Here is a 144,179-nt window from a genome sequence, read left to right on the forward strand (position 1 = left end):
TGGTGCACAAGGTGTCTCAAATTGCAGGCTCCGACCAAAAAAATAAATAAATGAAGTATACCATTGATGCAACCTAATTCCACATTGAATTTTTATGATATTCTCCAAATTGCATTCCGCTTTCAAAGATGTTTTGACAATATGCATAAAGATCCTGCAAAGTTTGTGTCCAGCAGTCTAGGAGAAATTCTCAGCACTCATTAACACGAATATTCCAACTATCCAAATTTAGAACTGTAAACAACCAATCTCAAAAACACTAAAGTATTTCCATCAAATGGTAGCAACCTAAACTAAGCAGCTGAAAGCTCAAAGATATTTTTTTTTTTTTTCTCACTAAAGTAATTAATCAACAAAGGAAATAGCATATAGACGCTAAATGAGACATCCATCTATTGCAAAAATTGCCAAGTACTAATGTAAGTAATAACATCTCATGGCTTGAAAATTAACCTGAAATAGCCAAATTATTGTCCTTCGAAATACCATATGCTAATAATGTGTGCTATTTACTAAACCTCCAAGAACATAATACCCGATCATTTACTTCCATTTTAATTCCTCTTATGATATTCTTCTAGAAAAAAAGAAAAGATATTTGGAAAGCAAATGGGAAAAAAAAAGGAACCTGAGAAGGTTACTGAACACTTGCCTCCTGATATTTGTCGAAGATTTCCTTTATGTACTTGGTTCTACTGCTACATCCAGCAGTTTGCGTCCCATAAAACAGGCACTCCCTCAGTATCAGGCTATGGCAGAGTCTTGAAACCAATAATTATAATCCCAAGTATTTATTTTGAGATTGCATGTCAAAATAACCTGAAATTCCATCTGTATATAACAGTAATTCAACATGGAATTGGAAACACTTTTCTCCATGTAAATGACAGCTTCAACAGAAATGATACCAAGGATTACGTCTCATCAAGTCCTTCAATTAACATTCTGTATGTCTGCGAATGAATCTGGCAGCCTTTTGTCTCCATGATGCCCAGCAATTCAGAGCATCTATCAGCAAGGCCTCTACTAAGTAAGCCGTCAATGAGAATTTTCCAAGCTACTTCGTCATTATTATACCCATAGTGAAGCAAATTACAGAAAATTGCTTTAGCCTTATCTTTATTCCCTTCATCATATAACCCACAGATGAGCAAGTTCAAAGACTCTAGAAGAGGTAAATGACCATGCTCCACCATAGCATCCACCAGTCTCACTGCATCCCCATAAATACCAAGCTTACAGCAACAGTTGAGAAGAGAATTATAAATATCTTCGCTGGGGAACATTCCTCTTTCATTCATATGATCTAATAACCTTTGGGCCACTTCCATACGCTCCACCTTGCAAAGTCCCACAATAAGCTTTGTGTAAGTGTTAAGGTTAGGTGTACAACCATGTTCCCGCATCTTGTCAAAAAGTTGCAGAGCAGTTTCAAATTCCATTGTCTTCCACACATCAGCAACATCAACAAAGGAGACATTTGGAACTGAATCAAGCCCCACATTGTTGCTTGCCTTTGTTAGCTTTTCCTTTGAAAGATGCTTGATTAATAAACAATAAGTATGATGAGAGGGATCACAACCCTTATCAAACATGCGCTTTAGAACATCAAATCCCTCACTTAATAATCCCAAACATCCATATGAATCAATTAACAATGTGTAAGGCAGTGCATCAGGCATAATACCTTTTTCAATCATCCTAGCCATCACATCCTCTGCCTCTTTTAAGTTCCCTAAGCTGCAATATGAATGAATAAACGCTGTGTAAATATAAACATCAGGCTGGTGTCCTGAAGAAACCATTTGAGCAAAAAGCCTATTAGCATGCTCAAAATCACCCTCTTTCAACATTGCTACAATAAGAATTGTATATGTGGAAACTGTGGGCTTCACTCCTTTCTGTACCATATTTTCCGACAAGAACAAAGCCTTTTTCACTCTTCTCTCTTTGCAAAACCCATCTATAAGGGCATTGTAAGTAGATGAATTAGGCAAACAGTCCTCGGCAGACATTCTTTGTAGCAAAGACTCAGCATCATCTATCTTCCCAGCTTTGCAATACCCATCAATTAATGCGGTGTATATCACTTCATTTCCTTCTACTCCTTTCTCCTTGAGAGACTTAAATAAAATATAAGCTTCTTCTATCCTCTTATTTTTACAAAGAGTGTCTATAAAAACACTGTAAGTCCACTCGTCAGGAACCAGACCATTTTCCTTCATCAAATCAAGCAACCTATAAGCACTATCTAAATGACCTATTTTACACTGTCCAATGATCAAGGAATTATATGTAACAAGGCTTGGTGTCAGCCTATGCTCAAGCATTTTACCGAGCAATGCCATTGCCTTGTGCACATTTTTCTTTTTGCAAAAACCATATATCAATTCATTGTATGTGCGCTCATTTGGGTGACAATTATTTGAGTGCATCAAATCCAAAATTTCCTGTGTTGACTCCATGATACCCCCCTTGCAATATCCATCAATTAAAGCATTGTAAGTAGCCACAGTTGGAACCAACCCATTCTCCATCATCTCATTTAGAATTCGTCTGCCCTCATCAAGCTTTCCTTCTTTACACACGGCATCAATCATCACAGTGTAAGTATGAACATTTGGCTGACAACCTTTTTCCCTCATTTCATTAAACAAATTAATAGCTTCCAATTTCCTATTGTTTTCAAACAATGCATCTATAATCACTGTGTAAGTACGAACAGTCGGACAACAATCATCTTCCTTCATCCTCTTAAACAAACTAATACCCTCATCAATCCTTCCAGACTCACAAAGCCCATGTATAAGATTCGTGTATGAAACCTCATTTCTTCGACAACCCTTTTTTGGCATCATCTTAAAAACACCATATGCAGCATTTACATCTTTATTCCTGCAATGCCCCAATATCAATGAAGTATAAGTAAAAGTATCAGGCCTCAAACCCGCCTGCAAAATCTTACTCACGTATAAAGCAGCCTCAACTACATTACCGATCTTACAATAAGCATTAACCATAGTATTTAAGGTGTATATATTCGGTGGAACCATGTCAATCAACATCTCAGCATAAACTCTCGTCATCTCATCAATCATTAAGAACCTTGATAACATCATTAATAGCTCATTATAGGTTCTAATACTGAGCTTAAACTTATTGTCATTATCATCTCTATTCATTTCCCTTAAAGAATCTAGCACAAACTGCACATCATCAACAGAAACGCAACTTTTAATCATGGAAATACGTATTTTTTCAGAAACACCAAAAAATCTATTTCTAATCAAAATGTGTAGAAGGAAAGAATGAGATTGGACGCTATGCTTAAACCCAGGTTTTCTCGCTATAAATTGGAAAAACCTGAGAGCTAATTGGGGATCGAGATTTGGATTATTAGCGAAGAGAGAAGATACATGAGAAGGAGAGATGCTTGGAATTAGATTGCGAAGAGAAGGATGTTTCTGCCAATTTGAATGAGAGAGGATAGAGAGGAGCTGAGAAAAGAGATCAGTTGGGTCAGGGTCTACCTGAAGAGAAGCGGTTGAGGATATGGAAAAGGATCTTTTGAGGAGGTGATGGTGAAGAAGGAGGATCGATAACTCACCCGTGTGAATAATGGCCGTTGATTTTCTCATCTTGGAGAATCGGATTCCGGTGAGGTCTCCATTAATGGAGGTGAGTTCTCAGGTATTTCGGTGCATTTTGGTTGATTTTGGATCAGAGGGAGCCGAACAACAGTGAAAGGAGAAACAGAGTTTATTCTCTTCAAGAAACCTGGAAAAGTGGAAATGGTGGCTCAGGACGCACTGCGCAGCAGCGGCTGAAGAAGAGTTCGAGGATCTTCCGATCTTGGGCTAGCCCTGCTTTACCATTTTGAGTCCAAAAGACAAAATTGGGCTCGACTTGAACCGATCAAGCAGCCTCCAATTCACGGGTCCAATACATACAACGAGAACTCAACCGAGTTGTCGTCTGGTGCTTATCTATATTCTGTAATCTGTTAGTATTAAACTACGGTACGGATCATACTCGTCACAAAACTCGAGGGAGCATCAAGTGATCGTCCAACGACTGCGCGTAAAAATCTAACGACGGAAGGCAGGAGAAATAAATATTATAATGTGTCGTTTGGCAAAATACCTAATATGTTAATGTCTTAGATTGAAGTCCATTTGATTTTTATTAAAATTAGTAATGGATTCACTTAATAGTCAAATGTTCTTTTTTATGGGCAAATTATTAAAATCTGAAAAAATCCTAATATAACTAAACATCTAACTTTAGTCTATCAAGCCTCCCGATACATCCAACCTAGTTCATAAAGTGCTAAGTTAAAATCTAATTAACTTTGATCAAATCAATTTAGCGATATGATATTTTAAATTTAAAGACATTTTGATATTTACCCTTTTAATTAATGTAAAAACGACATTAATTGGTTTTCAATCTTGCCTCGTGGTAAAATTGATACTAAATCTTCAATTTCAAATTCAATTATTAAAAAAAATAACATAGAACACAATTAAAAATATGAAAAGTTTAGGATAGATATGTTTATTAGGGCTCATGGATTTGATTGTTACTGTAGACGTATAAATATGTAACCCTGTTCTATTCAATTGAGCACATCGATGACTTTCTCTGAAAGTATATACAGTAACAAATGCATATGTAAACATAGAATCAGGAAATTCTCTTTTGTCTGTCCAAAACTCCAAATACATCCGAAATAAGGTGCAAGATTTCAACGTCTGATAACAAAAATTTAGAAAACATCTACCTATGGTTTGTGACTCAGTTGGCATCGCATAATGAACATATGAGAAGTGCTTTCGAATTCGATCTTTACTAAACATATCTGCAGGGGAGGGACGGTCCCTAATAATAAAGTCTGTATTAGAAAACATATAATTTTGACTAATGTCAATCAACTGCAAGGGAGGGACGGTCCCTAATAATAAAGTCTGTATTAGAAAGCATATAATTTTGACTAATGTCAATCAAAGTCGATGACTTGTCATTAGGCATGGCTAGTTCATTGAACCATTGGTTCCGGCTCACGGAACTGATGGTTCAAATTTTTTAAAATGTTGAACCTGAATTGGCCCTTAAACCGTTGGTTTCTGTCCGGTTCCGTTCACGATTTCCGGCAATATATGATTTTTTTTAAATCGATTTTAATGTTACATCTTTCTTTCCTACATATTAATATGAGTTTAAAAAATATTGGTGAATTTTATTTTCAATAAATTTTAGAATGCTTATACTCATACGGAATAAAATTAATTAATTTTACAAAATAATCAAATAAATTATCACTTTATTTTGTTTAAATGTTATAAATTATAAGAAAATTTTGAAAAATGCTTTAAAAGAATGTAATTTTAAACTTAGCAAAAATTTTAAAAGGGTAAGAAAAAAAAGTTAAAAATAATATAAGTTTAGACTAAATATTTATCTTTTCTTTTTACCATTTTACTTTTTAGATTTTTAACTTTTTAAAGTAAAGTGTAAAAAAAAAATCTTAAATAAAGTATATCATGTAGTATAATGTTATTGAAACTTTTAGAGATGTATAAAATATGCTAACTGATTATCATTTTGAAAATAAAAATAGAAAAATTTTGATTCGAATCGGACTGAAACCGCCGATTCTGGTTTAAAATTTTGAACCACCGGTTTCGGCCCTGTTCGTCTCCAGTACGATTCGATTCCGGTTCGGTGGCTATGCCTACTTGTCATAGCATTATTCTACCTTTTTCAAACTAGGAAAAATAATTTTTTTTCATTATTATATTCAAACATAAAAGTAAAAAATAATTATGGAAAAAAATGACAATTCTTTATTATTTTCCTCCTTTCAATATTTTTATTTTCTCTCATTTCCAAAGAGTTTCGTAACTTATACGGCTCAGCAGTCAATTCTTTTGGTGTATTCTCGTGTTCATATTTAGAAAGTAAAAAGAATACAAATGATAGAAAATTTTTTCCAATATTTTTTCTTTATTTTTGCTTACCTCTTTCTTGTTTAAAGAGAAAAAAAAAAATCGTTTTTTTTATTAAAGATATTAAAGAAAGTAGCTCTTTTAAAAACAGCTCTTTTATTAAAAAAGAAAAGTGATTAAATTAAGCGAATAAATGTAGCCCTAAAATCTCACTTGCAATCAATGCTCCTTTCCACGTATCTCAAATTTGTTTCATTCTCCATTGCAATTTGCATGCATGCTTAGCCATTAAGAAAGATTTTTGCCCCAACACCATCCTTGCCACTAATTTGTTAAAACATAAAAAAAAAAAAATGAAACTAAGTAGTATATATATATATATATATATATATATATATATATATATTTGAGTGGAAGCTAAATAGTATAATTGTCTTAATTATTGTGTTCAAAAATTAAATATTCATTAATTCATGCACCATTAATATAAGGACATTAAAAAATTATGATATAACCATGTTAATCATTTTTTCTTTTAAACTGTATGAAAATTGTATTATTTAAGGGCCAAAACTTCAAATATCAATTAATTCAAATCAAATTGTCGTTATTTGCATGTTGTTTATAAATTTTTCCTTGACCAAAATCCTCATGTAGAAGTACACAGTACAACCGCGTCCAGCGAATTCTGGCGCGCTTTATAGCCCCTTTTTTAATGTCTCTCCACTGTACGGACTTGCAGATTTCTGAAACCGTAGAGAGGAAGGCAAACCAAACGCAAGAATATTCCCTCCATTTTGGGGCAGCAACAACTCTCCGGACGCAACGCCGTTTCCCCGATGCAAGAAAGCGACCATAGCCGCAGACGGCGTCCCCGTCAATTGCAGCGGTTCGTTCTGCAACCCGGCCAGGTCGCATACCGAGTCGTCTGTCATTTTTCCATCATCGGTGGCCTAATCGGCACTTCCGGCTCCGTCATCTCTCAAATTCGAAGAGACACTGGGTGCACTATCCAATGCGAACCGAAAGTGCAAGGTTCGGACCACCGGATGATCCTAGTAGTTGGTCCGGCTTCTCCCGGGAGGAGAATCGCGTTCAAGTCAACAGAGGATGATGATGAGGAGGAGGAAAAGGAGCTTATATCGGTGGCTCAGGACGCGGTCATTAGGGTTTGTGAGAGGATGTGGGAAGTTGAGGCACAGAAAGGAGGAGCAGGTGAGAGTGAGAGTGGCGTGCGTGAGGGTTATTGTGGACTTTTGGCAGATAGGACACAGATTGGTGCCGTGATGGGTAGAGCAGGGAAGAATGTAGTGAGAATGAGGAGAGAGAGCGGGGCCCAGATCAGAATCCTACCGGCCCCGCACTGCGCTACAAAAGATGATGAATTGATTCAGGTTTCTTCTATATGCTTCTTTATTTGTTCTGGAGTGGAGGACTTGGTTTTTGTTTGTTGAAAATGAAAATGAAATGATAGATGATTTTGACATTTTGGCTTGGTTTTACTGTCGTTTAGTTCCTTCCACAGTTTCTTTCTTGGTCTTTTGCTTGTATCCTTTATTTACAATTGCAATGGCTTTGGGTTGGAAGCTATTCTTATTCCTAAAGAACTCCATGATAATATATGCGAGTGTTAATCGGCATGTCGACTGTTACTAATGCTAATAAACATGGTTAAGTGGAGCTTTTTAGATTTGCTTCATATATATATATATATATATATATATATATATAAATAATAAAATTAGGCAAATTTCATATCTTTATAATGGACTTAGCTGCATAGATAAGTGCGATTGTTTTTTAAAATAAAATTCTACAAAAAATTCTGGTTTATCGGGTAGGCGTCACTTTGCTTTCAGCCTTTTGATTGATGCTTCTTTTTTTCTTGAAATTGCTTTAATTTGGTAAAAATTGAGCTGACACTATAAAATTATCTGTAACTATGTTGGTTTATGAATCCCCTTCATAGTTCATTATTAGATATTTAAGTTGGGGACTGAATTGAAAGGATAATAATTGATGTTGTACAAGCTGGACAAGAGACAAATACTTGCATTCTGTATAAACGGAAGAAAAGCAATGCCTTCCCTCTCTCCTTATGAAAAAGATTTTATGTTATGGCAGATTACAGGTACCATTTTGGCTGTAAAGAAAGCTCTGATTGCAGTAACTGAGTGTCTTCATGATTGTCCGCCGTATGACAGAGGTCCAATGCTTTTGACCAGATCTGTTGAGAGATCTTCCTATATGGCCTCTTCTGACCCACATGCAGAATTCTTCCCACATCTTAGTTCGTTGTTGCCACCTTTGACCGAAAATACTGTAAATACTCATTCATTATCCTCAGATGCTGGTGGAAACCCCAACCAGGATGTGAAGGTTACACAACAAGAAGTTTCATTCAGGCTGCTTTGCTCCAATGGTGCAGCTGGGAGCATAATTGGAAAGAAAGGGACCATTGTCAGAACTCTACAGAATGAATCGGGTGCTTCTATTATGTTTGCTGCTCCAATCACTATGTCTGGTGAACGTTTAGTCACCATTTCTGCCTTGGAGGTTAGTCAATACAGTTGTGGAAGTTCTAGTGCTGTTATTTACGCTTATAATTGTAGAGCTTTCTATCACCTATTCTCTCATTAATACATTAGCGTCATTGCCATTGATTTGAATTGTTATCATCTAAATGTGCAATATTGTTCTATCGGTTTGGGTTGTTTATCACTTTTGCAGAACCTTGAATCATGGTACTCTCCTGCACAAAATGCCGTTATTCTTGTCTTTGCTAGATCTATTGAGCATGAAATTGAAAAGGGGCATCCATCAGTCTTGATTGAGGGTACTTCTGTAACTGCACGGCTACTGGTTGAATCAGATGTAGTTTGTTGCTTGAATGGGAATGGTGGGGAGATAGATTCCAAATTCACAGAAGGAAGTGGTGCTGATATACAGATATTAGAAGGGGAACAGAACTCGGATTGCGCTTCAGAAAATGATGTAGTAATAGAGGTGGGATTGTTAATATCTTATAACTTTCTGATTCTTTTTGAAGTTACTTATTATATAATGTTGATTTTAAAAATGTCTAAACTATTATTATACTACACACCCATGGCAACTGATGCTGTATGTGCTCAAGGAAGGTGATTTGACTTCATTCAGTATATGAATAGTTGCACTCATCTCAGTCTAATTTTAAGTCTTGTTTGGTAAATTAGCCAAGACCAAGTGGGCCAAACCTCAGCTTGGTTTATCTGTATCATCCACATTAACTCGTCCTTGTCCATTATCTAGCTTATTTTAAAGTCACCATCAAATTGACATTTTAAGAGTTGCTGGTTAATTGAGCATCTGTTCATTCTTTTTGCTTGGAAAATGATGTCTCTTTTCTCTCTTTTTTACCATTATTACATTATTTTAAGAGATCTTTTATTGCATTTTTTGTAACATCATATGGAAAAATGCCCTCTCACTTCACTCTATTTATATGTAGAAGCACATTGAACAGAACAAATACTTACGGTAAAGTTTTATTGGATTTATTACACTACTTCAATATAACCTTTACATTTCAGGATTTGACATATTGGTCACACCTTAATTCCAAGACTTATCTTGTGGACTGGATAACTATTTTCAATCTCATTTCTCAGTGTTCTCATGGAAACCAGGAGAAAACCTCAAGTTATTGTATTGATGATACCAACTTTTAGTATATAATATGATATAATATGAAGCATAGATGGGAAGCATTTAAATATCATAATAGGAATAAGAGGAGAAACTCTGGAATAGCAAAATACTAAAATAATAATAAAGCAATAATTAAGTTCTAAATTTTATCCTAATGTAGTCCTGGAAATCATTGACTGATGTTTCTGCTTCAGTTATTTATTAGTTTTACATTATGAATTTGCAGAGTTCTGTTACTTTTCAACTCATTGAGTTCTCTAGTTAATATTTCCTGATGCTTCGATTCATGGGGTTTCTCCTTAAGTTTATCCAGAAAGTTGTCTTATATAAGCGCTGGAATGTTATCATTATAAACTCTCATTTATAGTAGTTTGTAAGTGGCTGGCAGAGCCTCTAGGGTTTCAGAGAAGATTTTATTTTATTTTTTCCATTTAAATTGAATTGGCAGAATACTTTTGGCATCAACTCCCAATCAAATTATACTAAAAGTTTTATGCTTTTTGCAGATCACAGGCGAGTATAAAAATGTACAGAATGCTCTGTTTCTAGTTACTCGAAAACTGAGGGATACTCTTGTGCCTAGTGAGTTGCTCGATGAAGCAAAATTAAGGAGTCCCAATGGAAGAGTAGTGGAGGTTGCTTCTCCTAGATTACAACAACTGGCAGACCTATCCCTTGATTCTGATCGAGAAGCTAGTTTGACTAGTGCAATGGATCAGCTTGGATTCTCCAACAGCTTATGTAATGCTTCTTCACTAAGACTGCAGTTAACACAGGTGGCAGGTTTTCTTCCTCAGTGTTTCGTTGTTTGCATATTTAGTTCAGCAATGTGGTCCTTATTCTTTTTTTTTTTTTTTTTTTTTTTGATTGCAGAAGTTTGGAAAAGGGAGTTCAGCAGCCATTAAAAATAATGAAAACAGCTCAACAGCATTTGTTGGGGGTTCAGAACTTGAAAGATCCCTGCACTTTCTTTTGCCCAAGGAGGTGCTTAATGAGGTAGGTGCAAAGAGTCCTTCTGGAGTTAGGGAGACTGCTTGCCTTGAATTGGATTTATCAATTGGTCAAGCTTCTGGTCCCATGAAAGTTGGCGCTACTTCACCTTCATTGCATATGCCACCGGTGACTGTTCTCCTTCTCATTTATATCGCAGTTTATGTTGTTCTTTGTCATTGCTCTAAGCAATTGGATGTATATAACATGGGTACATTTACAGACTGTAGAAAGAAGCTCAAAAATGTTTGGCAGGAGCATGGAACTTGAGAGGTCAGCAAGGCACAACACAAACTACTAAAGTTTCGTTTACTTCTGTATCATCTACGCCTTTATTCCTTACTGTCATACCTTTGCTACACGATAAAACTAGTTGTTATCATACTCTGAGTATTTTTAAATGTGTACTTACAATGTTATGTATGTCGTATTTAGAAGTTTGTTTCAGCACTTTCACTTGACAATTCTGATAAGTTTTTGCAGTGCTAGAAAGGTTAATTGGTTTTTTTAATTATTTTACAACTCTTCTCTTTTCCTTTTGAAGTTTTGCAAATATCCTTTGCATTTATTTTAAATAGTTGATTTAGTATTTGAGGTTTGTATTCACATCGACTTATTCTACAAATTCATTGATGAAATAAATATTATTTAATGGAAATTTATTAGAATGAAAGATAAAGATTTGCAGCTAGTTTATTGAAATAAAATTAAGTGATTTGTTATTTGAAAGATGGTTTAAATTTGTAAATAACTTGTTTTTGTATAATAATTTATTCTTTTTAGGAACACTCAACTTAACACGTCTGCTTTAATGTTGCAATGTAGATTATAGATAGGCATCAAGCTGATACCACACATCATCAATGTCATCCTTGCGTTGTGTGAACTGTGGAAACTAGGAAACTTTTTTGGCACAGTGAGTTGATTATATTGTAATTGATGCGGCATGTGGCTGGAACTCGATAAGAAAATGAGTTTTGATGAAATGATTTAGGTGATCGTATAAAAATAGACAGGATAACTTGCTCGAACCTCTTGATTTGCTAGTAGAATATACGATAAGTGTACTTGTTCTGGTGTTGGCACTTAATGGTGTTTGCTAATGGTTCATAAAACTTGTTCAGTATAAGGGAGTCACAGTTTTTTAGACATTATGATGGTGTTCCTACATGCAGCAATGTGCCATTACCTGCTATGTCAGTGTGAGGAAAAGTCAAAACAATGTTGCTCCCCTACCTCAAATATGTATATGGTCTTGATTTCCTACATATCTATAGTTATCTTTCTGTGAAATTAAATATGAAATTTGTTGTAAATATGACATGCATTTAATGACTGCTCATCCTTTCATTAGTTCATGCAGCAGAAAAAGATCTAATGTGGCAAATTCAGTTGTGGAGCTTTTAGTTTCTGAAGATATCATTGGTTCTGTTTTTGGCGAAGATGGCGGCAATCTGACTCGATTAAGACAGGTAATTTTGCTTTGCAATCGCAATGAAACAAAGCGAAAAAAATTAGAAAGACCACTGTTAAGTGTAGTGGTTTGTCTATTAGTTTGCTGTAATTTTGTGAATAGAAAACTGCTTTGTTTTGATAAATTCATATTAAGTTACCTGCTGCTTTATTTGGCCACTACGAAGTCGCCCCATCATAGCATTAAAATAGGAGTTTGGAAATTAAAAATTTTGATTTGTATTCAACTCATAATGTTTGGAATTATCAACTGATCACAAGTAGTTCAAATTTAATCTAATTATTATATATGTGCTAGTTTACAATTAGCTATGAATGTACGTATTAAAGACTAATAAAATTAATCAACAAGCTCCATACAAAAGATATGATCTAATAAAAGCAGTAGAAAAGTATGTGTTTTGGATTCCACTAGCATTTTTTGTCTAATGATATTTGTCTTGGGCCATATGCATATGATTCTATCAGTTCTTTTAATAGCTAATCATGTTCTGTGAATTGGCTGTAAAAATTTCTCTCTCACAAATTCTACCAACCACTGGAAAAATGGAAGAACAATACAGATTGAAACATACTTGCTTCAGTTGTGAGAAAAATGGCCAGCATAATTTGCTGGTTATGTAGTCTGTTAAACTTGTCCACTACATGCTTATAATTGCTATTTATATATATAAATCTTCTGCTATTAATTTGCTAGCGGTTTATTTTCATCAGATCTCAGGTGCAAAAGTTGAAGTATGCGACCCTTCTCCTGGTAAAAATGATAGGACGGTTGTGATTTCAGGGACGCCTGATCAAACCAGGGCAGCACAGAGTTTGTTTCAAGCCTTCATTTTAGCATACCAGTAATTTCCATAGTACCAGTCTAACCTCTTATAGTTGCCAGCTGATCGTTGGAAATAGATATCACACTTTGTGTATACTTATATCTGATGCAATAGCGTACTGTAGGTGTGGGAGTTGAATGTCAATGTAATTATGGGAATGCTAACGTTCTTCTAGCTTAAGGTGTCACTCAACAAGATCAAAACCATAGGTAACGGTGTTGTCTTTCTAACAGGTTCATCTTGGATTTGGAAGTTTAGGATAGTTCATTGCAACATTTTTATATGGTATTTTATGCTTTAATTTAAAACCTTACCGGATCATTTTTTTTAACCCGTCAATTAGACCTCTGAACTTTTGTTTTTAGTCAATCCAGTTCTTAGCTACACAATGACAGGGTTTTATGGGCTTTTATATAATTATGTTTTTATAGCTAAGACCATGAGAACTTGATGGGCAGTAAAATTATTTCTCAATTGTCTTGTTCTCGAAGTTAGCACCTGCAACTGCAAGTGGGTTTCTATTTTTCTTGAGTCCTTGAGGTCTAACTAATCTGAATTAATTGGGAATTCAACTGAATAGAAATAAGAACTTCAGGTCTAATTAATCTGAATTAAAATGAGTCATGACTTACCAATATTGATTCTGTTAGTTGAAGATCGTCTCTATTGCTTATGAGATTTCTGGAATTTGTTTTCGGTATGTTAAGCAGTTTCAAATCCACAGCATATGAAACTCTTCTAAGCACTGGATTCATTGTGTCGTAAAAAAAAAACGTGTAATTAAGTTCGTCACAGCAGAATCGTAATTTACACCATGCATTTACTATATTGCTCCATTTCTAATAACAATTCCCCAAGCAACAGAAAGAGGAAGCCTCGCCCTGTGGTTATCGCTATCAAAGACCTCATGCCTAGAGATTGGTCTTGCATTACGTATCTTTCTCACTCTGAGCTCTGTTACAATGATGGAGGGAGAGGGAGTGTCAGGAGTGGCCTTTGAACCCGCCCAAATTTCTTCTAAAAATTTATTCCTTAAAATATTAAAAATTTTAATTTTATCTATAAAATAATAAAAATTTTTAATTTTATCCTCCTTATATATTGAAAAATAATTCCGCTTTGCTTTATCTTTTTTGTACCAAAAAAAAAAAAAGGAAGATACAATCAAAGCCTAATACAAATAATCTAATCCATAAATAAAAATTTATTTAGTGGAGATGGGAATTGAATTCAAGACCTATTGGTCATAAGATCCCCCCTTTAGCCATTAGGCTTCGATCTCATTGGTATTTAAATGATTTATTAGTAAATTTAATAAAACCTTTGGGTTGATACAATATGAATATAATTATCGTATAAATGTGAAATAATCAGCTATTCATTTATAAATGAATTTTTTATTACAAAGCCATAATGCCATAATGCAAGATAATAAACTTTACTCATTACTTAAACAAACCAAACCACTGAAATTTTCTCAACCCTAAAAACTTTATTCTTGTATTATATCAGCTAATTAATTTTTATTTAATTTTGCTTTTTCTTCATTTACCTTTCCCATCGGTAATCTCTCACAAACTTGAAGAAAACTCCCAAGAAAGAATGCTATTTGTTTCGACAGCTGTACCAGTAGAAGCAGAAAATCCAATTCGAACCCATTCAGGCAAAACTTCTCTCAAATCCACAGTATATGAAAGGCTATAAACTCCTCTACTTACCGGATTCTGCGCATCAGTAAAAAACACACTCAAGTTCTTAGAAGCAGAATCATAATTCACCCATGAAGTTACTACTGCACCGTTTGTAATATCATTTCTCCAAGTAACATTAGCAACAGAAACAATGGAGTCAACAAGAATCCCCACATGATCAAATATAGGATCCCAAGGATTCTGATAAGAATCGAACTCAACCGCAACAATTTGATTTTGTTTAGAGACATTTAAAGCAGTTTCAGGGCTAAATAATCCAAGATAACCACCAGCTGCATTAGGAGGAATTTCGGAGTCAATGGGTGCAAGAAAAAAGGTCAACCCATCACCATAGATCGTCCAGTCCTTAACATCCTTAGCAATAAAAGAGAAACGACTGGTGAAATCTGATAGTTTTCCTGTTGAAGAATCCCAGATGTGGATTGGTAGAACGTAGGAGACACGACCGGCACTGTAAGTTAGGTTATTGTCTATTTGATTTTTTGTTAGTTGGAGAGATCCAGGAGAAGCGAATGCATCACCTTGGTAGGATATGCCTCCTATGTTTGGATAGAATGTGTTGAAGCTGAAGGAAACTGAGTTTGCATAGGGAAGCAGTAAAAGTAAGGAAAGAAAAATGATCTTAGAGAACTCCATTTATGTATATGATTATTCAAATGAATGCTTGAGCTAGCTAATGAAGGTGAGTTGAGGGTAGAAAGGACTTGGAATTTAAATAGGAGAGTACGTTGAAAGTTGTAATTAGAGGCCTGCAATGCCAGCTTCTTTCTCGTTGTTTCTGAATTTCCCAAGTCCCAGTTGGACATGCCGGCGAATCCCTTTTGTTTTGTACAAGCATGGTCAAATCAAGGTAGTAATATTTTTCTTAAATTTTTTTTTTTATTAAATGAGATCATCCATACAATCGAGTGTAGACAAGTCTTATCTTTCACATAATTATAAGTTTAATAGAATTTCTTCTACCTCTCTTTGTTTAATGATTAATGGATTCAACTCAGGATTCTATAAATCAATCATACTCTATGGATATCTGCGTGAATATTAGTTTTGCTAAAAATAAATGTAATAATGGAAACTTGAATTTAATATTAACTCGGTAGTTTCTTTTTTTTTTTTTTTTTTTTTTTTTTTTGAGTATTAACTCGGTAGTTTCAAGACAACATATTTAGCTGTAGTGTATATTATGATGCCAATAATTAGCCATCTTCCTAGAAATTAAGAATTAAATAATTAATTATCTCCCAACAATGAGATAGAAGAATAAAAATCTCTTACTTCTTAATTAGAGATCTTAAAATTGGAGTTATGGATATAGACTTTTTTTAAATATTCGGGGCACTTTGCCCTTTTTATAAGCTTGTCGACATGAAATCAAATTAATCAGACACTGAAATTCGAATATTGAATAGTAAAAAAATAAAATTATTTCAGAGTTTCATTATTATCTCTCCTTTAATATCTATATTTAAAGGTTGAATAGAATTTTATGAAACTTTTATTTTCCTCAAATTTAAAGTATTAATAATGAAGGTTGAAAATTTTAATACAAATATGTATTTTCATTCTATGTTATTAATTTTAATTATTTATTGAGTAGTAATTTACAAGTAAAATATGATTCTTAAATTTATTTTAGTATGATTTATTTAATTTTAAATTAATTATATAATAATTATTTTTCAAATTTGGATATATAAAATTAAAGTATATTCTATAATAAAAATTTAGAATATTTATTTATAATATTTGAATTTGTATTTTTGTTTATTATCAATTTGAATTTATACTTTTATTTATTATTGTAAATTTTACAAGAATGTTACAATTCCAACAGAACAATGTTTTGAAAATATAAATATTATTATCAACACAAAAAGTAAAATGCTGCATTGACCCGTCGAACGCTGGTACTTTGAGTTCATGACAAATTTTTCTAAAGCAAGGGGGCCATAACCCCCTCCTCCAGCCACTCTCTCCGCGAAATATTCAAAAAGTTCTATAATTAGGCAGTCAAATTATTAGACTGCAAAAATTATAATAAAACTAAAAATGTTCAATCACTAAGAAATTGCAAACATCAAAATTATTAATTACATTTAAAAAAAATAAAAAGAAAAGTGCATATTAAGGCTAACCATTGTTATTTTAGCAATTTGTGATAGCACCATCGATTCTCGAAAAAAGGGTAGAAGAATGAAATCTATTATGAAACATATAATGTCTTACAGATCGTACGATCATTACGCTTCAACCGATTTATTCTATTCCACTTCTTAGACAGAAAGCGGGCAGTTACAACTGCAAATGTAATGCCAACCAAAGCCCAAAAAATTGCAAACAAATTTGGACTTATTGAAGCCGAATTTAATATTTGCAGAGCAGAAATCGGGTCTTCAACTCCAGTGCAAATATTCTTTGCCCATATTCCATAAATAGGCAGTCCAATCAACTGGGCTGGGCTTCAAAACTCACAACTACAATTTGTCACAAATGAGTAATCAGAATTGCCACAAAAAAGCAGCATTTCACACGATCATTGAACTGTTTGATGAATTGCCTAATTAAGTGAGGTGCGTTGTCCTTCCTTCATTGGAACATTAAATTATTATCAGCAGGAGATAATTATTTGATAGAAGGGACATCTAAGTAGATATCATCATATTAAAGATGCGTTGTGTTCCTGTGCAGATTATTTTTTAGTTGGTGTCAAGCTTAACTACTCCCAACAATGGATCAACAAAGAGTTTGGCACTGGTGAGCACCCCATTCTCTTTCGTCTTTTCTTAAATATTTGATTGAGTTGTTAATTGAATCTCTTGTTCCAAATCAAAATTTGGAGATATTTAGTAAAGATGCTGAACTTCTTGCTGCCATTTTCTTATTGATTATAAACTGAAACGCAAATACTAGTACGCGAGAGAATATATGATTGTGCGTTTCATCCTCAAAACAGTTCGTAAAGAAATGGTTGGGTTGAGGGGATTTGGAATGATCATTTTGGGTGTTGGAATGTGGACAATATTTGGATTTAGCTTAACTACACAGAGATGTCAATCATGATTTAACGGTTCGCTTTTTTTTTTTTTTTTTTTTTTCCTTATAAAATGTCTGATTAAAATTGCAGATGGTAATTACTTCAGATGCTGAGTTTTTAGTTTTTGAGATAGATTCCTTGCTCAGAAAATTAGTGATTCCAACAGAAGGAGACAAATGGATCATTAGCTAGTGAACAATGAGTGAGTCTCTAATTGAAGTGGAGATAGAAGAGCATCTGCAACATTGTAATACAATGGTGAGCTGCTAATTCATGCGCTAAGATCAATATTCAGCTTTTGGATTATATGCATGCAAGTTGATGCTATCCATGTTTATAGATAGTTCGGTTTTCGCTTCCAAACAAACAGAGATGATCCATATAAACCGATTCTTCTGTTTCAAATATAAACAACCAGAGAAGGAAGACAAAAGATACAGAAATTTTCTTTCTTTGGTCTATTTTGAAATTTCAAGTTCACTTTGATATTTATGACATGGAAGTAATAACTGTACAACAACACTATCATTGACTCAAAATTCAATTGAATCATGTTTGAACCCTTGAACTGGGATGCTTTATAGATATGGGATTGGAGTCCTGAACCTTTGTACATTAGCGTAGCCAAATATGAATTTTCAACTACAACAACTAAGCCTGTATCTCAAACTAGTTGGGGTTGGCTATATAATTCATTTGTTTCCATTCTGCTCTATACCTAAGTCATAACTGAGCCTTAATCCTTAATCCAAATATGAATTATCACATTGCAATTTTTAACCTTTCGAATTCATTTTTGTGTATAACTTTTGCTACGTTTCAAGGCGATACCTTGATTCTTTTTATGCTTTCTTCATTTGAACTGAAGAGCTTCTTTTGGCTTCCCTAAGAGAGATAAGACCGTGGCAGCAATATGGTTTGAGGAAAGCCCTGCCTCTTGAATCTGATCTTGAGGCGATCCATGGTCAATATATCTGTCAGGAAGAACCATTGATCTTAACTGCAATAAGCATTAAAAACATTAGAACCAGAGTGTAGAAAAGTTAAAAAGAGAATAAGTGCAGTCTTTTGAAAAGAATATTGAGATGAATTTCGATACTGAAAGAAAAATCACCTTTAGATCTCCATCCAGAATACCACTTAAACTCAGAAAGTGAGATACATGGGAGCAGAAACCGCCAATAGAACCCTCTTCCACTGTAATTAGGATTTCATGCTCCCTAGTCAATCGCCTGATAAGATCTGTATCTAAGGGTTTGCAAAATCTTGCATCAGCTACTGTCACAGAAATGTCTCGGGTTCTGAGTTTGTTTGCAGCTTCTACACATTGTCGAACTATAGAACCATATCCCAAAATCGCAACGCTATTTCCTTCCATCAGTATTCTCCCCTTTCCAATCTATTCAGTAATTGAAAAAGAAAGCATTAGTTATATGTTCTTTGTTTTGCTGTGTATAATTTTCCAAGATTTTTGCTTATGCTAACCTCAAGTGGGGTTCCTTTATTATTAGGTGGAAGAGCTGCTCCAATTCCATTGCCCCTTGGGAACCTGAAGCAACTGGGTCTGTCATCTATGGCCGCTGCAGTGGCAACCATGTGCACTAGCTCAGCTTCATCAGATGGAGCCATGACCACCATGTTGGGCAAGCAAGCCATGTATGTGATATCAAACGCTCCACAGTGGGTGGGTCCATCTGCACCAACCAAACCAGCTCGATCTAAAGCAAAGCGGACAGGTAACTTTTGAAGGTCCACATCATGCACCACCTTTGTTCCAAAGATAAAAGTTAGTATGAAATTTGCAACAAAGGATTCTTTTAGTTTATCAAGAATCAGGCCATTGACTCACCTGATCATATCCTCGTTGCAGGAATGATGAGTAGATAGCACAGAATGGTTTGAGTCCTTCTGTGGCTAAACCAGCTGCAAATGTAACAGCATGCTGCTCAGCAATGCCTACATCAAAGCATCGATCTGGAAACTTCTTTTGGAAATAATTGAGACCAGTGCCTCCACCCATTGCAGCATGAATGGCCACAATTTTATTGTCAATTTCAGCTTCCTTGATTAGAGCTTCAGCAAAGTACTGTGTATATGAAAGTGTAGGAGATTTCGGCTTGAATTGCTTCCCTGTTGGAACATCATACTTTACAACACCTGAAAAGATGAAAGAATTAGTATCTTCTTCTCAATAATCCATAAGAATACCATTAGATGATAAAGTTACAGTCTCACCATGCATTTTATCAGCTGCTGCCTCCGCTGGGGGATAACCTTTCCCTTTCTCTGTCACAATGTGAATCAGAACAGGTCCTTGTGCAGGCATTGCTTTTACTTTTTGAAATATGGTCACTAGATCTTCAACATTGTGTCCATCCACAGGACCAATATAATATAATCCTAACTCCTCAAAGAGAGTAGACCCAGAAGCACTGATCATTCCTCTTGCATACTCATCTACCTTTGCTGCAACTTGATAAGTTTGCCCACCAATTTGCTTTGTTATGTTCTTCAAAACACAAAACCCATGTCAGATATCTTCGAGTATGGAAATGAAATTCAAGGACTAGAACATGAAGACAAAAACATATCAAAAGTTACTTTAGCAGCTTCACGAAGTTTGCGGAATTTGGTGCTTGCTTGTAGCTTGGTCAGAGTACTGCTGAGGGCACCAACTGGAGTTGCAGGACCATCGAGAGTAGCAGTTGGTAATGATACTTGCTTATTATCATTCAGTATAACAATTAGATTAGCATCAAGAAATCCTGCATTATTCATGGCCTCATATGCTTGTCCTGCTGTCATGGCTCCATCTCCAATTACAGAAATAACATTATTGTTCTTCCCTAATAAATCTCTTCCAACTGCCATTCCTGCATTTGTTTTTTAATTTTGTAGAAAAAATTATTATTATAATTAATTGTTACTTTTACGAATAGCACTATTTTTAGCAAGATGATTTAATTGTCACCAATATCCTGTAATAGAGAATCTTCCAATATGGCGAGAAAAAAAAAAAAAAAAAAACATATATATACACACACACTCTTTTGAATAATAAGAGCTACACATACCAAGACCAGCAGAGATACTCGTAGAACTATGTCCAGCGCCAAAAGCATCATAAATACTCTCATCTCTTTTAGGAAATCCTGCAAGCCCTGAAGTTTTTCTTATCGTATGCATCCTAGACCTTCTTCCTGTTAGAATTTTATGTGGGTATGCCTGCAAAATTTAGAACCTTTTCACTACCAAATCCTAAGAAAAGCCCTTTTCCATTTTTTTTTTTTTCCGGCTTGGAATACAAAGTATCTCTCTTACCTGATGACCAACATCCCATATGATTCTATCTTCAGGAGTATTAAATACATGATGCAGAGCCACTGTTAGCTCTACAACTCCTAAGCTTGCACTCAAATGTCCTCCTGTTTTTGATACACTGTATACGATATCTGCTCTAAGCTCTGCCGCTAGTTGTTCAAGATCCTGAAAATTGCCAATCAGTATAACCGCCAAGAATGAGTAGGATTCTTTTTTTGTTTTTATTTTTTATTTTTATTTTTCCCTTTAATTTTCTAACTCTCCCCGTCAGAAGTAGAAACAAACAGAATAGTATAGCAAAAACAACTAGCAGTCCAACTGGGTGTGAGATACCATTCCTTGTAAAAAGACATTAGGAAAAAAAAAAAAAAATCTCCATCTTCTTTGTATATTTTATTTTGTTTTATTTTTATTTTATTACCTGTGGGGATAGGTTCTTCATATGAACTGGGTAATTGACTGTGTCCAGTAATGGTGTGGGTGGTTTTTCACCTGAGAAATCAATTTTCCAGCCATCTTGTTCTTTCCTAATCATCATTTTCCCTTCCTTATCATCAGCAGATGCTCGTAAACAGAACTAAAACACAGAACCAGACACCATTAAACCAGCAAAAAACAAGATCATGGAAAAAACCGATAACCACAAAAACCAAAACCAGCACCATAAAAACCCCATAATTTCAAAGGAGATCAAATGATGTTATTATACCAGTATTAATGCAGAACAGATAACATATATATACCTGTTTTCTGCTACTGATTTTTGATCTCGAAGCTGTCAAGAATGGAGAGAGGGATTGGTTTGCTACAAAGGAAGAAGCAGAAACCGCCATGGCTTGCAAAGTAAGAGAAATCAGAAGAGAGAAACAATGTGTTAGTGACTGAAAAGGAAGGACAAACGAAGTTTATATAATAGGCAGGCAAGGTGAGAGAAGACGAGGAGAGCTACTTACGTGGCATGATAAAATATCAAAATTTTCATTTTCACGAGATTTAGCTTTCCAGTTTCTCCTTCAATTTTTCGCCAGGCTGGTTCGGGGGATGTTTTTCGTGGTGACGATATACTCATGTACCTATATTTTTATTTAAGAGATTTTTGTTTTTTTTGTTTTTTTGCTTTTTTTATGAAAGGAATTAACTTTATTATTTCTGTATCATAATTTTTATCTTGATTTGAGTTATAATATTTTTCTATATTTTTTCTAATATATCGTTATATTAGTATTTTATTAAAATAAAAAATAATTCATATTAAATTATGATTAAAACCAATCAAATTTTAATTATTAATCCAACAATCAAGGCAGTCAAATAATATATAAATGGAAAATTAAATTTTTAAGTTTTTAATTTTATTTTTATCAAGATTATCTAATATAGTAATTTAACTAATATATTTATTGAAAAAGAAGTAAATTAAATAAGAATAAAATATAAAACTTTTAAATATTATTCACTTCTAAACAAAAAAAAGAAAATAAAAAGAAACAAGATAACAATTGGGACGGATAAAAAAATAAAAGTAAGATAAAGAAATATGGGACGAGCATGAAATTTTAGAAAAAAAAAAATTGATCGCTTAAGTTATGATTTTATTTTAAAAAATGAAGATTTTTATTTTCAAAAATAAATTTAGGACTCATATTTTCAAACTAAAGTGTAGAGCTTCTAAATTATAATTTTATCCACACTTTGATCATTTTACCTAAAATAAAGAGACTGAAATGTTAATAAAAATCATAAAAAAGACTAAAATGTTAATAAAAATTATAAGTTAGAGACATTACAATTAGTTTGACTATAATTTAAGGACTAATTTCTTAGTCCGTTGGCAACTAAAAAAGACTATTTTGAATGAGAGGACCAACGTATTAACAAAATCAGAAATTAAAGACCTCATATTTAATTTTTAAAAATAGAAATTTTAATGCGTCAATTTAATTATACTTCAAAGACCAATTTATTTTTCAGCTTAAATTTATATTTTTAGGGATATTTTATTGGATGTGTTTACTGTTTGGTTTTGATAAGAATACATTTAATGATTCGATTCAAATTAAGTCAAGTCAACACAAATTAAATAAAGCAAAATTATATAATTTTCTGATTTAATTTTATTTCATATTTTGTTTCAAATTCAATTCATCGTTCATATTTGTTAATAAAAATTATTCTTTTTCTAATTTTTTCATATACGGTTAAATTAGTTTAATTTATTAAAAATTAATTCTTAAAATATATTAATGTACTTCTTAGAATAACTCTAATATTAATATTAATATTTTCTTCTCAAAAAAACTCTAATATTATTATTTAAATAAAATGCTATATATTTCATTTCTCAAAGAAAATATTTTTAACACATGACCTAATTAATTAATCCCTACTTGCTTTCAAAAGTAAAGAGACTGGCCCGAAGAGAGTTTGCATTGCAAAGAATTAAACTCATGACTCAAGTTATGGTGATCAAACTTGCAAATGTTCTTTGCGTTAAACGATCCCATTCGAGTTAATGTGCATAAAATTAGTTGTACATTTTTTAATAAATGTTTCTATTATTTGGTTTGTATAATTAAATTAAAAGGAAAACAATATTCTATACAATATAGTCTAAAATAAAATTATATTCTTAATAATATATAACAATTACTAATAATTTTTTATCAAATAATTAACACCGGCCAGCTATAACTAATAGCTTCAATAGATAAAATATTATGATAAAGTTTTTGCTTTGACTTTTCAGATTAATTTTATTTATTAAGATTTTGTTAAATCGTGTGAGTTTCTAATAACAATATGAAGAACTTGGAAGTTTTATATTCAAATTTAATGGAGTTTGGAAGAAAATATTATATTATAAGAAAGGGGCAATCTCACCAATGATGTTTAATTTATTATCCACATGAATGTTCATTTCATTAAAATGCACCAGCATTTTTCATGTGTTATCATAATAATTGTGTTCAGCCCCCTTACACAGTATGCATTTATCATTTTATAGTAAGAACAACCAAGCCATTCAAAATGGAAAAGACTTTAATCCATGAGTTTCACCAAAACTCTCTAATTTTCAATTTTTTTTAATTTAATTAGGAATTTAAAATTTTTCTAGAGACTATTTTTTATTAAGAATTATAAGAAGATTTTTATTATGATAAAGAAGCAATCTCTAATCATATAATATCCACCTGTTAGCATATATTTTTAATAAATGAAAATTATATTTGCATAGAGACTTTTATTTAAAGAGAAATGAAGGTTGAACCATATGCCACCGATCATTTTTAACCAATCGAATATTTTTAACCGCTATATTTTTTTTGATACATAGAAAGTGTTATATCATATCTTAGATTTAATTATATAAAAATAGACGGCTTTCTTCATGTATAGGTAATCTAACAATAATGTAAGAATACAATTTTCTTATACAATAATATCATATACCACCGATCATTTTATTTTTATATTTTATTTAACATGTGTATTTTCATTCCATTAAAAAAAAGTAAAAATATGCAAAAAAAAAAGTAATATAAAATTCCAAATGCATATAATTTCCCTTGATCTTTGGCTCTGTTTGCTACACTGCCGCCCACTGAAAAATATTCTGGAACATGTAAGCCTCATAAAAGGAAACAACAATGAATTTTGGTAGGGCATTAATTATTGTAAAATCAAAAATGGAAAAATAATTAAAATTTTGTATTAAGTATTATTTTTAATATTACTAGTCGTATTTGTATTATTATTTTGGTTTTGGTTTGGTTTGATTTGTTGATCATTATATGTCATGCGGAGAAAAAATCATGTTTTCACACTACAAGGAGATAGTGAAATAGCAACGGATTTTTAGAAATGGATTTTTCCGTTTCTAGTTACCAATGGATTAGAAACGTGTTACAAACGGAACACAATTCAAAACGGCCCAGGTACTTTGTTTCTCTGCCTAAGATTTTTTTCTCAACGGGAATTTTTTTTTTCTCACATTTTTGGGAACTCAACAAAACTATTTATAAATAGTAGAATTTTATTTTTGGATAGACAAAACAGATTCCGTTTTTATTTATTATCTTTTAAGAAATGTTATTATTATAATATATCAAACTTACTATTTGATAAAGATCAAATGGGTCACACCACACACTTTATTCAATTGTGATTTTGAAAGTGGCACAACTTAAACTATTAGGGTGTTACTTAAAAGAAAACGGTTTTTTGTTTTTTATTTTTTATTTTCTTAAAAAATGAAGACTCTGTTCGGTAATTAGCCGTTCTAGTAACTATTAATTATTGTAACAGCTGTCAACTGTTTTACTATCTGTTAGAAATTGATATCAATTATTAGTTATTTATCAGAGGTTTATAATAAAAGTGTTTAGTAAAACATATAAGTGTTGGGTTAACTGTTTAATAAAATGACAAAAAAATTATGAATACATGACAAAAGATAAAGATAAGTGATGGATATAGGTGTCATAAAAAAATTTTATAAGGTGCTTAAAGAGGAGTTTCAGGCAATTAGTGAAGCTTGTTCAAGATTTCCTGGTTATAGACCTCTCATCACATTTGCATTAATCCAACCACTCCAGCAAAGAAAACAACTTACAAAATATTAGAAAATTCAAAATTTGACTGAATAATTTGAAAACAAACTCAGCTTTCTAATTTTCTACAAGTTACAGTAAAATTTAATGGAGGAAGTAATTTGCATTAAAGAATAAATACATGAATTGTATTTTGGCAAGTACCAAATGGTTGGAGAGATGCAATGCATTTATTTATTTCCTTGAAATTAATAGGTCTCTTCTCAAATTACTCAAATGGTTCCAAAATTTGTCATCTTGCTCAATATGGCCACCTCATCTCAACCATACTGCCTTCTCTAATCTCTATTGCTTTTCTTATGTTTTTAATTTTTATTTAGTTCTATACTTGCTAGTTAGTTTTTTTTTTTTAATTTTAATAATATATAATATTTATTATATACATCTTTGAGACATTGATCCACTTGCATGTTTGTCAACTGCCACAATTGCATAAAAATTAATAGCTTCTGCAATATATATATTGAAGTAGTTGTGGATGCTCTTCTCAAATTTCTTGAAGGGAAGAATCCTTCATCTTCTAATCAGTACAAAGGAATTAACAGTAGTTTGTATTTTCTTTTTTTTTTTTTAATGAATAGTTTTTATGACTCTTTTTTTTTAGAAAAAAAAATTAAAAAGATGGGGATTAAATTAATTTTGGGAGCATGTCGATTATAGTTGACTGATATGTGTAATTGTAATATAATTGAGTTGTAAAAAATTTTAGATAATATTGCTAAATTTCTAGAAATTGCACAAGATAATTAAACATATTATTTATTTTAACCATAATTAAAATTTGACGTAAAACTTAATTGAAAATTTAATTTAATTAATCATGGGACCAAATTTAAGTATTGAGAAGAATCTAATGAGGAATGACAATTATAATTTGGAGATTTTCATATTATTATTAGTAATATATTTAAATAATATAATATTTATAATTTGGTAGAATTTTTTTTAGAAGAAATCAAACTAGATATGGGATATAGATTAAAATGTTTCTATATTTTTGTATGGAAAGTCTAATATAGTAAACCACTTATATAAAGAACAAAAAAACATAATCTTGATTTGAAGTATCTGATCGAGTTTACAGAGCATAATATTTGTGCTATAGGTGATCGCTCACTCCACTTAGTGCCTATTTATTGACTCCATAGTCTTTCTACAAGTTCGATCTGATTACCTTCAAATTTCTTCTTTCTATTGGAGAGAAGATCTGCACTTCTTTCTGTATAACTATTCAAATAATAAAAAAATCACCATAATGGTGATAATAATAACTCAGAACTAAATTTGAGAATAAAATTTCAAAATATGGGTAATAATAGATCTCAATATATGGGAGAGAATAACTCAGATCTATATACAGATTTGAATATTATTTGCAAAAAAGACTAAACAAAAAAAAAAAGGGAAAAGTGTGACCGCCAATGAGAGGTTACCGATGGTCGCCCGTGAAAAAAGAAAAAAGAGCTTTTAAGATTTCTGGTGATAATTAAAAATCATATAGAATTTTTATTTTTAATTTAAAAGGATTGTGTTTAACTTATTTAATCTATATATACTAAATTGATTGTATTTTAAATTAGGGATTTTTGTTAATCGTATTTTGATTAAAACAACACGATATGACTAAGCACAATTATTATTAGTGGAGTATCTATTTACTTTCATTATTTTCTCATCCTTAACAGGAGTTTCCAAAAGCAAGAAAAGTGAAACTCAGTGTAATAATTTAGACCGTCTCATCCAAATTAAAGGGTGATCCGACATAAATATACGCCCATGGTTCTGCTCTTGTGCATGTTATTTTCCAAAAAAAAAAAAAAAAAAATGCAATAAATAAATCAATAATTTTCTAAAACGACACGCTACATTTTAAAGAGCCAAAATATATTATGAAGTGATGAATATGTAGTGATCAAAATAGACTGCCACTTTCTTTTCAGATTTTCTGTTGGCCAGTTCAAAAAAGAATTCTGTTGGCCATTAATGATGAAATGTTGTGGTGGTGCCCACTCAAGTGGGACCCACACACAAATGAAAAAAAAATGTGCTGTTTGAAAAAGCATAATGTTGGCAACCAACCTAAATGAAGAGTCGTGTGTAACTCACACACGGCTCTCACATCTCCTCTCCTATTTATAGGAGAGGATTTTCCTCAGTTGAAATACACAGCAATAGGAGAGGATTTTCCTCAGTTGAAATACACAGCAGAAAGAAAGAGAAAATGTAGCGAGAGAGTTTTCTAGTTTTAGGATGAGTTTCTAAAACTAGAGGAGAGAAAAATAGTGAGAAAATTATTATGGGGTGTTTTTGGAAAACACTTTGTGTGCCACTATTTTTGTATTACTCTCTTTGTGTACCTACTATTTTTTTAATAGTGGAAGAATGATTCGGAGTTTGTCCCGTGGACGTAGCCCTAAACAGTTGAGGGTGAACCACGTAAATTTCTGTGTGTCCCATTTTTATTTTTCCGCTGCGTTAATTTTCTCTTAATTGGTTGAAAGGGCCCATTAAGTGGTATCAGAGCTGATGCCTAACAACTGGTATTAGAGCCTGATTCCTAACAAGTGGTATCAGAGCCGAAGGTTTCGGCAGGTCCAGCAGGTCAGATAACGGTACCGGATCCGTGGATATATTTTGAAAATGAATATACCACAACGAAGAGAAAATTACGAAGAGTCCATTGGTGCTGTTCGCTCTGAAAGACGTTGCAGAATCAACTTAGTGATGAATAGTAAAATAGTAACTCAAAGTTGATGGTGAACAGTACTATTGGCGTTACTGTTGAATCCGTTTCAAGTAAGCCTAGCACTATTCACGTGTACAGTTACTATTCATGCATACAGTTACTATTCGAGTATACTGTTACTATTCATGGTCACTATTTACATATACTACTGTTCACGTATACGGTTTATGTTGGTGATGATTTTCTGCGCAAATCAAAATTGACAAGCAAAATGATCAGTCTAAATGGCGGGAATTACTATATATGGAGAAATGAGAGATCTCCTTATGGTAATTAAAATGCATTTGCCTGTGTTGAGTTGAACTAAACCGAAAGAGAATACTGATGAGAAATGGGTTTTCGAGTATGCGTCCAAATCTCGGTTGGTAGATTTGATGATGAAGGTTTCTGTAGCACCTTCAAAAATGGTCAGTGGAAGCTCACAAAAGGTTCATTTGTGGTAGCTAAAGACCGAAAAAAGATCTGCAGGTGGTGCCTTGTATCGAAAGTCTTCCCGACAAGAGGAGGTCGGGTGGCGTGTCCCACAGAGTTGTAGCGGCGGTACAAGATGGTTGGCAGATCGAATAGATTATCCTGGAAAGGAACATTGGACTGCAGTGAGATGGATTTTCAGGATATCCAATCACATTTGCAGGGGGAGCCGTGTTGTGGCAGTCAAAATTACTAAGGTGTAACAACAGGACCAAGACCGGAAAAAGATCTGCAGGTGGTGCCTTGTGTCGAAAGTCTTCCCGACAAAAGGAGGTCGGGCGGTGTGTCCTGCAAAGTTGTAGCGGCGGTACAAGATGGTGGGCAGATCTAATAGATTATAGCTGCAGGAGAGATGATGACTAACGTCTCCACTTGAGTGTGCAGGGGGAGATTTGTTGTGGTGGTGCCCACTCAAGTGGGACCCACACACAAATGAAAAAAAAAAAGTGCTATTTGAAAAAGCAGAAGGTTGGCAACCAACCTAAATGAAGAGCCGTGTGTAACTCACACACGGCTCTCACATTTCCTCTCCTATTTATAGGAGAGGATTTTCCTCAGTTGAAATACACAGCAATAGGAGAGGATTTTCCTCAGTTGAAATACACAGCAGAAAGAAAGAGAAAATGTAGCGAGAGAGTTTTCTAGTTTTAGGATGAGTTTCTAAAACTAGAGGAGAGAAAAATAGTGAGGAAATTATTATGGGGTGTTTTTGGGAAACACTTTGTGTGCCACTATTTTTGTATTACTCTCTTTGTGTACCTACTATTTTTTTAATAGTGGAAGAATGATTCGGAGTTTGTCCCGTGGACGTAGCCCTAAACAGTTGAGGGTGAACCACGTAAATTTCTGTGTGTCCCATTTTTATTTTTCCGCTGCGTTAATTTTCTCTTAATTGGTTGAAATGGCCCATTAAGTGGTATCAGAGCTGATGCCTAACAACTGGTATCAGAGCCTGATTCCTAACAGGAAACATCAAGATTAAGGTGAGACAAATTAATAATTTCCCTTTAAGTTCCAAACATATTTTAAATATTTATATTCTTATTAGACTTAATTATTTAAAATACTCTTTAAGTAGTTTGAATATTCACAAATTTGAAACTACTCAAACTCATTTAATATTCATCCCGAATCTATTTAATATAGTAAGTAATAGATAGTAGGTATACATACACCTAAATATATACTCTACCGAATTATTATCTGAAATAATTTTATTGTCTATATCTGTCTAAATCCATTTAATAATAATAATAAAATACATGTATTGCTTCTATCACTAATTTCAAAATCCCCATAAGAAATATAGAAATAAATTATGATAGAAAATTTTATTATTGATATTGTTATTAACTTATTATCAGTATTATTCTTATATAGGAATGTCCAAACAAATTATTTAAGTTTCTTAATTTGGTTTTGGAGATGTATTGTAGGTGTGGAAACTGAAAAACGGGTGGACATGATTCTTTTATTTATGCATGGGAACGTTAAATTTGTCTTTTACGTACATGGAATATACCAAACTACCGATTAAGCCGGCCGTATTTGATACCTACGTGTCTTATCCATCATCCAATCATTCCTTAATCTTTCCTAATCAACATACTTTGCTTTAATTATCACCTTCATTTTATTTGCCACACCAATTCCGAAATTCCTTATTCAATGTATGCATGTACACATGTTTTGCTTGTATATATATACATACATATATTACTATATAATGCGTTCCTAAAATATATATAATTAGGGATTGAAATAAAGTTGAATTTGCCTTTTGAATTTAGTAATAATATTCAGTTTGTCAAAAATAAATTTTTTATACAATTTACACCCCCCTAAACTTGCACCAAAAGAATAAAAAAATCCAATTTATTACTCAAAAGATTTTAATTTAAATTAAAATATAATTAAAAAATAACTAAATATTTTATTTAGATCAATACAATTAAGAAATAATTAAATATAAAAATAATAAAATTTTTTAAACAAAATATTCATATGATCAAATATTTTCTAATTCTATAATTTTTTAAATCAAATATTTAGTTTAGTTATTTTTTATATCAAAGATAAGACTACTATTTTTTTATATAATTATTGTTATGTCTTTAAATAATATTTTTCTTAATTTTAAAGTTTTAAATAATTTTTATTAGTTAAAAATATTAAAATAATATTTTTAATTGGGTGTTTTGTTATTTTGGTACAATTTTAAGAGTATAAAAAATTAATTTTTGTATAAATTAAATATTGCTCCCAAGATGCAAGTTAAAGCTTTATCCCTAAGAAATTTTCACTTTTTTTTTTTTTTTTTTTTTTTTTTTTTGTTTTTTGTTTTTGGGTAGAGAACCCTTTTTTCGATACAAGAAAGGCAACTAAGCTCTAAAGTATATATATATATATATATATATATATATATATGGACAGTTGACATCGACACCTTAAAGTTCACGCTACAAAAGACAATTGAAGAATCAATTGTTTGGACGGAAATAAATAATTGTAAGGAAAGTAAATTATGGAGTTTAGATGTATTTTTTTTTCCCCTGAATTTGAGAAAAAAAATAGGAAGAAAATAATTGAAATTATAAGTTCACACTTATTTGTTGTCTTTGTTTTTCAAGTGAATAAATTTATAATTTATTATTTCCTTTCAACATATAAAAATGTAAAGAAAAAAAAATTATTATCTTTATATTTTGTTTCGTTCCTGGCCAAACGTAGTCTATAAAAAGTTTACAACTTTACCAATTGTTGTTTTTTTCTAATTTATTATCAAATATTTGCTATTTAGTTATTCTTTTCTTTTTAGTCCATCTCGCGATAAATTGGCTCAAGTACGCAACTTTCAAAACTGAGAAGTTTACAGTTGACGCAAAGTGTGGGTCGCGCTTTACATGCAATGTTTATTGTCTGCTTGCAAGCCTACAGTTCGATGATTGTCAGCTGTAAATTAGGACATGATCGACGGTCCAAGATAGGCATCACTATCAATTCAGGTGTATAGGGTCAGAGTGTCAGTGCCGGTGTTTATTGGTAGTTTACAATTTTTCTGAATTCTGATATTTTTGATACGAGAAATTAAACTAGGATCATGCATTGACTCTAAACAAGATAAACATTGTTTAAGATTTTATGAAGAAAAAATTTGATTCAATAAATTTAATACGTAGAAAAATGTGTTGTTACCATTAGAGGACCCAACTTGATGGTCTTTTTCATGATTTTTTTTTTTTTTTCTGTTTAAGGGTTGAATGAGATTAATTTTTATTGGACGACAGGCGATTATGATTACAATTATGTTTAAAGTCATGATTGAGATATTTACTTCCATACTCAATTTTATGATTAGGGGTCAGTATTCAGCTAATCAAATTAAATTAGTTCGGTTTCATTCTATTAAAATATATTTATATGGTAAATGAATTTGGAATCAAATTGCATAAACATTGATCCAAATCGACTTGATTTGATTTGAATTTAATTATTTTAAATCAAATTATCTATTTTGGATTATATATGATAACCGAAAAATAAATAATTTTATATATTCAAACAATATCGATAATTGAATTTTTCAAATAACTATCTGAATTTGACTAAAATGAGTCTGTTTAGTTTGATTATCGGTTACAAATTGAGAATTGCTCACCCCTAATTGCGATCGCTATTGTGATAAATTTATGAATTTACGATTTAATTTGCTTCTTATGAATTTAATATATAAAATGGAAGAGAATAGAGTTTGGGGCAGAATAAAAAGGAAGTTCTGTGCGACTGTCTTATCCTCCTAAATCAGTCATTAGTTTCAGATACTTTATCACTAACTACCTTCTAAATCTAAATGAGATAAAATAATAATATTTAAGATGAATATATTTATTTATATTCTCACGCTATATAACTAAAAATTCAAAAAATATACAATTTATTTAATTAAATCTCAAGTTGACTTTTGACAGTGCCGGTCCCTTTTTGAAACGAATATTAATTAATTAATTAATTAATTTTACTCTCCAACCTTGACTACTTATTTTTTAATTCCATTTTTCTTTTCTGCGCATTCACGTTTCTTCTTTGATTTCCCTCTTCAAGCTCTCCATGGCTGACTCGCTCACTTGACTCACAATTTCCCTCTTTTTATTTGTTATGCATAACAATTAAACAAATATGCATATACATGTCCTTAAAGCATCTACTACCATCACATTGCAATTTTATTTTCTCTTCAATAGCAATGTTTTTCTCGAATAAAGTAATATTCAGATAAAAATCCTTTCAACAGTAGTGATTTTAATTTATTTTTAGTCTCTCTAATCTTATAGAAAAAATCACACGATAATATAGTTCACATCCGCTGATCCAACAGTCTAATGATATTGTTTCATTGCAATTATACTAAACGGTTTGTAATTTTTCTTTTTATTTTATTAAAGAGATGGAGTAAATTAAAATTAGTAAGAAGGTGTACAAAAAAATATTATGATAAAGCTAGTCCATTTAAATAAAAAGAAGAACAGTACTATTTATTATGTTGTCAACTTGTCATTATAAAAGAACAGAAAAACAGAAATTTCCATGTTTGAATGTTTTTGGAAGTCCAAAACTAGGAAAGCATCTTTTTAGTGAGTGAGTTCGAAGATGCAATGGTGGAGTCGACAAATCTATGGATATAATAGTGTTTGGTGGAATTAATTTAAGCTAACAGGTATAGAAACACTAAGCAAGACCAAGACTTTAAAATTGTAAGATCCTATATTTTTCTACATCAAAATGGAACGACCACGTCAACAAGTTAAATCTTATTGGCTATTGTCATTTATTTATTCTTAATGTTCAAAAACTCACATCGATTAAATAACAAATCCACAAAAAGCATATAAGGGTACGAACTAGCTAGCTAATCGATTGAAAATGAATTACATCTTCATATGAATTTTACAAAAATTTTATTTGATATTCATCTGGTCCGAGCATAAAAATAGGTATGCTAACCCAAAACTCATTCTCTCTTTCTCCACTTGTAAATAAAGAAAATGGTGAGGTCAAGTTGAATTGAAAATAAATAATCACAAGCATTGAAATAAAAGTAATTGCAGAAAAAGATTGAATTAAAAGATACAAATTAAGTTGCCAATATTGATTTCATTTCATTTCATTTCAACCATATAAGTACCTACTGATTAGTCCTATTTCTTCTTCACGTAATTAGAAGATTAAGTACCTACTAATTTTAAATAATAACTGGAAGATTAATAGGAATTAAGAAATTAATCAACTTAATGATATAAGAATACGTTTATTGTCTGCTTCAAATACTAATAAAATAAACACTTATTATTAAAATTAGGTAACCTTGTTTAAAATCTTGACTGTTATACAAAATAATATGTTTACAAATTTGTCGAGTATACAAATTTCAACACCGCATGGCCTATTCTGTATCATTCTGATGTATTTAATTCATTCAAACATGACTTATATGTATAGATTACTCTCTCTCTCTTTTTCTTTTCTTTACATAACCAATCAAATCAGGTGAAGTAGAGATTGTAATGACAGAAAACGTATGAATTTTTTTTTTTTTTTTTTTTTTTTGTTAAAATGCAAATACAATTAGGATATATACTTCAAAGGCTGCCATTGTTGAACTCAGCTACAATCATGAGGATTTAAATAAGTTGAATTTTTTGAAGTCTTTAATCAAAATCTTATAAGAATAATACTATAAAGATATATATATTTATACTATAGAAGATGTCAATATATAATTTGGAATGTTATAATGTTTATATATACTTTGGAAATTAGTGGTTTATTTTCACCTGTCGTTAATTTACGGAGTTATTACTTTATGGTCTCTCATCTTAATTTTCTCACTTAAAATTGTCTCATTCTCTATGCTTATAATACAAAAATGACTATGACTGGAAGGTTAATAAGACAGCTGATATGGCAAGTTGAAATGGATGGAAAAATAAAATTTTAACCAAGTCAGCCTAATTTATCAAATTGATATTTTCCTATATCCTCCGATTTCCTACTTTTTTTTTTTTTTTGAAAAAGGAATATTATTAATGAATCATTTCAGTAGTAACAATATCAAAGACCTGACTTGGAAGAGAATTCCAAATATGAAGACCAGTATGTAAATACGCCACCCTAGCCAAACTGTGAGCAACAGTATTAACTCGTCTTCTTACCCAATAGAAGGAGCTAACATTAGCCTCTACTCCTAAAAATTTACAATCACTAACTACTAACCCAAACTCTGAACAATCTCCAGCATTATCAGATAAAACATGACAAACTTCGTGCGCGTCCAATTCAACGACCACCGACCCAAACTGCTGTGTTTTAAGCCAAGATAAAACCTCTCTTAGTCCAATAGCTTCTGCCATACGAGGAGTGCGATTGCCAGCCACAGTCCCTGTGACAGCCACTATAAATCTACCCCTGGAGTCACGCAGCAGAGCACCAAATCCTGTACAATTCAAGTCAGCAAACACAGATGCATCCACATTAAGTTTTAAGGAACCAGGACATGGTGGAGTCCAACTTCTGTGCAGCACAGGGCAACTACTGCAGGGGGAAGGAGTATGTGCAATCTGAGCAGTACGCCAGTCCTGAAAAAAACGACCAGCCTGAGCAACAATAATATTTGGAGAATTATTGGTCCCTTTCCAGACCAAGAGGTTCCTATTATACCATAGGAACCATAACAACACTACTAAATCCTCCACCAACGTCTTATCCATTGATGCGAAGTAACTGGCACTTAAGTATATGGAAAACTTGGATCATTGCAAATCCAAGAAGAAGGAGCACGGCCGTGCTATCTCAAAATGCTTGTGCCAGACTCTAAAAATCCAGGATGATAGACACGCCCAAGACCAAGAAACAGAGGCACGCCCATGCCATGTCAAGCACGTCTGTGCTGACGAGACTATGAAGAATCAAGTTCCCGCACGCCCATGTCATGCCAAGCACGCCCTGTGCTAGCCTCTAAGAATCTACGGCACGCCCGTGCCGCCTCCCTCAATTGGGTTTAGTTTATTTATGAATTTTGTGTTATTTTTAGGGTTTTATTATTTTTAGGGTTTTATAACTTTTAGCCTAAACCTATAAATATGTTACTTTGTATTATTGACGGTATTCATTATCTTTGATCATTATTCGTATCAATAACATCTTTGAGAGCTTAGTTCTCTATTTTATTCGTTAGATAAAATTTCATCGATCACAACTCCTGACGGAGTATAATCGTCTATTCCATTCACGTAACCGTTCTACCTCATCCACCAAACCAGCTAACAAACCCAGCCAACTCAAAAGATCATCATCAACCACAGTAGGGATTTGCATGGAAATTTTCTGGATACGCAGAATCGCCTTTGGACAATGAAGGAGAACATGACAAATCATTTCAGGGGCACCACATATATCACAGGCATCAAACACAGCTATTCCTCTCTGATTTAACCTTGACCGAGTAGGAAGTAAATTTCTCGTAGCTCGCCAAAGAAAATGCTTTACTTTTGGCAGAGTCTTCAAGCCCCAAAGCTTCTTCCACTCTCCCCTCTCTTCTTGAACTAAACTAGGAATAGCTAACCTATAGGCTGACTTCACATCAAATTGACCACGTTTATTCCAATGCCATAAAACCATATCATTAACCCGCTGCAAACTCAACGGAATAGCTAATATACTCTCCACTTCAACGGGAGCAAAAACCCCCCTAATAAGAATGTCATCCCACAAGCAAGCGTTCCCCTACATTAAATTTGCCACAACCAGATCCTACATGCCCTCCAATACTGGTGAAAGAACTCGAAAGCCCCCAAAAGACGGAATCCATGGATCATGCCACACCCGAATCCTATCCCCATCCCAACACATCATCTAACACCCTCATCTAATAATTTCTTAGCCTCCAATATGCTTCTCCAAATAAAGCTAGGATTGGGCCCCAAAAGTCAAATCTAGAAAATTCCCTGATGGAAAATATTTTGCTTTGTAAATACAAGACAAAAGAGAAGACTCGTTGGATAAAATGCGCCAACCTTGTTTACCAAGAAGAGCTAGATTAACGTGATTAACATGCCGGAAACCCATACCTCCTTGAGATTTAGGCATGCACTTATGATCCCAACCAAGCCAATGGATCCCTTTTCTATCTTCCCCTTGAGACCCCCCACCAAAAAGAATTCATCATCTTCTGTAGCTCATCACAAAGAGAGACCTGGAGAAGGAAAACACTTATACAGTAAGAAGGTATAGCTTGTGCCACAGCTTTTAAAAGAACTTCTTTCATGCCTTCAACAAGAACTTATTTTTCCAACCATGTAAACACTTCCAAAGCCTATCCCGGAGAAAAGCAAACACCCCTTTCTTATTTCATCCCACCAACGAAGGAGGGCCTAGATACTTGCTATGGTCTATAGGAGCATAAACCCCCAGGCTAGAACAAATATTATCCCTAATATTCCCCCTGACGTTGGAGATAAAAAAAGATTCCAGGTTTTTGAAAGTTTATAGCTTGCCCAGACACATTTCCATATTTATCTAGGATGTTTTTGATAGTGCTACATTCAAAAATGGAGGCCTTAAAAAATAGCAAACTATCATCAGCAAAGAAGAGGTGGGAAATACTAGGAGCCTGTCTTCTTACCCTACACCTGTAACACCCCTTCTCGGTCCACCCGTAAACCCGAATAAACCGAGCCGAGACGCTACAAACTGGTTGACTGAATGAACTGACATGCTGAAATCATAATGTATAATGAATCTAATATCATACTGAGATTGCTTATAGTACTAAGGTACTGAATATTTACAAGACATGATACTAGTTACAAAATGGATTGGGCCCAACTGTGTGCCCTGTACATGCCATAAAAAGAATAACAAAATGAGTTTCTACCCTGAAGACCGAGTCTTCTATAGATGAACGGCAGCAGTTGTAAACGGACCCTCTACGGACCAATCTCAAAACCTGCGAGTTAAACAGGTAACTCGCTGAGCAAATAAAGCTCAGTGGATATCTCAACATAAAACAACAATAAGCACACATATAAGCAAAAAGCATTATGTAAGCACATATAATCACACATAACATGCGGCTTTCATTTTACCTTAATGATCTTTCTTACTGTTTATTTTACTGTATGATTCATGCAGTAGCAAGTTAAAATATCTGTATGGCTCCATAAGGTTATAGTGAAACCGAGGTGATAAGAAAAACTGTATAAACTGGATGAATACTGTATACTTGGCTGCTATGGCCCATATAATCATATCCACTCAACGGCCTGTAGCCGGAGTAACAAACTGTATGAGGCGCAGATCTGCTATCCTATGTCGCGACATGGCCTTATCGACATGGTTTCTACCTAACCTCAATGGAGCATAATGTTGGTATGTCAAATGTATAACACAACATCATAGTAATAGTTCATCACTTCATAAATTATAATGTTCATGTGATTTCACATCATTTGCATGCTTGGATGTTGTTTTGATACATGTTCTAATGTTGTCTTTTTGTTTTGAAATGATTGGATGCATACAAGTTGAGCAAAGAACCCAATTACATAGAAAAAGAAAGTCCAAAAATGCAGGAAAAACCAAGTCGCGAGCGCGCCTGTGGAAGTCGCGAGCGCGAGATGCAGAAAATAAGAGACAGTGTGTTATCAGGCACAAGTCGCGATCGCGTACTTGAAAGTCGCGAGCGCGTAGTGTGCCAAATGAGAGACAGTGAGTTTTCATGCCAACTACGCGAGCGCGCACTTGAGAGTCGCGATCGCGTAATATGCCAATTGAGAGTCAGAGAGTTTTCATGCCAACTACGCAAGCGCGCAGTGCAAGTCGCGAGCGCTTCCAGGCCAAGGGCCAACTTCGCGATCGCGTCTTGCAAGGTCGCGAGCGCGAGAAGAGCAAAATGAGAGTCAGTGAGTTTGAAGTGGAAGTCGCGCGCGCGCAGTGCAAAGTCGCGAGCGCGCGACGTGCTTCCAGCCTACGCAGTGCTAGGTCGCGACGCGTTTCCAGCCTGCGCAATCTGCGCTCTTTTGGTCATATCTCTCAATATACAAATCCAATTTGGGTGATTCAAAAACCCATGCAAAGCTAACACATAGAGGAACAAATAACTCTTCTATGACACTTCCTAATTCCCTCATTAAATGGGGTCAAAATCAAGATGAAGTCCTCCCCTGTTTTCAACATAAACTCAATACCTCCCCTGTTTTCTCACCACTACCATTCTCCAACATAAAGCAATATATTGTCTCAATAGTAACACACTTCACAAATTCTCATGCAAAGAAGATGATAAAAATCAAGAGATATCAAACCTTTACTCCAAAAACGCGTGAGCTCTGTTCTAGCTTCTCTTTTCTGCACCTTTTGAACTTTCTTCTCCTATACACAAGAATTCTCATAACTCATCTCCAATAGAACTAAATGAAATAGGAAACAACATCACACTTCAAGGAATTCTACTTACTTGAAGTTGACTTAACGCTTAACTATGTTGACAATTGAAAGAAAATGGGCGGGACAAGTAAGAAGAGAAGGAGAAACGGGAAAATGGGAAAGTGAGTTGATAAGAATGGGTAGTCTCTAGATGAAATGACTTGGCTGTGTAAACTCCCCAATTGGTACCTCAAGTGTACAAAGGCTACAACTTAATACACAAGCTGTATATTTTAATGCAAACAAGTCCTAACCTTTATATGCAAATAAGTCCACTTCTAATCTCTTTCTACCCCAACCAGGTTTGGTTCAACTCGACTCAACTCAATGCAAGACTCGACTCAATGCAAAGACTCAACTCGGTAGGATGTCACAACACCCATGTAAATCACCCCTTAGCTCTGCTTTATGAATCATTGCGAATAACCCCTCAGCAAACAGAATGAAAAGGTAAAGAGATAAAGGGTCCCCTTGCCGTAAACCCCTAGCAGGAACAATAGGGCCAACCTCAGAGCCATTGAGAGCAACCTTATACCTGAATGTGGGCACACACAACATAACCCAGTCAACCCACCTCAAACAAAAACCCATTTTAAGCATGATAGCCTTAAGATACCCTCAATCCACCCTATCACAGGCTTTGCTAATGTCTATCTTAAAAGCAACAGTACCTTCCTTCCCCGACACTTTCCTTTTCATGGAATGAATGAGTTTAAAAGCCAATAACACATTATTTGTGATCAATCTACCTAGTATAAAAGCATATTTAAAATCTGAGATAACCTTCCCTAATAACACCTTCAGCCTGTTAGCTAAGACCTCGGCCAAGATTTTATATAAAATATTACAGAGCGAAATGGGTCTAAGATCTTTGACAGTTTCAGGGCTAGCTAATTTTGGAATTAAGATAATAATAGTATCATTTAATGAGAAGGAAACGTACCAGTCTGGAGCCATTGTTGACAACTTTGAAAGACATCAACACCCACCACATATCACATCTTTTGGAAAAAACATGGTATTAACCCATTAGGACCAGCAGCTTTATTGGGATGCATCTGAAATGCTGTTGTTCTAAATTCTTCAACCTTAAAACGAGTAACCAGCAAGTCTTTATCTGCCTCAAAGACAACTGGATTAACAGAACTCAACACCTCATCATAAATACCTGTGGATCCCACAAAAAGATTCTCAAAATAGTCCTTCACTATCGGTTAAAGCAGCATCAGTATCACACCATATACCATGAGAATCCTTCAGCCTATGAATGCGATTCACCCGAGCCCTTGTTGTTGCCGAAGCATGGAAGAAATGACTATTGGAGTTACCCTGCTACAACCATATGATTTTCAACTGTTGTTTCCAATATTACTCTTCCAGGGCTAGAATCTGATTTAAATCATCACGTTCTCATGTAATCACAGAAGCCATATCATTAATTTGATCATTTCAAAGCTTGTCCAGTTTCGCCTAAAGAATAGAAATATCCTTCCTAAAATTGTTATGCAGAGAGCATCCCCAAACTGAGAAAAAATTACCCAGCGCATCAATACGATCTAAACTACCTATAGTAGGATCAACAGCTCTCCACCATCCATCAACTGTAGAAAAAAACTATGGCTCTAGTGTCCATGCATTTTCAAATCGAAAACGATGGATACGACAGCGTTGAGAGTCTTGCTTCAACACAAGCTACAAAGGAGAGTGATCAGACGTCGAAGTTAACAAATTAATAAGAGAATAGGTCAGAAATAAATCAAGCCATGATTGTGTGAACATAGTGCGATCTAACTTCTCTTCTACTTTCCCTGCCCCCTATCACTAATCCAAGTAAAAGGGTATCCCAGGAGAGGAGATCAATAAGATTACAATCATCCACCGCTTTTTTAAAGCCCCTAAACAAAGATGGAGGATGATCCACTACCCCTTTCTTATCCTCAGCACACAACATGTTCATGAGAGACTCCATAGCAAATCCCAAACTCTCTCCTTCTACTTTTGTCTGCATACCCATAATACCCAGTCAATCTCCATGCAATGCCATCCTCCATAACTATCTTCAAATCAATAAAATGGGATGAAAAAAAAATGCAAGTTGCACTTGGTTTTTATTCTTCTAAAGAAGAGCCAAACCATCGCTTCTGCCAATGCTATCCACTGAGAACGACCCTTCAAACTTAAGACGCAGCCTTATTTCATCTATTTTATTCTTCTTAACTAAAGTTTCTATTAAAAAAACTACATTGGGCTTCTATCTTCTAACAAGCTTATTAAGAGCTAAAACTGACCAGGGATTGCCCAAGCCCCGACAATTCCAACTTAGGAGATTCACTAGGCCCGGCAGGCCTGAACCTCAGGTCCCACCGATAACATATTCAACCCTTCACTAGTTGCAACCAGAGTATCTACACCGAGCCCATCTTGCTCCACAATTAGCATTGGGTCAGCAAGCTTTTCAACCCTAGGCCTTTTTTTCCCTTTTCCCAAATCCAATGCATCAGACTCATTGTCTATAGGGTCGACATGCTGCGACATAAGCCCACTAGTAGTTGTAGTTGTTACTAACTCCACTTGATTATTGAAGTGATTGACTCCACCAGTATCATTAGAACCCTCTCAAACCAAAGCCCCTGACGACGGCGCAACAGGATCACACAGTCCACTTCCCTTATGCAACTAGCCACCCTAAGGATCCCTGAACCATTACCGATCCTCCTTCTCCATATCGGACTGCCGTAAATTCGCCCTAAGCCAGACTCCCCACCCTCGTTGAACCTCCACCTCATTCACATGAAAGAGCTGCTCGCAAAACTGTTCATTGTGTCCGAGAAGGCCACAAATGAAATAAAAAGTTGGCAATTTTTCATACCGAAAATTCACGCTTCTCAAGCTCCCAGTAAAATCTCGAATCTTTTTCCAATGTTAAGAGGTTTTCGAACATCCATGCAGACTCTTATACACATATACCTTCTCCAACCACCAGAATCATTGTTAGGATCATACGAGATAAAAGTTCCAATAAAGTTGCCAAATTGTTTTACCATAGTTTTAGACATGACCAATAGGCAGATCATGAATCTGAACCCATAGCTCCACATAAAAGAGTTGCACCTCTAAAGGATTTGTCCTTGTTGGAATCTTTTGAAGAATAAGCAAATGATTATTAAACGTCCAAGGACCCCTATTCCATACCCTATTCACATCCACCTTATGAAAAAATTGGAAGAGAGAAGATACCTTTGGTTCAATCTTCGTAATACATATCCTTCGACCTGGTCTCCTCACACTTGCCAGAGTGCTCTTCATGGCTGCATAATTAACTCTCCTATCTTTGAGCAGATGTCCAACCAGACACAGGGAGTGATTGATTGATTGGTTATTTGACGAGGTGTACCAACAAGGTCAAAGGGGACCTCTTCATCATCAGCTACCAGGAGGTTCCCCATCCCAATTCCAGATCTGCCATGATCGTGTCTTGTCATGGCTTACAATTGTAAATCACAAGACGGCTATCGAAAGGCTCTCATGCATAAAGTAAGAAAAAAAAACCCAGATATGGAACTAATTTTCTCCACTTTCCTACTTTCTCTATCTTAATTTGAAATTTTTTAATCCCATATAATGTTTATATAATTTGAGTTGGGCAAATTAGTCATCAATTACTAATTAAATCATTTAGAATTTATTCAAAAGTCTATTAAGTTATTATAATTAGTGCAAAACTTAAGCTACAACTTTATCATTTCATTCATTTATTTAGAGTTTCATCTTTCTCTCTTTGTGTTATTCTCTCTATTTTAATTTATTTTATTTTGAAACAAAAAGATAATTGTAAGAAAGTCTTAAGATTTATTTTGGAAAAAGAAAAAATATAAAATAATATAAAGTTAAAAAAAAAAGAAATAAAGATTAAATGAATTGATATTTATGTATGATATTATTTATTGAGTAAAATTGTAAACAAAAATTTAATTATACAGATTTAATTTAAAAAATCCATTTAAACACCTAATTAACAAAAAATAAGATTGAAATATTAAAATAGAAAACTAATAAAGTTCAAAACCCTATTAGTATAATTATCTCATCTTAAAAAACGATTGGAATTGACCGGTTTAAATTGTCCTATTTTGAAAGCCTTATCCGACGACATTAACGGTTCGTACTTAACAATTAGGTTGAGGTGTTTGGTAAAGATGTTAGTACCTAAAAATTAAGTTGAGGGGTTTGGTAAAGATTTTAGTTAGTAGCTAACAGGTGATATGAGTCCGATCATGTTTTAATCAGTTACATTTTGGAGTTTTTCCATATTAACCACTAATTGATTTGTATTTATATCATATTTGGACTTAATTAATTTTGTAAAAATAATTATGAATAAAATATTTTTTAAAAGATTAATATTTTTTAAAGGGAAAAAAATATTTACCTTAAAGGTTTAAAAATTATATACATTATACATAATAATATATAAAAATAATTATGCTCTTAACGGATGTCAGTGTACATTTACAATACTAGTTACTGAAACTTTACTAAACATCAATATTTATCAGATAACCCCTATCAGTCATCAACTAACAGCTATAGTCTATAAGCAATCACTATCAACTATAAGCTAGTATTAATATCTAAACCAAACGAGTCCTTGAATTCATAATATTTTGTTACTTGAAACTCCTTTCAAATTTAAACTATGATTTACATACACTTAGGCAAAATTTATATCAGAATTGTATGTGTGTGTATGTATACACACGTTTTTTGAATTGTATATATAAACACGTTTACCACATATTTCAATTTTAAAAGAAATGTAAAATTCTTTGTTGGCAACTCATGAAATGAGTGGCGAAGAGAATGAAAACTGAGTTTTAGTCGGATTTGACGAGACCTAAAGGGAAAGAAAGAAGGCTGATATGTGAAATTAAATAGACAACTATGGCAATAATGCATATGAAGAAGATGAACAAGGTCAGCTAGTATGCATTATGAACCCATAATCTCTCTAAAAACAGAGGGCTAAGAAATAAATTTTAAAAATTAAGAAGGTCAAAGTCAAAAATATTTTAATTAGTTGGACGACGGGCTCCACCCGTCCCTCAGTGTCCGTCAATTTCAAAATAAATAAGTTTATTCCACTTAATAAATTTGCATTGTTTTTCAGTAGAGTAGAACTTAAGAGAAGGAAATTAGCTCACTGTGTAGCTACCCTCATGACTTGCAAATAATTACGTATTACATAAGTTAAATAAATTACAGTATACTCACACATGATGAATTTTAAATTAGATAAATTAATTATTTTTGAAGGTAACTTGTTACTTATTAAAACATGTAATCGACAAAATATATATCGCTTTTTTAAATTATTGAATACTTCTCAACATGGTGAGTAAACTGAACTAGGTTCACCTAAATTCTCATGAAAATGCATATACTACTTACTACAAAGACATTTTTATAAAATGTAATTTGTTAACCGTACATCCATGCCAAATAGTAGAAGCTAATAATCGATTGGTTTTGCCAGTTGCTTGCTTGGATTTTGCATCCAATTCCTATTAATTGAATCTCTAAAACTTAGCTCCGACTTACATCTACAACTTAAAAATCACCAAACCAACAAATTTTCCGATTTTGTCATCACTTCAGTTTCCTAGAACAGTAAAGAATATGACACTCTAATCCTTTGTCATCAATTGCAAGAATTATCATGAAATGAGGCGTATACTGATCAATTTATTCGGTTTTACGAATTTGAATTCACAAAATTTTTAAATTTAAAATCAAACTGCAATGAAATGAATTAACCGAAATGCAATAATACAATCCTTTCTCTCCTGCTCAATTTCAGGGATGTGACATGAATAGCTATGATGCACTCAATAAATTACTTTTTTTCAGAGATTGTTTTTAAACCACCCACCATTTTCTCTGGAACTTCAATTTGGCTTTTATAGAATTTCCCTTCCTACTCCTCACCTCCAACAAGCCAAAGAAATGAGCAGCGAAGTCTGCCAAATCACCTATAGAGAGCTTTCTTTATAAGATGGCGTTAGGACCTAAATTTCATCCATCAATAGTGAGCTCTAGCAAAGTTCCGAAGATATTGAATTAAGTGTTGGCATATAATAAGTGCGGACCTGGAGGCCAATTAATAGTCATAGCATTGGAATGCTAGAAAGCTACCGAGGCTGACAAGCACTACTTGAACGACTTCTGCCCAAACTTAATAACTGAAGCCAATAATCACATGACATGACCAAAACGGAAATAGATCAGTTGCATATTTGCTGCTTTCATTATTTCTTGGATGATGCCTGTCCAAGAATTGCACAAGCCTCTCTCTCCCAAGTTTTTGAGTGGTTCAAGAGAGAGAAAACATGGAATTGGGTATTTGAACAAGAAATCAAGGGTCATATCCAAGTATAAAAGATGAGAAGGTGAATGTAAAGAACAAATCAAATAATGACATTAACATACTTGTGCTCCAATATCCCTTCCAAAGGGTCATGATGTATGAGACCAGGAATCTACAAGCCTTTTCGGCTGTTAGCATGCAACATCTAGAGTGTTATACAACAGTCAACTAGCCGTAAATATTGTCCAGTTAATATTTGATAACATGGTGGCGTAACCAGAGATCATACATGACCATATGGAACGCATCATATTTAATCGGAGGCGAATTCCATTGGAAGTGCTTTTGGACCTGATATAACATGACATGAAAAATTATCATCAGTAATGCCAAGTTGCCATATGGGATCTAAAGTTGCTTATCTGGCTAGCTATATAAGAAAAATATTTTAATTTAAAAAAAAAAAAAAAAAAAAAAAAAAAAAAAAAAAAAAGGAAAAGCAAAGTTACCTTGACTAAATTCTTATGTAGTGTAACAAACTCATCATCAGATATATCCTTCAGAATTTGCTTGAGTCGGTACACATCTTGCTCCTTAAGTATGACAGCAAATTTTCGCCAATCAAGAATGTCATTGAATGGCAGGTCATAGTAGTTGGATAAGATTACTGCAAAAGAAATGACAAGACAATTCAGCAAAAATGACTTGCAATATTTTAAAATCCAAACCTGACGTTCAAACCACTACAATTCTTTTCAAATGTAAAATAATAAGACAGGTTTATGACTTAAGTATTTGACATTGCTCAGATGGTGCATGCGGATTGGCAACTCCAAATAGTATTGTACCACAGGAACAAATATGTGTTGTTAGACTGTTATTTCAGCAAATAACCACTCTCCAATTTTACATCCAGAAGGACAGATTTAAAACGGTCATTCATGCTAACTAAAGAGGTCTTAAAAAATGATATGCATAAATTTAGGGAACAATCAAACAAAAAAAGCCATAATCAGTAATATAGAAAGCCAATCATCCTGTGTCCTTTCACTCCCTCTTGTTATAGAAAGGCATTTAAGAGTTTGAATCTTGCCAACCATTTAAAAAACAAAAAAAAAAAATTAAAATAAGCGTTCATGGCCCTTAAGGTATGAAGGGACTAGCCCCTATGACACTATTAAAGGCCAGGCACCATGATTGCTAATCTCCACTTAAATATCGAGAGGTGCACAGGTAAGGAATGAGAAAAAAGAAAAGGAAATATGAGTCTCAATACAGATCCATTTCAATCATTGACTCCTCCCATTTTTTGAAAGAGAGGGTCAAAGAGTAGTTAGAGATCTTTGCTAGAGATGTAAAACAATGACTTTCATCTAAGTTGTGAACCAATACAAGCTTACTAACCCTATCCTTAAATATGTGTAAGGAATAGACATAGATCGCCAGTTACAAAACTTACCAGGAACACATCCATAATGGATTGAATCAGCTATGCGAGCACTGTTGACCTGAGAACCACCAGGGCATATGCAGAATTTAGTGATGTAAAATCTCTTTTGATACAATAGATCTCCAGTAGCCCTGTTTATTCTGTTGTTCAAAACATAAAGCTCCGTGTCATTCTCCCACACTCGTGCCAAAGTAACTCTAATTTTAGAGTTTCTATGACCTGCCCAAAACCCAAGTACTTTCCTGCATAGAAATGCTTCTTGTTAAGCAAAGAAGTTAGGGAAAGACAGTATCCTGTTCAAAATAATTAAATTCACTTTCAGTATCATTCATTGACCCAGAGCAAATAAAACAGACAATCACTCATAAAAAAAGATACTTCAAAAAATATTCTCAAGAAATGAACATAGACATAACAGCAAAAATCCATGTTAAAGATACCAGCGATTGAATTCATCATCCATGAAGGGATGAAGCTGCTGTTCTTCAGTTATTTTTGGTGCAAATGCTGCTGTAACAATCTTTACCATATAGCAACCAAATATTAAGGGAAAGAGACTAAAAATTAACATAGAAATAAGGAAGTGGGGTAGGTATCCAGAGAGCCTTGACAAAATTAGTGAATGGACCCAGGTTGGCAACACAACCAGAATACAAGTGAACTAAGCTCTTAAATTGCATTGAGCATTAGAATTAGATAACATGAACTCATACTTGTCGCAAACACATCAGAGTCGGTGACAATCAGGATAACCTGACTAGCATGTTCATAAGTTCATGTTTCGTGATGTTACCTTTTCTCTAAATCGTTTCCACCAGCAGGAAGGGCAAAAGGCTGCAGTACTTGAGGAAGAGCAACATCCTTGTGTGGAATGAATCCAACATCATAGCTTGGGGAGCACACAACTCGAATTGCATTCTTTACAAGAAATGGAACTCCTTCAGTAGCCCTTACACCAACATCATGACAAGTGACAAAGAAGTGATCTGCACCCAGTGTTCTGTTCCAATAGGGATACTTAGCTATTAAACCCTCCAGATAGTTCTGAACAATTATGGTCATATTCTCATAGGATGTGCCCTGAACATAATGATGAACTCATCATATACCACTACATAAAGGATCCCAATTTTATGAAGAAGGAACTTAAAAAGCGACCAACCAATTCAATATTTTAACCAATTTTATTATGATGCCAGTTTGAATTTCAAACTGGCATCAATTTCTCAAGAAAGAAGTATCAGCAGTTAAATTATATGCAGAACAGTTCATGAAACAAAACATGATAACATCAACAAATGACTACATCATATGGAAATGAACTATTGCAGATGATTATCTGTCATGGCATAGAACTACATCCGACAAAGGTAAAAGTTAATGAAAATAGTCAGCCACAACAATCACATTAATAAGAAACAATCATTTCACATTGAATTTCAAGATCAACATTCGAATTTTCAGAATTCATGAAATTTTTTTGTGCTTTCTTTTTCATTGGATCTTTGTGAGGGAGTTTTAACTTGGATCCGTGCCAAGGTTTTAGGCCAAAGGGAAGTAGGATCTTCTATCTTTTAATCATAGGCTTTGCCATAATCATCCAGTAAAAATACTCATTAGCATTGGAACTGCATAGTCAAATTTATATAAAAGAAATCAACAATTTGCTTGAATAGCATCATATTATTTACAAATAAGAAGATACATTCTGATTAGTCTAGAATACAAACGAAAGTAAATTAATAATCAGTTAAGTAGCATTGATTATCATTTGAATTAGAGTTACATAACAAACGAACTCTCCACATGAACACCTTGATTAACTTTCACACCTAAGTAAGCAAGTTATGTACATTAAGTCGTAATTATTCAGTGCATTCTACCGAAGAAAAAGCGAAAAATAATAAGTAATTATTAATACATCAAGTGTAAGTAAGGAAACCTTTACCTTGCCTCGCATCTTGTGGCAGGAGATCGGAATAAAGAAAAGGTGTGCCTGATCTGGATCCTCAGTTCGAAAGCGACTTTCTCTGATATTCTGGAAAAAATAGCCTTCGCTAGCGTATTTTCCAGTCAATTTCCTCGGTGTTTGATAGTAGGTGTTGGGATCTCCATCCGGATATATATAAACCTTGAAGTTCCTCTCCATTTCCTCATAATTCAACTTGAAAATCTTCGGCGAGTGGTATAGATCCGGCATTTCATCGTCAAACGGTTCCTCTTTCCCTTTCGTGCCATCGTCGGATGATTCCTCTTTCCCTTTCGTGTCATTGTCAAATGGTTCTTCTTGATCTTTTATCTGTATCAGTGGCTGGTCTACGACGGGGCTGGAGACCACAGGAGGAGAAAAGGAAGAGATGGACGAAGAAGATTGAAAGGAGTTAAAGGTAAGGTAAGTGAAGGAAATTAGGGTTAGGATTGCAAGAGTAAGGAGAGAGCCTTGTAGAGAACACATGTATGACCATGCTTGTTGATGAAGCTTTCCGGCCATTATCGCCGGGATATTTGGAAGTAGATTACCGGATATACTGATGATAAAGAGTAATCAGCGTCCGTCCGAAATGGTGGTGGTGGTGAAGAGTTAGGATTGGAAAGAGAGCTGAGGAAGTTCAGTTTTTACTCTTTAGCATCAGATTTAACGATTCTCAGCTTAGTAGTATCTGTTAATCTGGAAATGGGTTTCAGTATACTATTGCTAGCTTTCATGGTTACTTTGGGCCGTGGTTGTCACCGGTGAACATTAACAGTTGCCTCCTGAATTTTAATTTGTAATATTTTTAATCCAACATTTGCTTTTTGGGTCCCTAATTTTGATCCAAAACTCTTATTTTAAAAAAATCATTAATTCATCCATAAAATTTAACAATTTCACCAAAGACATTTTTCGGTTAAGTGAGAAATTAAGTAGCAATTCAGTAATAAATACAACTCCATCAAATAATATAATATCACGTGAAATAATCAAATATTATAAATATTTAATGACAAATAAAACATTTAATGATAAAAAGTTTAACTTGTTAAATTTGACAAATCAATTAATACAACGTGATAATAATTTTAATCGAAACTCCCTTAACTTTGTATAACAGAGTTCATATTACATTTGTAAAATTTAATTACGAAAAAATAATGTAAGTGAAACATAAAAATTTAAAAAAAAAAAATCATAATATGGTTATTTTACAAATTTCTTTCTATTTTAAATTTATAATTTATTTAAAAAATAAAATTTTATTTTCATGCGTCATTCTTCAGTAATGGTTGGCAATTTCGTTTAAAATCCGAAACCTAAATTAGGTTCAATTTAATTTTAAAATGACCAGTTTAGCCTAAATTTTCAATATAAAAAATTGAAATTTTTTATCCATCAAAATTTGGCAAGATGATGAGCAGTTCTGAGTCTGAAATTTAACCCCAACACAGGTTTCCGAAACTCGCCCGAGTCAAGCAACTAAAACTCGTCTACTTGTGTAAACGATATAGCAATTTTGGCTCAGCAAAACAAATGAATCATTAAGGAATTCTCTGGTTTTTAGGCTGTAACATATACAAGAAAATGCCACCAGCAACAGCAACATTGAGAGACTCGTAGTTTCTTGCCATGGGTATGCTTATAAGCTGACATTCTCGCATGGATTTCTCCGAAAGGCCATGCCCTTCACTGCCCAAAACCAAGCATAATGGAGTATCAGCTAAAGAATCTGCAAGCCCTTGTGACAACTCTGCTACTGGTTTCAGTTCATCATCACTTGCTGGCTGGCCAGCAAGCATTTTCATTTGGAATTCATCTTTCAGTGCTTCAAGATGACGCCAACTACCTGAAACTATAGGTACCTGAAAAGAGGCTCCTCGACTAGCTTTGAGTGCTTTGTCATTGAATGGATCGCAACAGCCAGGAAGTATAAAAATCCCACCCTGTTAGCCATCAGCCACAGTATTAGATCTTCTGTTTCAAGTTAAAAAATTAGCAAAAAGCAACTTAATTAGACTCTAAACCTAAGGAGTGCATTTATTGTAATAAACATCAGATTCAGAAAAGGAAATTAGATGGAGGGCATCACTGAACCTGATGCTCATTATACGGATGCAAGAAAAAGATTGATAGGTTGCAATAACGGCAGCCATTGCCTTCTTGATGTTGATAGGTAAATGTGGCAAGTAGAGTTTAATGAAAACAATTATGTAAATAATTTTCAGATAGTCCAAACCGTTTGCATCTGTATCAGATTGAAATGGTATGGAAGGTTGAGCATATTGAAGTTGTTGGAGGCAGACCTGGATACTGTTAGGTTAAGTAATAAAAAATGCTTATTAACCAGACATTTATGTTGTTGTAGCTTTAAAACAGTAGAATGGACAAATTGATCCATAAAGCCAACCCAACTAAATTGGGATTAATGCTCAATTGAACAGAGGATCAAACTATCAGGTTGATCAACATGAATGCATGCTGTAACATTTGTTGAAAATGTTAATCCAGCTGGATCATCATTGGTGCAAAAGGGATACATGATTTTGTAAACTGCAAAGAAAAAGAAACTGGAGTAAGCAGGTTCTTGCTTACCCATCTAAATGCCACAGCTGATCTGATTAATGTACCAAGGTTACCTGGATCCTGCAGTGAACAAAACTTGTAAGTTAGTGATATATTGTCTAGGTAATTCCTCAAAATAAAGCCTGCAGTCAAAATTTAAAAAAAAAAAAAAAAATCCCTACAACTAAATAGCATTTTGTGACTCGATCATCACATAAAGAAAATTTATGAAGCGAGTATGAGAAAGTAATTATGCAAGGAGATTCAACTGATTACAGTTTATCTGCATAACAAGTAGTTCCAGTCAACAAAGTTTCATGCTTTATATACACCAGGGCTTATGTATAAAATGGGTTGATGGGTTTGTTTTTCTGTGAAACGACAAAGGCACTTTAGGAAATTGAGTTTTCAACCTTTGCAGTCAAATAGGAAGAACGCAGAAGGAAAAGTGCCCTCCACTTCTGGCTCCTTTCCCTTTAGTAGGATTTTGCTATATAGACTTTGGATACAGACCCACCCCAATATTTTGGAAAAGAAGTAACTGCAGATTCTAAATGCTCTCCATGGCAGAAAGCCCAAGGCTTTGACCAAAATATCAAGCAATGCCCCCTATAACTTCACTGTTAAATTGCCAACTAATATGTTGCATTCATATACCCAGGCCCAACATGTTTTATCTTCAATTTATTCTTCCTTCTATTCTAGGACCATAACTAGTGGAAGAAGAAAAGAAACATTATATCAGCCAAACAACGCTGTTCTAGATGAGTTAGGATAACCTGAATCCCCTCAAGAACTAGAATTCGATGTGGAGTTGGGAACCATTTCCAACAATCTGCATTGTTTTCATGATCATCTACAACAAAGTAGCTGGTGGGGAACTTCATCAAGGCAATTGCTTCAATAGATTCTGTAGATTGCAACTGTGAAAGCTTTTTCATCACCAAGGCACTCACACGCAGAGTACGACTGGACGAACTGTCAAGTCCTTCAGGAACCTTAGCTTTATCAAGAAGAATTAGACACTCTGTTTCAACAGTCCTCTCTTCCAATGACTTCTGAAATTTGTGTATCTCCCTGTATGAATACATTTCTCATAAGTACTAAGGACTCCTTTATAGTGACACAAGCCAGATGAGAACATCAACAAGTGTGAGGCTAAAGTTGACTGAAATTGCAGACAAGTAAATGACATAAGAAAAACAACTTCAATTGAATAATTGCTAATGTAAATATTTGAGCTTGTTTGATATAAATGAAAATTCATTTAGAATTAGATTTATATTCTGCGGAATGAATATGCTTGAATGAATTCTTGGAAAATCGAATAAACTCTAAACTTAACAAGGAAATAAGCTATTAAAACTAATGCATGCTAAGTACAACCTAGTTAAGCTACATATTTAAAATGAACTCTATAGTTAGTCCAAACATAAAAATTCAGTAAAAATGAAAGCCATATGGAATGAAATGAATTTTATATGGAATTAATCCAAACAATATGTAAAGGCTAATAAAGTCTAGAAGTTGTTGCCCCGTTTTAAGCTTTGAAACAAGGAATCCAATTTGCATAATCTATGATTCGAAATTGTTCAAGTGAAGGTTGATAATATCGTTAGTACAAGTGTGATTGCAAGTAGTAGGGATTGCAAATGTACAAAAATTTAGCACAAATCACAGAATATGCATCTATGGCATGCTCAAATGATATGAATACCCGTAATTTGAGCCGTAAGAATATCCACACTAATCAAAGATAAAGAACGATTGCCTACATTTTAGAGTTATTTAGCCAGGACGCTTTGAATGGAGTCGATTTATGTGATACCCACATTGAAATTTGAGATGTAAGGAAGTAAAAAATTTCAGAAAGAACTGAAAAGATACCTGATTGGAGTAGTACCCACAACAAGAGCTGAACCATGAAAATGGCGATAAGACGAGCTGTGACGGAGCTTGACACAGTGTTTGACGAATGGGTTTGAAGTACTTGTTATGGATTTTACATGGGATGGTAATGGAAACTTCACCTCTGCCAAACTACTAATATCCCCATCACTATCGTAATAACGATATTCAAATGTTTTTTCTGTTCGAATTTGAATTTGAGCATGATTTGGCGAAGCAGTCAATAGCCTAGCCTTTGGATTTGAGAGGTTCAGAGGTGGAGGAGAAACTGTTGGCACCCACGATAAGTAGTTCTGCATTTCTTCTTCTTCTTCTTTTGTCTCTAAAATCTGTGCATCATCACCACTGGAGCTCTACAATTGAGCCTTCGCTCTTAATTCAATTTAAAGAAGTCCAGTTTAAAGAACGTTCCTATCGAGTTGGCTCGATATAATTCTGTTTGGTTCGTTTACCGGGCTGTAAGACCAATTCCGATTGTGGATCTTAATTCAATTTTTGAAAAAGATAAAAGAAAATATAGAAGTAAATTATTATTTTTTTTCTATTAAGGTTATGTAGATAATACAATTTTTTATGAAAATTCTTTTTTTTTTTTTTTTTTTTTGAGTATTATTGTCTTATAAGTGAAATTAAAAATAATATCTTTGTCCTAGCAGCAGAGTGCAAGGGTGTAAATGTTCGGTTGAGTGCATGGGTGTAAATGTTCAGCTCGAAAGCTCATCAAATCTTATCAACCTTATATATAATATTTATTTTAAATTTATTTGAGTTTTGTGCCAAACTCGAGTTTAAAATTTTTCAAGTTGAACTCGAGGCTAAAATTTTTAGTTCATTAATCTAATCGAGTTAAATGCTCTGTTATCAAATTTCGACCCTATCATATTTGAACTCGTCTTGACTCGTTTGCACCCTACTTGAGTGCTCCAATGCCATAGGTGATACATTAAGGATTCGTATCCAAACCACTTTCCTTCCCTTTTAAGAATTTGAATAATTGGAAAGAATAACAAATTCATAAACAATGTGACTTTGTACAAATTATATCCAATTAATTTTAGAGTAAATGACACAAATCTTTTGACATTAGGCAAAAATTCATATTGGATCTATCACATAGTTGCAGAAATTGAATTTAATCATTTCATAAACAACAATCTAAGGATTCAATTTGTCAAAATAAAAGTTGAGAACTCTGTTTTTTCCCCCTTCATATTCTGAGATAGAAGAAAGGAATTGTCCGAAATCAAACTTGGATAAGAGTTGATACTAAGGCCCTTCTTTGCTGCCATAGTAGGAGCTATGTATAAGCCAGGTTGAGCTTCACCGTCAGGCGTCCCTCACCAGTACACCTAATCACATGTTCAAAAGGGGTTACATAAGGTATTCATCTTGGTCCTTTTCTAGCAAGTCCAGATAAATTCCATGCATATGCTCTGGGCCTGACATCCTTCAGCCTTACAATTTTATTTCCATCTAACCATTTCTGTATTATAATTTATATTGACTAAAAAAATTGACTTGCCTTTCTGCAATTGAGAAGTTAACTGGAAAAAAAAAAAAAAAAAAAATCTTATTTGCTATTTTCAGATGACTGTCTACAAAGTTCCTAAAATGAAAAATAAATAAACATTGATTAGTATCCTATATTCTCTGAGATGTTGGCAAAGTCAGAGAAGCTCCCTGATTGGGAAAATCATCCATTGTCATTATGGAGTTTTCAGTATACATCCTTTGAGATGTTAAAGTCATATGTAGCCTCTCTGATGTTGGTGGTACACCACTATTCCTCTGAACAACTGTAGGCATATAGATATTCTCCGGAGGCATAGCGTTCGCCCGCTGAGAAGCTGGAATCATGTTGTCAGTCCTTTGAGATGTTCTGGTAACATACATCCTCTCAGAACCTGGATGTGAAGCAATATCAGACCTCTGAGATGTTGAACCCATATGGTCATTCCTATGAGCTGTAGCAGGTACATATCTCCTCTCAGAAGCTGGAAAGATTGCAGCTGTCCTTTGAAACGTTTGACCCATTGCAGCTGTCCTTTGAAACGTTTGACCCATGGCGTCATTCAAGTGAGAAGTTGCTATCATGTCATATAACCTCTCAGAAGCTGGATGTGCAGTACAGTCACTCCTACAAGTTATGCTGTTATTCCTATGCGATATTGAACCCATATTGTCACTCTCGTGCGATGTAGACACAAACAAACACTCAGGTGTTAAAGCCATTGCAGCTTCAGTCTTCTTAGAAGATGGACCAGCATTGCCATTTCTCTGAGACATTTGAATGTATATTCTCTGAGAAGTTGAAGATATGCTTTCAGTCCTCTGAGATGTTAGCACTGGATTTTCACTCCACCTAGATGTTTGAGGTGTATACATGCTTTCAGACGTTTGAGGCATGGTTAGTGACATCTCTTGGCTTGATGAGCTCCTCTCTGTTGGAGTAAGTATACCATGTGATCCCTCCCGGTCAAATAAATCCTGCTCAGATGTTGCTGGCAAGACCAGAGATGCCCCCTGGCTTGGTACATCATCATCAACTATTTGAGGCATAGATGATATTCCTGAGTTTGATAAATCTTCTTGCAGGAGCTCTCCACACTTTGGTGAATCCCTCTCTGATGCTAGTGAAATATCTGGGGAAAGTGATTGGTTGGGTGAATCTCTCTCATGTGGAGGCACTGATGAAACTCCTCGACTTGCTTCCATATGAAACGATGGAAGCATGGACAATGACACTCCTAGGCTAGGCAAGCCCCTCCACTGTTGTGCCACTGTTTTAATCTGCGTGTAAAATTGCACACTTGCCTTTCCTGCCATTTAGAAATAGAAAAAAAATGAGGGGGAAAAGCCTGTTAAAACCGTTCAACCAACAATTGGGCACTGTTACCAGAGCAGGCAAAGTAGGGTGTAAGGAATTATACCACAAAAATTGAGATCACCAGCAAAAGACGCTTTTGGTTCGTTAGATGACGAAACTGGCACTGGAACTGGAACAGGAACATTGATTCCAACCTGTCAGACTAATTTCAGGTCAAAAAAAAATTATGCAATTTGTATCGGCAGGCTTAAACAGAGATTGCCATAAGCACATCTCATTTTGCTATAAAAGCTCTCTCTGAACTAAATCCTACTCCGGTAGAGTAACCACTCCTTCAGTTGACTGATCACAACAATTGACAAAACACGATCAAATGCAGGGGCCAAGATTTTGATTCCCCCTTTCCCACCACAGCTAAAAAAAATTAAAATAACAATTAAAAAAAAAAAAAAGCTTTTTCCATCTTGAATGGTGAAAACTAACATACATTAAGTTCTTCAGATTTAGAATGTTTACCCATAGAATTTCCACCTAATGGACTAACTAGAGGTTCAAGAGATCTTCTAGACAGTGAAAACAGAAAAGACCCAACACTTTATTCTGAACCAGTTGGATCCCTATATTCCAGATGGAGAGAAATGCCAGCTTACCAGTGCAGCATCAATATCATTCTGAAACTTTCTTGCAGCAACACCAGATGATGTAAATATGGATGCACCATTCCTATACCTGCCAAAAGTAAGTTTATATGAATTCAAAATTAGACAAAAATTTTAGGATCATTGAGGCAATATGCAGATGTGTGTTTTACCAGATATCATACAAAACACATCAAACCAATGCTATCTTTTTCCCACATTTTAAACGCTACATTTCTGAAAGTAGCAATTCCTTTTGGCACTTCAATATTAAAAAGCAGCTATTCTTAGTCAAAATTTCATAAAAATTCTTCATGAAATACGCAAATTATTTAAAAGCCTTCCACAGTAAATATTTAATTAAACTCTAGCGAGAAAGGCAGGATGAAGAAACAATTTAAAATTTACCATGAAAGTAAATTATCACGTGTGTTATAAATTTAGATAATAAAGAAGTTAAAAACATGCTCAAGTGGGTGCCTGAGTTAGTACCTGTTTCTATTCGCAATGGTTATGGCCTCTTCTAGGCTGTGAGCCTGCCAGTGGTAAAAAAAAAGGGGAATATAGCTAACCAGTCTCCATAGCATTCACATGAAAACACAAGAAATACTAATTACAGGGTACCTGCATACAAAGTAGCACAGGGCCAAAAATTTCTTCCTGCTCAACACAAACATTGCTGTCAAAAGGCAAGTTCTTTGGTTTAACTTTTCTTCGACTGAGAATCATAAATTGCCCAATCCCATTCATTTCTGTAGCAAAACAAAGTTCAAGCATTGAAACATACCTTGTAACAATCCATGTTGACTGTAACATCACATAAGATTGTAGGACCAACAAAACTTCCTTTCTCATATCCTGGCACCTACAATATGGAACTCGGCATAAGCTTCCATTGAATAATAATAGAATAGAAAAGACTGCCAAATGTTCTTCAGTGAATCATCATCCCTTAATCAAAGATCTTATCTAATTAGAGACCATAGAAATACTAATAAGAAAATGCAAAATTCTTTATTGCACAATAAATGCAACAGCATTTAAAAGAGTCCGAAGAGAGTTGTGAAGAGAGCAAAATATAAACCCTTTACTGATACAGTAAAGAAAAAGAGGTTCATTTGATAAATTTTGTGTGTGTTTCTGTACTATACCACAATGTTTCTTCCATCAAGAATAAGCCTAGCACCACTGTCAACACCACTCTGAACTAATCTGCTTATGCGATCCTTTACCTGTGTAATTAGCAATCACAAAATTGCCATTTAGGATGAAACACAAGACAATTTCAAAGTAAGTAACTGAATTAATCAAGCAAAAAAGAGAAACATGGCAATCAAAATGGAAAACTTGCTGCCAGTATATATAAGTGAATTATATTTGTCCTTTTTATTCATTTCCTTTTCACCAAAATTTCATTGAGGGAGAAAGAGAGAGGAGCATGCATGTGGGGAATAAGCTATCCTCCTATCCTATCTGATTTGAGAATAAAGTTTTCAACTACTGCATTAGAATCCACTAGCAAGAAAATGCCATAAGAAAATTTGCATACAACGGGATTCAGCTCTCAAACCACACTCTCTTTATATCAAGCAAGTTAAGTAGAAATATCATCAGGCCTCTGCATATTCACCTCTTTGCTAATTACTGGACCAATGTCTGCACTAGGATCAGTGCCCAAATTCACTTTAAGTGCTTTGGCACGCTCCACAAGTTCATCTTCCCTGGAAAAATTCATAAAACACTCTAGTTGATGCTGTATGCCGTGTGGTTAAAATCAAGAAAGACACAGATTTTCTCATATGCCAAAATACAAAATTAATTTGGACCAGGTCATCTACACCATCTAATAGAGCAACATTGTTCAATTCACTATAAATCCCCCCACTCCTCCACCCAACTTTTTATCAACTTATACTATGTTATTCAGTGCTCCTAGAACAGTAAAGACAGTTTTTGATGTTGTTTTCTCTTGACAGCAGAACCAAGCATTGACTCAATCTTTAGAGATAGCAGCAACAATAGCTTGAGGAAGAAAGCAATGCTTGTATCTGTTGTCTCGATAAAACAACCTCAAATATCTGGACAAATGCTTGAGTATTCATGGTTGTAGCTTAGAGATGTCTACATCACTGGGCGGAAAGATCATTAGCAGATAAAGATAGATCAAGCATAGTTTAGAAGATCATGAAAGAGGTGAAATTCTTGAAAACTTCTTTTATTGAGGGGAGAAAAAAAAGACTTGTCCAGAGATATAAAATAGTATAATATCTTTAGTGGATCTTTCATAAAGCAAGAGAAAAGGAATGAAAAATACAATGAAAACCTTTTTGTTTTCATCATCTTTTTCTTTTACATTTTTTAGCCCTCAATTTCATCACAAAATCCACATTTTTCGTCTGGCTTTTCACTGATGCACTCTGATCAACAAATTTCAACCCTTTTCCAAAAATTTGTGCATAAAGAAAAACAATGACAAACCACCATGGGATGGGTTTTGTGGAGAAAAAAAGTGTCAAAACACAAGTGAATATGAATCTTTTTTTTTTTTTCCGAAGACAACTTTCAAATCCCTATCCTTATTTAGTTTACTCAGCATGAGACAGATAACTGAACAAGATAAATCTTCGAGTAAACAAGTCACCATACCATGCCATTGATCCTCCAACAAAAACAGCCGTACTCAAAGCCATGCACCGTTGCCCCGCAGCACCAAAACCAGCAGCAACCAAGGCATTCAAAGTATCATCCATGCTTGCGTCAGGCATGATAATTGCATGATTTTTTCCGCCTATATTGGACTAAGGAGTCAACACAACAATAAGTTATACAGCCAAATTTAGGAGGACCTAGGATTTCCAACATAATCTACAAATTACAAGAACTTGCGTATGTGCATGAGAGAGGGGGAGAGTGCATCATATATAGTGAAATGAGAGGGTTAACCTGAACTCGTTTGCCTCTGGCAGCTGCCCTAGCATGTATGTGCATGCCAGGCTGGAAACAGGTGAACAAACAACCGGAAAAAAGAATGTAAGCATCAAATAAGTGAACACAGTATATGCAACGATAACATTAAGGCTGGTCAAAAGTTATAACCATTTGTTTTAAGAGGAAAATTGCATTAGAATCAATCCAACAGATGAAAGCAAATAGTTAAAATACTATTTTCAATAACTGAAGTTCAGTAAGCTCCAAAAATAATGCATGCATGTGAAAACATGGAGAACTTTTATATTTATATCATTGCATCATGAATTGCACAAATATAATTGTAAGCAGGATACATTAAAATCTGAAACTTACAATATCTGAACCAATGAATGATAAAGCCTTTATATCATCATCATCACATATGTAATTAACAATATCCTGCAAAAGTTTATTTAAAGTGATTGGAATTAGCGAATTGTAATGGAAATATTAATGTCCAACAAGTACTTCACAGAACACAAATCAACCAACCCATGTCTGATGTTAGTCTTTCTTGAACCTTTCCCTTCTCATTTATATCAAAGAAAATGAGAAAGGACCCCTAATTATATATAGCAAACCTCAAAATCATATATAACATTCCGTTCATAGTTCTATAAAATTCATTGTGATCACGTGAAAGACAAAAACAATAAAAAATAAAAAGACACCAAAACAAAGCTTACATTGGTGCCATGAACAACATTTAAGACACCATCAGGCAAACCAGCCTCCATAGCCAATTCTGCGAGTATGATTGAAGCCCCTGACAGCATGGAGTTAAAGATATTACCAATCATATTTACATCCAAAGAGGTATTCAACTGAGATGCATTGGTTGCAAGACACGATTCCAATTAAATGTATCTAACAATAATGCAAGACTAAAAACCTATATGGTAGTATGTAATTACTTATCTGCATATGTTCTCAGACGATGATACAGAGAAATTATTCTCTTCCATGGGATTCTGAGTTGGGGATATGTTTTACATAAAAAATAAATAAATAAATAAGATAAGATAAGATAAGATACAGTGATGACCATTTTTCCTGGCTAGTGGCTACTGATGGAATGTCTTGAAGAATTCTTGTGCATCCTTCATGAATCATGTAGCACAGGACATTGGTTTTACATTAAGTGTTCAACACTGGGCCAGACTGATTCTCAATTTTTAATCTGCTATACAGCGTGAGAGAATTTGTATGGAGATTACTAGGGCTACAAATTAGATTACAAGAGTAAATTTTTCGGGAGTGAATATTTATGATCATGAATCTTGAATCCTCAATGTATAAACTACCCCTGATAATGTTTACAAATTCAGAAGCAAATGTCCATGATTAGAAATTCCTCCAACTGAATTAGTACTGGAAAATATTCTAACGATATTTCGAGAAGATCATGTGGTGCAAGTTTAATTTGTCTTAATCCTTATTCTAAAACAAAGATTTTTATAGAAAATCCTTGTGCAATGAACCGTTCCATTTTTTTAAAATGCCCAGACACATGCTTTCACATCCGACAGTTAACATGCACCCATAATAGAAACTAAATTCCAAGTTAAAGGTTTCACGTACAAAATGAATTCACTTCTCAATGGTTTATCTTAGCCAATAAAGGTTGGTATTTCCAACAATCCAGTATCCAATAGAAGCATCATAAAAGGAAAAGATATAAACATAATATTGAATGGGTAAAAACTAACCTGGATTTTTTTCACATGGCTTAAGAACAAAAGTATTTCCACATGTGACTGCAATGGGGAACATCTGCAAAAATGAAGAACAATGAGCAACATTTCTTTCTTTACTTGATTTATCTTGTAATGTGCTAAAGTAACAATATAAAAACACTCAAATTTCATATTTTGACAAATAAAAGAAAATAGAACATACAGAAACTAGATTACATAAAGTTGGCAAAGAATAATCCATTCAGCCAAAATATGCTTGCGAGAAAGTGGTAAAAAGGTTTAAAAGCTGAGGGGCAATGTTTTTCAATAAAAGAATCCAGGAAGAAAAAAGAGAAAAGATGAATAAAAACAATTACCAAAGGAAAAAACTAAAAATCACAGCACATACCCACAAGGGAATCATTGCTGGGAAGTTAAAAGGGCATATCCCAGCACAAACTCCAAGTGGTTCTCTAATACAGTATGTATCAATTCCATTAGAAGCATTAGGAACAAATTCCCCCATTTGCAAAGCTGCCATTCCACAAGCATGCTCAACTACCTCTATACAAATAAGCAATGAGGTTAATCTCAATAACTAGGATCAGATTGTAATTAATATTCTCAAACATATAAGAAAATGACAATAGGAAATATCTGTTAAAACTGACCTAAACCACGGAGTACATCATCTTGGGCACCTTTGAGTGTCTTACCCTGTTCTAAGGTAATATTCATCGCAAGCTTATCCTGAAATTAATTTTTTGGCAGTTTAAAATAAAAAATTTGCAGAAAATCTAAGAAAAAAATACTGGTTTTAAAATGTCTATGAAAACAATGCTAGTAAACTAACCATATCCCTGCGAATAAGCTCCTGTAATTTGAACATGATTCGTTGACGAGTGGAAATTGGGGTATTTTTCCATGAAGGAAAAGCTTTCTTGGCTGCAATCACTGCATCTTTGTACTCTTCATAGGCGGTTAATGGAACTTGAGAAACAACCTCTTGTGTAGCCTAATTTAAATTGAGTTCATAGGCAGTTAATAGAACACGAGAAACCTTTTTTAACTCAAACAAAAACTGGACTATACTGAAGTCCTTTAACGTTAAAAGAGGGGAAAAAATGATGCAGTATTCTTAGCTTACAGGGTTTATCACATCGATGACAGAAGACCCTTGCGATTCCACAAATTTTCCTCCAATAAAGTTAGGAACTTTCAGCTGCAATTGTTTAGCAGGAGAAGACTTTAGGCCAAATACGTTCAACAAATGATTTAAAAGACAGAAGAAGTTTAACAATTCAAATATATCGTATCCTACAGGGTGGTTGTTTTGCTCCAAGGACCCTCCAGTTGTGGAAGTGCTTGTGTTTACAGGAACAGACCTGTTAGGTCTCCATGACTTTATATTTTTCTCTGCAAAAGATTAAAAAAAAAAACCTTCACAATTACCACAGTGTGAAGAGGAATGCAAACTAATGCTTCATAGAAGTCTTCAATTATGTAAATTCAAGTTCCTACTAATTATATAAATTCTCAAAATTAAACATGCAAAGCAGTTCTCGTGAAAAGTTCTGAATTAGTCTGACCTAAAAAATTCCCTTGACGGATTTTAGCTTTGAGGTTATACAAATGCCTTGGGGTTGACTGCAGCTCTGGATTGCTTTGTTTGAGAGCTTTTAGCACTTGTCTTGGTTTAATACCAGCTTCAGTCATCATTTTAATTTGCCTAACTTCCTCTTCAGAGAAACGACGGCTATAAGGATGCTCTGACATGTCTTTTAAAGGTTCATGATTATGCTCTCCATTTTTAACAGCAAGTACCCAAACATCGTCTTCTTTCTTCCCAATTGCTTCAAACGGACAATTGATAAGCCGCGAACAAGCTTTCCTTTTTCTTTGACTTTCTTCAATCTTTCTCCTATTTCTATAAACACCACCTCTATCACAACCAAGAATCACTCTCCTATCTTTCCTAGACTTTTTAATTGTTACCACATAACCTTGATTAGCCCCAAAATCACGAACATATTTGATTAGCCCTTCACGATCCTGAAATGTTCCTGGTTCAGGAGGAAGCATCTTATACTGACCCATACACTCCATTTGAGTTCCTGTTTCCATTTTTTATGCTAGATTTTGAATTTGGTGAGTATGAAACACAGAAAATAGAGCAATAACATTGATTTTTTTTTTTTCTTGTTTCACAATCGCATATAAAGTGCACCAATTATACTTCTGCATTAACACTGCATAGTCATCACCATCATCTTCTCCTTCTGTTTGTTTGGTGGACTACCTACGACACTTCGATGAGAGTCTCTAGGCCGGTACTCCCAATTGAATGAGACAAATAGAATATGCCCGTGTTGAATGGAATCTGATAACCGGAAAATACTACTGGCGATTGGTGACGGAGGAGCAACAGCAGTCAGCAAGCTTAGGGTTTTGGTGGAATTTTTTTATTGCGTTTGAGGAAATAAGAAAGGAAAGAATTCCGAGTATGAAGTTGCCTTATTTAGTCATATGGGATTTTCATATGATTGTTGGGGGAAAAAATTTATTATTTTTACTGTGATCAATTTAACTTCTTTTTCAATTTGAAATTTTTTGCAAATTTGAGTTTGCTTAAAATATTATATTTTAATCTACAATCTATAATCTATAATCTATAATATAATTATTATATATCTATAATCTACAAATGTGTAATATAAAATGAAAAATGATTGGATTACCAATAAATCTTATATTTTTAATGATTTTAGTTATCCTAAAATAACTTTAGACACGAGTCTAAACCTAATTTATTTTAAACGGTCTCTAATTATTGCGGCAGCGATAGCATTTTCCTTTCACTCTTTTTTTTATTTCACTTCCTATTATTTTTTCGCTTTTAATCTTTTATTCACTTTAATAAATGTCCTACATATGTAAAGTTGGAGTACGATTAACCTCTTGATTTGAAATCATTGGTTATGTACTTGGTATTGCCATAATTCATACAACAACATTTTGTAGTCTTAGTGAGATTAGTAAGAGGAGGAATGGTTTATCTGGCGTGAGATATCACATTGTTTGAAGAACCCTAGATGCTGTCAAAACAAAGAATCGTCAATAAGAGCATTCTAATTCGTCGTAGATTCTTATCCAAGACTTACGTACGTAAAGTCGGAATACGATTGACCTTTTGATTTGAAATTACCGCTTATATACTTGCTATTGACATAATTCACACAAATTTTGTAGTCTTAGTAAGAGGGGGAATGGTTTATCTCGGGTGAGATATCACATTGTTTGAGAAACCTTAGATATTGTCAAAATAAAGAATCGTCAACAAGGGTGTTCTAGTTCGTTATAGATTCTTATCTAAGACTTGTATCATTTGATGTATCGTGATGGAATCCATGTGTTTGTTATGTGTTATAAGTTATTGGAAAAACAATTCAGATATGAAAGATTTAGAAAAATTATTAGTTTGACGTATAAATCAATTAACAAAATATTTGCTATTGTAAAAATTTTATATTTTAATTTTAGTTTTATTATTTAAAAGAAAATAAATTCTTTTGATTTATTAAAAGATGAACCAACTTTAGATAGTAAAGTTTTATGCATAATATACATATACCAGTGTTCTCAGTACTTACTTAATTGATATTATTATTAATAAATTATATTTAAAAAAAAAACTTTAGATTTGACATAGCCAACGAAATATTTTAATTTAATATATATATAGTAATATTTGATGATAATTTAAAAGATTTCAATTAGAGAAATAAGGAAAAAAATATATATAGAGAGAAAAATTCTCGAAATTTTTTCTTTATTTCTATTATTTGATAAGATAATTAAGTTTTTTAAAATTTTTTAGTTGTTTACTTTTTTAATTTATTTTTTCAAAAATTTAATTTAAATATTTGATAGTAATTCAAAATTTTTATTTAGGAAAAAGATAAAGAAAAGAAAAATATTTATATTCCTTTTCTGAAAATTTTTGAAATTTTTTCTTTATTAGATTATAGATTCCATCCAATTTTTTTTAGAATACGTGGACGCATTATGATTTATTATAAGAAGTTAAAATAGAAATGGATAGTTTGAACCGGCTAATTTCATTTCATATGTCAAATTCTCGCTAAATCTGTTCGGTAGGACAGTCTAGTCCTTGATAATAAAATGTATTTGCGATTTGGCAAAGGCTTTTTTTATTTTGATTTTTTCAAAATTAAATAAAATGTTATTTATAGGACGGAAAAGGGAAAAGACGACATGCAAGTTCTATAAGATGGTGTTGAGACTAACAATGCTAGCTATCGAGTTGCGAATGCTCGTTTAGATGTGTAATTATATAAGGTTGGCCAAAATTAGGAATGATCAACAAATAGCAGAAACCATGTTGGCAACTTTGCTGGAGACAGAGAAATTGATTTCATAATATTGGTTTTTATAAACTATGAAATTTAACTTAAGTGTTAGGTTTATATAACGACATTCACGTATAAATCACTATAATTCTAAATGGATTGATAAATATTATGTGATGTATTCATTGTAAATGAATTGTCAAGTTAAAAAAAAAAAAAAAGACATAAGAAAGATATATGTTAAAGAGATATGTGTTTCTAATTAATTAAAAAAATATGTATTTATTGAATAGAAAAATTAAGTTAAAAAGAAGGAAACATCTTGACAATGAAGATAATTTTCCATAATTTAAAAAACAAAATTTAAAATTAATAAAGTGTTAAATGATTTATATTTATTTACTATAAATGCTTCATTCCAAATAATTAAATTTAATTTATCTTCAATAATTTATATTTATTATCTAAAAATATTTCACTATGTTAAAATTCACATTGCAATTTCAATAAAGTAAGTATGCTTATTTTATTATCATCAGTTACACTATTTTTGATTTAATTAAAAAATTATTAATTATATAAATTAACCAGTCAAGAAATTAATTATAAATTTAATTTTATTGGAAAATATTTTTTTATTATATTTATATTTTGCTAAAAATAAATATTTTTATTTAACAGAATATAGAAATTTGTATATTTTTATATATATTTCTTTTGTTTGGTTAATTATACAAACCCATATATGGGCACATATCGAAGACGCTCTCTTTTAGAATTTGCGCTCTCTCTGTCTCTCTCTTTACGCTTCACATAAAATGTGCAACTCACAAAAGGCAAGTAACGGTAAAGGCTCTCAACGGTCACATAGAAATTCAAATTTGAACGTCTTCCGACCCAAGTACTACACAGTACAAGCGAAAACGCAAGAAGACCAAAGATTTGCTCTCTTTCCCCTTATTCCAACCCTAAACTAATTCTTGCTGCAAGAAAGTTCCTATTTTAACTGTTTCTAAACATTTTTCCCATTTCCCAAACGCTCCCCAAAGCCCTGATCTTTATGGAGAATAGCCAATTCACCAATTTCTACCAAGAACCAGAAACTCATTTCCCAACTTGCTCCGTTTCTAGGGTTTTTGAATGGGAGAAAGATGTAAAGCTGGACCCAGAAAGCAAAGATTCTTCAAGGGATGGAGATTGGGATTCTTTGGTTGATTCTATGGTTTGTGACTCCAACTCAAGACTAATCCCGTCTGGGTTTTGTAGATCCAATTGCACAGGTTAATACTTTCGGTTCTATATCATGCTACTTATGCTGCAAGTTTTGCCTTTTCTGATTGACGAGGAAATTATAGCTGAGGAAAGAAATTAGACACTCAAAAATCTTATGTTATCTACTTTTTGATTAGTTAAATACGTCAATAGTATATGAATAGCCGTTCTATTTTTGGATTTTAATGTGAAATTTAGGGTAACAGCTTACCAATTATGTGTAAGATTCTGTTAATTTTGGTGTTTTAGTATTCTTTTCCCGAAATACAATGGTTGCTAAAATCATTAAGTGATTTCTTGAACCAGATGATATTGTGATGTTTGTAAATGCTGGAGGCGAAGTGAATGAAGCTGATTCAACTGTAAAATTTATTGGTGACACCAATTTTGAAGGAGGAAATGTTTTAAGAACCAACGAGCTTATAAATGAGGCTGGAGATTACCCACTCATTTATCAATCTGCGAGATTGGGTAACTTTTGCTATCGGTTCGACAACCTTCCTTCTGGAGGCTATTTTGTTGATCTTCATTTTGCAGAGATTATAAACACAAATGGGCCTAAAGGGATGAGAGTGTTTAATGTATTCATACAGGAAGACAAGGCAAGTTAATTAAGCAAAAGACAGTTTATAGGTTGCTTTTTTTTTTTTTTTTTTTTTTTTTTTTTTTTTTTGGGGGGGGGGGGGGGGGTTATATATGAAATATATGCTTAAAGATTTTCGTTATTTTGGGGAACTTGGCAGGTCTTGTCAGAATTTGATATCTTTTCTGTTGTTGGAGCCAATAAGCCATTGCAGTTAGTTGACTCAAGGGTCTCAGTGAAGGAGGACGGAATATTAGTGATAAGATTTGAACAAATTATTGGAAGCCCAGTTGTATGCGGAATTTGCATAAGGAAAGCACCAAAATTTTCAGGTAATATAGTTAGTCTTATGTGTTTATGTTCATCCATTAGGGACCAAGAATGTTAGAGCAGATTAAAGAAAATTTTTAATTTTTCTTGCTTGTGAATGATTGCAGTTCCTCAAAAGTCACAAGAATATCTAAAATGCAACAACTGCGCTGCTGAAATAGAAGTTTCTTCAGATCAGGTTAGATGCATGTCATATGAAAAGATTTCAGCTTTGAAGCATTTGACCTGTTGCTTATTTGACCTTGCATTTCTCGAGTTGCAGAAGAAACTCATGCGAACAAAAGCTACAGAGAAATATGAAAAGAAAATACAAGAACTCATTAATGAGTGTGAGCGTAAGACAAATGAATGCCACGAGGCTTGGATGTCATTGACTGCTGCAAATGAACAGCTGGAGAATGTCAGAATGGAACTTGATAACAAGACCTTTCAGACACGCTCTCTAGGTAATTCTGCTGATCGTAAAACTTTAACTTGCCAGTTTATTTTCTTGGATTTTTTTTTTTTTTTTTTTGCTTAATATAATTTATTGTATTGGTTGTGAACACACTTTGACTTCAAATAATCTGATGTGTACGTTCTAAATTTTAACAGTATCTAATGGGAGAGAACTCAGAACTCTCGAGTGATATTATCCTGATTCCTAAGCCACTTACTGAACCTTAACAGCACTAGCTAGAAAATGTGTATCATACTTGGACTAGATGAACGTTACTAATATTGATCATTTGTTTAATTGTTTAAGTCAGCCTCTTACTAGGATGACTTCCTGGGTTATCCTGAAGATAAACTAAAGTTTTTTGTTACATTTTAATCTCTTTTTATCAATTTCCCCTCTGGCAGATCAAACTGTGGGGAAACAATCTGAAAATCTGAGGAATATCACCAGCATGTATGAACGTGATAAAAAATACTGGGCAGGAGCGGTCAAGAATTTACAAGAAAGAATTAAGGTAAGTAATGACCTCTCTTTTATAAATGACGAGTCAAAATTTATCTTTATGTCCATTCTTTGTCTTTATTACTTGGGTTTTGATCATATATTTATTTTATGTCAGATAATGAAAGAAGAGCATGCTCAGCTTTCTCGCGAGGCACATGAATGTACTGATTCAATACCTGAGTTGAATAAAATGGTCACGGGAGTTCAGGCACTGGGTAAGTTTGAACCACGCCAATCATAGTTAATTGGTTGCACTGGTTTGTACTATCCTTTTGCATGGACTCATAGAATCACTCTGCAGTTGCACAGTGTGAGGATCTCAAGGCAAAGTATAGTGAAGAGCAAGCAAAGAGAAAGGAGCTGTACAACCAAATTCAGGAGGCTAAAGGCATGCCTTTTCTTCTTTATCTTTCCTAAGTGGTTCTAGACTTCATTATACGGGGAATTGACTTGAAAGGAACTATTCTTTCTGTCAAATATCAGGAAATATTAGGGTATTCTGCCGGTGTCGCCCATTAAGTGAGAAGGAGATATCAACTGGACATGCAACAGTTGTTGACTTTGATGCAGCAAAGGATGGAGATCTGGGGATTCTAACAGGTGGCTCCTCCAGAAAGACTTTTAAATTTGATCGGGTTTACACGCCAAGGGATAATCAAGGTATTCATGGAGCATTTACATTTGGTTGCTGCACTGTTAGCATCTACCATGTGAATATTGAACCTGTCTTTATTTCTATAGTTGATGTGTTTGCGGATGCTTCGCCAATGGTGATCTCAGTGCTAGATGGGTACAACGTTTGTATTTTCGCATATGGTCAAACGGGGACAGGAAAGACATTTACAATGGAGGGCACTCAGCAAAACAGGGGGGTCAATTATAGGACTCTTGAGCAATTATTTAAAATTGCGAAGGAAAGGAGTGAAACTTTTACATATAGTTTATCTGTTAGTGTGCTTGAAGTCTATAATGAGCAAATCAGGGACTTGTTGGCTACAACTCCAACATCAAAGAAGTAAGTACAGTTACTTCTGTACAGTAACAACTCATTGCTGAACTTAACACCATAAAGTCAGTGGCTGAAAGGTCACTGTGCTGGGAAAAATTGCATGAAAAGACAAAGAAAACTGAATTCTTCCTTTTTTTTTTTTTTTTTTTTGCATTGCAAGGTTGGAGATAAAACAATCTTCTGAAGGGTCTCATCATGTTCCAGGGATAGTAGAAGCTAAAGTTGATAACTTAAGGGAAGTCTGGGATGTGCTGCAGGTTGGAAGCAATGCTAGAGCTGTAGGATCCAATAATGTCAATGAGCATAGCAGCCGGTCTCACTGGTATCAAGCTCTGTTATTTTCCTTCCCTTTTCTTGATCATGAGAAGCTTCTTTCTCGTTAATGATTTACCACATAACACCTTGACTTTTCGCATTTGAATCAGTATGCTATGTGTAATGGTAAAAGCAAAGAACTTGATGAATGGTGAATGCACCAAAAGCAAGCTTTGGCTTGTGGACCTGGCAGGCAGTGAGAGGCTGGCAAAAACTGATGCGCAAGGGGATCGACTAAAGGAAGCTCAGAATATCAACAGATCACTTTCTGCCCTTGGAGATGTTATATATGCTTTAGCAACTAAAAGTAGTCATATTCCATACAGGTTAACACTTATGGATTCACCTAGTGTTTATCCTTCCACCTCAATAATACTAATTTCTAATAATTTCTGCTATTTGGTTTCAGGAACTCTAAGCTGACACATTTACTTCAAGATTCATTAGGTGAATAACTCATGTTTTCAGCGTCCATAAATTTGGAGTCTAAGTTTTTGGCTTTGTATCCAAATCGATGTGGATTGCAAATTATTAAGCCTATACCATCTGATAAATTCATACTTGTGTTACAGGGGGTGACTCCAAAACTTTGATGTTTGTGCAAATTAGCCCTTCAGAGCAGGACTTGAGTGAGACTTTGAGTTCATTAAACTTTGCTACTAGAGTTCGAGGCGTTGAATTGGGGCCTGTGAGGAAGCAAATCGATACAACAGAGCTTCAGAAGATAAAAGTGATGGTGGGTTTGATATGATTGGTGCAACTTTTCAGTCTTCTTTTTTTTTTTTTTTTTTTTTTTTTTGCAATAAATATAGTTAAATTTCTTATGATTGAAATATCTGATTTATAGATTGTTGTTTTTCTTTTTGTCCTTTGAAGCTTGATAAAGCAAGGCAGGAATCTAAATCAAAAGATGAATCACTAAGAAAACTAGAAGAAAACTTGCAAATCCTGGAGAACAAGGCAAGAGGCAAAGACAATATTTACAAAAACCAGCAAGAGAAAATTAAAGAACTCGAAGGCCAACTTGAATTGAAGTCTACCTTGCATAGCCAGTCAGAGAAGCAAGTCTCACAACTTTCAGATAGATTAAAGGGGAGGGAAGATATTTGCAATGCTCTTCAGCAAAAGGTTGCTTTTGACTTGGTTTACTACTAATATAGTTTTGTTTGTACTTTATTTTCCTGGGATAACCTGAACTGACTGTCCGGTGAAGGTCAAGGAACTAGAGAACAAGCTTAGAGAGCGACAGCAGTCAGATTCTGCAGCTTTTCAACAGAAGGTTGGTCTCTCAAATACTGATAGCTTTGCTTTTTCCTCTATTTAATAAGCGGCCTCTATTTTGAAAAGAACACTGAAAAATTTTACTACATTTTCACTTCAAACAGGCTAAGGAACTTGAGAACAAGCTGAAAGAGCAAGTGCAAGAGTCTGATTTACATTCCCTCATGCTGCAAAATAAGGTCTGCAACTGATTTTCTTTTTTTTCTTTTTCAGTAGGATTTTCATTACGTTTTTCATCTACTTGTCTTTCCTCTTTTAGGTTAAGGAGCTTGAGAGAAAATTGACAGAGCAGGAAGAGAACTCAGAGGTGTTGTTACTTCAGCAAAAGGTCAAAATTCTTGTTCTCAGGATCATTTCATAATTTCTGTTGCATGTTTATTATTTCAGCTAGAATTTAAGTTTCTAATTATTATTAATCATTGGCCATCCAGATTAAGGAGCTAGAAGAGAAGCTGAGAGAGCAAGATAAGCAAATACAATACATGCAAGCTCATGATTTTCCTAGCACTATAAAGGCCACACCCCATGAAGCTAAAATCTGTGCAAGAGATGATGAATTCCTGAGTGACATTGAATCTCATATCCTAAGGAGTTCAAATTCAATTAACCGGCCTTTAAGTCATGGGTCTACATTGCCAAGAGGAAATGCCAATGATAACCTTTATGAAATAAGAAAGAAAAGACAATCCAGAAGTGCAGAAATAGAGAATAATATGATACATGACAACAGGGGCAGAAAATCTGATCCTCCCAAAATTGCAAGGGTTATGAGACCAACAGCAAAGCCAATCACAGCTGCTGCTCAAGGGCCTTTGACTCACAAGAGAGTTGTCAGAGATCAGCAGGGACAGGGAATTAGAGAGAGGGAGGCTAAGAAAAAGATTTGGTCTAGATAGTATTGCAGCATTAATCATCAATCAACACTGGTCTGTTGTTTTGTTCTTTCTTTTTTTTTTTTTTTTTCTCAATGTATTTTATCCTCTAAAATATAGTTCTTTGTTTTCGTAATGTGTATGGAAACTACATTTTAAAGTTAATAGAAATGAAACTATAACTTTTTTTCTTTTTTTTAAATTGTAAACTTAATGAAATCAGTTAATAAGAATAGGTTGTCCATGGTCATAACAATGGAAGAGGCCTTTTGTATCAATTAAAATTAACAAATTTAAGAAGTCTTCCAACATTTTCTGATACATATGATCTTGTAACAGGCAAGTGCAAGCTTACTCATGCCAACATTTAAGGATTCATAAGCTATATAGAAATTAAGATTTGTCTAAATCAAGTTGTGGGTCATCTAGAATTGGAAACCTAATTGGATCAAGGTCAAGTGGGCTCTGACAAGAGTTAGCATTTAGGCCTTGTGAGATGATTTTTTTTTTTTCTTTTTTTCATACAAAGCGAAGGAAAAATACACTGCACAGTAACATGATAAGAAATCCCACAAACATCAGGAAACAATCAGGTAGTTGAAAATTCACCTCGTGGGGGAACTTCACAAACTATTTATCTAAACCACCAGAGTTTTATTATGTTTTTTTGGGTTCTTTTATGTTTTGTGAGATTAAAAAGCAAAAAAGCAATACATGTGAAAAATATTTCGTGACGAATGGATTGATATTATTAATTATTACTTCCGGACAGCATAGACTAGAAATTTCCAAAAAGTTGGTGAAATATGATAAGTATCACTTCTAATATTTGGCTTTTGTGTACGGAAGAAATGCTTCGAGTCAAACATGCTGCTTACTGTTAATGGAAAAGGGATTACCCTAATCTTGCATAATTAGTAGGAAATTGTCAAGCTTGTCATCTCAAAATATTCCCTGGGACAGTCATTAGTGCTTAATGACTACTAAATATTGTTTTATTAGGCGACCGTCCTCATTTCACCCTAATTCGGTCTATAGAAAATGTCAAAAGGCTGTTCGATCTTTATGCATAGGGAAAATTCTCGTTGGGATCGCTTCTCCTTATAACATAACATTAACATTAACATTTAAAAAAAAATACATGATTTTCGGCCCTTTGTATGTAATAACTACCTCCACATAGGCCTAGGTTCATGTCAGGCCCATTGGGCCAGGGTTTTAAAATAATGTGAGCCGGGTTCTGAACTGGTCCTTTTAAGTCGGTTCTGGTTAGGCCGGTTAGGACCAACATTCTTTTTTACTTTACGACCGCTTGGATTTGACTGGCATTTGATAAGTTCAGACCCATTTTTAATCCAAACTAGCTGAAAATTTCCTTTTTTTTTTTTTTTTTTTTTTTTTTTTTTTTTTTTTTTTCTGAGCTTGGTTCAAGTGGGGAGTCAAAGACAAGGTTTCAAGACGGTCCAAGTTAAACCAGTGTTGGATCCGGTTTGGACCCAACTCGTGAAAAACCGCTGTATATCCACAAGTGGACCAAGGCTAATAACAAATTAATCTTTGCTTATATATGTTTGTTTTTTTTTTTTTTTTCATTCTCTTCATTTCATGCATTTGAAAATAACATTTAATTAAAATGTTTTCTTTTAGAAGCTAACTAAGAGACTATGAGTATTTAAATTCCAATTCGCTAAGAAATTAAGAATTCAAACCAATAATGAATTCTACAATCAAATCATTTGACCAATGGTTTAGTATAATGAATTTATTTATAAATTTTTGTTTTTTATATTTAACGAATCCTATCGAAGTTCATAGAGTTTATAAATGAATTCTAAACTTAATAAATTAAATACAAATTAAATCCAAAAATTAATACAAACATGAGAATTTATTTAGAAATTAAATTTTGAAATAAAATATAATAAGATGAATTAATTTTGCACCTAACATTCTATAAAAGTAACATATTTCCACAACTTAGAAACATAATTCTTTTACTTCCATAGAAGTTAAATGATCCCAATTGCTAAGAAAAAAGATAAAAACAAATTAGAATCGTAAGGTTAAATTAATATTTATGGAAAAAATAAAGGAATTATCATAACAATAGGATATATAACCAAAAACAAAAGAAAGGAATTATCTTTTTCCCAAAAAAGAAAGAGATCTTTTCATTTTCTAAAATAGGTTAAAAAAAAAGCAAATAAAAATAAAATTTAAGAAGAAAAGAAAAGAGCAGTAAAATCCAAAAAGAAGAAATGATGAGAAGGGTTGGTGGAAGGTGTGGGAGAGGTGTTTTGGTTTTTTGAATCGAAACACTTACTATAAGAATCCAAAAACGATGACAAGAAAGAAAAGCATTTTTCTCGTTTTAGGGTTTTATAATTTACTCTCTTCCATTTTTGTACACGTCACCATTAACCACTACACTACAAAAATCCCTTCTGTTTTCTGAAACAGAGATGAGATGCGTTTCGTTCCATTCCATTTCATTATGTGATGATGATGACATGTCTGATTAGTTATGATATACATTTATATTGTTTGTATTTTCCTCAGGCTTTTAGAAATACCAAATTTGTTCACACCTCCATAATTGATTGAGTGAAAGAAATCTGAAAATCCCCATTCTCCTATATGTATATATATCCTTTTTTCTTTTATTGCCAAATTAATATCAGCCGTCTGATGATGAACTAAGCAATCATCATGTTTGATTTTTGTGATGATGTATGTGAGAATGGGTCAGTCCTGTCCAATGACTATCTCTTTTTTAATCCATTCGATTCCCTATAATCTTTTGTTTTTTTATTTCAGAATTTCCTAAAATAGAAATGCCTCTCAAAATTCCAGTCACTCATAACTATGAAACATATATTCAATCTACTAACTTTCTTTTTATATAAAAAAACATATTGAAGATCAGATAAACTAAAATATCACTGTGAGCATTTGAACTTGTAAGAATACTAACCAGTTTGCATTCGATTATAAGTTATCAGCCTATTAATTGATTTAACGTTTTTTAAAATTTTAAAAATAACTTTTCCAAATCAAGGACAACAGAATTCAATCCAATTCGAAAGTTTGCAAGTTTTTAATTGAATTAGGAATAGAGTTAATAAACATATCAAATTAAAAAAAAAAAAAACCTAGACCATTCAATTGGTTGACTTTGCATAAAATTTGAGATTGTTCAAGCATAAAATAAGAATATCCCCAAATCTTGATTTTGTGGCTATATATTAGAGTGGAAGACACTATCCAAGTAGTTGCAAAGGTGGGGCCAGAGATTTGGGTAATAGGTAGGGCAGGTATAGGTTTATTGAGGATGTGAATTGCAATATATAGATTCTTCTTCTCAATAGGTCATGAGCTTCTTGCAGCTTATAAGTTGTAAAAAAAGACAGTTTATAATACAATGCACAAGTTAGCAGCTTCCAAACAAAAGTTTTTTCCTAGTGGAGTTGTCCCTTCACGTTAATCACGCAACTTCATGTCTTCTTCAGTTTCTTACAAAACCTGCCAATCTCTCTCTCTCTTTCTCTCCCCCCCCCCCCCCCCCCCTTCTTTGGGTAAAATTATTAAATATAGACGATCGAGGGTTGGTCTTATAATCTAGAAATTGAATAACAGTTTTTGAAAGTCTCTTTTCTTTACATAAAATGGACAAGAAATTAATTGCGAGATGAAAATGGGATAAAGAAATCGAAAGAGATATATAAATTATTGAGTTATACTTATAAATGATTGTCTAACTTTTAAATAAGAATTTGTTCGGTAAAACTAACTGTTTTGATAGCTATTAGCTGTTTGAACAGTATTTCATAAAATATTAAAAGATAAACGTTATATGAGTTAACTTTTTATAAAATGCTACATTCATCTCTAAAAGTTAATTCAAACTCTATGTTAATGAACACTATAAAAAATAATAATTAAAGCTATTTAAAAAATTATTTACAAATACGGTCTAATTACATATTTCTTTTTGGTTTCAAATGTTGTGGCTTTATGTGTTTAAAAGAAAGAGAGAGATTAGGTGGGAAAAAACAACTACAAAATGTTAAAAGATGTGGGGTTGTGGCTTGTGGGGGCTAACCTTTTTTGTAGGAAGTTGGTACCTATAGAATTAGAAATGCCTTTCTGTTAACATATGGAATGTTGAGCTAAAGGTCTAAATAGCATATGTATGTAGGTAGTGGATCAAAGGCAAAAAGGAGAAAAAGAAAAAGGAAATACTCTAGGTCATGAAAGAAATTAACATTTCTATACCAGCATAGATAATTAGCCATTTGTTGTGATATTAACTAGTAAAAGAAAACGATAAAAGGGTAAATAGATCGTTTTTATTCTAAATTTTAACTCTGATTTTTTTGTCTGATCGAAAATTTTAATAATTTACGATATTATATTATAAAGAATTTGTATTTATGTTAATGTTTTAAGAATAATAAAAGTAAAATTTAGTCAATTAAATTATGGAGAGGAGCTTTGTCATCCACATTGCAAGTGTATGCATATAGACAAATGATTGAAAACAAGATTGGCATGCATGAGATAAATATGATTAAGCCACATTAATTAACGTGTAAAGGAGTGAAGAATGAGAAGCTAACAATCTGTTGTTAGTATTATTATATATTATTCAAAGATAGTGGGGCCATTTTTCTTTTACACATACTAGTGAAAGCAGGGAATAAAGAAAGCAAAGGCAATCAAAAGAGTAAAAGAAAAGAAAAAAAAGCTTTTTCTTTCTCTCAATAGTCACAACCCAGAATCAAAATGGAATGCTCAGTAACAAGTAGCAATTAACAAAGACACAGAGAGAGAGAGGCTCACTCCCCAAGACCCCAAAAAGCTAAACAAAACATTTTTGATATACAAAAGAACGAACCCTAAGCTTTTAGATGCTCTCTCTCTCTCTCTCTCTCTCTCTTATACATTCAAATGTTGACAGTCTTTCATTCAATACACTTTCAAACCACCACTTTTTCAGACACCACCAAATCACCCCACACTGCAACTAATTATTACTAAGAGCCTTATGCACTCAGAGATAGAGATATTGATAGAGAGAGAGAGAGTGTGTATGTATTAGGGCTAAACTGTGCAGGGCTAGTTAAGGGTTACCCAGCTAGCTACTGATAATATTACAGATTGACATATATTGTCTGTTTGTTCAGTAGGTAAGGAGCCTGAGACTGAGTTCTATGAGAAAGAAAGACATAAAACAAAAAAAAACTTATACACACATTGACAGTGAGAGTTCTGGACAATGACTGTACATAAAACAAATCAAGGATATGCCATTAAGTTTCATTTAATAACAGTCCAAAAATCCCATCACAGATCCCAAAGTGATTCTGAAGATTGATGAGAGGATCAAACCCTTCAAGAATGCATTTCACTAGTAGTCCAGTGGTCGACCTTCTGCCTCATCAGTTTCGATATTCTTGATAACTCTCTTCTCTTTCAGAAATTTTTATGTGTAAAAAAAAAAAAAAGAAAAATCCTTGTGAAGAACAAAAGCTATCTCTATTACCATATCATCCAAATTTGAGTTTAGATATATTGCATGTATAGAGACAAAACGAATAATATCCTCTTCACTTCTTTCATTTTCATCTAAACAAGATATATATATAGCCTTTTTTTCCTACCATAAACTGCAATATATATATATGTGTGTGTATAGTCCTGCATCTTTATCGTAATATGTAAAAGATGCAATAGCAACAACAACTTATAGAAACATAAAGAACTAAACACTAGTTAATTGTTCAACGTCTTACTAAAAGAAAATACAAAAGCAAAAAAATACTCTCTTGTTCCTTTTTTTTTTTTTTTCCCTTTCCCCAACTTTTACAAGTTGATAATCTGCATCCAACAAAAGCAATTAACAAGAACAAACATACACCTAAAATTGGTTTAGATAATATTTTCATTTCTCTATAGTTTTTCCCCCTTTCTGTTAAAGGGTGTACCTTATGAGTCATGCTGATATGCTTCTTGATGATCATCTAGGGCAAACCATTATATTGATGCAAATCACTCCATCCTTGAACTCCATTCCAGTTGCTTGCTACACCTGCGTTTTGATCATTTCCATTGCTGTTACTGTTAGCTGGTGTAGTTGGATTGACTTGGCCATAAGAATTCCCAAAGAACCATTCGGTGGTTGTATCACCTAATCTTCTTGAATTTCCAGCAACATTTACTTCTGGTTTTGAAATTTCAAGATTTTGAAACAAAATGGGTTGAGGCTTTTGCACTTGGTTTTCAATAGGAACCGAAGAAACACTATTATTATCTTTCTGGTCTTCTCCTCCAAAAAGCATAGCCAATCGTTGTTGCTGCAATTTCCAGTGCAAATCTTGATTTATAGAACTCAAAGACTCAATTGATGATGCAAGGTTAGTATGAACATTCATCGAACCGCCATTTCCGCCACCAACACCGCCACCGCCCATTTCTTGAATTGCACCGGTAAAGCCACTTGAAATCGGATAGTTAAGCCCCATCAAAGTACCAGAAGAGCTTCCAGATGGGTCCAGACTGAAACAAGGACTAGTAACACTACCAGCAGTTGCAGAACTAGCAGAAATATCACCAAAAGGAGAGAATTGATTGTATAAACCACTAGGTGAAGGGTTTAATCTAGGGAAAGATAACCCACCAAGATTAAAATCCATGGCTGGAGAAAGTCCATGAAAGAACTTAAATCCACCGATCTCCGATGACCCACTAGAGTCTTTTGAATCACATGATAATCTTGAAGATGACTTCATTTTCTTGTTTTTCCGGCAACCACCGCCTATAGGAACGTTGCGTAAAGCTCCTCCTTTAGTCCAGTATCTTCTACAAGTCTTGCAAAAATGTCTAGGTTGTGTTAGACTGTAATTATTATAGTAACAGAATTTTGTGTTTGGTGAGTCACATCTTGGACACTTCAAAGCTTGCTCTTGCGGTCTTGATGCTGCTGTTTTCCGGTTACCGGAGTTTTGATTTTCTTCTTTGTTAGCTTGCTTTCCTTGAAGACTGTTAGGGGACATCATGGAGCGATGAAAGAAAGAAAGAAAGTGTGGAACGGTTATGGGGTGGTTCAGTTTCTTTTTGCAGAGGCAAAGATAGAAAATTGAATGGTTTCATGCATGGATTGGAGAGGATGGTGATGGGGTCTTGTGATATTCATCAAGAGAGAGAGGGGGTATTTTGGGGAAGAAATGGAAAAATTATGTATTTATTTATGTATATAAGAAAAACTGGGTTTGAAAGAGATTAGATCTGGTAGAATAAATAAAGAGAGCTGATCTCATCTCACTTATATGTATATATATACATGTAGACAACTACACAAATTGAAACGAATAGGAATTGATGTGCCACAAGGTGAACACATGAAATCCGAGGCTTGAAAGGGAAATGAGGAATTTACTGTTTTTTTTTTTTATTTTATTAAATTCAATTCCACGGTTTCTGTATTTATAGACAAAATAATACATGTATCTATATCCGGATAAAACACTTAAATCTTTCTATATTTAAGAAATAAATATGACATTTTTAATTTATACTTTCGTCTCACTGTTAAATCCTTCTATCTAAAAATGAGCTATTTACCGTTAGTTATATACATATTTTTTGAACGGAAATAGCTTACTTTTGGTCAAAGAGATTTGATAATGGTATAAAATATAAATTAAGTACGTCATAGTTATTTCTCAAATGTAAATAGATTTAAGTGTTTAATATAAGTTTAATCTCTTTTCAGATTTGTAAGTTATTTTCTCTGCAAATGTTTTGTTTTACGTATAATTTTTTTGAAGGTTTTATAAACCCTTCACCCTTATTTGGTGAGATATAAAATTATTTAATTAATTGGACAATGATTAAAATTAAAATTCATTTGTAAGGTAGATTTTAGGATGTCCTAATAAAGGTTTCAAAATATTTCACCGTAGAAATTTCTTTTAAGACCCACCGTTGATTTCGTGGTATAATGATTTTTATATCTCTATTACTAAAGCTAGATAAATTTAATAAGTAAAATTGATTTGAATAGAAAGAATTCAAATCTTTTAAGTAAGAGGCTGAATTTTCGATCATTGTGCATGCGAAAAATCTCTATTCATAAAAGTGAACCTAACATAAGCGAAACTCAATTAGACTTTTGTTTTTTTATATCATTGTGCTTATAATTTCTAGAGCTTAGCTCTCCCTCGTTGCCAAAAAAGTTTAGCTAACATGGCATTAAACCATTCCGGTTTCGATATCTGGCTAATTTAAGTCAATCACATAATATTTTATGGTGCTGTTGGAATGGAAGATTTGGGAGGTTAAAAATCTTTTCATATAGAATACAGTTTTCAAAAATATAAAAAGATTCATATATTTTTTTATCGTGTAACTTAGAGAATTATTTAAATATATTTTTATTTTTCACGAATAAAAAATTAAAAAACAATAACAATTTAAAAATAGTTGAAATTGTTTTTTTTTTTTTTTGAGAAATGAGGAGGTGTTGCTTTACTTTGTTGTTGTATAAACCTCTTTTGAAATTATATTCTTACTTTTACAAAACTTACAGTGACTTATTACTGTCCCGATCTCCTAAAATACTAAAAATATTATCTGTAATAGATTGCTACAATTGTCTCTTTTCTACCTGTTTGTCTGTAGAATCAATTAAAAGTGAGAGAAAATTACTGTTTTAAAGGGAAAAAAAAAAGTGAAAGAAGAGAGAAAAACAAAAACAATTGTTAAAAATAAAAAATAATTTGGTATCTAACGCGTCATCCATATCAATTTTTCAATGAGATTTTATGAAGAACATTCTTCTAAAAGTGTTTATACTGTTACATAGATTGGTAATGAGTGATGCCAAAAATTAGACAAACTTAACATAAACACACAATCATTAAACTGAAGACCTTAAAAGAAAAAGAGATCACAAAACAAGTTATAAAGAAGTCAAATGGTTGTTTATACAGAAGCAGCAGAAGCTAGCGATGAACTATCTAAATCTAATATGATTAGTTAAAGTGTTGAAATGGTTGGATGTGATGTGATAGAATATTGAAAGAGCAGCAGCCATGGCAGAATTAGTAGGCTGCACAGAGCATTAGGGCTGAATCAGTAAGGTTCTGCAAGTCATGGCAGTGCTTGTCTATTCCTTCCCATGTAATGTCTCTTTTAAATACAAAGCTCACATGTTTCAAAGGTAACTTCATCTTTCATTATCTCTGTATGATAGCTACTTGGCTAGCTATCCAGTACTATATATATATATATATATAGTATCTAACAATTATCCATATTAACTGAATGTTTTTATTATATTATAGCCCTGACTTTTACATCATTTAACTGATCGAAGGAGATTTTTTTTTTTTTTTTTTTTTAAATTGAAAAGTGATTGGTTCTTTTTGAATTTTGATGTACAACCCAATGATATAAAATACAAAAATTTGACTGTTACAAAGTGATTTTATATAACAATGATTTTGTCAGCTATTGATCTTTTTAAAACATTTATAATAAAATCATTCTTAAAAAAAATGATCTTATAACAACGTCTTGCCAAAATTACGGTGGAAGACGTAAAAGACTCGAGACTAACCAAACTATATTCTACTAACTTCTTAATATAAATTTCCAACGAATAAAATACTCAATTTTATATATTTTCTCAGTTCTTTTTGTAAGTATCACTTTAAAAATTTTTCTTTTCCGCCCCTTAATTGTCATTTGAGAAAATTAGTGAAGTAGTAATGATTTTTTTCTTCAATTTTATTCTGAAAAAGTTAATTAGCATCTCCATTGCATAAGAAATAATTATTTAGAAAATCTATAAAACGATAACTTAGTTAATTATAATTCTCTTTTCCCCTAGATTAGTTAATCATATCATTTTCTTAGTTCTTAAACAATTACTTACTTTCTAATGACGCTCAAAAAGATAAAGGAAATCTACATGAATTCCAATAATAATAATAATAAAATTTTATTGTTTTCAATAATAATTACCAAAGAGAAATTGGTTACTTAATCTCATTGTATATGACCATCCATATAGGAAACTAATGAATTATTATTATTATTATTTACTATTTAGGACTTTTTGGCTTTTTTGTTTCCATTGAATGTCAACGATACCTTCATTTGTTATCCTATTATCTTTATTAAATTTACATAGTGTATATAATCAAAATATAGTCTTTTGGTTGCTTTTTTTTCTTAATATAATCTTTAATTTTGAATTAAAGAAAAAGCATAGACTGCTAATATCAAAATAATTTCAGTAAAAACAAAATATATATTGCTTAGGTACACAATCTAATAGTAACAATTTAAAGAGATAGACTGTATAAATCGTACAACCACTTGCATAGAGACAAAATTAACTAGTCCTAGACCAGATGATATGGTGTATACCTTTACTCAGGGTTGCCTGTCCTTGTAAAGTGGGACCTAATATACAGGAACTGTGTCTTGTACTTGTGTGTATATGTATGTACAACAATTTTAACTTTGCCCTATGAAATTAGGGCAGCACCTATGAATTATGACCACGTATACATACATAATACAAAGGTAATTAACTATTTTAATCCTTCAAATTTAATCATAATTATAACTTATTCCTGTTAGTCATTGTATTTACAAAGTGTCATTTTAGAGATTAAGTAACCTATAATATATAGCTATTAAAATTTTTAGTTAAAAATTTTTGAAATAATATATTTTAATTGGCCTCCAAAATTATTTTTTTCACCTTTCTAATTACTTGAGGTGGTCTGCCCTGTTTGATTCTTCCCATCTAATGTAGTGATACTATTTGGTCTCTTATATATAGTATTGAGTTATATATTATTTAGTTCATCACTTAAAAGTGAATTGTTTTAGGTTGATGGATAAATTATTTAATAGAGTTTTTTTTTTTTTTTTGAAAATAATAGAGTTAAATTTTTAAGGACAAATCAATGTTTTTACCAAATAAATCCTTCAGATTTAATATAGTGATACTAGAAAAATACTTGTTTACACCCAGCATATGAGTGGTCCAATATAACAAGCTAATCAAAAAATGATTTTTAAAAAAAATATTACTATTTTTTTCTTAATGTATGGTTAGAAATACTTTATTTCAACTAAAAGATTTTGTAATTAATTTGGTATATAAATGGGTCATACAACGAGTTTATGAAAGTCTTTTTGATGATATTACTTAGTCTCTCATTTGGTATTGAGTTACTGATTAGTCTCTCATTTAAATGTAAAAATAATATTGTTTTAGATAAATGATTAAATAGTTTAATAGAGTTAAATTTTAGAGATCAATCCAGAATTTAGTCTTTTTGGTTTTTAATCATTCTTGAATTCTTGTGCTACTCTAGAATAATTATAGAAATTATATTTACTATTTTCTTTGATCGAGCAGAGAGTATCAATACCCAAATTAACAACTAATTAGTTAAGGCTAATGAGTTCCCACTCTATCTGCGTGGACAAATAACAAAAAGGATGACTATACCACTTACATAAAAACCTGTATTCACCAGCAAAACTTCATTAGACAAAGCATCTGCAGTTGAATTAACCTCTTTTGTACACTCATTCCATCTTGCAGAAATCAGATTACTACATCTCCAACTATAAGAATAAGAATAAGAATAAGAGAGTCCAATCACTGGGTTGTTACGTACATCTGATGAAGACTTTGCAAAGGAAAGTGCTGATGATCATCAAAATTATTAAATGACAGTCGCGTGAAATTATCGAGTTTACATTTTAATTTAGGACAAAAACTTAAAATCTTTTAATTCAAAATATATCATTTAATAAACGGGTTTATCACAAAAACATTGTGATTTGAAGAACTATTTCATTCTAATTTTAAATAGTTTCCAAATGTAATGTGAGTACTCGTGGAAGTTAAAATTTTGCACTTAAACCGCCAGTTCAACTGCGTTTCAGTATAAAAGATTTTAGAAACAAATGTTACCAACAATTTAGAAAAAAAAGAAAAAGAAAAATCTTTACACTTTGCATCATAACAGAAAAAGCGAAATTAGGAAAAGGATGATGAAACTTTTTTTTTTTTAATCACTGAGATCTCTGGGTCCGGTGTCGTTTAATGGTTAACATAACTGACTATTTTCCATTCGCTTCGAGAAGTAGTGGACTCAGGCCTACAACTTCGGGTTTATTTGGAATATTAGTTGCTTTACTAACTTTTGCTATGGCAGTAGTTGTTAGTTTTTAAATTATTTGGTAGATGGTTTATACAGTGGTTTAAAATTAAAAGTGTTCGGTCAAAATAACTATTTAATTAGATATTTTAACTTAAGATAAAAAAAATGACATTAGTTATTTAATTAGTTGAATTCCGAGGAAAAAAAAAACAAATGGGTATGATTATCAAAAAAATTTAATTAGAACCTAAACACTAAACAAAACATTAGAATCTTCAATTCATAAAAAGCTCATTGAAACTATAGAAGCTATTATAAAAATTATATTACTAAACACAACAAGTAATAAAGATGAAATTTTTACTGTTGCCGAACAGAGCCTTTGTGGATACCTTAACTCTCTCAAATGCTCTTTGCCATTGAACTATCTCTTGGATTATGGGCGATGAAACTTTAGAAACATTAAATTTGGGATAATCTGGGAATACAATAAAAGAAAAGCAAAATGATAGCAGTAGAACCGCCCAAAGACGTTGAGGAAGGGCAAATGTAAACAGTAGCATAAACGTGGAGAAGCCGCAAATATTACTATTTCTGGGCAAACCAACTAATTCCAGACGGACATAAAACTATATCTGAGTTATACACACAAACTAACACGTGAGAGATCTAGACTAGAGTATAGAGCTGGCTGGATTCCCGTGACACCAAACCTAAACCCAAACTTGCTATCTGTGTATAGAACTAACGTAACGCTGCATGTGCATCATCTCACGGGCCTTCCTCTACGTCTCATTTGACTTGCTCCTTCACCATTTTCTACATCTTTCTTTTGCATGCTATTCTTTTCATCATCACTAATGTATTATTCCTAACTTTGTTTCTTTTACGCTCGGTTTGGAATCATTTTCAGCTTAAAACCCTTTCAATAGTAATGACTTTAAATTTCAAACTCTTGACTTTTATAAATAAAATTCGTATTTCTTCTCTTAATCTGTCCGTCAATTTCTAATCAATTACTGAAATGTTAAAATGAACATAGAAATCATTTTTTCAGTGTCGCAATTCTTTCTTTCCTATGGGAAAAACTTTGAATAGTTACTGGTAATCAATCTTTAAAATTCATTTGAAAATGCAATCCATTTTCCTTATTTGTCCATTTTCTAATTCATTACTAAAACCTTAAAATGACTTGGAAATCATTTTTTCATTGTTCCAATTCTTTCTTTTTATTTTTAATTTTTTTAAGCTATATGGGGAGGAAACGATGAGAGGCATTAATTGCAATTAATCCTTAATGGTTGAACTTATTCAATAGGAGACAAACATTGAATAAGGAGCATGCGTGTTCCAAATTTGGGCAAGTACAAGCAAAGCCTATATTGAGACCGGCCCTTTTTGAAAAGGTCCGGAGCCTTTTTGGGCATACATTATCTTGACTTGATTTATACAACATTATGATAAAATCATGAATTTCATATTTTAAAAATTGTGTGTTTGTTTTTTAAGTGAATGTTTAAGATGATTAAAAAAAATTTAAAATTTAAGAATTCAAATTTTACAATGTCTTGCTCTTATAAGAATTTTAAATGATATTATATAATTTAAGTGTTAACGAAATCATATATTTTCTATAAAAATTTTAAAATTTTAAAATTAAAAATTTAGAATATTTTGTTTTGGATGGAAGAATTAAGTGTTAACGAAATCATATATAAGTTAAGGATTTCATTATCATCATTCATATACACTATTTATCAAATAATTTAAATTTTTTCGACTATCGATCAAGATTCAGTATTTATAAATAACAAATTATTCTGAAAAGAGAAATAATTTTCTGCAATCAATTATACCATATATTTATGGATGGAAATAATAATGTATTTATAATGAATTTCTTTTGTCAGAAGTAAAATTATATATAATGTTAGGACAAAAAGTATAAAGAGTTAAAGACAGAATATAAATTTATTATATACATATATATATTCACGCACCCCAATCACCTAAGGTTCGTCAAATGATATATCGCTATCACCACTTTAAGAAATGAAAATTTTAATATCAATAATAAATGCTTAAAAAATTAATTTCTCCTGAAAAAATGGAAAGGATATTGTAGTAAATAACATATAATCAATGCAGCTGCTGTGGTTGCCTTGCCTCCAGTGGCAGTGCAAGTCTCGCCCAAAACAAACTTCCCCATATCGTCACCTATGAGCGTACGGTCCAGCGTGCCCTCCCCTCCCCTCTGCAGTCCTGTACTAATAATTGTAGTTGCCAGGCAAGAAGGGTGATTTGGTCATTTCCTGTGATAAATAGGTTCATGTCGTGAAGTCGCTCTCATGTACACGAGTTTCTAAAGTTTGACGTTTTGGGCTCTTCATTCCCATTTCATAGTGCTTTTTAAATTTATTGAAGAGTAAAATACACTTCACTTCCTACATTATATTTTAATTAACGCTTAAATTTTTCTATTTTCAAAAAATTATTATAATGTTATAAAATTTTATTTAAATTTATTATTTAATTTTTATGTAAAACAAGTTAATACTTTACCATCAATTAAATGCACTTTTTAAATAAAATGGACTTTGTTTATGGACGAAAATACTGAAATTTTAGACGAAAAACCTGTAATATTAAGTAAATATTAAAGAGATGACATATTGATTTTTTAAAAACAGAAAGATAAAAGTGTTAATTAGGATATAATTTAAAATTTTAAATATATTTTATCCTTTTATTTAAAGTATTTTATTTTCTAATATTACAAATTGTTGGATTTTCAAATGTTGAAAATTATTTTTTCCAAAATCTTACATCTAAATGTTAAGTTGAAAATGCCAAAAATAATTTGGATATTTAAAAATAAGCATATCAAATTTATTTTAGAATTTATTTTTTTAAAGAACATATTTAATATCTCAAAATAAAAATGTTTTCTTACATCTTGTTAAGATAAATTGCGATTGTATGTGGACAAAAAGGAGTTCAAGTGACTTCCTTTATTTAATTCCTTTTTAATGTATACAAGCTTTTAAACTTAACTATTTTTATAATTAAGATTAAAACTTTTATATTATATTATTTTATGTTTACTTTGGATTTTTTTTTTAAATCCATCATTGGCTAAGATTTATTTGTTTCAATTTTTCACATGATGTATTTACATCAAAGCTTATATAATGTCTTTATTTTCATGTATTTAATTGTTGTATTTTCGAAAAAAAATGTATAAAAATAAAAATAAAATATAGTATGAAGAAATTACAATTTTCTGTTTTCATTTCCTTGGTCTTTCTGTTTTGGGATAGAGCCCGTTGATATTTCAGTAGTGATGGGCCAATGGACCCACGAACCTCCTTGGCCATGTCAACAAGAACAATGTAGCCTTTTCCCAAACCTAACGACCTAAACATAAATACTCCAAACCCTTATTAGCGATGGAATCAAGGAGTTTGGTTGGGGATAAGTGGATTAGGAAAATGTAAATTCTTATAAAGAGCATAAAGTGGTCCTATTTAGTTTACATTATTAATTCTATTTTCCGATAAATAGGTTATTCATTTTTTTTTATACAAAAACAATAAATAAGTCGGGTAAATTATATCAATGGTCACTTAATTTTATATTCTTTTTTATTTAAGTCACATAAGTTTAATGTTATTTTTTAATTACTGAATTTTAATTTTTGTTTTAATAGGAGTTCACTTACCGGAATATGGTAATAGGAACAATAATATGACATTAAAAATTACATTTATCACAAAAATAAAATCATAATTACAAAGGAATATAAAAAGGAAAAGGAAATAATGCTACAGAATATAAATAATAGAATGAAAATTTATCTCTTATCTTTTTTAAACTTGTTTCGTGTAAATGAAATTATTTATTAAATAAATTAATCGGTAGATTTTAAATTAATGTGTTAAGAGAAAATATGAATTTTGTTAAAATAAAATATTGTATTTTTATTACATGTTAGTTTTTTTTTATAATGGCATTTCGGTGGGTGAACTTCTGTTGAAACAAACATTAAAATTTAGTAAATAAAAAATGACAAATTAAAGTTATGTAAAATGTAAAATTAAGGGATCTTTTAAGTTCTTTAGACATGGCTAGAGAAATTGCATTTTCCTAGTTAAATGCAATGAATTTATCAAATTAAATACACTTAATTTTACATTACAAATATTATTTTCTACTCGTCAAGAAGTTGATTTCTACAGTAAATAATTGTATTTCATATTAAAACGAACTATCTATCTTGATAGTTGATTTTACAAATTTAGTCTATTCTCAATTTTATTAGAACTATAATCTCAGAATCTATTTTGAATTTCACGTCTCATTTATTTAACAAATAAAAATTATAATTAAAAAGTATAAATTAATATAAATTGTGAGAATAAGAGTGCAAATGCAATTGATTCACCAAATTAAAAAGAAAAATAGAAAAAATACTACAACTACAAAATGGCATAAAGTCATCAAACTTTTTATTTCAATAAACAACCACATATATGAAAATGAATGGTCATTTTCAATGGGTAGGGTTTATTGTATTGGCAACATCAATCACAAATCGGTATCTAACATCAGCTTTCAACAACCGCTCTAAGGCGGTGTTCACATAATCAATTCCAATAACTTCAACATCTGCTCTTATGCCGTGTTCGGCTGCGAAATCAATCATTTCCTGCGTCTCTTTCATTCCTCCAATGCTGCTTCCACCAACTATCTTCCTCCCTATTATTAGACGGTTAATGGTTTAATCGCCATTTCAAAATCTTAAATGAAAGATAAAAGTGGAAGGGGAATAATAATCAGTTAATTACCCATTATCAGAGGAAATATTGGGAGCTCTAATGGCTTCTCTGGAGCACCAACCAAAACTATCTTTCCATGAGACTTCAATAGGCCAATCAAAGGCAAGAGAGGGTGCATTGCAGACACTGTATCAATAATTCCATCCATTGTTCCCGTTGCAGCCTATAGAAGCAAAATAGTTAACAATATTAAACATACCTTACTATAAAATGTTTTTTGAATAATTTAAATTTGCAATTTACTTCACCAGATTCAGTCTATAGGGGCATTTATAAATCAAAATAATAAAAGATAATTTATTTTGCTGAAACGGACTTATTTCTGATTGTTCATTTAGAAAACGAAAGAATAAAATGAATTTTTTTTTAAAAAAAAAATCAGTGTTTTCGAGTGAAACCATAAAAGGAGTCTGAATAAATATAATACTCTAAATTCAGCAATGCAATTTATTTAAATACCTTGATTTGATCTTGGTCACGGCTGACCAAAAATGAGTCAGCACCTAGACGGCCAATAGCTTCCTCTTTCTTGTTAGGTGAGGTGCTAATGACAGTCACTTTAACCCCCATAGCCTTACCAAACTTGACAGCCATGTGACCGAGCCCACCAAGCCCAACAAGACCGACATGCATACCGGGTTTGTCAAGCCCATAATATCTTAATGGACTGTACACCGTAATCCCAGCGCAAAGGAGAGGGGCAGCAGCATCGAGAGGCAAGCCATCTGGAATACGAACGATGAAGTGCTCGTCGGCGACCATTGAGTCAGAGTAGCCGCCGTAGGTGGTGGTTCCGTCATAATACTTGACGCCATATGTAAGTATCATTTGTGGACAGTAATTTTCAAGATTTTTTGTGCAGTTATCGCAGGAGCGACATGATCCTACCATGCATCCTACTCCCACCTTGTCTCCTACCTTGAATTTTTCTACCTGGCTTCCCACCTCTGTCACCACTCCCACAATCTCATGCCTGCATTTTTATAGTAAAGCTCAGTTCATCATTTAAAAATTAAAAAAATCGAAAAACCAATTTGGTAATACAATTTTCTCCAAGAACGCAATTAAAATAAATATAAATATTATATTAAAATTAACCAATTGGATTCAAATTCAAACAACAACAGCAACAAAACTAATTAACAAAAATGTAAATGTGAAAGAAGTACTTAATTACCCAGGGACAAGAGGGTAAGTAGAAGAACCCCATTCATTCTTGAGCATGTGAAGATCAGAGTGACACATCCCACAATATAGGACTTTAAAAGCCACATCTTTTTCCCCTGTTGCCCTGCATTGCATAGACACCAAAAACACAAATACAGTTACTTTTTATATGAACTATGTATATTGTATGATAATGGAGGGACAAAACCAATCAACCAGATCTATGGAATAAGTAAAGAACCTTCTAGAGAATTTGAAAGGAGAGAGATGGCCAGTCTGGTCTCTTGCTGCCCATCCAAAGGCTGGCTTAGGATGCTCTTCCTCTGGCGATTTGGCTGCCATTTTTTTTAATTATGGAAAATCGAAATGGCAATATATATATAAATAGCAAATGGGTTTAGAGAGAGTTGAGAGAAGAAAGGCTCCAGTGTAGTTTGGTGATGGATTTTAGTGTTTGTAGGCATGTATATATTATACACAGTGGGAAGGGAAGCAAGCGGCTAGGAAAATTGGAACTGGTAAGATTCTAGCCTGGCTAAAGTGATGACGTATTAGATTGGGTGAGCTTTCGTGTCGTGATTTGCATATTTGCGGACGAAACACAGAGAGAGAAAAGCGTGAACAATGGTCAATGTATTCGAAAATTTCGGCACATCCAATCCAAGACCATTTTTATTTTTATTTTTTAAAAAATGCTCATGTCGGGAGTTCACATCTTCTGCTCATTAATCTTCATGATTAAAATAACGATTAAACTCTTAGTAAATCCGCACGTAAGATTCTAAAACAACTAAAATTATTTTTATTTTTATTAAAAATGAAGTAAATTAATCATAATTCATATAATTAATTATATATAAATTAATTCTAAAATTAAATTAAACATTGATATTTATCTAGTTATAAATTATTTCAAAAACTAAAATCAATAAGATAGGTTCTAAATTTATCAAGTTATAAATAAAATTTTTTTATTTACAATTCCATCTTTAAATTGAAGTTGAGAATGATATGACTGCAAAATATCAACTCTAAAGTTTGAAAAATTCAGAGTATTTTAATATATCAGGACATTGTTAATATAAAGAAACCGTGTGAAAGCAATCCTGGCGCGTAATGTGGTTATGGCAAGTTCTTATTAATTCCCTAATTTGCCTTCGATTTCCTACTTGTTTTTCTTTATTTTGGGAAAAATTTCCTTTTTTAAATTGTGGTCCACTGCCTTGGACTCAAGTTAAAAATGCAAACATAAATTGACATGTCAACCTACACAAATTATGAAAAAAAAATACATCAAGTCATAGCCCAGTAATAAGTGCATTTATAACTTGACTATAAATTTCGATTCGAATCTTCTTTCTTAATACTTAAAATATATATAAATATGTGTGGCAGACAAAAGAAGAAAGCACACAGACAAAAAAAAAAAAAGAAAGCACACGTGTTGCACATGATTAAGTTGATAATGCAAACATAAATTGAAAAAAAGGCAGGTACGTGGCAAAATTGGGTACAGTCAGAAGAATTATCTGTTACAACGATTTTCACACCATAGATATTTTCTTGCTGGACTTATAATTACATCCTTTTTCCTTCTTAGAAGATTACTTTAATTTCATGGAAAATGTTTTTTCTTTTTCAAAGGAGAGAATCAATCAATTAACTATTTTTAAGTATAAGTGGACAAATGCTTAGAACTAGAAATCATGTGTTTGTGAAAAATACTTGTATGTACTCAATTTTATGTTTGGTAGTGGTCCATTCTTGGCTGTCTATGCTATCTCAATTCTGGATGTGTTAGTTCCCACCTATTCAATGTACATGTCAATTTCATATTTTTCATATTTGAGTAGGGAAGTGTTGAATAAATAAAATGGTGCATCACCATTAAATTTCCTATATTTATGTGTTGGATTTTATTGTTAATAGTGTTGGGAAAATCGCTATTTTTCCCGCCCTTCGGATCGGCTTCAAGCAGGAATAAATGAGAAAATAAAATAATAACTGAGAAATTAAAGAGAACACGATAATTTAACGTGGAAAACTCCCCAAATGGAGAAAAACCACGGCCGTTGTCAAACGACAATCAAGAAAAATATTCACTATGCGGCAAATTGTTACAACCACAATTACAAAATATTTTTCTACCCGACACCCTCAAAACACCCCAAATATTTTATACTCCAAGAGACTCCAAGAGACTTGCTCTAAATCCCTAATATAAAACGCACTCAAATATTTTTGGTGTGTTTTGGTGTGTATGGAAACCTAAACATTGCTTCCATTTTATAGCCAAATCACTACCTTCATTTTGCTTATCTCCCCGATGTGGGATTAAGCAAAAACTAATTTTTTTATATATTTTTTTTTCTTTTGTTTTCAACAACGGCGGCTAACAAATAGTGATTATCTCTATATTTAAGAATCATAAATCCAAATATTGCCTTAATAGTGATTAGCTATTAAATATTAAGTGTTGATAGTTATCCACTATATAGCGGTTTAGAATAAAAGTGTTGGCTACGATAATTAGATGTTTACTATAAAATGACAAAATATGTATGAAAGCGAAGAACAAAGTAAGACAAGTGATGAGTGTAGGTGTCATAAAGAAATTATAAAATATTAAATGTTAATAAAGATAAGGTTTCATAAAACACTGTCTCAAATTCTAAAAGTTCGAGTAGATATTATATTACTGAACGCTATAACTATTAGTAATCAAAAGAATTAGATTTGTAATACTAAATAAGTTTAAAGTTAAATTTGATATTAATATTAAATCTTTAGTTTTTCACCTCCTCATTTATGTTATATATATGAAAGTTGAAACAAGAAGAAAGTTCTTGGCTTTCTCTTTGTTCAGTATTTTATTTGTAAGAGAACAATCTTTCTCGACGACTTGCGATGAATCGATAGACTCCAGAAGTTTCGTTTTCTTTTTTGAGAAATTTTTTAATTTTTTCTTTATTTTCTACATTTTGATTGGATAATTTTTTAATTTTAAAAATTCATGGTAATATATTTGAAGAATTATATTGATATAATAATTCTATTTGAAAATTAAATTTAACAAATTCAAACTTAAACTACTTTTTTTATTATAAATTTAATCTACTTATATTTCTTATGTAAAACAATATTCAACCTTTCTTTCTTTTTCCCTCTTTAATTTGACAAACTGTCTGATTGGTAAGTGATGGATGTCTTTTTTACATAAATTTAGCAAACGGATAGTTTCAACTCTCATAAATAATGACCTAATGCATAAATTTGATTTTATAATTTTTTGCGATTATTTTTGTGGCTTATTGAATTTTGCTAGAACCTTTCATGACCATGCATTTTCACATTTCAATAATAACTATTCTCAAGACCAAAATAAAATGTAAAAATGTAGGGTCATTGATATGAAATTTTAGTAATATTTCATTTTGATGAGAGACATAGTTATTAATAAAATGTGAAAGTGTAGGGTTATAATTAAACACTCGCAAAGTTCAAGAGACTACAAAGATAATCGACAAAAAAAGTTTAGAGTCAAATTTATGCATTAGACGCATGTACAATATATTTTTGTGAATTTTTAAATTTATTTATAAAAAGTCAAATTTCTTGATTGAAAAATAAATTTCCTGATTTATACTAATATATGACTATATGTAGAAGTAAAATACTATAAACTTTACGTGTTGTAAGGATTTTATCATAAGTTAATCCTTTAAACACTATAAATTTATATTATAATTGCACCCCAACTTAAAATCTAAAGTAGAAAAATGAATAAACAATAAAAGTGATGGGACCCACGCTTCACGAGACTTGAGTTAAATTTCAAGTTGTCATCGTTACATTCATAAGCTGATTTCAAATTGTCATACATATATTAATTGATTAATTGCAGATGCTACTTTTCTTTTTATCAATTAACTTAATCATATTTTTTTTTATTGTCTAAGTGAAAGTGATTAAGAAATGGGGAATTAATTAAAATATTATATTTTGGTACCATAGAGAATTAAGAAACACTAATTAGGAAAATGACTTATATAAAAGCGATTCTCCTAATACGATAATTTCTATACTTAAAGTTCAAACTTGAAACTTTTATTAAAGGAAAAGGAGTTCCAACCACTTCAAACAACGTGAATTGATAAATAACAGTAATATTCTTTTTTTTTTCATCAATTACTATTTACAGTGAATATTAAATCTATTACAATAAGTACAAAACCTATTAAGGACAATACAACCTAAAGGGGCAAAAATACAAATTATAATTAAACGTCGACATGTATGAGAATTAAATCTGGGATCTTTGATTCTTGAGTCCCAAGGCATCATTATTTATATATAACCTACTCAATTTTAAGACTTATTAACAGAGATTTTAGGTTTTTAATTATTGGTATGTGTGTACAGATATAGGATTAATTATATCTATAGTGTTTCAACAAAAAAATTTATAATTGAATTCTGAACTATTAAAAAAATAGAAATTAAATGCATTTGACTGAATTATTTTGCTGAAATATTAAAATTATTAAACATTTATTCTTTTCATATATATTTTTTAATTTTTCATTACCTTATCTTTTCTCTCTAAAATAAAGTCTTAAAAATTTCTTATATAAGAAAAAGAGAGTGAGAAGAAAATAAAAGAAAGGTAATAATCTTAAAAATCTAAAAAAATAAATAAAGTAAAATAATTGAATAAAATAGTTCACGTTGTTTATACTTAGTTTATTGTACACGTAGATCTATACACTGAGTGTAGATAAATCATTTTCTTATTTTTCCAGGTATTACATTTTCTTTTTTTTTTTTATATCCTTCTTGTAATTTTTTATTTTCTGCAATGTTTATTTATTCTCAACAGTCAATGAAATGTTTTATCATAGAGCCAAATCCTCAATACTTTAATTAAGAATTCAAGTAAAACAATCATAAAACAATACTTTAATAAATATATATATATATTGACATGCCCATGTAACGTGTGTGTATATATATAGTTGTAGTTGTATTTTATATAAAAAAATTTAATTTATTTGAAATATAATTGAGGTGATAGATTCGGATAGGCTAAGTTTATATATATGGGTGATGTGATAATGATATGGTTACCAGAATAAGCATTAACTAACAGCAAATATAATTTTCTTGGTACGTAGCGTTGTAGCACAAGGTTTCCCTTGTTTATCAAATGCAATGATAAACACCAGGAGGTTATGTGTTTCCAGCTGATATACCAAAGATTTTTAATTTTAATAGTATTTATTTATAAACATACAAGAATGATATTTCTGATGTGGAAGATCACACTAAGGTGCAACCACAGAGCATACTTATATACAACATACAAATCACAAATAACTTTAATATTTATCAATTAACTCAACCAATTTTAATTGATTTTAGTTTAATTAAGGTTTAGGGTTCCTGCAACCTTAGCCTGGGTTCCCCAGAACTAAGTCAGAGTGTGGAGGGAGAAGAGAATGAAGCCTTTAACAGGGCTTTAAAAGTAGCAATTTATATTGACTAAAATAAATAATTGAAATAACAAAATAGTATTACAGTATTGAAATACAAAATTTAAACTTTAAATGATAAACTGAAACTAGTTTTTACTTACAAGAATTTAAGACTTTCAACACTTGAATCCTTTACAATCGAACTGGGAAAGGAGGGAGATAGTTTAAGGAGGGAATAATTACGCCTAGATTGAAGTATATGAGTTTTTATTCGATGCCTTCACAAGGGGAAAAGGCTCCCTTAAATAAAAATTTTGGAATCTTTACTATTTACTTTTACTGTTGGTGAACAGTAGTCTTTGTCGAAGAATCTCTACTGTTTGCTTTTACTGTTGGTGAACAGTAGTCTCTTGTCGAAGAATCTCTACTGTTTGCTTTTACTGTTGGTGAACAGTAGTCTTTGTCGGAGAATCTCTACTGTTTGCTTTTACTGTGCCAAGTTGACCTTTACTGTTGGCAAGTGGACTTTTACTGTTTGCTGAGTGGACCTTTACTGTTGCTGAGTGGACTTTTACTGTTGCTGAATCGATTTTGGCTGTGCCGAGCTGTATTTTACTTTTGCTAAATTGGCCTTTTACTAAAAACTTGTGTGCTGCTTTGATTGGGTATTTTACAAAGAGTGAAGGAATAAGGTTCCTTCTGCCTGTTTACAGTGATTCAGAATAAGATGAGGACGATGATGTGTCCTTCTTTTTCTTTTTTAACTTTTCTTTTCTTTTTATTTTTTCTTTTTGTTTTAACTTCTTTTTTCTTTCTTTTTCTTTTTTACCTGCTTTACTTTGGATGTTTATGATATTGCTGTCATCACTTTCGTCACTAGATGAACTAGATGATGAGGATGATGGTAGAACAATTTTACCCTTGTTTTTATGGTGTGTAGTGTTTGAAGATTTACTGGAGGATGCACTGTGGGCTTTACTGGTAGATGGTTTTATGGGCTGATTTGAACTGGTTGAGAGTTGTTCAGACATCTCTTGACAGATCAATCTATATTCTTCTGCTGTTTTAGCTGCAGCTAACCGGGCCTGACATTGGGCTTTTTGGATACCAAACTGGGGGTTATCCTGAATAGCTAATGTATGGGCATAGGTTAAAGCTGGTTTAGATGGGCTGGATAATTTATTGCGGATCCATTGACTAATTTTATATTCAGTGGTGGAATTCTTGAATGATCCCCACCATTTTATTTTATGTCTTTTTATTATCATGGGAATTTGGCTTCCTGGAATATACTGATAATCAAAATACCATTGATATACCCATGGGGTAAAGAAGGTCATACAATAATACATCAAAGAAGGAATATGAACTTCTTCAGGTTTAGGTTTATAATGGGTTTTAAAGAACTGGTACAAATAATGGATATCATGAGGAATGATTTCCTCTGAAATGCCTTTAAATTGCCACCATCTTTTAAACCAATTGGGGATTTTTAAATCAGTGCGTATATTTTGATCAAAATATATTAACCAGGAATGAGTAGTGGTGGGATTTTGAAGACAAAATATCGTATCCCACGCTTTTTTATAGTCAAAATAATTATAACACATATTATATTTATGTAAACCTTTAAATTTCACTGGCGTTGTTAAGGAAGATACGGGCCAATCCTTAGGATGGATGACGCGTTTTATTTTTATAGAAGAATAGGAAATTATTCCATTTTTATCAAAAGTATGTTTGATGTTTACTGATTCAGTATCTAATAATATATTATTATAATAGGCCTGAGGTTTTGACAAGTCTGTTGGCATAAAAAACCAATTCTCAGGATAATAATTTTTTATAATTTGCCAAGGATTAGTATGATTATAACCATCCTCAACTTCGATTTCAAAATCAAATAAATTTTTATCAAACCATTTATGGATATTACCAGTAGATTTATATTGGATTTTTGGCAAATCCACAGCCATCAACGGATTTGATAACTCTTTACTGTCTACCGTTTGAGACAGAGTAGCCGTATCATGAGCGGATACGATCGCTTTAGATTTAGAAGACATACCTGGGTCCTCTGTGGAAGAGGATGCCATTCCCTGCAGTGCTTTAATTACTTCAGGAGATTGAGAAAGTTCCTCAATCCATTTTTTAAGGTCTTTATGAGAAGTGGGTTTAGTGTTTAAGGTTTTACTAAGATCTTCAGATTGCTCAGAAAGAGCTTTAGTTGGGGAGTCTGAATCTTTTTTAATTTCCTTCCCTTTATCCTTCTTTCTTCCCATTGTTCTGTAAGAATTCTCTAGTTAGAAAGTCTGGAATATTATTATCATTACCTTTAATATATTCTATGTCAAATTCAAAAATACTTAAAAGCGCTTGCCATCGAGCAAAAATTTGTTTAGAGGCAAGGTTTTGGACATCTTTCTGCAAAACTTCTTTTGCAGATTTACAATCAATACGAAGTAGAAATTTTTGATTTAAAAGATCAGATTGAAATTTATTTATACAAATAACAATACTTAAAATTTCTTTTTTAATGGTAGAATAATTTAATTGAGTTGAAGTCCAATGACCTGAAGTATATTGGATTATTCTTTCTTTACTATTAATTTTTTGTTTTAAAATTCCGCCATAACCAATATTAGAAGCATCAGTTTCAACAATTTTAAAAGCAGTAGGATCAGGAATATATAAATAAGGAATTTCTTTTACTAATGATTTTATCTTTTTTACGAGTTCAGTATGCTGAGTTGTCCAAGGACCAGCATTTTTACAAAGTCTATTATGTAAAGGTTTTATCATGCAATTTAAATTTGGATAAAAATCAATAATATAATTTAAACAACCAAGAAAACGTTGTAATTGGGGTTTATTAGAAATTTCATCAGGAAATTTTTCACCAAAAACAAGTGCTCTTTCTATAGGTTGAATCATACCTTGTTCTATATGATGTCCTAAAAATCTTATTTTAGTTTTAAATAAATCCATTTTAGCTTTACTTAATGCTAAACCATTTTTCTCGATAATCATACAAAATGTTTTTAAATGTTTAAAATGATCTTCTAGAGTTGTACTAAATATAAGCACATCATCAATATAAACAATACAAAATTTAGAATATGGGTTAAAAATATCATTCATGATCCTCTGAAATTCAGAAGGAGCATTTTTTAATCCAAAAGGCATTACATTCCATTCGTATTGACCAAATGGAACTGTAAATGCTGTTTTATATCTGTCTTTAGGGTCAATTTGAATCTGCCAATAGCCAGATTTCATATCAAATTTACTAAAAATATTTGCATTATAGAGTTGCTTTAATAGATCTTTTTTATTTGGAATAGGATATCTAATCCATTTTAAAGCTGTATTTAATGGTTTATAATTTATTACTAATCTGGGAGCACCTCGTTCTATTTCAGCGTTTTTATTTACATAAAAAGCTGCACAAGACCATGGGCTTCTAGATTTAGAAATTAATTGTTTATTAAGTAAATCTTGAATTTCATTTTTACAGTGGTTAATCAATTCAGGACTCATCTGAATTGGTCTAGCTTTAGTTTTAATGGTTTTTTCATCAAAATCTTTTTCATATGGTAAGTCCACTATGTGTTGTTTACGCTCCCAAAAAGCATTGGGATGGTCAGCACATAATTTGTTTTCGATAAAATTTTTTAGAGTTGAGATTTTATTTTGGATATCATCAAAATTTAATTGGTTTTTAATTCTATTTAAGCATGCATTATTTTTTAAATCTTTTAAGTTTTCTTCTTTAGATTTGATTAAAGAATTTATTTCTAATATTTTAATTGAATGAGCTTTTAATAAATTTAATTGTTTCTTTTTAGGTTTTTCCGCAAATTCTAGTTGAGCCTTGCAATTTTTTATTTTAAATTTAATACAATCCTCTTTAACTGAATATGGTGTGATGAGATTTATAAATGGAGTGCCTAATATTACCATATAATTTATCTGAGGTGAAAGTAAAAATACTGTGTTTATTTCTAAGGCTTGATTTATGATTATTGCATCTGTTTTTCCTATAATTTCAAGTTTAGATTTGTTGGCTGTACTTAACTTTTCACTAGTTTTTAACCAATATCTTTTAGGGACTAGATCAGATTTTATACAGTTTAAATCTGCACCTGTGTCAAAGAGTGCAATTGCATCTATCACAAAATCATTTAATTGAATGTTTATTTTTACTAAATATTTTCGTGAAGTGATTTCTTGTAATAAATTGAGAAAATTACAATCTACATCTTCATCTAATTCATTTATTTTTAAATTATTATCTGGTTTGTCTTCTTCTGAAGAAGAACTGGAAATAAGTTGGGATTCTAATATTTTTATTTTTTTAGAATTTTGTTGAAGTTGGGTTTTTAATTCTTTTACTTCATTTTTTAGCATCTTAATTTCTTTATATAATTCTTTAGTAGAGTCATCTATATCGACCTTTTTAGGTTGATTTTTATTTAAAATGGTAGTTAAATCATAAGTATTAGACTGAATTTTAGGAGTAATATTTTTTACGTCATCTTCGTCTTCAAAACTTTTTATTAGTTTTTTAAGAAGTTTAGCTCTAGTTTCTTGATCTTCAATTCCATTAACTACTGTTAATAAATTACTTTGATCTTTAGATAACATATTTAAAGAAAATTTTGATGAACTGGAAGAACTTGTAGTAGTTCCTAATTCATCAATGTGATTTTCACTTTCATTAGTCTCAGATTCCGAGGAGTCCGAATCAATATAGAGTTCGTATATTTTATTTAAAACATTTTCTTCCAAATTTAATTCATGTAATCTTTTATTAAATTTACAAAATTTGGATGTATGCCCTTTTTTACCACAATTATAACAAGTCAAATTTTTATAAGAAGTTTTAGTTGTAGTTTTAGAAGGTTGTTTATTTTTGTTTCTATAAGAAGATTTTGTTCTCTTTTTACTATAAAATTTATCGTGACTAGGTGTATATCTATATTGTTTTTTAGAGTATTTATTTCTATAATATTTTTTAGGTTTATTGGTTTTAGAACATTGGCCCTCACATTTCTGTGGAGAAGTTAAACTATAGTCAAATTGTTTACAAAAAGATCCTAATTCTTTTTTAGTTTTCTGCATTTCATATTTTATTTTTCTTTGAAGTTTTAGATCATGACATATTTGTAAACCTTCCTTTTGAATTATACTAATTAATTGTCCATAGGTTAACTTACTATAAGGTATAGGTTGACCATGTTGTTGTTTAATATGATTTCTAACTTTTTCTCCCAAGAAATAAGGTAACCCAGCTAAAAATTTTTCTTTCCAAAAGCTTTGATTAGAGTCTTCCCTTAACATTAATCTAGTGAGAAAAGTTGTTTTATAATTTTGAAAATCACCTAAATGTTTACATTTTAAATTACTAAGTAACTCGGCATTTTTATCTTTTAAGTGAGATGGATCTCCTATAAAATGAAGTGAAATAGTGAGAATTAAGGATGACACCGCATCTTGAATTACTTCACCATTTTCATCATATATAGGTTCACCTTCATCATTTATTTGAATTGAATTTAGAATTTCTAAATGTTGTTGGTCAGTGAGATGATAATCCCACCATCCTTTAAGTTGGCCGGTAAATCCAGCAATTAAGATTTCTGCTATGGCTTTATCAGAAATGATTGACTGTGTTTTATAAGCATTTGCAGCCATTGTCATTTGTTGCAAAATACTTAAGATATTATATTCACTTAAACCATCTATGTTCCATTCATAGATTGTTGAAGCATTATATTTAAATTGAGATATAGTATTAGGTTTATCAACAATGCCTAAGTCTGGTGCTCTATTTATTATTTCTCTATGATGATTTATAGGATTGATTTCAAATTGTTTAATATTGTCTGAGTCAGGTTCACTAACATCAGAGCTGGTGTTTTCTTCAATTATATTTATATTTCTTGATGTTAATGATGGAGGAGTATCCTGAGCTATATGTTGGGTAGTCGCAGATCGAACTTGAATTTTACTTAATTGATCTTTTAGTTGATGTACAAATTCTTTTTTACTTGATTGGGAAATTTGAAAAGGTTTAAACATATGAGATTTTACTTTTTCTTTACCTTTTACCGTTTCATTCACAATTAGATTATTGTCCAATAAGTTTTCAATTCTTTTTAATTGTGTATTTAAACAAATTAAACTCGCATTACTAAAATTATTTTGTTCGATTATTTTTTTATTTACATCATTATCTTGAGCAGTTTTGTATGGGGCACAAGTAATTTCATTATCATGGTGTTTTAATTTACTAATTGTTTTAGGTGGAAAATCACTCTTTATTGTTTGATCATTTACTACAAATTCTGGTCTCTTGTCTCTAATAGTTATTGGGTTTAGACTATTCTCAAATTTATTTTTTTTAATTAAGTTATACCAATCAAAGAATTTAAGTTCAGTTTGGTTATTTAATTTATATTCTATATATTCAGATTTTAATTCTTCAAAAGTATATGTTTTTAATATCTTTTTTATTTTTAATAAATTTTTTGTTTTAGATATTTCTTTTATTAAATTCTTTTCAATATTTTCTTTAGTAAGAACATTTAATTCTCTGTCTATTGCACTAACGTTTTCAGTTATAGCTGAAGCTGTTGGTGATTCTGGAGATGAATTTACCAGATTAGATTGTTGGTTAACATAGTTAGCTACAGGATTATAAACAGCCTGTGGTATAGAAGAACTATAATCAACTCCTTTCATTTTATTTAAATTAGGTATATCTGAAGTAGAATACCTAGGTTTTACCAAAGTTTGAATAATTGGTTTAGGTTCAGATTCTTTATATTTTGCATAAATAACAGAAGGTATAGAAGAACTAGGTTTATCATTTTCATCTGTAGTTACAGAGGAAGATGACCCTATAATTCTCATACTATGACTTCTATTAAATTTTAATGTAACTTTACCATCTTCAAATTGTTCAATTTTTTGTAAATTGACATTTGGTTTAATTGGTTCTAATATAGGAGGAGGTACAACCCCTTCCAAAATCCATTCATCGGGAAGTGTGATGTCTTTCCATTGAATGGTTTTAGGTATTACAGTGTTTGTTTTAGTTAAATCTGTTTGAAGAAAACGTGTTTCGCCAATTTTAGGTTGTAACTTATATTTAGTCCCAAAAGCTGAGTTCATTGCTTTATAATGAATTTTATAAATCAAAGCTATAGGAATCGATCCTTGCTTCATTTTATAATTATGGGTTTTAATTTCTAAAACTATACTTTCTAAAATATTTAAATCATTTAATTAGACAGTCATATCTGGATAGACCTCAAAAGAGATTGGTCCTTCACTTAAGCTAGTCTCAACTGATCCTAATAAAGAATCTTGAAAATTTAAAAATCTAGCATCTCTTACTACTGCAAGAATACTAGTATTTAATCCTTCTCTGGTTAAAGGTTTTATACCTACTTGAATTAATCCGATATGAATATATTTATATTTTTTACTTTTATGATGTTGCAAAGTTTTAGAAGACAAAAGAGTTATCCTTTCAAAAGGTTTACTTAATTGAAAATCTCTTTCTTCGGTTTTAATAACATAATCAGTTTTAAATAAATTAAATTTAGAAATTTTATAAATTTGTTCTTTATCCACTTTAGGTATTTCCCATTCATCAATAGCTTTACTAAAATCCTGTAAAATTAATTCATTTCTATTTATTACCCTTTTAATTTCTGAGTTATTTGAGTCTTCGGATTTATTACTACTAGCCGATCTACACAACAAAGGATCCATTTTATTATATACCAAAAGCTTTAATGACTACCTGGTTATACCCTCCTGGTTATACCCTTTTGATGCCACTCACATGGGTCTTACTCACGGGTTCAAAAGGAATGGGTTCAGTAGGCTAAGTCAAAACTGCTTAGGATATATACTAAAATGAAGTCTTTATTTAAGTATTCAGGTAGTAGATCTAAATCTTCAGGCTTATTATAATAATATATTATTAGATACTGAATCAGTAAACATCAAACATACTTTTGATAAAAATGGAATAATTTCCTATTCTTCTATAAAAATAATATTGACATAATGAGAAAAATTATATTTTCTGTTAGTTAATGCTTATTCTGGTAACCATATCATTATCACATCACCCACCTACCAGTTACTTATACCACGTGGATGCATTAGCCACCTAATATTTCCATCAACGCGAAGGGCCTTTGCATGTGGACGTAGAAGGGGCGCATGGAACGACGTAGAAAGAAAGTGAATTATACAATTTCTAATCCTACGACTAGTCTCATTCTAACATAGGGTTTTAAATAATGTTTCATTTTAAATAATTTTTTACATTTTATACTTTTTACGGTATTCGATAACATAGCGTTTAAATTGACTTTTAGATATTAATATAGATTTTTATAAAAAGTTAACTCATATAAAATTTACCTTTTAACATTTTATGAAAAGCTACTCAAACAGTTAAACACTAAACGGTACTCAAACAGCTAGCAACTACCAAATCAATTAATTTTGTCAAACATATTCTTCCATGCACATCTATTAATATTTAAGCAATTTTCTGCAATATTTGTATTACATAGAATAAGCACCTGTAGTGCTATTGACAGGAAAGAAACATTGCAATTCATTAAAAGAACTTATTAAGTATAATTCTTAATTAAATGAAGCAGTCACACGAGAAGGAAGTAACGGTAAGATTACAAGTTATACAAAAGTCCTATTTATACACCAAAATTAACTTGCCTAATACACAAAGCTAATTTGACTTGCAAGCTAAGTAAAGTAATTGAAATGTGAAATCCATTCATCGTCTAATTCATATTTCTCATGTGGGAAACTGGTTGGTAGCAAATCAAAACAAAAATAATCGTAAATATTCACCTTGTTATTTAAATCTTTTGATCTGATATTGCAATATACGAATATTATATTTCGCATTGACTTACTTAGACCCGATCTATAAGTCTACCCATAAATTATATTAATGGAAAAAATATATATATTTTTCATTGGCTTGATTTATGGATAGATCCATAGATTAGTCTACACAAATCAATCCCAAAGAAATATATTATCAAACTATAATACATTATTACACAATTACAATTTTCTCAAATACAGCATTACGAATAACATTATAAACCTATTAAAGAGCAGAAATTAGAAGTTAAAGAAACGAGGGAAGGGGTTTGGAGTCTGGAACCTACAGATATTAAAAAAATATTTTAACATATTTTTCAAAAATTTCAGGAGTTAATTATTAATTTATAAAAGCCAGTGAAATTGTAATATATGTTGTTGAATGGAATTTGACTAAGATTGAAACTTGTGAGAACTAATTGTCTCAATTTAAAAGAATTAACAATTAGAATTTTTTTTTCATCCTTAAAATATAGAAATATGACAATAAAATACGTAATTGAAAAAAATTATGTTTATTTAAATTGATTTTTATGTCATATGCTTTGTGTTTTTTTTAAGTAATAGAAATTTATGTTTTTAAATTATTAATTAGCACGTTTTTTTCAAAAATTAAAATTCAATCTACAACATTAACTGGATAAGACTAATGAAATTTTTTAAAATTTTTAATAAGCGCCACGTGATATTATAATTTATAAAAGTGATGGAAATACTTTTCTATTGCTATTTTATTTTAATTGCAATTAAGAGTGCTATTGTTAGACAATGTCAAAATTAAAGTAAAATTAATTAAAAGGTCAAAATATAGAGATATTGCAAAGTATAGAGTCTGTTAATATATTGATCCAAACTCCAAAAACCTGAAACAATCAAACTATTAACTTTATATATTGTGAAGAGATGTGTTATTAAACTCCTCTAAACAAAACAAAATTTAGTGTTATAAATGCAAAAATATAATTGAAAAATATCTGATACCCTAAAAAAAATAAGAGAGACTATTTGATAATAAAAAATTGTATTGAGGGTTGGATGATTTATAACACCTTTAGATATGTCATTCGTAATTATAATTGAATGAAATATATTGATATTATGTACCTTAATAGAATGTTTCAATTGAGAGTTAGTTGAGTGTCTACCAATGCAACCCAGGATTATAAATGAAATCTCTTAACCTTACCCAAATTTTCTGTAAAATATATTTTTTACTCTATAAAATATGAATAGGTCATATGTAATTTACAATCCCTTAACCTTTCTTTCATTTTTGTTAGTATAAACAAAGAGATCATATACCTATACATGATATGTAAATGGGAGGGTCAAATACCTAACTCTTGTAGCGCAGTAGATGAATAATCTCTAGCCTCGTGTTACCAGTTCGCTGACTGTAAGAGTAATCACAATCAAACGAACTGCTTTTATTGTCCACACTCTAAAAGCCCTACTATCTCTTATAGCGATGAGAAAACATTCAGATTTTTCTTGAGAGCATCTATTTGTTTATGCTTTTTTTTGTCTTTTTGAAAAAAAAAAGAGTGTGTTCTCATTTTTTCTTAAATTTAGTTAGATTACCGTAGGTTGAAGGAATCTAACTAAAACACAAACTCTCTAAAATATATCCAATTAGGGTATTTAAATTTATTTAAATACACATAATAATAATAAGACATATTAATTATTATCACGTATTATTAATGTATTTGGGTTAAAAAGGTTAGTAATGGGCGTACCTATACCCATTCATTAATTCTAACAATTTTAAAAAAATCTATCCTTCTAGAAATACTTTGTGATCAATGTTTCTAAAAATAAGAATTTAATCTGTACAAAAATATTATGAAAAGATACAGTCGCAAATTCTGAAATAAAATTAATCTCATACTTAAAAAGAACAGGAAAATTATAGAATGAAAAATAACATTTAATACATATTTGTTGAGCTAGTTTACACAATGAAAAACAACATTTTCGCTATTTGAACTTGATTTGAAAACTAAAATTTTACTTATATGTAAGAGAATTACGTACATATTTGGCATCAACTTGGTTTTTAAAATTTTAATTAAAATATTTTGGATTTTTTTTTTATGCCATTTGAGCTTAAGCTGTTAATCATTCGGCTTGAGGAACTACAACTAACTATTCAACGTATCCGAATATATGCGGGGTTTTGCTTCGATGTGCGACCCAATTTAGGATCACTTTATTTCATATTGATTCATGACAGTCAATTTAGAAAATGTATGAAAACTTAAATAGTACTGATATTTTTTGTGACGTGCGTCCATTGCATCATTATTATTTGGTATTTTTATTATTTATATTTATTAATTTATTTTTATAAGTATTAAGTATGATTATAATTTTTCTCTAATATTCTCTAAATATTTATATAATATTAAGACATGATTTTATATATAACAACTTTAAATTAAAATTTATCTCTATTAAAATAATATTCATATAATAGGCGAATAATATTTTTCTTAAACTAATTTTAATATGATAGAACAACATTAGAAGCTAAGTATATTTAATAAAATAATTATAGATGATAAAATGAATAAATTATTATTAATTATAAGATTATATATATATATATTTTTTTGAAACTGATAATGTTAGACCTTAACAGCATCGATTTCTTTTAAAAAAACTAAATAATATGATGGTATGTTATTGGATGTTGATTTAAGTTTATGAAAATTAAATGAAAGAAATAAAACTCTAAAATAAATAATAATAAAAAAGAACTCAAATATACCCGAACCTTTACATAATTAATTTAAAATTCTGAAAATTTTCAGTTAAAAATAATGAACAAATTTCCTATAAAATGCTGTCATATTTTAGCGGCAGATTGTGCTTACTGTAACAACGGAAAACAAAATAAGGCACAAAGAATAACGACGGTACTATTTCATCTCGTAACTGAAACAATTAATTAAAGACAATTAGTGACGGAATTTTGCTTTGTAACGGACATGTAGCATGTTCATTTAACTAGTTTAGTGGCAGATTTTAAAACATTACTGATTGAAATATTTGTCTGTAATTTTAATTTAAAATAAAAAGATAGTTTTTTTTTTTTTTTTTTTTTTGCCTTCATTTCCCTTGATCTCTATTTTTAACACCCTCTAGAATCAATCAACAGTGGTCGTATTTCATTAATATGCACTATTCATCAATGCCGACGACACACGTCCGAGAAAATATACCACTCCTCTTTCTACTATTATTCATTCACTTTCTACTATTATTTATGTTTTATTTTTCTTTGGTAATTTGTTGTTTAATTAATTATTTATCTTGTTTAATTGTTGATATTAGAAGTTGATTGATTTTAATTGAAATTGTTTTTTTTTTTTTGGAGTTGATTAATTTCAATAGATATTATTAGAACAAATAGTGTAATGTTATTGTACAATATTTTAATCAGTATATAAAAGTAAATTGGTTTAATTAATGTATATTTAATTAACTAGATTAGATAATTAGTATAATTACTTAATTTTTAAAATGTGATTGATTGTATAATTATAATTAACTTAATTATAGCAGAATACCATTTCAAAAAAAATTAGAGTAGAATATAAATTTTTGGTTCTTTTATTATGTCATTATTTGTTTAGGGAATTAAATATATATATAGGAATTTAAATTTCGAACTTAATTTGTTTCTTGAATTTGTGAGAATAAACTTTGTATAATTTTATTTAGAATTGGATTTATTTAAGTTTCTGAGAATAGGTTTTAAACAAATAAAATTTAAGATAGTTAATCATTGTTACATATTTTGTATTTTTCTTAGCAGGATGATGAGAAGACATTAGATTGTCTATGATAGATAATTTAGAAATAAAATTGTTTATTAGAATATAATTATGAAAATGTCGTTTTTATGTTAGAATATCTTTTACATCTCCCTGTTCTTGAGTTGCATATTAGATTATCCATTTGGTACACTTGAACACTCTTACACAGAGAGATGTTGCTAAAATTTTGATGAATATATAGTAGAAAATCCGCCTTTATATTTATATGCATAAATATTCTAAATGACATGGTTGATATTGAAAATTTAAGAAAATATAAGGAGATTTATAATATTTATTGACGAATATATATATATATATATATATATATATTGATGGCTTGTAAGTTGTATAAAACGCTAGATGCCTCAAACGTGAACATGTGGTTAGATTGCTACACATTCGAAGTCATCTATTGTAGTCCACATGTTGTACATTAAGATTGAAATGCTTTGAACGAGCTAGACAAGTTAACGCAATTCCCAAATAATTGTTCCAGTGAGAAGGGTGGCTGGCGATCTACTCCATCACGCCATATTGGAGGGTCAATCTCTCATGCCCGACACAAGAAACGTATACCAAGAGTTAAACTAGCTGTTAACAATTCCATATTAACTAAATAGTCAATCTATAAAGTGGTAAACTAGTCAATTAATTTGTTAGTATTAACTTTTTAGCATTGGTTGATAACTGGACTTAACATTGGTTAATCACTGGACTTTACATTGGAGTGCTTCATCTGACTATCTGCATGTTACACAAATTTGAAGGAATTCAACCACATTTATCTTATTTAGTCACCAACTTTAAATTGGAGAAGTAAGAAACCTTCTAAAAGTCATTAAGATAAAGAATATAATTGGTCACCTTATGGGCACTAAAATTAATTTGTAACGAGAGTTTCTTTTTATTGTTAGTTATAAAGTAGACATAACATTTTTCTTTATCAAATTAGTAAAACCTTTTATAATGAAATACATTTGAATTCGAAAAATTTTTCGCTCTTTATATCCTTAAAGAAATATAAACAGATTAATTAAAACGTATCTTATTTATTTTTATTAACCAAAATTTAACACTTGAATAATGATTTCTTCAAGTTTTAATAATCTTCTATGCATGAAACAAATATTTCATTAATCTTAAGTGTTGAGCTCAGTTAGTAAACTCAGTTTGTTTCCTTGCCATTAGCTAAGATTTTATTTTTTTTAAGAAAAAGCTGAGATATCTCATATTTCATTAATAAAAAATATAGTAAAAAAAGAAGTGAAAAAATTAAAATTTTACCCTTTCTTATAAATCAAATTATTCCATTTTATACAAAAAATAATAATTTAATAGAGAATTTGAAGTCTGATATTTGACTAGAATTTAATATTTTGATATTAGAGTAAGAATAAAATAAGAAGTCGTAAAATTTAATAGAAAATTGTTATTATTATTAAATAACTGTAAATAACATGACTATAAAAATATTAATTTGAAAAAAAAAAAGAAATTTACTAATAGTTATTTTTATAAGGTCAATGAATTCAAAATAAAATATAAATACAGAAAAGTTAACAGTTGATACGAAAACTTCCAATCGAAGCTGATGGAATTAGTAGATCTACCCTATATATCATTCAAGGGAGAAGATTCTCAATGCTGAGCTCTCTCTTTTTATTTTTTATTTTTTTTAATAAAGACATGTTTAGATGAGTAGTAAGGAATAATATTTGACATTTATACTTAAAAAATTCTGAAAATTAAGGAATAATATCATCAACGATAAACTAATTAATTTAAAATTCTGAAAATTTTCAGTTAAAATAATGATTGAATTACCAATAAAATGCTGTGATATTTTAGCGGCGGATTGTGTTTACGATAGCAACAGAAAATAAAATAAGGCACAAAATAAGAATAAGTGCAGAAAATATTTGAAGTCTGATATTTGACTAAGGTTTAATATTTTGATATTAGAGTAAGAATAAAATAAGAAGTCATAAAATTTACACGCTGTATGGAAAAGAGAGAACAGAAAATAAGAAAGAAAGGAAAATAACAAAGGAAAATAAAAGAAAATTGTTTTATTTTCTTTCCTTGGATATTTTCCACTTTAGATAGAATGGAAAATAAAGAGAGGAAAGAAAATATTACTGTTGCATAATTGCAGTTTTAACCTTAACATTTTATATAATGTTACAAGTTTACTTGATAAATAAAAATAGTATATTTAATTAATTACTATTTAATTTAATTAAATACCATCAATCACCATCTAAAAAAAATAATATTTATTTTTTAATATAAAGCATCAACAATAATAGTTTGGTTCTTTCCAATTTCCATCTTCTATATTTGCTATTTGTGGAGAATTGCAGCGACATGGAAACAAGACAGAGGAGTTAATTGTTGGAGATAGGAAAATGAATTTTTTTTTGTAATTTTTTACAAACATTGAAAATCTCCCACAAAATTTTTTGTTTTATCTCCGATTCGGAGAGATTGAAAAATTGCTGAGCCAATTCCAAACAGATGATTTCAGTACAAATTCTCCTTCCTCTACAATTTTCTTAACATCATCCAAACAGAGGAAAATAACTTTCCTCATTTATTTTACTCAATTATTTTCCTTTCTCGGGTATTTTCCACATTTAATCATTTATGTGGATTCCTTATATTTTTTTATTTGGTTGAGAAAAAGTAAATCATAAAATTTATGAATTTCTTCGTAACTTTAATTTCATCGTTTTGAGAGAGAGAAATCTCGGCTCGAAGTTGAGAACTTTATTAATTATATAGTTTTATATGAACGATGGAAGTTAAATCATTTAATTTTATTTTAAAAATAACATTCAAATCTATGCAATTTTTTTCAACCAAATAATAAAATATAAGGTTCTATGTCAATCAGATGTGGTCTTGTTGGTCTTTTCACTAATGTAAGGAGTTAGAGCTCTCGAGTTCGAATCTTATTGTGAGTAGAGTGAGAGAGGTAGTTATGATCATAGTTTCAAAGCTATTGGTTTCGGTTTTAAAACTATCGATTTCAATTATAAAAAACTTTAAGGATTGAATCGAAATTCAAATCACTTTTCTGCAGATTTTAAGATGGTATTGGAACCACTGGTTTTTAGGCAGATTTTAAGATGGTTTTGGAACCACTGGTTTCGATTTGAAACCGAATTTAGATAATCATTTTCAAACTTATTAATTTTTTTTTAGTTTTGTATTTTTAATAAATAATAATAATAATAAAATAGTACTATTGGACAAACTAAACCAAATTAATAATTAAAAGTTCTAAAATTTAATTTAAAAAATTATAACAAAACAAAAAAAAGTATTAAGAGTTTCTTGTAATTTTTTTTATGGTTTCAAATTAGAATCGTGCATTCTAATTTTAGAAAATGAAGAACCGAAACCAAACTATAAAAATATCATTTTAATTATGGTTTGAAATTGGATGCAATTGATTGTCGTATGATGGTAATTTTAACTCGGTTATGGTTCGGTTTCGATTTGAATTCAACCGTGGTGATGCCTAGTAAAACGACTAAAAATCACATGTGTAATAAGGTAGGTGATACAACTACAAATATTAAATAATGAAAAGCATGTGTGGTATAATTAATATATTTATTATATTTCCTCCTAAAGAAATATCAAGTCTCTGGATCACCACATTGCAAATATTAAATAAAAATGTTTTCTTACATGTTGTTAAGATAAATTGCGATTGTATGTGGACAAAAAAGGAGTTCAATTGACTTCCTTTATTTAATTCCTTTTTAACCTATCCAAAATTTTAAACTTGACTATTTTTATAATTAAGATTAAAATTTTTATATTATTTTATTTTATGTTTACTTTGGATTTTTTTTTTTAAATCCATCATTGGTTAAGTTTTATTTGTTTCAATTTTTCACATGATGTATTTACATCAAAGCTTATATAATGTCTTTATTTTCATGTATTTAATTGTTGTATTTTCGAAAAAAAAAGTATAAAAATAAAAATAAAATATAGTATGAAGAAATTACAATTTTCTGTTTTCATTTCCTTGGTCTTTCTGTTTTGGGATTGAGTCCGTTGATATTTTAGTAGTGATGGGCCAATGGACCCACGAACCTCCTTGGCCATGTCAACAAGAACAATGTAGCCTTTCCCCAAACCTAACGACCTAAGCATAAATACTCCAAACCCTTATTAGTGATGGAATCAAGGAGTTTGGTTGGGGATAAGTGGATTAGGAAAATGTAAATTCTTATAAAGAGCATAAAATACTTCTATTTAGTTTACATTATTAATTCTATTTTCCGATAAATAGATTATTCAATTTTTTTTATACAAGAGAAATAAATAAATTGGGTAAATTATATCAATGATCACTTAATTTTGTACTTTTTTTTTATCTAAGTCACATAAGTTTAATGTTATTTTTTAATTACTGAATTTTAATTTTTGTTTTAATAGGAGTTCACTTACCGGAATATGGCAATAGGAACAATAATATGACAATAAAAATTACATTTATCACAAAAATAAAATTATAATTACAAAGGAATATAAAAAGGAAAAGGAAACAATGCTACAAAATATAAATAATGGAATGAAAATTTACCTCTTATCTTTTTAAAACTTATTCCGTGTAAATGAAATTATTTATTAAATAAATTAATTGGTAGATTTTAAATTAATGTGTTAAGAGAATATATGAATTTTGTTAAAATAAAATATTTTATTTTTATTACATGTTAGTTTTTTTTATAATGGCATTTCGGTGGGTGAACTTCCGCTGAAACAGACATTAAAATTTAGTAAATAAAAAATGACAAATTAAAATTATGTAAGATGTAAAATTAAGGGATCTTTTAAGTTCTTTAGATATGGCTAGGGAAATTGCATTTTTCTAATTAAATGCAATGAATTTATTAAATTAAATATACTTAATTTTACATTATAAATATTATTTTCTGCTCATCAAGAAGTTGATTTCTACAGTAAATAATTGTATTTCATATTTGTATTGTGCTCATTTCACTAAAATTTCTGCACTCTTCTTAAAACAAAGAAAAGTTCTGTAAAAATAGAAAAGTTAATTTCCAATATTAATGCTAAAACGAACTATCTATCTTGATAGTTGATTTTACAAATTCAGTCTATTCTCAATTTTATTAAAACTATAATCTCAGAATTTATTTTGAATTTCACGTCTCATTTATTTAACACATAAAAATTATAATTAAAAAGTATAAATTAATATAAATTGGGAGAATAAGAGTGCAAATGCAATTAATTCACCAAATTAAAAAGAAAAATAGAAAAAATACTACAACTACAAAATGGCATAAAGTCATCAAACTTTTTATTTCAATAAACAACCACATATATGAAAATGAATGGTCATTTTCAATGGGTAGGGTTTATTGTATTGGCAACATCAATCACAAATCGGTATCTAACATCAGCTTTCAACAACCGCTCTAAGGCGGTGTTCACATAATCAATTCCAATAACTTCAACATCTGCTCTTATGCCGTGTTCGGCTGCGAAATCAATCATTTCCTGCGTCTCTTTCATTCCTCCAATGCAGCTTCCACCAACTATCTTCCTCCCTATTATTAGACGGTTAATGGTTTAATCGCCATTTCAAAATCTTAAATGAAAGATAAAAGTGGAAGGGGAATAATAATCAGTTAATTACCCATTATCAGAGGAAATACTGGGAGATCTAATGGCTTCTCTGGAGCACCAACCAGAACTATCTTTCCATGAGACTTCAATAGGCCAATCAAAGGGTAGAGAGGGTGCGTTGCAGACACTGTATCAATAATTCCATCCATTGTTCCCATTGCAGCCTATTGAAGCAAAATAGTTAACAATATTAAACATATCTTACTATAAAATGTTTTTTGAATAATCTAAATTTGCGATTGACTTCGTCAGATTTGATCTATGGAGGCATTTATAAATCAAAATAATAAAAAATAATTTATTTTGCTGAAACGAAATTATTTTTAATTATTCATTTAGAAAAAAAAAGAATAAAATGAACTTTGTTTTAAAAAAAAAATCAGTGTTTTAATTGCTTTGATATGTGAGTGGAACCATAATACGGGTCTAAATAAACATAATACTCTAAATTCAGCAATGCAATTTATTTGAATACCTTGATTTGATCTTGGTCACGGCTGACCAAAAATGAGTCAGCACCTAGACGGCCAATGGCTTCCTCTTTCTTGTGGGGTGAGGTGCTAATGACAGTTACTTTAACCCCCATAGCCTTACCAAACTTGACAGCCATGTGACCGAGGCCACCAAGCCCAACAACACCCACATGCATGCCCGGTTTGTCAAGCCCATAATATCTTAACGGGCTGTACACTGTAATCCCAGCGCATAGGAGAGGGGCAGCAGCATCGAGAGGCAAGCCATCTGGAATACGAACGATGAAGTGCTCGTCGGCGACCATTGAGTCAGAGTAGCCGCCGTAGGTGGTGGTTCCGTCATAATACTTGACGCCATATGTAAGTATCATTTGTGGACAGTAATTTTCAAGATTGTTTGTGCAGTTATCGCAGGAGCGACATGATCCTACCATGCATCCTACACCCACCTTGTCTCCTACCTTGAATTTTTCAACCTGGCTTCCCACCTCTGTCACCACTCCCACAATCTCATGCCTGCATTTTTATAGTAAATCTCAGTTCACCATTTAAAAATTAAAAAAATTAAAAACCAACTTGGTAATAGAATTTTCCAAGAACGCAATTAAAATAAATATAAATATTATATTAAAATTAACCAATTGGATTCAAATTCAAACAACAACAGCAACAAAACTAATCAAGAAAAATGTAAATGTGAAAGAAGCATTTAATTACCCAGGGACAAGAGGGTAAGTAGAAGAACCCCATTCATTCTTGAGCATGTGAAGATCAGAGTGACACATCCCACAATATAGGACTTTAAAAGCCACATCTTTTTCCCCTGTTGCCCTGCATTGCATAAACACCAAAAACACAAATACAGTTACTTTTTATATGAACTACGTATATTGTATGATAAGGGAGGGACAAAACCAATCAACCAGATCTATGGAATAAGTAAAGAACCTTCTAGAGAATTTGAAAGGAGAGAGATGGCCAGTCTGGTCTCTTGCTGCCCATCCAAAGGCTGGCTTAGGATGCTCTTCCTCTGGCGATTTGGCTGCCATTTTTTTTTAATTATGGAAAATCGAAATGGCAATATACAAATAGCAAATGAGTTTGGAGAGAGTTGAGAGAAGAAAGGCTCCAATGTAGGTTGGTGATGGAGTTTAGGATTTGTGGGCATGCATATATTATATATATACATATATATATATACAGTGGGAAGGGAAACAAGCGGTTAGGAAAATTGGAACTGTGAAGGTTCTAGCCTGGGCTAGAGCGATGACGTATTAGATTAGGCGAGCTTTTGTTTCGTGATTTGCATATTTGCTGACGAAACACAGAGAGAGAAAGGGCCAAATGGGAGAAAAGCATGAACTATGGTCAATGGATTCGAAAATTTCGGCGCATCCAATCCAAGACCATTTTTATTTAAAAAAAAAAAAATGCTCATGTCGTGAGTTCACATCTTCTGCTCCTTTATCTTCATGATTAAAATAAAGATTAAACTCTTAGTAAATCCGTACGTTAGATTCTAAAACAACTAAAATTATTTTTATTTTTATTAAAAATGAAGTAAATTAATCATAATTCATATAATTAATTATATATAAATTAATTCTAAAATTAAATTAAACATCGATATTTATCTAGTTATAAATTATTTTAGAAACTAAAATCGATACGATAGGTTCTAAATTTATCTCCGCATTTCATTAGAAAATTAAATGACTGATTTGCCCATTCATTAGGGAGAATAACTGGTTGTATGTTTAGTTTCAATGAACGGAAATTTATTCATAATGTATTTTGATTTGACTCGGATAAAACTTTTTTTGTGTTTCAATTTACACTTATAGGCTTGTTAAGAGGCATACCGTGACACACCATGACATAGTCTAATTGTAAATATATATGCGAGAGGTATACCGTGACACACCATGACATAGTCTAATTGTAAATATATATGCAATTTGACAATAGAATCAAGTTCATATCCCCACTCTCCTAATACTCAAAAAAAAAAAAAAAAAAAAGACTGAATGTATCGTAATACTCTAAATTTTATAGATTTTTTAATTTCATCATATTTTGATCTTTATGTGAATTTATCTTAATTTTGATCTTTAATAGCGATAGAACTCAAATTGCAATTAAGGATAAAATTGTAAATTAAAGAGTATTTTATCATTTAAAAAAAATTAATTAAGAAAAAAGAAATTATAATCACATATAGTGGATGACATTTATAGAAATTATATTTGAGATATTTAAAAAATTATTTTTTATTAAATAAGTAATAATTTAATTATATTATCAATAAAAAATTACAATCATTAGATTTTTCACCTTTTAAAAATATATAATATGAAAACAAATTACGTAATTTAAAAATTTTATATTTTATTAACTTAATTTTTTATCCCATGTTTCAGGATTTTTTGGTAACGAACAAAAATTTTTGTTATTAAATTATTAATTGACACATTTATTTTAAAAATTAAAATTTAATCTATGCAACATTAATTGTATAGATTAATAGAAAAGTTTTGAATTTTTTTAAAATTTTTATAAGTTTCACAATTCCATCTTTAATTGAAGATGAGATAAAATTTTTTTATTTACAATTCCATCTTTAAATTGAAGTTGAGAATGATATGACTGCAAAATATCAACTGTAAAGCTTGAAAAATTCAGAGTATTCTAATATATCAGGACATTGTTAATAAAAAGAAACCGTGTGAAAGCAATCCTGGCGCATAATTGGTTATGGCAAGTTCTTATTAATTCCCTAATTTGCCTTCGATTTCCTACTTGTTTTTCTTTATTTTGGGAAAAATTTCCTTTTTTAAATTGTGGTCCACTGCCTTGGACTCAAGTTAAAAATGCAAACATAAATTGACATATCAACCTACACAAATTATGAAAAAAAAAATACACAAGTCATAACCCAATAATAAATGCATTTATAATTTGACTATAGATCCCAATTCGAATCTTCTCTCTTATTACTCAAAATATATATAAATATGTGTGGCAGAAAAAAAAAAAAACCGAAAGCACACGTGTTGCACATGATTAAGTTGATAATGCAAACATAAATTGAAAAAAAGGCAGGTACGTGGCAAAATTGGGTACAGTCAGAAGAATTATCTGTTACAACGATTTTCACATCATAGATATTTTCTTGCTGGACTTAATTTAATGTTTGGTAGTGGTCCATTCTTGGCTGTCTATGCTATCTCAATTCTGGATGTGTTAGTTCCCACCTATTCAATGTACATGTCAATTTCATATTTTTCATATCTTAGGCTTTGTTTGAAAGTCGCCGGCGGTGATAGTGTCTGTGGGAAGCTGTGGTGGTAGCTGGCAGTGAATGATGATTGTTGATAATGGCTACCAAAAATTAATAAATTAAAAAAATATACATTTATAAGGTTATAATAAATTTGTTAATATTCGTAAAATATTTTTCATTAAAAATAACTTCATTTTTCTTTGATCGAAAAAATATTCTCTATGGACTTATTTTTCTGAACACCTCAAATAATGAAAAATTGTAGAAAATATTTTACTACAAATTATTTTATGGAAAAAAAAGAACCCTTAATAAGACAATTACAGCTTTAATTATGTTACAAATATAGAATGTTTATATATCTTTACATATCTACGAGCTCAATAACATGATGGGCTACATAATAGGGTAGCCCCTCCCATTTTTCTCACTTACGATCCAAATGATTCGAATTCAAAATCTTCCACTTCTCATATGAGTGAGAAGATTAATCATACCACACCTGATTAATTAGGTAAAGCTATTATTTAAAAATTAGTTAATTTGTTAAATGTATCATATACAAAATTTGATTTTTTTTTTTCAATAAACGTAGAAATTGAATGTACTAAAATAAGGAAAATATGAACAATAAATCAAGCAGATTTTCTTACTTTTGTTAAAGAGGACCTGAAAAAAAAAATAGTGATGAGAAGCACTATCGTACAGGGGCATCCAGTAATGATGGAGAGTAGAGACTGAGGCAGCAATAGCAGTCTCATTGCCCATTTGATGATTTAACTGATGAGACAAGATTATGAAGTCCACGTTGTATCTCACTTGTTGATTTATTTATCGGAGTTTAAAATCATAATTTCATGATATCCGAAAAAATTTCAATATATTTAAATTAAAATTAAGAACGAAAACTACAAGAATCAGGGTCGAGGAAAAAAAAAAAAATCGAAACGACAGTAATTTTATACTAAAATTGAGTATTACATTAGGATTAAAGTCTCCAGTATCTTAACCTTTTATTTTGTTTTAATGCACTTCTTAAGAATACAGACCCGCCATAGTGTAACCATACATTTATGATACATCATATATATGGATTATTTATTCAAAAATTAATCAGAAACCTGTTTAAGGATTGGAAGCAGCAGCAGCAGCAGCATCAGAAGCCAAGGTGTTTCCAATGTCGATGACAAACCGGTATTTAACATCAGCTTTAGCCAAACGCTCCATTGCAGTGTTGACATAGTCAATTGGGATAACCTCAATGTCTGCTTTTATGTTGTGTTTGGCTGCAAAATCAATCATTTCTTGTGTCTCCTTCATTCCTCCGATGCAACTCCCAGCGACAACCTTTCTTCCTGTAGGTTCACTCATCACTTAATTGTCTTAATTTATTACCTTTAGTTATATTCTAAATTAGCAAAGCATAACTATATGAATTGAAAATTTATTTTAATTTCATTACCCATAATCATTGGAAATACAGGTAGCTCAAGAGGCTTCTCTGGAACGCCAACCAAGACAAGCTTTCCATGAGATTTCAATAAACCAATCAATGGCAAAATGGGATGAACCGCAGACACTGTATCTATGATCCCATCTAGTGTGCCCATGGCAGCCTATATAAAAAACGAGATAATATTACAACTTTATCGTATATATAAATATATGTATATGTATATAGTTTTACCTGCAATTGGGCTTGGTCACGGCTAACCAAGAAAGAATCAGCACCAAGATGGTTGATAGCTTCGTCTTTCTTAGTAGGTGATGTACTAATAACTGTGACTTTAGCCCCTAAAGCCTTGGCAAATTTTACAGCAACATGACCAAGTCCACCAAGACCAACCACACCTACATGGTTTCCAGGTTTTGCTATTTCATAATATTTCAACGGACTATAAACTGTAATACCGGCACAAAGAAGAGGAGCACCGGTGTCAAGCGGCATATTATCAGGGAAACGAACAATATAACGTTCATTAGCCACCATGTGATCTGAGTAGCCTCCATAAGTGACTGTTCCATCTGTGTAGATGGCACCATAGGTCAGTGTCATTTCTGGACAGTAATTTTCAAGGTCGTTGTTACAGTTTTCGCAGGAATGGCATGCACCAACCATGCAACCTACTCCCACTTTATCCCCAACTTTAACCTTTTTTACCTTGTTGCCAACTTCTGTTACTTCCCCTACAATTTCATGCCTGCATAAGTAGCTTTCTAGTTTTAGTATTATCATACACAGCTTCGCTGAAAAGAAATTAATAAGTGGCTCATCAAGGATAATATTTTTGGTCCGAATCCAAACAAGTACGCAGCCAGCTTGGGACGGGTAGTAACTGGAGCCGGAACCATCCAAAATCGGTACTTCTTTAGAACCGTGAACCGGCGATTTTAAAAATTTTAAAAATTTTGCAATCGTTTTATACGACAGCCAGAATCAGCGATTCTAACAGTTTTTTTTTTTTAATTATTCAAAATCCCAAATTAATCCTCCCAATAATTAAACAATTTCTTTAAAAAAAAAAAACAATAAAACGATTAATTTTAAGGATATTTTTGAAAATTAGATTTTTTTTAATTTACTATTAATATCCTATATTATTTTCATTAATCCTCACATCATTATTTCTCGATACTTTCTAAACTCCCCGATTTATAACTTTTTTTACTAATATTTTTTTTAAAATTATTTTTAAAAAATTATTCATAAATTTTAAATTTTAAATTATGAAAGAAAATGTTTTCTAATTTTTTAATTTTTAAATTACGTGAGCTGACCGCAATCGTTAAAAAACTAAAATCGAAACTAAAACGTCAATTTGTACGGTTTCACATTTTTTGATACTATAAATGTAGTTTTATAATAGATTTCAGTAATTCCACAACCGTGGTCACGCTACATTGTTGATATTTTATCAAAATGAATTTTCTTTTTCCAACAATCTTAAGGGGATATACTCTCACATCAATTTTTATGATTTCATAAATAATTTTATTGTTAGTTCGTTAATGTCCCAATAACATTCTTCCTAATCGATTAAAAGAGAGAGAAAAGAGAGCTAAGAGTGATTATATCCCTTGATTTAAAAAAAATATATATAAATAGATAAATGGTAAATAAATAAGGCTTCGTTTTCCCATGATTAACGACGGAGGTTACAGGTGGTTTTGATCATTTTTTATTTTTTAATTATGTAAATGAAAAAATTTAAAATTGTCTCACTGTGCATGACAAAAATCTAATTTAAATTTAACACTTGAAAATGAAGAAAAATTGTGCGTTATATTTTTATATATATACACATGACGATGACGCCATCCGTTAAGCTGCTGTTGGCCTGTTGGTGTAAGCGCAGCGTTTTCCCAATAAAAAACTGATAATAAAAAAGAATGGTGTTGGAGTACGCGGGTAATCCTACATCAAATAAATACAACTAACTAAAAAATGCATATAATGTAAAAGGTGAACTAATTAAAATGGTTTAAGTCATTTTGTGTTAAAGATATAATCAACTCATTATATGTTAATATTAAATGGTGAGATGATCAAACTGTTTATCTTATAAGATAAAGCCGACACACCATGTCCATATATCTCATACTTTCGCTTTAATTTCAACTTTCAAACATCCAATTACTTCCAAAAGATCGAAAGTTAATTACTTAATTTTCAGGCTAAAACAGACATTATCTGATAAAATATTATCTTTCATCAAAGAATTGTGAATGTTACTGTGTATTATCAATAAATATATATCTCATATTTTCAAAGAAATAAATATATATATCTCACGTCTACAAACATGCTTAGGTAAACTGCGTTTTTAAGCGAGTTTTACCTAGAAATTTAAGCATTAATTTGCCTAATTTGATCTATAATTTCATCTATAAACTAAATCAATAAAACTAATTTAAAAAAAAAAATTAGTTTTACTTTTTATTTCTCACTGTGATTAGAAATATCTTCATTTTATTAAAAATATATATTTTTCATTAATTTGATCTATAGGGGAAACCACAAACTGAATTTAGATAATTGAATTTCTAAATTTAATAATTTAAAACCTGAGTTACTACTATTGATAAGATTTTACGTTTAGAGTGTGAAAAATATCTATTTATTTTAATAAAAAATAAAATATTTATCTCACGTAAAATATTAAGAATTATATTCTGAAAAAAAAATAAAGCACTAATACGTTAGACTCGCGTTGATTTTCAAGCATTTTAAAATTATTTTTCAATTAGAACTGATCCCACATATATAGAAGTTGTCATAAATACAACGAAACATGTAGAGCTACATATATTTTAAAAGTCACCGTCTTAGAAGCGAGTCGAATGTTCTATCATTTATGAATAATTATCAAGTAATAAAGGATGAAAGTACTAATAATCGAGAGAAAATGTTTTATCATTTTACGGGATAAATTCAGATTAATTAGGATTTCAGGATAATTTTGACCGAAAAAAAAGTAAAAGAAAAGGTTGAATTAAAAAGAAAAATCACAAAGAGTTGAAATCTTCGGATTCATCTTTTTCGGTGCTCTTGATATAAAAATATAATTTATATTTGTAAACAACAAAGTAAAAATTAAATAAAGGATGGATTGACACTCACCCAGGAAGAATGGGGTAGGCAGACAAGCCCCAGTCATTATTGATGCTATGCAAGTCAGAATGGCATATCCCACAATACAACACCTTGAATCTCACATCCTCCTCCCCAGTAGCTCTGCACATAAGTCATAACAATGAACAACATTAGTTATTAAACCCACACACCGCCTAATAATTAAAATCAAACATATTTATTAATATGACCTTCTCGAGAAAATGAAGGGACCAAGTTTGGCAGATTGTTCTTTAGCTGCCCAACCAAAGGCCTTCACTGGGTGTTCTTGTTCTGGTGATTTCGCCATTAGACACAGAGAGAGAGAGAGGAGGAAGAAAAAGAAGAAGTTGCTTTTGCAGAAATGGAGAGAGCAGAGAGATCAGAGAAGTAGTGCGTTATATAAAGCAAGAAATGAATTAATTAGTTTAATATGAAAGGCTAAGTAATGGGTGATCTAATTATTAAGCTGATAGGGTCCCACATTGTTGTTGGTTTAATTTCTTAATATAATACAATCCTGATTTCAGGCGGGATCAATGCATATAATCATTAATATATGGAAAAGAGTATTTATACCGTATGTACAAACAAGTCTTATGAAAATAATCGTATTGTACGAATCAAATAATAATATTTCTGAAGCACACAAAACAAGCATTGAATATTCTAAAATATGTGTATATAGACAAGTCTTAATAGCATAATCGTATTGTCCGTATCGAAAATAATATTTCTCCAACACACTAACATGCATTGAATATTCTAAAATATGTTTTATTAATTTTTTTAATTTTGATTTTAAATATATTTTTAAAACACTTTGAAAATACTTCTCGAGTCTTTTAAAAATACTTTTAAAAATTTTGTAGATATAATGAAATTTTTTTAGTATGAGATTTTACGTATAAATTGAATAATTTAGTTGTACTTAAAATTAAAAATTGAAAAGAAAAACTTTAAATATTATTTAGTCTGTCATTATTTTTAGCAATAACATTTCAAATAGCTTTTAGTCTTTTGATCTAGTCAAAACGCTACTTCTATTATTTATATGGACCCAGTTCATCAAATTTATAGTATACCGATCTTGTTCGCAACTGCTTTTGAACTAACTTCTAGTGTTTTGATTTGGCAACAACTTTTATATTATAATTCTTCCGTCTTAAAATGTTTGTCCTGTTTATTTTTGCACAAAATTTAAAAAATACATTAATAATTGTGTCACATCAAATAAAAATATTCATATCTTTTCAAAATTGTCCTCCTCTAAAATAAAAAAAAAAAAGATTATTCATAGATTTTAAAATCATTTATAACGAGGAGTATAAAGGAAAAGTAAATATTTCTTAAATCAAGTGGATAAACATTTTGGGACATCTAAAAATAAAAATATGGACAAACATTTGGGAAAGAGGGAGTAGTAACTTTTGAACTATAGCTTTTAGCATTGTAAACTAGTTCAAACTCTATCTTTATTAATTATAATGTTTGATACGGTAGCTTTATAATAGTTTCAGGGAGCTTTTTATGAAATGTTAAATACTATAATATTTAGCTTTAATTAAAATTTTTCAATAATTATATCCATTTTTCTTTTGAATTCAACTAATTAAACAATTAATTAGTCGTCTTCTTGCACTTCGCGTGCCAATGTTATATAATGTTTAAGAATAAAAATGTTCTTTTGATTATAATTAATAATTACTTTCAAGAATCCAAATATCCAATATTATACTTACTAATATAAAAAAATTAAATTAAAATAATTTTTTTCCAAAGTCTTGCAAAATGATCAATACATTGACACATGCATACATAAATCAAATTTGTAATCAAGCTTAAAATTTCTAATTTTTATAAATATTGTAATAGATTTAAAATGATCTTTTTAAATACCAATTATTGAATTCATTTTGAATAAATAATCTAGAATTCTAGCATAAATCCAATAAATATTGAAAACTTAAAAAAAATTCATTGAAGTTTGCCCTGATTTGGAATAGGTTGAGAAATATTATCATCTCCATTCACAAAATAAAAGATAAATATTAATTTTGTCATTAAATATTTCTCTATTTCACGGATAATGACATTAGAAAATGAATTTTAATTTTAGTTTCATTAAAAAAGCAATGTGAAAAATAAATTTTATGGTTTAGGTAGCATCGTGTTGAACAAAAAAAAAAAAAAACACTTAACTATAGTAACAATAAATAAAATCTTTTTATATGGATTAGATACTCTAATAGCTATGGAATAATTTATTATAAATCACAAAATCATACCTTAATTGATAATCGGAAACTGAATACAATTTGTAAATCTATCATCATCACCACATTGATTAAGCTCACATAGAAAAAAAATATCATGAAAATAGTTTTATATTGTTTACAAAGAACTCATTTCTTTTTGTTGAAAGGATAATTGATTTTCTTTAAGGTTTCATTTATATTGAAATCGATGTCTAAACAAATTCTGTAACAGTGAAAAAAGAAAATAGATAGAATAATTATTAATGATATTGATAATTATTTTAGGGAAAAAAGAGAAAATTTTTTAAAATACTAATGACATTATTAATTTAATTAATTATTTAAAAAACTGAAAATATTATAAATGATAATAATTAAGTTCTTTATTAATTATATTAAAAATAATTTTTAAAAATATAAAAATTATTTCCAACTTAATAGATTAACATTTGCCACATAAGCATTTTAATACTCTAGAACTGTGCCACATAAGCTTTTATGTCTTAACTTTTATATATTTATATAGTTAAAAATATCCTTTTTGTCATTTTAAATTAAACAGCTATTTAAACACAGAATTATATCCGAAGCAAGACATTCCATAGCTTTGTTCACATAATCCATTGGAATAATCTCTTGTGTCTCCTTCAATCCTCCAATGATATGCCAGCACACTCTTTTTCCCTATATATTTTTATTTATTTTTTTTTTTAAGAAAAAACATATATTGTATTAATTAAAAGATAAAAGCTGCCCTATATTTTCTTTCTTTTTTTTTTTTTTTTAAAAAGACTCCTTTCATAGCACATTTAACTTTCGGCTTTTTCTTGTTGGTAGATTAACTTTCAGCTTTTTCTCACAATAAAAAAATGATTAATCTATTTTAATTTTATAAAATTTTCATTTCAAATAATTTCAATACCTTTTATCTTTCTAGATCTCAATATTTTTTTAGTGTTAGTGGGATTCAATAGATAAGAATAAAAATGTAAAACAATAATAAATTTTTTCTTGAATTCTAAAAATAACACTTAAATTGAAAAAAAAATTTTAAAATCGACTGTTTAAGTAGAAACAATCACATAGAAAACAAAAATTGAAACACTTAGCTTAGCTGCCTCTGTAAAATAATTCATTATATTAATTACTGCTCCCCTGTCTCAAAATATAAGTTGCTTAAGATTATCGCATAAGGATTAATAAAGGAATTAATTCTCCTAGATTATAATAAACTCAAGGGTAATTTCATCAAATTATCATTTAGTTCAAAACCAATACTTGCTTGTAAATATATTTGTTGTACCTAATCTAAACAGGGCAATATTTTCGAATAAAATAATCACTCAAAAACGATTTCTATTTTGGGACAGAAAGAGGAATTACTGGTTAATATAATGAGATCATGTCTAAGGTCCCCCTAACTTTCTTCTATGGCAGTAGCTCCCATTTTTAATTTCTTTTATTCCACCGTCGAGGCGGCTACCCTTTCTTTAATATGTTGACCGGAAACTTGCCCTCCATTTTGTCATTAATCAAATCCGTTCTATTTTAAAAGAAAATGTTCGGCATCATTGTTAATAATTATAATATATACCATGTTGTAAATTAAAAATATTCCTCCTTGTTGCTCTGATCTTTATTCTCAATGAAGTTATGGGTATTGATCCCTTTTCAAAAAGAAGTAATCATACCGATCAAATCATGTGATATGCGAGCAACAAAACATAGCCTAATGGTAAATATATATTTAATTTTGCAATAAATTCAAATTTAAATCTCTGATCCTAATATTAAAAAAGAAAAAATCAAGTGATATGTAAATTCATATATATTTTCTCTCTCCCTATGTCTCTCCCTCTTTCTCTGAAAACCTAAACCCCTTTCCTTTTTTTTATTTGTTTGGTTTTTTACAAATAATTATCAAATCTGTTTACAGATCTGAGTTATTGTCGCTCATATATTGTGATTTATTGTTACCCATATATTGAGATTTTATCCTTACATATAGTTCTGAGTTATTGTTATCACTATTATGGTGATTTTGTTTTACATCTTTTATTATTTGGATAATTATGCAAAAACAATATATATATATATATATATATATATATATATATATATATATATATATATATATATATTTTCCCTCCAATTGAAGGAAGAAATTTGAAGGTAATCAGATCAGACTTGTAGAAAGACCATAGAGTCGAACAGTGGCGATGAATAGCTACCAAGTAGAGCAAGCGACCGTCTATAGCACAAATATTATGTTCTGTCAACTCGATAGGATACTTCAAATCAAGATTGTGCTCTTTTATTCTTTGTATATGTAGTTTATTATTAAGCTTTTTATGCAAAAATATAGAAATATATTGATCTGTATCCCATATCTGTATTGTATACAGTTTCCAATTAATGAAATTCTAGTTTGATTTTTCTCAAAAATATATATATAGTTTGCTTTGCAAGTTTAATATATTATTGGTGGAGGATAATTAAAGGAAAATAGTTACTCTTAATATCATGTGAAAATAATTATCTCTAAAGATTGCTATTTTTTAATGTTAGAGCGAACATAATTGTATATAAAATGGAAAGGAAATAAATAACTTAGATAACCAATCCCAACTGCTCCCACCAAAACATAAATAGATTAAGGTAATTGTTTTATCCAAAATATAAGACACTTAGAGTATTTTAAAAAGTAAATAAATATTTTCAATTTTACACTTATTTATATAGATATAATGACTATTTTCATATGTTATTTCAATTTGAGATAAATGTTAATTTGGTTAAGTTGCTTTTTTTAGTATTATAATTATAAAGAAAAAAAAAAAACTATTTTGGCCCTATAAAATTGCTAATTTACGCGTTTCCTGTGTATTAGAAATTACACTACGATGTTCCTAAATTATGTTTCCGTTATAGAGTGTTGCCCCTTCCGTGCCAAATCCACACATTTTCACATTAAGTCAATGGATTTTAAAAGAATTGATTAAAAAAAAAAAAAGAAAGAAAAGGCTATCAGCAATAGTAATGGATTTGTCTTAATAAGACTGGCCAGATTAGATCTAGGAATATTAGTTGCAACTTCCAAAAAGTTGATGTATTGGTTGGAAATCAATAATGTAGAATTTGTTCGGATGCAATTTAAAAAAACAAAAATAATCTTATTATTTAACTTTTGAAATTTCTATAAGCTTAATTAATATTTAAATTCACTTTAAAAATAAAATTGTATTGATAGACTTTTGGTCAATATTTTTTTTATAGTACTTTTTTTTATTAAATATCATTACCAATCATATACAATCTAGAAAATCAATAGAAAACAAAATAATAATTATAAGTAATTACCTGCATTTGCTCTTGGTCATGGCTGCACAAAGATAATTCAGAGCCTCTTCTTTTTGCTAATGGAGGAAGAGGAACTAATTACTGTCACTGTAACCCCAAAAGCTTAGCAAATTTAACACCAAGATGACTATTAGGGGCATCCCGAAAATGTCCAGATCAAAGTATTGCTTTCAAATTAAGTTTTGAATTAGTGGATGCTGCAAAAGGGAGTGGTGATGCCATACGCAAAAAGGAAAAGACTAGTAGAATGATAGAGGCAAATAGAGGTTTTGCACAGGTGTTTTCACGACTCCACCACCCAATCAATTTTATTCCACTTAATTCCTATTTCATGACTATATATTTTTCAGGCTGAAGAGTGTCTTCTATTATATGAATTCAATTTTCATTTCATCCGGAAAAAAGCTATCTTTTTCTAACTATGTTTTTGTCATTTGATCTAACAGGATTCCGTTAGATGGGAACAGATTTGATAAATTCTGATAAGTACCAAAAAACTCCGCCAAGCCCAACCTCACCTTCATGCTTACCGCCTAATTAGAGAACAATGAGCTTGGTCAAATTTATGACCCAATGCATCTGTTTAACGGTATAGCATAATCTACTTTCAATTCACCAGCTGGCCTGTATTCTAAAGCCCATATTTGATATCATCCATTACCCAATTCAAAATCCAACTCAACGGAATCATTCCTGTCATTTGGATACGAGGGAAACTTTTACCTCGTATAGATATAAAAATGAAGGTTATGAAAGTGTTTAATCACATGAATATATAAAAAATATATATATATAACAATTATTTCTCATTATGTTTAGATTTAAAAATAAATAAATAAACAAAAATTCCAATGAAAGAATTAAAGAAGAGAAACTCCACTTGCGTTAGCATTAGAATTCTTGGAAAATACTTAAACATGGCCAATATAACTATTCTATACCTATTCCATAAAAAAATAATAATAAGAAAAAAGAAAAAATTTCTAGCTGACAAATCAGGCTTTTATTAGCCCTTCTAAATGAATATAATCATATATTACACTACAAAACGTTCGGTTGAATAAAGATTAATTTCGACTGTAATCTTTAATGCCATCGTTGCATATGAGATTTTATGTAGGATATAAGTCTATATATCTTTTTCATTTAAAAGAAACCATTTTAAAGAATAGAATATCTTTTGGGTGCCAAGGTTTGAAATTTTAATAGGAAAATGATAATGGTTGATGAGAGCTAATTTTAATAGGAAAGTGATACTGAAACGAATGAAGTAAATGGTTGTCTCAAATATATATATATATATATATATATATTAATCGGGAGATGTAATATTCCTTGGGCCATTGAATATAAAGGTTTTTCATCATCCTAATAAAATTCATTTTTCAAAAATCGAACTGATATTCTCACCCTCAGGCCAACAAGTTGTTGGTGGTTGTCCCAAATATTAATGCACTCAAAAGAACCAAAAACAACACTGCTTTTACAAGTTGCGTCCGTTGTGGGGCGGTCACCAAATCATATATGCATCACAAAACTATCATCATATGCATTTATGTATTTGCCAAACTATTCAGTTTATTAAAATATTATACCGTATAATATTTTACATATACATAAAAATGTATGTATTGGATTTCACTTAAAAATTATAAAGAATTAATTTCATGTAAATGTGGTTAACAATACGACAAAATCAATTTATAGAGACATAATAATTTTTATGTTAAATTCAAAAGTCATTTTTTTTTATATCAGGATGTGAGTTTTGTTTAAGCCGTATAGCATGAATTTTTTTATCCTCTCAATAAGTTGTACTCCCCAAAAATTAAATTTATATTCTCATCCTTATAGACATTAAAATCATTTAATTTTATAATTGGATAACTTACTAGTTTGAGCAGTTGTATCGCTCAAACTAAAGTCTCACCCCCTTTTTTAATGGCCATAGGTGATCACTCTTTCCTCGCCATTTTATTTTTTTTTAACTTTTTGATTTATGTATCAAAATAGACACCCTCAAGTATGTGTCTTTTTGAATAAAATTTTGATATATATCCTTAGACTTATATGTTTTCATAGATTTTGAGGATTTTATTGCTTCATTTAAATTTTGATTGTGTTATTTTGTTGTTGAAACAATATTACCAATGATGTTCTCTAATAGAGGAAATAATTTAAAAATTATCAACATCATAATTGTTGAAAGATCTGAAATCAAATAGTGATCATAAATTGTCACCAATTGAAATATGCTACTTCTATGGTTCAAATCCAATGTTTTATCAACACCAAAATTGGATTTTTCAAATCAAATTAATAATTATTATTATTTTTAAGTAGGTAATGTTAAAGTTACTTATGGAAAAGTATAGTATATAATATACTAACATGTTTTCAAATCATTAAATTGTCGTTTCATACGCGGATAATAAATAAGTTGCAGTGAGTTCAAATATATTAAGGTTCAAAATTTAAAGAGTTCAGAAATTTTAGGTTTAAATTGAGTTGAATGGATGTTGGAACTCAATTTAAAAAATTTTGAATTCAAGTTCGGCTAAATTAATACTCGAAACTTGAGTAATCCTAAAATAAATATATATAGCTCAATAAGGAATATTTAGCTTGAGCCCAACTCATTTTATTAAATGAAGTTGTCTAAATTCGATTTAAACTGAAATTTTTAAAATTTTTTTAAGCTAAGTTCGAATAGATTGTTAACTGGCTTAGTTCAATTATACCCCTAATTTCATATAATGAAATATAATTTGACTTTTATTATAAAAATGTCATTTATTTATCTTTAAAAATTTTTTGAAAAGATAAAGAAAATAATTAAGTTTTTAAAAGATAAACAAAATAATTAACTTGAGTATTGATGTCTATAGAATTAATTAGCCACAAGTTTGTTACAGCTGAATACTATTCCATCTGTCCCAAAATATAAGTTGTTTAAAATTTTTGCACAAGGATTAAGGAAGCAATTAATTCTTCTAGATTATAACAAATTCAAAGATAATTTAACCAAATTATCCTTTATCTAAAAATCAATATTTGTTTATAAAATATTTATTGTATTTAGTGTAAATAAGGGCAACATTGAAAAAGCATAATTTATTACATATTGAAATACATAAAACGATTTATATTTTGGGACAAAATAACAAACCAAAAATGATATATATTTTGGAACAGAATGAGTAATTGTTAGCAATTTGAGACAATTAAGAAAAAAGTAGTGTTATTTGGCTCATGGTGATGACATATATGACTTTGAGAGGTTTTGGAGGATAAATGGATGGAAAATAAACTTAATTTTAGGAGAAAATGTATGCATTAAATATATGTTCCCGCAATTTATTATTTTGCTTCACTCTATCACATAATTAATTATATATGTTGTTGAAAATGATGACAATCATTAATTTTTAACTTAAGTGAAATTATTTTTGACTCCCTTAAAAAAAAAAAAGAAATTGTTTTTGACAACATCATGTTTATTGGTCATGATTAATTTGATTCAAGCTAATCAAAATAATTTATGTACATAATAAAAATTTAAAGTCTAAAATGAATTTTGTAAAGATTGAACAACAAACAAGTAATTATAAATTAGGCTGAAACTGAACCGGTATCATGACTGGATCAAAGTTGGATTGGGTTAGACAGTTTCAACCAAATTCTTAATTTTCAACCCAGTTTTTTAAAAAAAATCAATTTTTTCCAAAAAAAAAAAAAAATCGGTTTTTATTAAGAAAATTTGATTTTGTCCAGTTTTATCAAGAAAATCCAGCTTTTATCACGGGTTCAACCTGATTTAAAAATTCAATTTTTTTTTTCAAAAATCAGTCCAAGTTGATAATGGAATCAAATAACCAATTAGTTTTGGTTTAACTGGTTCAACCGCTCAGTCCGCTCCAATTCAAACAATACTGTATGTGAATATGCTTTTAATTTATTTGAGAGGATACAAAATCCTAACACATGAATCCTTTTAATAAAAATTTTTAAGTCTAAATTCTATATAAATTTTTAACCAAAGTATGGATCCTACAATTGTTCATGCCTAATTGAAAATTTTGAACTTGACTAAATTTAATTTAATTATTGTGTGACCAAGTGCAACTTTAACTAATTGTTACTTAATCTCGTTCCAATGTGATTGTCTTAATTTAATTTAGTTCTAAGTATGAGACTTCATCAATCATTACTTGATTTAATTCAATTATGGTATTTTACTTTAATTTAATTCAAATTAGATTGTCTAATTAATTTGATTCAAGTGTGACTACTCAATTGTTATTTCACTTAACTTTAGTTTTGATATCTTAATTTAATTTGATTTTTAAATGTGATTTCATAGAGTGTAAATTAACTATTCAAGTTATTGTCTTTATCAAATTTATATGTGGAGAACGTCTAATTAATTTGATTCAAGTGTGACTTACTTAATTGTTACTTCATTTAACTTTAGTTTAAATATCTTAATTTAATTTGATTTTAAATATGATTTAATAGAGTGTAAATTAACCATTAAAGTTTTTCTCTTTATCTATATACATTAAAATTTATATGTAGAGAACGTCTATAGACTTATCACAAAATGATTTGTACAAGGATTGATCCTGAGATTTTACTTATTCTCATGCCAAAACGTGTGCTTATATGTCATTTGAGTTATAACTTTCAAATGTGACATTATCAATAGTTATTTAGTTTAATTTAATTTCAGGTGTACCTTAATTTAATTTGAAAAAAAAATATTATCTTAATTAAATTAAAGTAATAATTATTTGTTGTATACAAATGTTAAACATGGAAAAAAATAATTATTACTTCTTGAAATCACAAATGTGATAAGTATTTTGAAATAAATTATTTTTTCAAATGTGATAAATATTTTAAAATAAATTATTTTTTAAAATGTGACAAGTATCATGGAGTGATTAACTTCAATTTGGGTCTACCGAAAAAAAAAAAAAGCTAGTAAAAGTGTTTAACTTTAATTAATTGTGGCATGTACGTGTCGAATGAATACTGGAAAGAAATTCTTACCCGTGTGCGGCACAACTTATTTGATTCTAACTTTTTCTTTTAAAAGGATATTTTTTATGCCACGTAAGCTAAATTTTGCTAGCAAACAATATTTGGATTAGTTAGTTAATGTCACGGGAGTGTTTGCCGTTGTTGTTTTGTCCGTGTTTGACTGTTGTCGTTTCTAGTTACTCTGGGGAACTTTGTGTCAGCTTCTGTGCCTATATGGCTAAATAAATCGTCGTCTTGGTGTTAGTGCTATAGCATGTTAGCCTGAGTCAGAGGCCTCCTTTTCATTCCGCCCTCTTTTTGACTTTTATTGATCGAGGTATCACAATCACCCTTATTGTCTTAAAGTTATATTTTTAATTTGATTAAAACATAACGGAAGGAGAATTCGTAAATAAACTCTTTTAGTGTTTGAATTAATAAAATTAACATTTTGTACGCATTTAACTAACAAAATTAAATGTTTGGGCTGATAAATTTTATAATTCGAAATTTTTTTATAAAATATTAAAATGTTTTTTACCTTAATTTTTCTTTATTTCATTCTTTTTTATTTTTTTCAATTTTATTTTGAAATATAAAATTAATGAATTTATTTTTGTTGAAACGAAGAGATACAATATAGTAAAAGAATTGAAATGCTATATAAACAAAATGAATCTTAATTTACTGAATAATGTTTTCCATTTTAATATTTTATAAAAGATTTTTCCAAATACACTTGGTAATTAACAATCCTTTCAATTTCAAACAATTAATTAACAAAAAAAAAAAATAACATTACAAAATTAGACATCAACTATATAAAATTTTTTTTCATTATCATCATCATTATTATTTTATTTTTACAGTTTAAGATATCACATAGTTTGATTTTTCGTTAGTCTCAAATATTTATAATATATAATTTTCATTTAAATTGCAATTGACATATTCAAGAAAATAATCTCCAACAAAGATTAATATCCAACCTTCTTAGCAATATACATATTTATATACAATATTAAAACATTTCACCAATCATCTATTAACATATTGATCTTAGTGGCTAGCAATAAACAATCACCATAGTGACATAATTAGAGATATATTGACATAATTAGAGATTTCTTGCTATATATGTAAATGAATAAATTTTTAAGAAATTTATGTAAAAATCCACACTTAATGTGTATGCACAAAAATACATTTAAAAAATTTACAATATTAATGTAACGCCCCATTTTTCCTGTGTTTCAATAGTAGTTTACCGGTCTGTGAATAGTACCACCGGTCCGAAAGTTGGTATTATTTTTGGTCCGGAAAAATTACTATTTATGTTTTATATTTTATTTAACATTTTTGGAGCATGTATGCATGGTTTTTATGGGTAGAAAGTAAGTAAGTAAGGAATATTTTTGGAGAATTTAGATAATTAGTGAATAGTGAATTATGGTAGTATATTAAGTAAGGAAATTTGAGCAATTATTTTTATGGAGGAAATTTGAGAAATTATTTTTATGGAATAAATTAGAGAGTTTTGTGGAGATAAATAATATTTTGAAGGAATTTAATTGGACAATATTTGAGAAAAGACCAAAACACCCTCCAATTTGGAGAAAAGACCAAAATACCCCTTAGTTGCTTTATTAAAAGCAACTATGAGCAACACTTTGTCCTTATTCTCCTTTTCCTACACGTCTCCTTCTTCTTCTTCTTCTTCTTCTTCTTCTTCTTCTTCTTCTTCTTCTTCCTCTTCATTTTCTTCGATTCTTACTAAGTAAACACATCAAATTCACCCATCCAACTTGATTTAAGTCATAAATCTTAGAAAGTGAAGCTAGAGAAGTAATCTTTGGTGACTAATTTCAAGGAATTTGGTGATTTTCCTACTTGGGTCAAGTAAGTGATTTTATGATAATCTCATTATTTTTGGGTTTAGAGTTGTCTTTTAGCATATACATGCTTAATCATGCTCCAATTACTTCTTTTATTTGTTTTCTTTGTTTGATTTTGAGTTTCTTACATGTAGAGGGTGGAGAGCCTTCTACCAAAGATAAGGGCAAGACCAAAGCTTGAGAAGCTTTGATTAAAGCTTTTTAAAGCTTGTTTTGAAGGTTAGTGTTCATAAACACACTTACCTTACTCAAAATTTTGATTTTGTGCCTTTATGCTATTATGTGTATATTTTGAGATTTTGTATGAAATGATTGATTTGTTGAATTTTGGTTGCCATTACATGCTCTTGGATGATGTTTGATGAGTATTTATGTTGTGGTAGACATTTCTACCTTGTATCTTTGTGGTTCATGTTCCTTTCATGGCTAAAGTAAACTGAATTTGGGAAAAACGTGATTTTGAGTGAGATTTAGGACCATTTTTCAATCCTTTCTAATTTCCATCTGTGTCTGAATCCTTCATAAAAGTTGTAGGTCTATCTCTTAGCTTTCCAACCCATCCTCTTATGTCCAATTTGGAGATATATAACTCAACTTATGGCTGAAACACTCAAACTGACTCTGTTTGTGTCGGGCCACATGCATCACTGAATTGAGTGCCCATTTTGATCACTATAATGACAAGATTAGGTTCTGAGTTCTTCATAAAAGTTGTTTCCCTGTGTCTTGAGAATTCTCTCGTTCTAAATTGGTTTAATTTGAGTGTTTGGTTTAGTAGGAATTCAATAAATAATGGACTTGGTTCTGCTGAATCAGGTCTGGTCTGTTAGTTTGTGTTCCTAGCTTTGTTTTGTTATATTCCATATTGATATGGGCTGTGATCCCTTCATCCCATTTGTAGGCTTTTGTCTTAGCTTTCTCATGACTCTAATTTCATTTAATTTGGAGACCCATAACTCAAGTTATGTTTAAAAAACACAGCAAGGGTCAATGTTAATTTTATGCTGGAATTTTTCTATGTTAAGTCATTTTGTAACGGCCCAGCCCATGTGTGATATTGTTCGCTCTAGGCCCTACGGCCCGCACGGTTTTGTTCTTGGGGGAAATGGGAAACTTCCCAGGAGGTCACCCAAGAACAAAACCGTGCGGGCCGTAGGGCTTAGAGCGGACAATATCACACATGGGCTGGGCCGTTACAATTGGTATCAGAGCCGAAGCCTCGCTCCTCTGGCCGGTGGTGGGGCAAACCTCAGCGAGGACGTTGAGTCTCCAAGGGGGGGTGAGCGGTGGCTGTGAGCGGTGGCTGTAGTGACAGTGCACTCACAGTGCACTCACCTTAGGCAAATCTCACATCGGTTAAGTGCGAGAGGGAAGTGATGTACTTAAGGTGGGCGGTTTAAAACATGTGTGAGGCCTTTTGGTGGTAAAATGGCTAAAGAGTTGGAAGAACTCCAGGGTTAAGCGTGCTCGCTTAACGGCAATCCTAGGATGGGTGACCTCCTGGGAAGTTTCCCATTTCCCCCAAGAACAAAACCATGCGGGCCGTAGGGCATAGAGCGGACAATATCACACATGGGCTGGGCCGTTACACATTTTGTTTAAGTATGAGAATTTTTATGAATTACCTAAGTGTAAATTAAGTTTTTATTATGAGAAGACTAAAGAACATGAATTTTATGAGAAATGTTTTTGGGCTCTAATATACTTGGTGTGGATTTGATGCATGATTTGATTTTATTATGTATGATGAGCATGCTCGGCATTTGATGCCATTATGATAAGAAGCTATGATCATATGCTAGGCACGTGGGTGTCTTATGTTAGGGCGGACGCGCTCTATATGTTATGAAAAGGTTGGCGACCTAAGGCCATTATGAATAAGCTATGAAAACTTATCTGCTTCTTTTTCTTCTAAGTGTTTGTGAGCCCTTATACAATATTTTTAAGGAAGTAAAATAAATGAGATCACATTATGTTAATAACTCTTAGTTTACCACAACGTATTTATGATATCAAATGAATTTCTAAAGCATGATGTGTTGGTGTGCATATGTACTGCATGTTTAAATTTAATGATTTTATGTATATAAATGATTTTTTTTTAAGTATGTTGTCATCACAACATTGGTTTGTTGTGTTTTATGAGCACCACTGATTTAAATCAAGTTGGATGGGTGAATTTGATGTGTTTACTTAGTAAGAATTGAAGAAAATGAAGAAGAAGAAGAAGAAGAAGAAGAAGAAGGAGAAGGAGACGTGTAGGAAAAGGAGAAGAAGGACAAAGTATTCCTCAATAATTGATAGTTGCTTTTAATAAAGCAACTAAGGGGTATTTTGGTCTTTTCTCCAAATTGGAGGGTGTTTTGGTCTTTTCTCCAAATATTCTCCAATTAAATTCCTTCAAAATATTATTTATCTCCACAAAATTCTCTAATTTATTCCATAAAAATAATTCCTCAAATTTCCTTACTATACTACCATAATTCACTATTCACTAATTATCTAAATTCTCCAAAAATATTCCTTACTTACTTTCTACCCATAAAAACCATGCATACATGCTCCAAAAATGTTAAATAAAATATAAAACATAAATAGTAATTTTTCCGGACCAAAAATAATACCAACTTCCGGACCGGTGGTACTATTCATAGACCGGTAAACTACTATTGAAACACAGAAAAAATGGGGCGTTACAGTTCTCCCCCCGTTAAAGAATTTCGTCCTCGAAATTCACCTGAATTAAACAACTGAGGATGCTGTTATCTCATAATATTTTCACTTTCCCATGTAGCTTCCTCGGTCTTATGGTTTCTCCAAAGAACCTTTACCAACGGAATTCTCTTATTCCTTAGTTCCTTGATTTCCCTAGCAAGTATCCTCACTGGTTCTTCCTCATAAGTTAAATCTGGCTCTATAGTCACAGATTCCACTGATAATACATGTGATGGGTCGGACTGATACCTCCTCAACATAGATATGTGGAAAACATTATGTATCCTATCTAGGTCTGGTGGTAAAGCTAGTCTATAGGCTAATGGACCCACATGCTCAATGATCTCATATGGACCAATGAACCTAGGACTAAGCTTCCCCTTTCTTCCAAATCTCAATATCTTTTTCCACGGAGATACCTTAAGGAAAACCTTATCTCTCACTGCATACTGTATATCTTTCCTCTTCAAATCCGCATAAGATTTCTGACGATCTGAAGCTGCTTTCAATCTATCTCTGATAATTTTGACCTTTTCTTCTGTATCCCTAATCAAATCTGGACCTACCATCTTGCCCTCACTCAATTCTGACCAACATAGTGGAGTCCTACATCTCCTACCATATAGTGCTTCAAAAGGGGCCATTTGAATACTCGACTGATAACTGTTATTGTAGGCAAATTCTACAAGTCGAATGTACTTCTCCCAACTGCCCTCAAACTCAATAGCACAAGCTCTTAACATATCCTCCAAAATCTGAATAACCCGCTCTGACTGACCATCTGTCTGAGGATGAAACACTGTGCTGAAATTTAGCTTAGTACCTAGGGCCTCATGTAGCTTCTACCAAAATCTAGAAGTAAATCTCGGATCTCTATCTGAAATGATGGAAGAAGGAACCCCATGTAATCTCACTATCTCATCTATATACAGCTCTGCATATTGCTCCATGGTGAAGTCGGTCCTAACAGGAAGAAAGTGTGCTGACTTAGTTAATCTGCCAACTATTACCCATACAACATCTTTCTTTTTAGGAGTTAAAGGCAATCAAGTCACAAAATCCATAGTAACCTTATCCCATTTCCACTCTGGAATAGAAGTAGGGCGTAACAAACCAGAAGGAAACTGATGCTCTGCTTTCACTTGCTGGCACATCAAACACCTCGACACATAATCTGTGATATCCCTCTTCATCGCCAACCACCAATATTGTGATTTCAAATCCTGATACATCTTATTACTGCCAGGATGCATAGCATAGGGACTACTATGAGCTTCCTTTAAGATACTCTTCCTCAGCTCTGAAATTTTAGGCACACAAATCCGATCCCCAAAGTACAAGCAGTCGTCATCTTTAATCATAAATCTCTTTTTCCTTCCATCTTTGATTAGGTCTTTCCACAAGGCAATTGTCTCATCATCCCTCTGTGCATCTCGAATCTGCTGAAGTAGACTAGGTCTAATCATAAGCTCTGCCACGAGTGCACCATTACTAGCTACAGATAATCGAGTATTCATAGCATGTAAAGCAACCAAGGACTTCCTACTAAGTGAATCTGCTACCACATTAGCTTTACCCGGATGGTAATCAATGGTGAAGTCATAGTCCTTAAGTAGCTCTAACCATCTGCGCTGTCTCAGATTAAGCTCCTTTTGAGTAAGCAGATACTTGAGACTCTTATGATCCGTATACAAATGACATTTCTCACCATACAAGTAATGCCTCCAAATCTTCAAAGCGAAGACTATAGCTGCTAACTCCAAATCATGAGTAGGGTAGTTCTTCTTGTGTGGTTTAAGCTGTCTAGAAGCATAAGCAACTACTTTACCCTCCTGCATAAGCACACAACCCAATCCATTATGTGAAGCATCACTATACACATCATACGGTCTACCCGAAACTGGTTGTGTCAACACTGGAGCTTCAGTAAGCATCGCCTTAAGCTTCTCAAAACTATTCTGACATTTATCATTCCACTCGAATCTGACATCTTTTTGAAGAAGTCTAGTCAAAGGAGCCGCAATGAGAGAAAATCCCTTGACAAATCTTCTATAATAACCAGCCAATCCTAAGAAACTCCGAATCTCTACAACATTCTTCGGTGGCTTCCATTCAAGCACTGCCTCCATCTTCTTCGGATCAACTCTAATACCCTCAACAGAAATAATGTGACCCAAGAAAGCAATCTCAGACAACCAGAATTCACACTTACTCAGCTTAGCATACAAATGTCTCTCTCTCAATATCTGAAGTACAATTCTCAAATGGTGATCATGATCCTCTCTAGTCTGAGAATATACCAAGATGTCATCAATCATTTCATACAAAATCTCAAAATATACACATAATAGCATAAAGGCACAAAATCAAAATTTTGAGTAAGGTAAGTGTGTTTATGAACACTAACCTTCAAAACAAGCTTTAATCAAAGCTTCTCAAGCTTTGGTCTTGCCCTTATCTTTGTTAGAAGGCTCTCCACCCTCTACATGTAAGAAACTCAAAATCAAACAAAGAAAACAAATAAAAGAAGTAATTGGAGCATGATTAAGCATGTATATGCTAAAAGACAACTCTAAACCCAAAAATAATGAGATTATCATAAAATCACTTACTTGACCCAAGTAGGAAAATCACCAAATTCCTTGAAATTAGTCACCAAAGATTACTTCTCTAGCTTCACTCTCTAAGATTTATGCCTTAAATCATTGATTTATACTCAGCGCGTTGATTTTATCACGCGCAGGTTGGAGATTGTGCTTGCTGTTTAAAGACCTGAAGAGTAGCATCAGAGCTGAAGAGATCTTTTGGTAGTTGATTAGTATTTTATGTAACTAAAAAATTATGGCATGTATGAGTATTACAAATTTGGAGACTGTATGAGTTAATTTATAACTTAAGCATATTGTTGTAAATTATTTTGATGTATATATTGGGAGATAAACTTGGAACTTATTTAATGGTTAGAATATTAGAAGTTGATATGTTTATATGCATCTATTTAATTGGTGAATATTAAAATGTTATTGAGGATATGAAATGATAGAAGTGCTATTGTGTTGTTATTGGAGTTTGATGTGGTTTGGAGTTTGGAATTGGGAGTGCTTTGTATTCATATGTTTGGCAACTTCTCTTTTTAGGGGAAACTCTTGCAGTTTTTCTGTAGGACTCTCCCAAATCACTTTCAAAACAAAATATTAGTACTTGCTAAACTTATGAATACTAAGTCACTTCTGATTCATAATATGATTGTATGATTTATATGCAGGTTAGGACGGTGCCTCCGGCACTGAATGTGGCATCCACCGTCGGGTCTTTCGGGATCGGGCGGCGGGTGTTACAATTAATATTATAAAATTATTTATACTTAATCAAAATTTTATCAAAATTAGAAATAAACTCTAGAATAGCAAGGGTGTTAATAAATTTTCTGTTTAATGTATAATATATAATAAGTTCCAAAAATTTATTTATAGACAGTCAAATAAAGGTCTATTCAAATAGATTGACATTTGAAATAGTTGAGTATTTAAATTTGGTACCATGTTGATTGTGTTTTTAATTGTTTTTTCAATTCATTTCAAATACTTATAATTAAATATAATTTTATTTTATGGAAAATTTTTCCAAAGAAAAATCAAACAACAAATTTTTAATGTGCTATTGGTAGATTTCTTGATAAGGACAAATTATTCCTATTAATTTGGCAGATAAGTAGAATAATTACTCAATGTAATTAACTTTTCCAAATAAATAAAAAAATTAGTTAAATCTGTTGACTTTACAATCTCTGAACAAGCAAAATTTAGAAAGCAAAAGTCCTTAATCAGTTAGGACCGTTTACCAACTGAAGTCTCAAGAGGGAGGCGATATATAATTCAATTGGGGTTAGTTAACAAATTCATTAACAATTTGTTTGTTTCAGATAAATCAACTCTCTAAAATTCTATATAATTCATTTACAAATTTATTATTATTATTATTATTATTATTATTTATTTGGACATGTATCTCCACGCAAATAGGGTGATATTTAGGAAAAAATTTCTCAACATGAGATGTGGTTTTCAACTGTGGTGACTCCAGGTTTCAGGCTCTCATTTTACACTTAAAATTTGTCTGGATATAGTTTATTTTATGTTGATTCAACTGTATGTCAGTTATAAATTTAAATTCTTACATTAGCTATAGATTAAAATTCATTTGGAGTTTTCTTCAAAAAGGAAAATTCATTTAGAATTTCTTTTTTTTTTATAATTCTATGGAAATAATTATGTATAGACTAAATTATATCAAAATTAAAAAGTTTGTAAATAAATTTTAAACTTAAAAAGTACAAATTATTAAAACTAATGAATTTCAAATATAAATTATAATTAAGTTAAACATGAAATTCATTTATAATTAAATTTTTTAATGAAATTCAATTGCAAATAAAATGAATTCCACTCATATTTATTCTAGAAAATATGTAAAAAAATAAAAAAATCTTGTATTGTTGAACCAAAAACATGACTTGGACATGAAAAACATGAGTCATGTATGGTTTGGTAAGGTGTAAAAATAAAAATGGTTCCTAACATCCCTAATCTTTTGAAAAGATCAATCTATTGTTCAAATAGTCAATGAACCCTTCTTAAGAAACTACCTGCTTTGTGCCTCGTGGCCAAGTCAACTAAGGATCCATTGTCAACAGCAAACAAGGAAGGCAAATGCTTAATTGGTGTATTTTTGCCCAATTTTCAAAGTAGACTCCCAATTAAAAATAATTATTAGTTCAAGAAATTTGTTAATTTGGTTCGTTATTCATATGTTAGTTGTCATGCAAAAGTTTCTTTATACACCTAATTGAGTTAATATTTAATAAAATAAATTTAGCTTCTACCATTTCCTTCATTAATTTATAATATTGAATCATTAACTAATAATAAGTAATAAAATTTGAAAGATTAATCTAAACATTGAATTTATTAAATGTGAAGAACAAAAACATTTTTCCGTCTGTTATCTGTATCGCTATTTTAAAGTTTTTGCATGGTATGTGATTAAAGAACAAGTAAATCACCTAAATCATAATAAAAAAAACTTTTAAATTTGATTAAATTACATTTTATCTCATATGATTATTTCAATCTCAATAATTTTCTTTAATTTGCTATTAAAATTAAGAGATTGTAGAAAAACTTTTAATGTGTTTAGCAGAGATAATAGTCAAATTGAAAAAGATTAATTAATAATCTTAATGTTCTCAATACTATATAATAATTATGGACAAAAGAAAAATAGACAAAGAAAGTACACTTTAAAAAATTATAAAAATAAAAAAGTAGGCACCTATTTATTTATTTTTCTTACAGGGATAAGACTTTTATTCTTTGTTGCCTCAAAATTTGAACTTGGTGGAGGAATAAAAGAACTCCTGATGCTTGAGATATATCCTCAAGGTTGCAAAAGCTCAAGCAGACAAGCAAATTATTACTCCAAAAAAGAAAAGAAGCAAAAAAGAATGAGCAGATTCTTTAATGTAATTCTAGAGTAAGCCACCCACTTTCAATTTTTAAAAATTGCGTCGTCCACTAAATTATATTTTAATTCCATTAAACTATTGAACTTTCAAGAACAAACTATTGCCCATTTCATTTATTCACCACCTCCACCAATTCCTTTTCCCATGATTTCCTTTCTGCTCCATAAAGAAAAGTAGAATACACGTTATGGGAAGCGCAAGCCAAGTAGTGCGGCTTGGCTTAACCTAGTTGTAGTAGGAACTAGGAATGGAAAATAAATTTA

At 31.3% G+C, this 144,179-nt stretch overlaps 13 protein-coding genes and 2 long non-coding RNA genes across 27 annotated transcripts in view; 4 read left to right on the forward strand and 11 right to left on the reverse strand.

The window, feature by feature from the left end:
- Positions 1-3,844, reverse strand: part of LOC105641706 (Pentatricopeptide repeat (PPR) superfamily protein) — a 6,333-nt gene extending 2,489 nt beyond the window's left edge. For 4 of the 7 annotated variants that reach the window (XM_089719103.1, XM_089719107.1, XM_089719105.1 and 1 more), the window contains exon 1: positions 629-3,844. In XM_089719103.1, coding sequence (XP_089575229.1) covers positions 915-3,638 — 2,724 coding nt within the window. In that variant the 5' untranslated portion in view covers positions 3,639-3,844 and the 3' untranslated portion in view covers positions 629-914. The remainder of the gene's footprint in view (positions 1-628) is intronic. The other 3 variants (XM_089719101.1, XM_089719106.1, XM_089719102.1) reach the window with 1 other exon arrangement.
- A 2,732-nt stretch (positions 3,845-6,576) lies between these two features.
- Positions 6,577-13,259, forward strand: LOC105641708 (RNA-binding KH domain-containing protein). 4 transcript variants are annotated; one of them, XM_012226307.4, is made up of 9 exons: positions 6,577-7,342; positions 8,073-8,504; positions 8,679-8,954; positions 10,145-10,414; positions 10,512-10,757; positions 10,852-10,901; positions 11,992-12,100; positions 12,816-12,946; positions 13,053-13,259. In XM_012226307.4, exons 1-9 carry the CDS (start codon positions 6,788-6,790, stop codon positions 13,063-13,065), a joined length of 2,082 nt encoding a protein of 693 aa, XP_012081697.1. In that variant the 5' UTR covers positions 6,577-6,787; the 3' UTR covers positions 13,066-13,259. The 4 variants fall into 4 exon arrangements, with proteins under 4 accessions (XP_012081697.1, XP_020537994.1, XP_012081695.1 ...); XM_020682335.3 differs by having other exon boundaries at positions 11,995-12,100; XM_012226305.4 differs by having other exon boundaries at positions 6,579-7,342; positions 11,983-12,100.
- Positions 13,260-14,327: 1,068 nt separating this feature from the next.
- On the reverse strand, positions 14,328-15,380 carry LOC105641749 (lectin 7). Its single transcript, XM_012226343.4, has one exon. The coding sequence runs from the start codon at positions 15,274-15,276 to the stop codon at positions 14,500-14,502; it is 777 nt and encodes a 258-aa protein (XP_012081733.1). The 5' UTR covers positions 15,277-15,380; the 3' UTR covers positions 14,328-14,499.
- Positions 15,381-17,138: 1,758 nt separating this feature from the next.
- LOC105641711 (uncharacterized) lies at positions 17,139-20,612 on the forward strand. Of its 3 annotated transcripts, XR_005177181.2 has the most exons (5): positions 17,139-17,210; positions 17,329-17,394; positions 17,765-17,932; positions 19,186-19,410; positions 19,545-20,612. It is a non-coding gene; the product is annotated as an uncharacterized LOC105641711 (long non-coding RNA). The 3 variants fall into 3 exon arrangements; XR_016320093.1 differs by lacking the exon at positions 17,139-17,210 and having other exon boundaries at positions 17,235-17,394; positions 19,186-19,460; XR_001047254.4 differs by lacking the exon at positions 17,139-17,210 and having other exon boundaries at positions 17,236-17,394.
- Positions 18,110-21,868, reverse strand: LOC105641710 (1-deoxy-D-xylulose-5-phosphate synthase 2, chloroplastic). The gene is made up of 10 exons (XM_012226308.4): positions 21,739-21,868; positions 21,417-21,572; positions 20,996-21,160; positions 20,749-20,899; positions 20,276-20,547; positions 19,910-20,183; positions 19,524-19,831; positions 19,160-19,441; positions 18,789-19,073; positions 18,110-18,674 (listed from the first exon to the last, which is right to left on the reverse strand). The coding sequence occupies exons 1-10, from the start codon at positions 21,826-21,828 to the stop codon at positions 18,528-18,530; spliced, it is 2,130 nt and encodes a 709-aa protein (XP_012081698.1). The 5' UTR covers positions 21,829-21,868; the 3' UTR covers positions 18,110-18,527.
- Positions 21,869-34,902: 13,034 nt separating this feature from the next.
- LOC105641750 (uncharacterized) lies at positions 34,903-35,586 on the reverse strand. Its single transcript, XM_012226345.1, has one exon. It carries the CDS (start codon positions 35,584-35,586, stop codon positions 34,903-34,905), a length of 684 nt encoding a protein of 227 aa, XP_012081735.1.
- A 10,168-nt stretch (positions 35,587-45,754) lies between these two features.
- LOC105641712 (Exostosin family protein) lies at positions 45,755-49,880 on the reverse strand. The gene is made up of 5 exons (XM_012226310.4): positions 49,064-49,880; positions 47,909-48,195; positions 47,125-47,357; positions 46,175-46,332; positions 45,755-46,016 (listed from the first exon to the last, which is right to left on the reverse strand). Exons 1-5 carry the CDS (start codon positions 49,604-49,606, stop codon positions 45,915-45,917), a joined length of 1,323 nt encoding a protein of 440 aa, XP_012081700.1. The 5' UTR covers positions 49,607-49,880; the 3' UTR covers positions 45,755-45,914.
- A 611-nt stretch (positions 49,881-50,491) lies between these two features.
- Positions 50,492-53,987, reverse strand: LOC105641713 (tRNA/rRNA methyltransferase (SpoU) family protein). The gene is made up of 4 exons (XM_012226311.4): positions 53,540-53,987; positions 52,432-52,729; positions 51,683-51,733; positions 50,492-51,033 (listed from the first exon to the last, which is right to left on the reverse strand). Exons 1-4 carry the CDS (start codon positions 53,857-53,859, stop codon positions 50,632-50,634), a joined length of 1,071 nt encoding a protein of 356 aa, XP_012081701.1. The 5' UTR covers positions 53,860-53,987; the 3' UTR covers positions 50,492-50,631.
- A 1,122-nt stretch (positions 53,988-55,109) lies between these two features.
- LOC105641714 (uncharacterized) lies at positions 55,110-64,176 on the reverse strand. 2 transcript variants are annotated; one of them, XM_012226313.4, is made up of 19 exons: positions 63,261-64,176; positions 62,993-63,087; positions 62,819-62,893; positions 62,525-62,686; positions 62,343-62,421; positions 62,081-62,235; positions 61,705-61,768; positions 60,682-60,761; positions 60,329-60,394; positions 59,969-60,019; positions 59,672-59,823; positions 58,656-58,746; positions 58,177-58,257; positions 57,813-57,890; positions 57,650-57,685; positions 57,518-57,561; positions 57,038-57,116; positions 56,491-56,581; positions 55,110-56,379 (listed from the first exon to the last, which is right to left on the reverse strand). In XM_012226313.4, the coding sequence occupies exons 1-19, from the start codon at positions 63,793-63,795 to the stop codon at positions 55,202-55,204; spliced, it is 3,192 nt and encodes a 1,063-aa protein (XP_012081703.1). In that variant the 5' UTR covers positions 63,796-64,176; the 3' UTR covers positions 55,110-55,201. The 2 variants fall into 2 exon arrangements, with proteins under 2 accessions (XP_012081703.1, XP_012081702.1); XM_012226312.4 differs by having other exon boundaries at positions 62,819-62,917.
- A 2,632-nt stretch (positions 64,177-66,808) lies between these two features.
- LOC105641715 (Di-glucose binding protein with Kinesin motor domain-containing protein) lies at positions 66,809-72,848 on the forward strand. Its single transcript, XM_012226314.4, has 19 exons — positions 66,809-67,321; positions 67,620-67,915; positions 68,057-68,228; positions 68,334-68,404; positions 68,489-68,672; positions 69,070-69,179; positions 69,285-69,384; positions 69,471-69,557; positions 69,653-69,829; positions 69,911-70,184; positions 70,339-70,500; positions 70,604-70,819; positions 70,903-70,940; positions 71,066-71,229; positions 71,370-71,621; positions 71,707-71,772; positions 71,879-71,953; positions 72,034-72,102; positions 72,206-72,848. The coding sequence occupies exons 1-19, from the start codon at positions 67,102-67,104 to the stop codon at positions 72,668-72,670; spliced, it is 3,198 nt and encodes a 1,065-aa protein (XP_012081704.1). The 5' UTR covers positions 66,809-67,101; the 3' UTR covers positions 72,671-72,848.
- A 5,655-nt stretch (positions 72,849-78,503) lies between these two features.
- Positions 78,504-79,989, reverse strand: LOC105641716 (dof zinc finger protein DOF5.7). Its single transcript, XM_012226315.4, has one exon. The coding sequence runs from the start codon at positions 79,702-79,704 to the stop codon at positions 78,670-78,672; it is 1,035 nt and encodes a 344-aa protein (XP_012081705.1). The 5' UTR covers positions 79,705-79,989; the 3' UTR covers positions 78,504-78,669.
- A 9,340-nt stretch (positions 79,990-89,329) lies between these two features.
- On the reverse strand, positions 89,330-91,396 carry LOC105641717 (putative mannitol dehydrogenase). Its single transcript, XM_089719096.1, has 5 exons — positions 91,090-91,396; positions 90,859-90,972; positions 90,141-90,654; positions 89,691-89,844; positions 89,330-89,601 (listed from the first exon to the last, which is right to left on the reverse strand). Exons 1-5 carry the CDS (start codon positions 91,188-91,190, stop codon positions 89,396-89,398), a joined length of 1,089 nt encoding a protein of 362 aa, XP_089575222.1. The 5' UTR covers positions 91,191-91,396; the 3' UTR covers positions 89,330-89,395.
- A 23,024-nt stretch (positions 91,397-114,420) lies between these two features.
- Positions 114,421-116,677, reverse strand: LOC105641719 (putative mannitol dehydrogenase). Its single transcript, XM_012226317.4, has 5 exons — positions 116,193-116,677; positions 115,962-116,075; positions 115,247-115,760; positions 114,782-114,935; positions 114,421-114,692 (listed from the first exon to the last, which is right to left on the reverse strand). The coding sequence occupies exons 1-5, from the start codon at positions 116,291-116,293 to the stop codon at positions 114,487-114,489; spliced, it is 1,089 nt and encodes a 362-aa protein (XP_012081707.2). The 5' UTR covers positions 116,294-116,677; the 3' UTR covers positions 114,421-114,486.
- Positions 116,678-119,458: 2,781 nt separating this feature from the next.
- LOC105641751 (putative mannitol dehydrogenase) lies at positions 119,459-123,552 on the reverse strand. Its single transcript, XM_012226346.4, has 5 exons — positions 123,352-123,552; positions 123,149-123,262; positions 120,215-120,728; positions 119,990-120,143; positions 119,459-119,882 (listed from the first exon to the last, which is right to left on the reverse strand). Exons 1-5 carry the CDS (start codon positions 123,447-123,449, stop codon positions 119,653-119,655), a joined length of 1,110 nt encoding a protein of 369 aa, XP_012081736.1. The 5' UTR covers positions 123,450-123,552; the 3' UTR covers positions 119,459-119,652.
- Positions 123,553-135,531: 11,979 nt separating this feature from the next.
- LOC149497855 (uncharacterized) lies at positions 135,532-141,316 on the forward strand. Its single transcript, XR_016319927.1, has 3 exons — positions 135,532-135,681; positions 135,812-135,896; positions 141,136-141,316. It is a non-coding gene; the product is annotated as an uncharacterized LOC149497855 (long non-coding RNA).
- Positions 141,317-144,179: the final 2,863 nt, after the last annotated feature.

The sequence above is a fragment of the Jatropha curcas genome, chromosome 3, assembly GCF_041381405.1.
Source record: "Jatropha curcas cultivar XTBG-Jc1 chromosome 3, XTBG_Jcur_1.0, whole genome shotgun sequence".
NCBI lineage: Eukaryota > Viridiplantae > Streptophyta > Magnoliopsida > Malpighiales > Euphorbiaceae > Jatropha > Jatropha curcas.

Bases quoted from the DNA above. Each gene is read 5' to 3' on its own strand.
- LOC105641708 (XM_012226305.4), top strand. From the start codon at position 6,788: ATGCAAGAAAGCGACCATAGCCGCAGACGGCGTCCCCGTCAATTGCAG. The intron at 8,505-8,678 runs GTTAGTCAATAC...TCACTTTTGCAG, and splicing joins TCACCATTTCTGCCTTGGAG to AACCTTGAATCATGGTACTC. The intron at 12,101-12,815 runs GTAATTTTGCTT...TATTTTCATCAG, and splicing joins ATCTGACTCGATTAAGACAG to ATCTCAGGTGCAAAAGTTGA.
- LOC105641750 (XM_012226345.1), bottom strand. From the start codon at position 35,586: ATGGATAAGACGTTGGTGGAGGATTTAGTAGTGTTGTTATGGTTCCTA.
- LOC105641714 (XM_012226312.4), bottom strand. From the start codon at position 63,795: ATGGAAACAGGAACTCAAATGGAGTGTATGGGTCAGTATAAGATGCTT. The intron at 61,769-62,080 runs GTATGTGCTGTG...TCATTTTTGCAG, and splicing joins CAGCAATGATTCCCTTGTGG to ATGTTCCCCATTGCAGTCAC. The intron at 57,686-57,812 runs GTATGTTTCAAT...TGTGTTGAGCAG, and splicing joins TCAACATGGATTGTTACAAG to GAAGAAATTTTTGGCCCTGT.
- LOC105641712 (XM_012226310.4), bottom strand. From the start codon at position 49,606: ATGGCCGGAAAGCTTCATCAACAAGCATGGTCATACATGTGTTCTCTA. The intron at 47,358-47,908 runs GTAACATCACGA...ATTTCTATGCAG, and splicing joins GGAAACGATTTAGAGAAAAG to GAAAGTACTTGGGTTTTGGG. The intron at 46,017-46,174 runs GTAACTTTGCTT...ATGTTATATCAG, and splicing joins TACATAAGAATTTAGTCAAG to GTCCAAAAGCACTTCCAATG.
- LOC105641717 (XM_089719096.1), bottom strand. From the start codon at position 91,190: ATGGCAGCCAAATCGCCAGAGGAAGAGCATCCTAAGCCAGCCTTTGGA. The intron at 90,655-90,858 runs GTAATTAAGTAC...ATAAAAATGCAG, and splicing joins ACTTACCCTCTTGTCCCTGG to GCATGAGATTGTGGGAGTGG. The intron at 89,602-89,690 runs GTAATTAACTGA...GTCTAATAATAG, and splicing joins AATATTTCCTCTGATAATGG to GGAGGAAGATAGTTGGTGGA.
- LOC105641719 (XM_012226317.4), bottom strand. From the start codon at position 116,293: ATGGCAGCCAAATCGCCAGAGGAAGAGCATCCTAAGCCAGCCTTTGGA. The intron at 116,076-116,192 runs GTTCTTTACTTA...TATGCAATGCAG, and splicing joins CCTTTCAAATTCTCTAGAAG to GGCAACAGGGGAAAAAGATG. The intron at 115,761-115,961 runs GTAATTAAATGC...ATAAAAATGCAG, and splicing joins ACTTACCCTCTTGTCCCTGG to GCATGAGATTGTGGGAGTGG.
- LOC105641749 (XM_012226343.4), bottom strand. From the start codon at position 15,276: ATGGAGTTCTCTAAGATCATTTTTCTTTCCTTACTTTTACTGCTTCCC.
- LOC105641710 (XM_012226308.4), bottom strand. From the start codon at position 21,828: ATGGCGGTTTCTGCTTCTTCCTTTGTAGCAAACCAATCCCTCTCTCCA. The intron at 20,900-20,995 runs GTAAGAGAGATA...TAAATTTTGCAG, and splicing joins TATGGGATGTTGGTCATCAG to GCATACCCACATAAAATTCT. The intron at 18,675-18,788 runs GTGATTTTTCTT...TGCTTATTGCAG, and splicing joins TTCTGGATGGAGATCTAAAG to TTAAGATCAATGGTTCTTCC.
- LOC105641751 (XM_012226346.4), bottom strand. From the start codon at position 123,449: ATGGCGAAATCACCAGAACAAGAACACCCAGTGAAGGCCTTTGGTTGG. The intron at 123,263-123,351 runs GTCATATTAATA...ACTTATGTGCAG, and splicing joins CCCTTCATTTTCTCGAGAAG to AGCTACTGGGGAGGAGGATG. The intron at 119,883-119,989 runs GTAATGAAATTA...GTGAACCTACAG, and splicing joins TGTATTTCCAATGATTATGG to GAAGAAAGGTTGTCGCTGGG.
- LOC105641716 (XM_012226315.4), bottom strand. From the start codon at position 79,704: ATGATGTCCCCTAACAGTCTTCAAGGAAAGCAAGCTAACAAAGAAGAA.
- LOC105641715 (XM_012226314.4), top strand. From the start codon at position 67,102: ATGGAGAATAGCCAATTCACCAATTTCTACCAAGAACCAGAAACTCAT. The intron at 68,229-68,333 runs GTAATATAGTTA...GAATGATTGCAG, and splicing joins GAAAGCACCAAAATTTTCAG to TTCCTCAAAAGTCACAAGAA. The intron at 70,820-70,902 runs GTTAACACTTAT...ATTTGGTTTCAG, and splicing joins AGTAGTCATATTCCATACAG to GAACTCTAAGCTGACACATT.
- LOC105641713 (XM_012226311.4), bottom strand. From the start codon at position 53,859: ATGCAGAACTACTTATCGTGGGTGCCAACAGTTTCTCCTCCACCTCTG. The intron at 51,734-52,431 runs GTTATCCTAACT...TGTTCACTGCAG, and splicing joins TAGTTCTTGAGGGGATTCAG to GATCCAGGTAACCTTGGTAC. The intron at 51,034-51,682 runs GTAAGCAAGAAC...GATGGCTAACAG, and splicing joins CAGCTGTGGCATTTAGATGG to GGTGGGATTTTTATACTTCC.